The sequence below is a fragment of the Macrotis lagotis genome, chromosome 1 (assembly GCF_037893015.1).
Source record: "Macrotis lagotis isolate mMagLag1 chromosome 1, bilby.v1.9.chrom.fasta, whole genome shotgun sequence".
Lineage (NCBI taxonomy): Eukaryota > Metazoa > Chordata > Mammalia > Peramelemorphia > Peramelidae > Macrotis > Macrotis lagotis.
This window is the reverse complement of record NC_133658.1, coordinates 38,366,748-38,510,926: the sequence shown is the minus strand read 5'-3', so window position 1 is coordinate 38,510,926 and position 144,179 is coordinate 38,366,748. Positions and strand designations below refer to the sequence as shown.

The following is a 144,179-nucleotide window of genomic DNA, read 5'->3' as shown; positions in this document are numbered from 1 at the left end:
GGGAGGGACAAAGGGGTAGCTTAATGTGTTTCTGTGAATGTCTAGAAGGGTTCTGAGTTTTAGATGAACCTTAAGAATATAGGAAATTTGTAGTACCTTACCTGAAAGCATCAGCTTCTGGAATTAGAGTTTTTGGTTAACACAAGATGTTTTAGACTCACAGAATTTATATGACACTTGTCATGGTAAGATAACTTGGAGACACTAGTTTAGGGTTATATACCAGATTACTACAAAGTCAATATAAAGAACAGGGAAGGTTTAATAGCTTTGAAAGATGAACTATTTTAAGAAAATGCTTATTTTCTAATTACATTCCTTGTTTTGTAAGGAAAGCATTATAATATTTGTCTCTTAATACAGAAAAAAGGGAGAAAAGATTACATTATCTCTCTCTGACCAGAGTTCCCCTGCTTCGAGATTAGAACAGGGTTTGGCAAACTGATTCAGGGGTCAAATCCATCCCCACCAGTGTTTTGCTTCTGTCTACTATCTCCCCTGATTTTCCCAGCTTCTCTCATTTCCTCCCCACTCCTCATCTTTACTTAATTTCCTCCTTCAGCAATGCCGCTTGCCCACCCTTCCATCTTCCACTCCACTGTAATTAGTCTTTTATATATCTTCATGTGAAATAATTTATTCCATTCTACCTCTTCCTTCTGGATGCTTCCAAATCCTGGGAGATGGAAGTTGAGAATCCATATGAATACTATGAAACATCCTACTTGGAACATAAAATCACTGAGAATTTCAACTGGACTTGAAGTTGTAGGCATGGTGACTTCAGGAGGAATGAATAGGGCGACGGTAGACTCAGAGTGTGAGGTCAAGGTGAGTAGGAGCAATACTGGTGACCTTGAACACTGGTGACCTTGAAGTCCTGCCCAATCATATGTGTGACATGACCATGGGTGCTTTTTCTAATAATGACCTCTAGATAGGTTTAACTCTCCCTACTGACACCAGCAATATTTATAGGAAAGTACCAGCCAGGGCTAAGGGGACCATGAAAGGGACTGAGATTCAGGAACATTTTTCATAAAATCCCTTCTTGGTCTACATGGGCTAATATGCCCATGTAATTCTCTAAGAAAGCTATTACTGAGTCTGGGAAAGTAGGACTCTTTTCTCTACTACTTGCCCTCTTGAGGAATTCTAAGGAATTCTCAATTTTGTGGTGGTTTTAGTGGAAGTGCAGAAACCTGAAAGGCCTGAACAAGTATCAGTTAATTTTAACTGTGTCTTCCCAAAAGGGTGGGTTTTCCCAGCACAGTCTCCAACTCATATATCTTGGGAACAACCTTGTCTCTGTAATCCATTCCCTCATATGCTGACCATATTGGTCTGGCATTAGTCAACTGCAAGCAGGGACTTGAAAAAATAAATCTAAGAGCTTTTTAGAAGTGAATTAAATTTGACCAAATTTGACCTATATTTGACCAAATATAGCCCACAAATGATGTTATAAATACCCAAAGGACCCATGGCAGGAAAAAAGTTCCCTACCTATGCCCTGGGGATGTCAATGAATGACATCTCAGAGCAATCTTGGATTCACTTCCAAAATTCCAAACAATGAAAGTCTTATAAATTCTTCAAGTTAACAGTTTATCAACAAGTTAACAAGTTTATCAGCAGTTCATCTTCCACTTGTATCATATAAATGTTTTTGACTATTTCTTTCTTAAATAAATCAACACCAATTGAATCCAGAGATACCAGTTTTTGTGAAAAAAGAATGTCAGGAAGTCACAGAAGTGAGGAAGAATTTAATTCAAATCATACCTTAGATCTGGACTAACTCTATGTCCCTGACAGGTTACTAACCACCCTCAGCTTCAGTTTCTTCATCTGTAAAATGAGAATAGTGATAATACTTACCTGAGTTGAGGATCAAATGAAGTAAACTATGTCAAGCACTTTACATATGTCAAAGTTCTACCTAACCCAGGATCTGGGGAATAAGGCATAATTATTTAATTATTATTCTCCTCTGGACAGATTCTACTTAGCATCTTTTGAAGATTTATCATTTGTCCTGGTCCCTAATCTCTCTCAGTGAATGGGAAAGGTCATGAATTTCTCTCTTTATACAGATGAATCCCAAGTCTTTATATTCAATCTTATCTCTCTCAAGTCTCACAGCTCCAACTTGTATTCCTACACAGTCTATAAGCATCTCAAACTCATCAGGTTCAAAAACCACATCAGGTTCTTCTTCCTGAAACATAATGTTGGGAAACCAAATCAAAACCAAGAAAACAGCATATACGAAGGATCTCTTTGGCTAACAAAGTTGATATTTTTATGACAAAGTATTATTGATGTATATATACTTATTATAGTATACATTTTTTTAGGATGAACTGAAGTAATTTTACTGCCAAAATTGATGCCAAAGCATTCACAAGAGAACCCACTGAAGGAAATCTCTTACAACTAGACCGCTGTTAGTTTCCCAAAATGCTGTTGTCTCCCATGAGGAAGTGGTTCCTGACCAAGACTGATGCCCCAGCTGGTTCAGTGATCCCATTTCATCCTGTTTTTTTTTTTAGATTTTTGCAAGGCAAATGGGGTTAAGTGGCTTGCCCAAGGCCACACAGCTAGGTAATTATTAAGTGTCTGAGATCGGATTTGAACCCAGGTACTCCTGACTCCAGGGCCTCTGCTTTACCATCCTGTTTCTTCCAACAGATTGCCCCCATTGTCTTTCCTACACTCACTTATTTTCAACTCCTCCCTACTAGCTTGCTGCATTGCACACAAACATGTCCAGATCTCCTTTATCACTAAAAATCTCTCAAAAAAAATCCCTCACTTAATCCTTCCATCCCCATTATCTTATTTCTCTTCTGTAGCTAAGTTTCTTGAAAAGGCCTTATAAAATAGATGTTTCCTTTCCTCCTGCCCCAATCTTTTCAGAGACTGCTCTCTTTTTTAATGATCTCTTCAGTACCAAATCAAATTGCCTTTTTCTATCCTCATTCTCCTTGATCTTTTTGCAGCCTTGGATGCAGTTGATCACTTTCTCTTCTTTGGTATTTCTTTTCTCTTTAGGTTTCAGGAAATCCACTTTCTTGGTGCTCATCCTTCTCCTATCTGACCATTCTTCTCCTGACTCCTTTTGCTGGATCTTCTAAGCCATCTAACCATAGGGGTTCCCTTTGAATTCTGTCCTAGAGCCTCTTCCCTTTCCATTTCATTTGCTGATCTCATTCTTTCTTATGCATTTAATTATCATCTCTATGCTGACTACTTTCATATCTTCCTATCCTCACACAAACCATACTACGTCCGCTTTGTACATTTTTCTAAGATGTCCAGTCGACATCTTAGTTATAACATGTCCAAAATACCACTCATTTATCTTTCTCCCTAAACCATTCTCCCCTTCCAACTTCTCTATTACCTTAAGAGGTAACTCCATCCTACCAGGCCCTCAAACTAGGAATTATCCTGGAGTCCTCACTATCTCTTACCATTCCTCTTCCTTTCCCCCCACCCTTATCCAAGCTATTGCCAAGGCTTGTTGATTTTTATCTTCTCAACATTTCTCTTCTATGCCCCCTTCTCTTCCTCTGCCACTGCCACCACTGTAGGGCAGGCCCTCATCTGGACTATTGTCATCACTTACTGCTGAGTCTGCTGGCCTCAAATCTGTCTCCTCTGACTTACTACATCACCCTCCATATTCCATTCAATAAACTCCAATAGTTCCAGGAGCAAATACAAATGCTCTGTTTGGCATTCAGAGCCCTTCATGACCTATCCACTGTCTGCCTTTCCAGCCTTATACTTTGGTTTTAGATATGTATGCTTTCAAGCAATGGCAGTGGCCTTCTGGCTGTTCCATGAACAAGATAGTCTGTCTCTTGGCTCTGGACATTTTCTCATGCCGTCCATGATTAGAATGGCCTCTCTCCCCTGCTATGCCTTTTAACCTTGCTTGCTTTAAGTCCCAACTTAAATACCTACTTTTACTGAGGATGCCTTGACTGGTTGAGGAAGCTATCCCAAACCCCTCTGAATTCTACTGGCTCTCTTCTGTTAAGTATTTTCTACATGGTCTATATATAGCTTGCTTTGTATATATTTGTCTGCATGTTGTCTCCCCCTTTGGATTGTAAACTCCTTGAGAGCAGGGCCTGTCTTTTGCCTCTTTTTGTATTCCCAGAACTTAGTGCAAAGCCTGGCATAGCAGTCAATTAATAAATGTTACTGATTGAAAGTTAAATTCTTCAATGCTGAGTTCACATATTCTACTATAAATGAAGTTTTCTTCCTATGAAGTTTGATGCAAAAGGGTTAGGTAACATACTCCTCTACAATCTCTTCCCTATCCAAAGAATATGTGCCACTCCAAAGCTATAGGAAAAAGAGATTATTCCTTGTGGGTCTACCATCTCTGGGACAAAAAGACTACATTAATTCCTGATAGCGTCCTTTCTGGAAGAAATGATGAAAGGACTAACTGAAGATCTGTTTGGGACAGACAACTGCATTTGACTGTTTTGTAACTGTGATGGAATGGAATCTGAGGTCTACTATAGCTATCTCTCTTCATTTGTCTTTTTTTTTTCTCTCACATATCCCTTGAGATTTAAAGTCATTTTTTTTTCTTCCAAGTGATTTTGTTTAGTGCTTTGTCTAGTTTTATAAAGTATTTCCCCTATTTTTACTGGTGCTTTTTTTTTGAGATCATGATTACTACTGCTGCTTTTTAAAATTCAGTTTGGGTTTAATCAATTGAACTATAAACTCTCTCATTGCCATGGTATGGTTTTTAATATTTTAAGGGTATTCCTTATAAATAACAAATTGTTGTGTTTTCTATTTTGCTACCTATCTCCAATTGATGGATGAGTCAATCACTTTCCTATACTATGATTATGCTTTTTCCTTCCATAATATTGTTTTCAAGCTTACCCTTCACATGATACATGGCAATGCAATCCCAGTCTTCTCTCCTTATAACCCAGACCCTAACCTAAATTGCTGTTTTTTTTCCCTTTTGTAAGTAACCCTCTGAGTTAGTTTGTTTGCTTATATTGTGCTGTCCCTAACTCTAAACTCCCCTCTCATTATCTGAGCCCAGTTTCCTGTTTGGAATTGAATTTCTTTTGACGTTCTTTCTCCACCCCCCGCCCCAGTCTTTCCATGTCTTCATCACATTTGCTTCCAGCTTTCTATTACCAATAGATGTGTTAAGTATGCTATGCCTACTTTTTTTCTAAGTCCTAGAGAAAACTGTTGAACAAGACATGCCAAAGACATACCTGAGGAATATAAGCAGAATCCCTTCCCAGGTGGACATCAGCTAATTCATCATTCTCTTTGGGTTAGAATCATTCAGTTCTGAATATATATATTAGTTTTTTGCAAGGCAAATGGGGTTAAGTGGCCTGCCCAAGGCCACACAGCTATGTAATTATTAAGTGTCTGAGACCAGATTTGAACCCAGGTACTCCTGACTCCAGGGCTGGTGCTTTATCCACTGTGCCACCTAGCCGCCCTGAATCTATATTTTTAAAGTATTGTAATGCTAGTACCTCTCAAACCCACAGGAAGAGGATAATCAGTTTGACACAAAAGCACCTTAGGCTATATGAATTTCCATGTCATCACAACTGCTATTTTGCTAAACTGAATTCTGTGCCTCCATTGTCTGTACACACTGAGCAACAGATCCTACTGTTAGGCATATATCCTGAAAAAGCAGAAACAAAGGTTGACTACCATATTTCCCCATGTATAAGACTCTCCCATGTATAAGACACACCTTAATTTTGAAGCCTAAAATCTGAACAAGAAATGTATTACATAAAGTCATTGAACTCAAGTTTTATTCATCACAAAATTCATACAACTCCTCATCACTGTCAAAACTCCCATCCATTAACTTGTCCTCATATGTGTTTGATTACGAATCACTTTCTTCATATAGTGCCTGGTCCTCAGTTCAATCTTTGGCATTTGAAATGCCACACTTCTTAAATGACTTGACAACCATCTCAATCTTGATGTTATGCTAGGATCTTTTCACCCAAGTACAAACTTCTCTTATAGTTGGTTTCTTCACTCTTCCTGCTGGTGTCAAATTGTCTCCAGAAGACTTCATCCATTGGTTTCATTCGTCTCTCATAGCAGCTTTGAAGGGTTTGTTAATGCTGACATCAAGTAGGATGTCATGCCTCTAGGTATGATGGCAAATTTTGTATTTTGCTTTGCAGCAATCTTCTTTGTGTTTGTTGTTATGTGTGTCCTGAACTGATCATGCATCAAGAGGGTAGGTTTGCTTAAGAACCACCTGGTCTCCTGCTCCAAACTTTCTCAAATCAGATCTTCATCCTATCCTGATCCATCCAACTCCTTGAATGAGGACAATCATTCCTTGAGGAATGTCTTCTTTTGGCATTGTTTTGCAATTGAAAATCAGCATAGGAGGCAGCTTGATTCCTTTGGTACAACTAGCCAGAAAAACTGTATAATGGCTCTTTTCACATTCACTTGCCTTCACAATTACAGTTTTCACCCCCTTATCAACAGTTCAGTTACTTGGGACATCAGATTGAAGAGGGACTTCATGCATATTTGCAATCTGTTCCAACTCAAATTGATGTATCCTCCAACATTAAACAACAAAATAAAATTCAAGGACCTTTTATTCTTAGCTCTCAGGCATCTTTTGGGCAAGTCTGGTGTGTGTGTATACATGCTTGGTCCATTCTGTTTCATGAGCCTGAAGCACCATTTATGTCTTTCTTGGAAATCAGTAACTTCTTTTTCATTAGCAATTCTTCTTGGCTCCTGCTGAACTAACTTTGTGGACACAGAAATTCCACTTGTCCTTTGCTCTTCAATTATCTCTTCAATTCCCTAACTCACGCTATTTGGCTGCTTTGCCTTTTATGGTCTTATGGTATCTATGATTGTTTTTAGGCATAGCAAACTTGGATTGTTTTTCAGTTGGAGGAGGCCCAAACTGATGTTCAGTAGCATGATTTTCATTCACTTTTGCAAACTAGATCACTTTGAACTTGAATTCAGTACTGTATGACAATCTTTTCTGAGGCATTTCTGGGTAGAACATGGCAAAATGTAACCTAATAAATATATCAGTAACAAATGTGAAACAGTAAGTACAAAGACATCAGGAAAAAGTGGGAAATGTAAGTAAAAAAATTTACAACTGCTGTATAAGATGCTCCTAGTTTTTAAACCCCAAATTTTTCAAAAAAGGGAATGTCTTATACATTGGGAAATATGGTATATAGTCATGCATTCATAGCAGCACACCTTGTGATAGCAAAACTCATCATAGTTAACATCTGTATAATCTTTAAGGTTTGTCAAAGTGCTTTACTGTGTCACATTTGAGCTTCACATTGAGGTAGGTACTGTTATATTCATTTTACCAATGAAAAAACTAAGACTAAAAAGTTATGACTTGTCCATATTCACAGTTGATAAGTACCCAAGGTAGAGTTAAAACTCAAATTTTCATGATTCCCAAATCCATTACTCCATCCAATCAAGCAAGCTTTTACTCCATTAAATGTATGCCATCAAGATCAGTAGAAATTCAGTGGGCAATATACACTGTTCAAAGTGGATTTATGCCATGCATCATGTCTCTTGAGACATGCTTGTCCATATCATTTGACTATTTATCAATTTATGAATGGTGGTGGTGCTTGTAAATTTGAATCAGTTCCTCAAACACCTTAGAAATGAGACCTTTATCAAAGAAACTTATTGCAAAGATTCCCCACCTCCCCCAAGTTAACTGTTTTTCTTGTGATTGTCCTACAAAATTATAATGGAGTTTTGGTAAATAGAATACAACAACACTAAAATGGGTTAAAATGGTTTATTGATACAGTCATATACATAGGATAGAATTTGGAGGGACATTGATTCTGGTAGGGATAAGAATGGTCTTACCTTATCCCTGATGTCTACTGGAGCAACATAGAGGTTGGTGACCCCAAATAGGCAGTGAGATATGCTCTCTGAAGTTTCAAAGCTGTTAGGAGCTCCTGTTTACATATAGTTTACAGACAAAAGGCTTACCATGACAGCTGCCACATTGTTGATGGAGTGATGGGGGAAACTAATTGCAAAGGGAGATCTCTACAGGTTCTAAAGTCATCAAAAAGTGTGAAGCACAAAAACTCACAAGACAAGAAAGATGGAATTATAATTGTACTGAATCAGCTAACTTAAGGAGGATTACAGTTGTCAGTTCTAAATAGACCTGAGTCCAGTTAGTCTTTAAGTGCACCAGTATTGAATAACAAGACCTAGACCTGGGAGAGTGGGACCACAGACTCCTCTGGGTATTTACTTGCATTAGCTGAATTGTATCTATCTGTCATCATTCTCATTCTCATTCTCTCTCTCTGTCTCTCTGTCTCTCTCCCTGTCTCTGTCTCTCTCCCTGTCTCTCTCCCTGTCTCTCTCCCTGTCTGTCTCTCTCTGTCTCTCTGTCTCTCTCTCTCTCTCTCCTGCTGGATTTTGGTGGTGACATAGGAACCTTAATTTTACATCCTGCTACTCGGCTGAAGTTTGTGTTTCGATGAGGTCTTCATCCTCTAGGGTGTCCGGTCCCGAATCATGTGCCCAAGCCGATTCTTGGCTCCGATGCCGGCCTCATTTCCACAACTTCTTCCACTGTCTCCTTGCTCGGGCCGCGGGAGGCCGCCCTGTCCCGCCCAGTCTTGGTGCTCGGGGAAGGCGCTCTCACCGGCTGCTCTGTGGCCCGGCCCGGCCCGGCCTCCTGGGGCCCTGGGCGCCTCCCCCTCCCCGGCCCCGGCCCGGCCCCGGCCCGGCCTCCTGGGGCCCTGGGCGCCTCCCCGGCCCGGCCCCGGCCCGGCCCCGGCCCCGGCCCCCCGCAGTCTCCGGCTTCGGTCCGGAGTTGCTCCGAGGCCTCGGGAACTTGACGCCGGGAGCTGGCCCGGGGCTCTCGGTCCGGGGGGGCCTCGGCCGCCCGGGGGGGCGCCGCCCCCCACTTCACGGGAGAGGGGCGGGCGAGGGAAAGGACATCCTTGCAAGTGTCCAAGTTCGGTCAAACCAACAGCGCCCCGCTCCGCCCGGGCCCCGGGAGCGGCCCCTCCCGCCGGGGCGGCCCCCCCCGGGCCGCAGGTGCTTCCAGAAGAGGCCCGAGCGGAAGGGGGACCGGCCCGGACTACAATTCCCAGAAGCCTTCGGGGTACGACGGATGCGGGAGAGACGTTCTGTTTCCCAGACTCTCCCCCGCCCCCGTCTCTTCCCGATGGATTCTGGGAATTAGAGTTCGTTGTCCGCTGTGCGCAGGCGCAGTGCCAGGACTGCGGGAGTCTTGCCTTTTTTTTTTGCAGCGGGTGAGTGATTGTGAGTGAGCGTGAGCATGACCGTGGGTGTGCAAGCGCGCGTGGCCGGCCGCCCCTCCTCGGGGCCTTCTTTCTTCCGTGCTCGTCGCCGCCTCCCCGGCCCCGGGCCGCGGCCGTCTGGACCAGGACCGGCCCGGCACCGCCTCTCTGTGCCCCTCCGGGGATGCGGCGTGGGGGAGGGGCCGAGGGGCCGGGGAAGGGGCGGGGCCGCGCGGGGGGTGGGGGGCGGGGCCAGGGCTGCCTGGGGGGCCTGGACCGAGAGCCGCCCCCCCCCGCCCGGAGCCGCCCCCCCCCCGCTGTGTCCGCCCTCGCCCCCCCCCAGCCCCCCCCGTGAGGGGCGCGGAGGGGGGAGACCGGCGGGGCCGAGGCTCCGGGGCCCCCACTCGTGCGCGGGGCCGGGGGCGCGTGGGGCGGCGCGTGGGGACCGGGCGCGGGGGGCCGGGGGGAGGCTCGCAGGCCCGGCCCCGTGCACACACGCACCTACGCAAGCCCGAGGGGGCGCGGGCACCCTAACAGCCCCCCGGGCCCGGCCCCGCGGCTGGCAGAGCCGGCCCCGCGCCCGGCCCCGCGGCTGGCAGAGCCGGCCCCGGCCCGTTGCGCGGGTCTGGAACGGAGCCGCAGCCGCGTTCGGGCCTGGCTAGGGGTCGCTGCCAGCCCCCGCCAAGTGCCCTTGGAAGGCGAATTCACTAATGTGCCCTTGGGGGCTCCGGAGCGGTGCCGCCGCTGCCAAGCTGTTCAAGCGATTTGGGGCTCTTTAACACCAGGGCCATGATTACCCGACTTCCGAACCAAGAGTCGGTCATGTAAGATCGTTCTGGAAGCGAGGTATTCTTTCATCGCCAATTAATGAAAATAAATCTGAGCTAGAAACAGCTAAGGAACTTGACACTGAAATCCTTAAAATCGGTGCAGTTCTGGACAAGCATGGATGGCTTATGGTTGATGAGCCGCTGCTGCTCGGCTGTACTGTGCGCAGTTTCCTTATTAGTTTGTCACAGTGATGCTGTATGATGGACAGTCTCAAAGAATTTTCATTATTTTCAACTGCGTTGCAGTCAAGATAAACTAACATTTAGCAAGAGCAAAAATCTATCAAACATAAGATCTTAGAAAATTAAAAAAAATTTTTTTCTACTGGAAAGAATATCTCAAATTGAAGATCCAGGGGCAGCTAGGTGGCACAGTGGATAGAGTACCGGCCCTGGAGATAGGAGTACCCGAGTTCAAGTCCAGCCTCAGACACTTAATAATGACCTAGCTCTGTGGCTTTGGGCAAACCATTTAACTCCATTTGCCTCACAGAAACCTAAAAAAAAAACATGAAGATCTGTTCCACAAATTTAATATATTTAATAATAAAAATATTAATGATTTCCCTAGGAATATGTTACTTGAAAAATGTCCTTCAACACATGAAATTGCATCTTTTATTGGAACAGACAGATGAAAGATTTATACTACATTGATTATAATCATCTGCTTGATCTTTATTTTTGGAGGAAATATAGGTTAAGTGACTTGCAATGCATAGTGTTACCCAGCTTGTAAATGGCTGAGGCCAGATAGGAACTCAGGTTCTCCTGACTACAGGGTGGGTGCTCTATCCACTTTGCTTCTTCACTACCCCTACAACTCACTTCACACAACCAGTGAAAAAGCTGGATCATTGAAATGAAATTGATTTGAAAGATTTTCAGGATTTTATAATGTGGAAACACAATATTCTAATCCAAAATGTGGCCCATGGCGTCTGTGGATTTGTTAAATGCTTTAGTAAACAAAGGTGAGAGCTCTCACTAAATTGGCAAATCAAAATATATTTTCTATTGTTTCAATAAAAACTGTTAAAAGTAAGTTTAGACAGTACTGTAATCTAATCATAGCCATCCTATAGAAAACTAGTAAGATAGCACTTGAGCTGGAGCTTTCAATTTAATAAATACAATTTATATGAAGATGGATAATTGTTTAACACATTACCTCTCAGATATTATGACAAGTTTGGGAAAAGAGTTAGTGAACTGGAATAAAACTGCTTTTATCATTTCATGGTTGCAAACAAGGCTGGCTACTGATTCAAGGACTGGCAAAAATCAGGGAAACATTGCCTGAGAACAAATGGCTATATGGAATATACAAGTAAAGAATTTTTTATGTTTCATTATTGTTTGAAAATTGTGTGTCATATACTTTATATCAGTAAAATTTATAATAAATTTATGCATGTAAATAGATTTTTTTCAGAAGACTGATTATTAAACATTTATAAGCACAGCTCTGCTTTTCACCCTCATCATCATCATGGCCTCGTGGAAAGAGGATCATATTTGACTAAAGAATACCTGACTTGAATCCGGGTTCTGTTACTGAACTGTCTTTTTCATGTATTAATTGACTAGCATCTATTAACACCTGCTATGAGCCAGATGCTAGTAACACATAGATAAACTGACAGGGGGCTTATTTTCACTGAGAGAATGTTTACGTTTATCTGGGTGATATTTTGCTATATACATAAATGCACACAAATATCTTCAAGATAAATATAATTTTTGATTGTAGACATGAGTGGCTAGGAAATAATCAATAAAGACTTCATGTTGATATTGATTAGAGTTCAGTTTTGAAGGAAACAAGGAATGCTAACAGACAAAGATGACACAGGTGTGGATGACCCAGAGACAGACAGGAGATAAATATTGGTGAAGAGCAAGGCCAATCTGACTGGACCATTGAGTATAGAAAAGGATGTTTGGGGTAGTATGGATTGAAATGTAGTTTGGGGTCAGATGAGGAATATTTCAGAAACCACACATGGGAGTTTATATTTGATCCCAAAGTTGATAGGAAAGCTTTAGAGTTCATTGAGGAGGGATATGAATTGACTGTGCTTTATGAAAAGATCACTTAAACTTTTTAGGTTACGTTCTCTAAAATAGGGGGATAGGCTAAGATGAATCCTAGGGTTCACTCTACTATTTTATTTAGTTTTCCTTTTCAGTTCTTTTCTGTTTTTTTTTCCTGTTTCTAAAGGTCTAAATTTGGAAATTAATAACTCCTTGTAAAATCCTTTTTTCATCCTGATCCAGATAAAGATTTTAAAAGTGTAAAAAAACAAAATAAAATTCTTTTTCAGACATTAACTAGCTATATTATTTTTGGTAATATAAGTCAATACATCTCAGGTACAATCTAGAAGACCTTTTATTTGACCAGGCTTCCTAACTCTTTTTTTTCTTGTCTTTTGGATCCCTTGATCAGTCTAATGAAGTCTTTAGACTCAACAACCATGTTTTAAAATGGATAAAACAAAATTCATGGGAAACCAATGATCTGTAAATAAAACTAATCTTTACTCATCTAAGATGCTTATATACTATAATATATAATTTGTTATAATTACAGTCTTTATTAAACAGCCTCAGTTTACTCATTTGTCAAATGAGGGTGATAATGGCACTGTATCACAGTTATTTGAGAGACCACATTAAGTAATGTTTGCAGATTACTTTATAATCTTTATATCTATGTGCAAATGACAACTATTAATATTTCTCAGGTCCTTAAAGGTAAACTTAGCTTTAATCCTTTCATTTTGTGTTTTACATATGCATATACATATACATATATACATGTAGGTATAGGACATACTTATGTAATTTTCTTTTTTAAATTTAAATTTTATTTTTCATTGTGAACAAAAACATCAATAAACACGAACATTTCATTGTATAAAGAAGAAGAAAGGGAAACTTGTTGCATATAGTTTTATTATTTTTTATTATTTTTGTGACTATTAAATTTAGCATGATTGTAACAAAGCCCTCCTTGTTTGTGTTCCCTTATAAACTTCAATCTTTCATCTGTGTATCTTAAAACATATTTGTCTTTTTTTGTATATTTGTCACTTCTGACTACTGACCTTCCCTATGTAATTTTTAATCCTATAACAAATAAGTATTATCAGACAAAACAAATTGATAATTAGACTGTGTCTAAAAATGTATACTTCATTCTGTATCCCACTGGAATAGTTAAATGGTGCAGAATCAGAAATAATTGAAGTCATTAGCCAATCTAAAGACTAGAATGATTTAGAAAAGAACTTATAATTTGACTGGAATTTCTGGAATAACTAGAAAGAAGATATGTTTATTTGGATTGACATGATACATTATATTCCATAGCAAATTCAAAATTGGTATATGGTCTAAGTATTGATCATATCTTTAAGAAATTAGAAGAGAAGATGATCTTAAATTTTAAATTTTTTTAAAAATTCATTTTGAATTTAAATACAAAAAAGACAAAGAATACTTCCATGTACACAGCACAACATAAAAAGAGGATTCAATATAAAACAATGAATTTCCATTTCATACTGTTTACCTTTTTTAAAAAAACTAAATAATAAACTTCATTTGCAAAGTTATCCAGTTTTTCTCTTCTTCCTTCTAAGTTTTCTTTTGTTCTATGCTGTGCATTTTTAAATCTTTTCCCCTTATATCTCCTCCCCCCCCCCCAGAGAAGGGTACCATTAGACACATTTATATATGTAAAACCTGAATATGAATAGTATCTTCCTTCATGGGTCCTTTGTAATTGGTTTGAGGATAATACTATGACTTAGGTGTTTCAAGTTGGTCTTTGAACAGTATTTCCATTACTATATCCAATATTTTCTTGGTTCCATTTATTTCTTTCATTATTTCAGGCAAGTTTTTCTATGATTTTTAAAATCAATCAAATCATCATTTCTTATAATACAATAGTATACCAACACAATCATGTACCACAACTTGTTTAGCCATTCCTTCATTGACAGACAGTTCTTCAATTTTCAGGTTTTACCATCACAAAGACAACTGCTATAAATACTTTAGAACATACACATTCCTTTCCATTTTCCCTAAGCACCTTGGGAAACAGATCTAATAATGGTATTGCTGGGTCAAAGGGTATAAAGAATTTAATAACTCTGGGCATAATTCCATATTACTCTCCAGTGTGATTGAATCAATTCACAGTTCCACCAGTAGTTCCACCATTTTTTCCATATCCCCTTCAACATTTGTCATTTTCCCCCTTCTCTTATGTTAGTCAATCTAATTGGTGTTAGATGATTTCTTAAAATTGTTTTAATTTCCATTTTATTAACCAATGATGTTATAGATATTATTTCTTTATGGCTGTATATAGTTGTGATTTCTTCATCCAAAAACTCCCTTCATATAATATAACTTTGACTATCAGTAGTGGAATGACTTATTCTTACAAATTTGAAAAAAGTTCTTTCATTTGAGATATGAAACTTTTATCTGAGAAATCATAAGTTTTTTTTCCAATTCTGTTTTTATTCTAATCTTGACTACATTTGTTTTATTTGTTCAAAACCTTTTTTGATTATAGATTTTGGAAATATCCATTTTGTACCTCTCAGTGTTCTCTATTGTTTATTCATAAACTATTATATCCATAAGTCTGATAGGTACTATGTTCCTTTAATTTTCTGATGATATCTTCCTTTTTATCTAGGTCATGATATACATTTTGACCAAATGGTGTAAGTTATTGGTCTGTGCTCAAATTCTGCCAGACTGTTCTCCCTTTTTCCCTGCAATTTTTTAAAATCAAATAATGAATCATTTTCCCAAAAGTTTATTTCTTTACATTTGTCAAACACAAGGTTACTGTAATCATTTGCTACTGTGTATGTCTTCTCTGGTTCCACTGATATACCTTTCTATTTTTGAATCAGTTCTAGTTAGATAGATATAGATAACTTCCATATAACAGAGTTTCAAATATTATTATTATACCTTCTTTCATATTTTTTCATTAATTCCTTTGATATTCTTGACTTTTTGTTCTTTCAAATGAATTTTGTTATTTTTTTCTAGCTCAATAAAATAATTATTTTGGTAATTTAATTGAGATAGAATTGAATAAAAAGATCAGTTTAGGTAAAACTTATTTTTTTATTATATAGGTTATTTAAATCTGACTTTGTATAAAAATTGTATAATTATGTTTTTATAATTCCTGAGTTTGTACTAGCAGACATACTTCCATGTATTTTATATGATTTACAGTTATTTTAAGTGTAGTATCTCTTATTATCTATTTCAGGATTTTGTTGGACATATATATATAGGGGTGTGTGTATGTATGTGTACGTATATATGTATAAATGCTAATGATTTATGTAAGTTTATCTTCTATCCTGCTACTTTGCCAAAATTATTGTTTAATTTAATTTTTCTCAACTATATTAATATATCATCTATAAAGAGGGATAATTTTATTATCTCATTGTACAGTCTGATTCCTTCAGTTTCTTTTTCTTTTCTTATTTCTATATCTAGCATTTTATTTTTTCCCTTTTTTTTGGTTTATTTATTTTATATTATTACAATAATCTTGTTGTGAGAGTAAACATAAATCCCCCCTCAAAAGATGAGAAATCTCAAGAATAGTGAGAGAGAGGGAAAAAAGTGTACTTCAGTTTGTGTCCAGGTTCCAAGGGCTCTGTCTCTGGGATGAGTTGCCTTCTTTATCATAAGTTCACCAGAGAAATTGCTTCAATATTTCTCCCACAGTTGCTGTTACTAGCTATATTTCCCTCTACTCTATTCTTCCCCACTCTCATTTATTCTATTCTCTCTCCTTTCAACCTATCCCTGTTCAGAAGTGTGTTGTATCTGAATACCCTTTCCCATGATCTCCCCCTCTCTTCTATCACCTGCCCCTCCTTTCCCTCTCCCCATCCCTCCCCCCATTCCCCTTTATCTCATCCCTTTCCTCTCATTTTTCAATTTTTTTTAGGTTTTTTTCAAGGCAAATGGGGTTAAGTGGCTTGCCCAAGGCCACACAGCTAGGTAATTATTAAGTGTCTGAGACCGAATTTGAACCCAGGTACTCCTGACTCCAAGGCCGGTGCTTTATCCACTATGTCACCTAACCACGCTCATTTTTCTCTAGGGTGAGATAGATTTCTATACCCTATTAAGTATGTATATTATTTCCTCTCTCAGCCATTTCTGATGAGAATGAAGGCTCACTCATTCCCCCTCACCTCCCCCCATTCTACTCCATGGTAAACGCTTTTTCTTGACTCTTATGTTTCATTGAAAATCCATCTTTTCCCCTGAAAGAGGATGTTCGGTTTTGCTGGGTAGTTGATTCTTGGTTGTAAATCAAGATCTTTTGCCTTCTGGAATATCATATTCCAAGCCCTATGAACCCTTAATGTAGAAGCCGGCAGAGCCTGTGTAATCCTGACTGTAGAGCCATGGTAGTTGAATTGTTTGTTTCTGACAGCTTTTTAATATTTTTCTCTTTGATTTGAGAGTTTTGGAATTTAGCTATAATATTCCTGGAAATTTTCTTTTGGCATCTCTTTTGGTAGGTGGCCAGTGAATGCCCTCAATTTCTATTTTACCCTCTGCTTCTAGGATCTCAGGGCGATTTTGCTATATTATTTCTTGAAAAATGAAGTCTAGGCTTTTTTTTCCTGGTCGTGACTTTCAGGTAGCCCAATAATTTTTAAATGATCTCTTCTGGATCTCTTTTTGAGATCAGTTGTTTTTCCAATCAGATATTTCACATTTTCTTTTAATTTCTGCAGTTTTTTTTGGTATAGTTTTATTTCTTTCTGATTTCTCACAAAGTCATTGACTTCCTTTAGTTCCATTCTGCATTTGAAGAAGTTATTTTCTTCAGAGAGCTTTTTTAATCTGCTTTTCCAGCTGGCCAGTTCTGCTTTTTAAAGCATTCTTCTCCTCATTTGCCTTTTGGGTTGCTTTTTCCATTTGGCCTAAACTGTTTTTTAACATATCATTTTCAATCAGTATTTTTTTTGTATTTCTTTCACCAAGCTGTTAACTTAGTTTGCATGATTTATCTGTATTGCTCTCATTTTTCTCCCAATTTTTCCTTTACCTCCCTTAATTGCTTTTCAAAGTCATTTTCTTGGAGGTTTTAGATACAGAAGCTTCAACTTTTGTCATCTTCTGAGTATGTATTTTGATCCTTCATGGGACCAAAGTAATATTCTATGGTCAGATTCTTCTTTTTCTGTTGTTTGCTCATTTCCTCAGACTATGACTGATTTACCACACTTCTAAGGCTTTGGGAACAGTCCACAGGGACCTTAATTCCTCTGAGGTCTTATGAGAGGTTCTGACTGCTCTCTTTCCTGGGCTCTGGTCTGGATAACCACAGCCCCTCCCCTCTGCCCTGGAGTCCTGAGGAGAGTCCCTGCTCAGCTATGGTAGTATGGGAGCTCAAACTGCAACCTGAATCTGAGCGTGGGCAACCAGCAAAGTCCTGCCCCAGGGAGAGCAGAGAGATCGGTCTCCCCCAACCCCCTTACCGTCTATGGGCTGAGGGCTCTGGAAGTGCTGGTTGGCTCCATTGATTTCTAGGGCAGATTCTCACCACAGGACTGCTCTGAGGTCAGAGCTCCACTTGGTGCTCACTCTGGTGTGGCAGAGTTCTCATCAGTTGTTGCTGGTGATTCCTTGGCCAAGGTCTGGAAACTGCCCCCTCTGTCACAGACCCAGGCACCTGGCCTGGCTGCATTGTGCTGAGGCTGTGGCTCTTTCCAACCCCTAGTCCTGGTGAAACAGACCTTTCCTGTGGAACTTCTAGGTTGGACTGGGAAATTGAATCACTCAGTCTTTCTGTGGGTTCTACCCCTCTAAATTTTGGCTAGAGTCATAATTTGATGTCTTTTAGAGTTTGGGGGGGGGGGAATGAGTTTCTGGGAATTCCTGCCTTCACACTGCCATCTTGGCTCCACCCCCCCCACATTTCTTTTTTTTAAATCTTATTTAATATTTTTTTCCCCAATTACATTTAAGATAATTTTCATCATTCATTTTTGTAGTTTTTTCCCCTCCCACTATTTTCTCCTGCACCCTAGGAAAACAAGTAATCTGATATAGGTTATAAATGTTATATATATTTCCATATTAGTCAATCTGAAAGAAGAATCAGAACAAAAGGGAAAAACCATAAGAAAGGGAAAAAAGCCACAAACCAAATTTTAAAAAGTGAAAATATTCTGCTTTGATCTGCATTCACATTTCATGGTTCTTTCTCTGGCTATAGATGGCATTTTCATCACAGGTCTTTTAGAATTGTCTTTCATCATTGTATTACTGAGAAAAGCTAAGATTATCATAGTTGATCACTGTACAATCTTTATGATGTACAATGTTTTTATGTTCTGCTTACTTAGCATCAGTTCATATAGATTCTCCCAGTTTTTCTAAAGGTGGTCTGCTCATCATTTCTTTTTTTTATTTAAATATTTTATTTATATGTTTTTCCAACTACACACAATAGTAATTTTAACTAATCATTTTTTGCGAGATTTTGAGTTTTACAATTTTTTCCCTCCTTCCCTTCTCTCCCCCCTTTCCCCTCAAAATATATAGTCTTCTTATAGGAAAATATAGGATCGATTGAAAGAAAAATATGGAGGATGGATTTTAAATATGGACACCAAAGTAGCTGCTCATCATTTTTTTTTTTTTTTAGCAAGGCAAACGGGGTTAAGTGGCTTGCCCAAGGCCACACGGCTAGGTAAATTTTAAGTGTCTGAGACCAGATTTGAACCCAGGTCCTCCTGACTCCAGGGCTGGTGCTTTATCCACTACGCCACCTAGCTACCCCTGCTCATCATTTCTTAAAGAACAATAATATTCTATTACTTTTATATACTACAACTTGTCCAGCCATTCCCCGATTGATGAGCATCCTTTCAATTTTCAATTCTTTGTTGCTATTACAAAAGTTGCTATAAATATTTTTGTACAGATAGGTAGGTCCATTTCCTTTTTGGTTTTTTTTAATCTTGTGGAGATACAGACTTTGTTGTGGCATTGCTGAATCAAAGGGTATAAAGATACTTTTTTGTCCTTTGGTCATAGTTCCAAATTGCTCTCCAGAAGTATTGGATCAGTAGACAACTTCACCAGTAATACATTAGTGTTTTAGTTTTCCCTCATCCTTTTTAACATTTGCCATTTTTCTTTTTTTGTCATATTACAGGGTGTGACAGGTATGGAGTAACAACTCAGAATTGTTTTAATATGCATTTCTCTTCATCAATAGGATTTAGAGCATTTTTTCACATGACTGTAGATAGCTTTGATTACGTTGTCTGAAAGCTACCCCATCATGTCCTTTGATCATTTATCAGTTGAGAATGGCTCATTTCTTTTTTTTTTTCCATTTTTGTAAGGCAATGGGGTTAAGTGACTTTCCCAAGATCACACAGCTAGGTAATTTAAATGTTTGAGACCAAATTTGAACTCAGGTCCTCGTGACTCCAGGGCCAATAGCTGCCCTGATAATAGCTCATTTCTATAAATTTGACTTAATTTTCTGTGTTTGAGAAATGAAGTCTTTATTAGAGAAACTCACTCTAAAATTTTTTCAAAATAATGATTACCAAATATGTATTTCTCTCCATTCTATTTCCCCATTTATCCTACTCTCTCTTTTTACTATGTTTATTCTCTTAATCTCACCTATACAGTTTGGTGTTAGAGGTTTTTTTAATTTCTTTTTTTGAGTTTACTTTTTTAGTTGTACTCAATTTATTGGTCTGCTCTTTATTTTATTGATATAAGCATTTAGATATATAAATTGTCCTCTGATTACTGCTTTTGCTCCATCCCATAGTTTTTATTATGTTGTTTCATTAATAAGATTCTCTTTAGTGAAATTATTGATTGTTTCTATAATTTGCTCTTTAAGATTAGGTTGTTTCATCTCCAATTAGTTTTTCAAGAATCTTTTTTTTAGATTTTTGCAAGGCAAATGGGGTTAAGTGGCTGCCCAAGGTCACACAGCTAGGTAATTATTAAGTGTCTGAGGCTGGATTTGAACTGAGGTACTCCTGACTCCAGGGCTGGTGCTCTATCCACTGCACCACCTAACTGCCCCTACAATTAGTTTTTAATCTGTGTTTCCATGGTGCCATATTGAATATAATTTTATTGTATTGTGAGCTAAAAAAGGAGACATTTGATAGTTTTTCTTCATTTAACTTTAAAGTTTTATACCCCAACATATGGTCTTTTTGTAAAGATACTATGTATCACCAAGAAAAAGAAGTCTTCCTTTATTTTTCTATTCATTTCTCTCCAAATAGCTAGCATAGTTAGCTTATCTAAGATTCTATTTACCTCCTTAATTTCTTTTTTATATTTTAGTTAGGTTTATCCAATTCTGGGAGGGGAAGGTTAAAATCTCCCCATTGTAGTATTGTACTCTCTTCCTAACTGTAATTCATTTAACTCTTCCTTTAAAAACTCAGATGCTCTCTTTGGTTCATATAAGTTTAGTATTAATATTTCTTCATTGCACATGGTATCTTTTGTCATAATGTAATTTCACTGTTTTTTTTTATTTTGGCTTTAACTATGAGATCATGATTACTATCTCTGCTTTTTTTTTAATCTCATCTGAAGCACAATAAATTCTACTCCAGCCCTTTAACTGTGCTCATCTCTCATTTTTAAGTATATCTCTTGTAAACAATATATTGTTGGATTCTTAATGGATTTTTAATCCATTCTGCTATCCATTTCCATTTTATGGGTGAGTATTCCATTCACATTCAAAGTTATAATTACTTGTTTATTTCCCTCCATCCTGTTTTATCCTTCTCATCTTCTCTTTTTATCCTGTCTCTCCTCACAGTCTTATTTTCTTCTAACCTCTACCTCCCTAGTCCACATCCTTTTAAAGAATCCCTCCCTTATCCTCTTCCTTAATCTCCTGGCCTCTCTGAGATTTCTTCCCTTATCTTCTCTCCTACTCTCCCATTTCTTGATTTATACTTCTAAAAACCCTTCCCTTATTCTGTCTCCTGGCCCTCCTATTTCTTTATAAATTTAGAAGACCCCGTCTAGAATAGCAAATATTCTAGAAGGGACTATAAACCCCTTCTAGAATATTTGCTATTCCCTTTTTAACCCAGTTCTACTGGGAATAAGGTTTCAGTACTACCAGCCCATATTTACTTCTGCCCACATCCACTGCACTAGTTCTTCCACTCATGCCTCATTTATTTAAGATAATTACTGCCCTTTACCTCTTACAGTTTTATTTTTTAAAATCATCCCATCATACTCAGCCCAACCCCAAACCTTCCATCTATATATGCTCTTTCAAACTACCCCAATTAATGATAAAATTCTTAAGATTATAGATAACATTTTCCCATATAAGAAGTAAAATGTTTGATGTTATTGAGTACATTTTAATTAATCTTTAGTGTTTACCAATAACTGAAAGTCTTTAAATTTATTAAATGTCCAATTTTTTTCCCATTCAGGATTTCTCAGCCTAGCTGGTAAATTATTCTTGGTAGCAAACCCAGCTCCTTTACTCTTTAAAATATAATGTTCTAGGGGTGGCTAGGTGGTGCAGTGGATAAAGCACCGGCCCTGGAGTCAGCACTACCTGGGTTCAAATCCGGGTTCAGACACTTAATAACTACCTAGCTGTGTGGCCTTGGGCAAGCCACTTAACCCCATTTGCCTTGCAAAAAATCCTCAAAAAAAAAAAGATATAATGTTCTAAAAAACTCTTTGATCTTTTAAAGTAGAAATTATTAAGCGTTTGTGTTATCCTGACTGTATTTTTATAGTATTTATGTATTTTTTTTCTTTTTGCTTGTACAATTTTCTACTGAACTTGGGATCTTTGGAATTTGGCTATGACATTTCAGTTAATATTCATCCTAGGATCTCTTTTAGGTGGTGGCTGGTGAATTTTTTTTCTATTTCTATTTTACCCTCTTGTTCTAAAATTCAGGTTAGTTTTCCTTAATGATTTCTTGTATTATCTTATCTAGACTCTTTTTAAAAAAATTATAACTTTCAGGTAGTCCAGCAATTCTTATGTTATTCCCTTTCTTTGTTCTCTAGATCAGTTAATTTTCTAATTAGAGGTTTCATATTCTCCTATTTTTTTCCTTTCTTTTTGATTTTGTTTTATTATTTCTTAATAACTTATAACATCATTAACTTTCCCTTGCTCAATTTTAGTTTTCAAGGAGTTATATTTTCTTCCTTAATTTTTGGATCTTTTCCCAATTGGTTGACTTTCTTTTCATAATTTTCTTCTATTGCTTTTTTCCCCCCTTTTCTACAACTTCTATTTGATTTTTTTTTTTGCAAGGCAAATGGGGTTAAGTAACTTGCCCAAGGCCACATGGCTAGGTAATTATTAAGTGTCTGAGACCGGATTTGAACCCAGGTACTCCTGACTCCAGGGCAGGTGCTTTATCTACTTCGCCACCTAGCTGCCCCCTTATTTGATTTTAAAAGTCCTTTTTAGGCTCTTCAGATCTTATACTTTTCCTGGCAATGTGTAGTGTACATCATTTTTTTTTAAAACGAGATGTAATAGAGGCAATTCTAAGTTCTAGAAGAAAAAAATCATTTACATGAAATTGAAGTCTTTTGACTTTTATTTTCCTTTATTATTATTGTGGCCATATAATTTATTCTCATGGTTTTGCTCATTTTACTTTACATTTTCTACAAGGCTTGGTAGATCACTTTGAGTCTGTCCTGTTAGCCATATTTTTGTATATATTGGATCTATTTGAATTCTTATTTCATATTTTTTTTTTTAGCTTTTGCAAGGCATTGGGGTTAAGTGGCTTGCCCAAGGCCATACAGCTAGGTCATTATTAAGTGTCTGAGGCCAAATTTGAACTCAGGTACTCCTGACTCCAGGGCCTGTGCTCTATTCACTGTGCCACCTGGCCGCCCCAAATTCTTAGTTCATAATCTGTAATTTCTGCTGAGTAATATGATTGTTGAGTCATGGAGTATGAACAGTTAAGTTACTTTTGTTACATAATTCCAAATTGAACGTAATTAGGCTCCTTCATAGCTTCCCCATTAGTTGCTTGTCTCCTGCAGCTCTCCTAATACTAATACTAGGTTGGTGAGAAGATTGAATGAACTAATATTTTTTTAAGTATTTTCTAGACTTTAAAGTGTTATGCAAATACTCCCTAATATCATTATTCCCAGGTTTTCTTATCTTTGCTGATTTATATGCTGTGTTTTTATTTTATTTTATTTTATTTTATTTTTGTAATGTGGATCATCTTTGGGTTGCCATTTGATGTTTGTAATTCTTTTGAAAATAGCTTGTTGATCTTCTTAGGCCACTTATCTGTTATGGCACTAGTTTTTGTTGTACTTCTGTGTCAAGTTCTCTGTTCATTTTAGAAACCAGAATTTTATCAGTGTTATCTCACAGCCTTTTATAGATCACAGACAGTAAGTATCTCAGCATTCCCAATTTTAAAATCTTTTAATACTTTTGAGTTTTGTAATTTGAACTTTTAAAAGTAGCTTGGCACCTTCCTACTCCCCTCATACTTCTGTCCTTCAATAAACGTATCTCTAAATACCTACTATCGACCAGGAACTATGCTTAGATCTGGGGATAGAAATAAAAAAAACAACAAGGTCACTTCTGCCCTCAAGGAACTTTAATGCTAATTGAGATGACAAAACACAAAAGAAAGTTGAAAGCTATATGTTGGATAGTTTGTGGGTCATTTCCTTATTAGTCATTTTTATTCCTTATTTTCCTGTCCTGCCAGAATGTTTTCTTTTTTTCATATGCATCTTAATTTATTTCATTAAATATTTCCCAATTACATTTTTAAATGTTAATATTCATTTAAAAAAAAAAGTTGAGTCTAAATTTTCTCCTCCTCCTTCTTCTTCCCTAGCCCTTAAGAAGACAAACAATGTGATATCAATTATCCATGTGAAGTCATGCAAAGCATTTCTATATTAGCATGTTGCAAGAAATAATAGTACACAGGAAAAAAGAAAAATCAAGAAAGTGAAAAAAAAGGTATGCTTCATCATTTCCCTCTCTGGAGGTAGACAGCATTTTTCACCACTTTTTCTGGGGATTGCATTGGATCATTGTCTTGTAATATTGTAGAGTTGCTATTTCTTTCAAGGTTGACAATTGTTACAGTGTTGCTGTTTCTATGTACAGTGTGGTCCTGGTTCTGCTCACTTGCTTTGCATCAGTTTATATAAGACTTCCCAGGCTTTCCTGAACTTGACCTGCTTGTCATTTCTCACAGCATGATACTATTCCATTATGAGCATTTACCACCACTCCTTCAGTTAGTCCCCAAATGATGGGCATTACCTCAATTTCTAGTTCTTTGTCATCACAGAAAGAACTGCTATAAATATTTTTGTTCAAATGGACTGTTTTCTTTCTTCTTTGTTCTCTTTAGGGTTTAGACCTAGAAATGATATTACTGCATCAGTAGTTCAAAATTGTTCTCTAGAATGGTTGAACCGGTTTGTGACTCACCAGCAGTGCTTCATTGCTGTAAAATTTTCTCTAAATTTTAGCAAATTAATTTCATGCATATCCTATGAGGAATAGAGGGGAATAGAAATATTTTCCTTAATTCAGTAAGGGGTGCCATTCTGGAGAGAATCTGGAACTCGCCCAAAGAGCAATAAAACTGATCATACCTTTTGGCCCAACCATGCTAACACTAGACCTATATCTTAAAGAAATCAGAGAAAATGGGAAAAAGTCTCACATATTCAATTCAATAGAGGTGATTGAGCCATGGAGAAGTTGGTTTGTAAACTCAATATTGTGAGGATTAAAATTGTTCCACCGACAATAAAAGAGACTAAAGCAGAGCTCTGAGTCAATGGTACTTTATTAAAAGGTCCATGGTCCTTTCTAATGAAGTGGACCTCAGATCCTCCTCTTGATCTGAGATGTCCCCTTCTTCTAGGACCTTGTATTTTTAAAGTTTTAATACACTGTATCACCTGGACATTCTAGAGCGACTAGAAAATTTGAAATCCCTTTGATTGACAAATGATGCATAAGCTAAAATAAGGAAAAAAGATTTATCAGCAGGGTCATGAGTTGGATGAAGCACATGCATCTCCATTAGCTAAATAAGATGGTAACCTACTCATACTGGGCAAAAGATAATGATCTGGAGGCATAAAAATAAAATGGAAGATTTTCCACTTCATTGAGTCACTTCTGATGCACTGATCTTCAAGACAAGGCAAAAACAAGGGTGTAATGCCTCTGTGTAATCTCTGATTATGCAAATGATCTTACAATTTGCATCTCTCAGCTCTGCAGAATGAATTTAAAGCCTATCAATTTCCTTTTCTGGAATTATCTCTTAGAACTTTCTAGAAGCAGTGGTTTAGAATCCAGTTCTCATGCACTAACATCTGAGGCTTTACCCTTTGATTTTAGATAAAAGTAAGTTTGTTCTTGGGTAGATTTGACTTCTGTTTCTATAGAGGACCATGGAACTGAGGCCCAAGTTGAGTGCTAATAGTTTTATCTTTGTGAGTTTAGGAAATGCAAGATAAAATTAATTTTCTGCTTAACATATTTCTCCTTCCCCAGTTTTGCCTTCTTAAGACTTTGATGAAAAAGTGAGAATCAAGGTGGTAAAGAGAATGACTTCTGAATGCTTAACAGTAAGTTATTTTGTTTTCTCTCACTCTTGAAAAGTAGTTTCATTCCTAAAAGTTGAACACATTTCATTCACTTTAATTCCTCTTTTCCCCAACAAATCATTCTCTCAGGGACCTAGATATCAATTATTCTTTCTTAGAAGAGTTTGATTCTCCTTATGTCTGATATAGGGCTCCTGGAGTTAATATCTTTTTTACAAAATGATTTATTTCCTATCTACAAAAATCTTTTCTCTCCCTCCTACTTTCACCCTTTGTCCCCTCTCCCTTCATTGGAGAAAAACAACCCTAATAGTCAAGCAAAGCAAATTATTGTCTTTTCCAGGTCCAACAATCTGAGGCTCTTTCTAGATATTTAGTCCTTCATCTCTCTCAGGAGGGGGTAGCATGCTTTATCATTTTATAGTTATTTTGGATGGAACTTCCTTTTATATTATTACTTCCTGAATTTGTAATAATTATATTAAAATGATATTGACTTTTGTGAGTTTATCCTGTAATAATTTTGTGAAATGATTTTTCTAAAATACAGGGCTGATCATGTCATTCTGCCCATCCCCCATTCAGTAAACTCCAGTGGCTGACTTTTGCCTCCAGGAATTAATACAAAATATCCTTCATAACCAAAATGTCCTTCATAATACAAAATGTCCCTCCTACCTTTCCAGTTCTACTCCCTGACATGAATTCCTTGATCCTGTGACAGTGGCCTCCTGACTGTTCTGAAACAAAATACTCCATCTTTCTGCTCTGGGCATTTTCTCTGGCTATGTCCCATGACTAGAATACTTTCTCTCCTTGCTCCAACTGCTGATCTCTCTGTCCCAACTAAAACTACCTGGGGAAGTCCTCCCCAATCCTCTTAATTCCCTCTTTTAATACTTCCTTTATATTTTATATATAGCTTGTTTGTATGTGCATATTTGCATGTTGTCACCTCCCCCCCCACATACACATACTACACAATAGATTGCCTCTTTTTATGCACTTAATTGTACTAATACTTAGAACATCACAGACACTTAATACACGATTATTGGTTGTTTCAATAAGATATATTACTTCAGTTCCAATAATCATAGCTTTCAGTGGATTCAACTCTCAAGGATCACATTTCCTTGATAACAAATATTGACTACAATCTCACATAGCTAACAGAGATTCATCTTAAAAACTTATACCTTATCTTCTTGTAACTAGTACTCAAGATAAGAAGATACTTTTTCATCCCTCAGTCAACTTTACACAAATGATTTAGCTTTAAAATGCTTAATAATAAATAACAAAAGACTCAGTATAGGATGTATAAATATAATAATCCCAAACTATGTATAAAGAACAGTGTATGTGAAATGTCTATAGTAAAACATATTCAGTTATTAACTATGTCCAAATGGATATAAACATAGATTACTGTTCTCAGAATTCCTTTAAACAATGGAAACATCTTTAAGGTGACTACTCTACACAGGTTCTAATTCCAGATTAAATAAACAATTATTAAATTGTTTCTTATTAAATTAACACAGGATAGTTCATAAGTTACTACTTCCACTAGCATAACTGACTGCACTGAAATCCTAAACAAGAATATAAAAGAGATTCCTGGCTTTAACCTCACAACTTAATAGATTCACATAATTGTTTTACAGGTCTCTCTACCTTTGTCTACTTATACTGGTATCATTTTGAAACAATGAGATATTTCAGGAAATGACTTTTATATATTTGACAAGTTTAAGTACTGATTTAACTCTTGCTTAGACCTTGAAATGATTACAAATTCATATCAGAACAACCAGGTCCATTTCACTTCTTTAAATCATTCAGATGTCTTTAGTATTAATTTACTCTCTAACTGATTCAGCATGGCAGTGACGAACTTCCACTGTTTGCCTATCCCGATTACAAAAATTTCCTATGAGAATTAAAAGCAAGGACTTATAGTTAATACAGCATTAAACATTTTTACATGGCTATTGTGGGAACTTATTTTGCTTCACTGTGCATACTTTTTGGTAGATTTTGTTTTTATTTCTTTTCTTTTTCAATGGTAAGAGAGGTAGGGATAGGAAATAAATGCTTTTTAATTAAAAATAAAACCTTTTTAAGAGTAACATGTCTCATTGTGCAGAATGATTTGTAAGATTGACTTTGAGCAATAAATTAAAATTATTTATTACTTACAAGGTTTAGCATAAAGTGGGGAACATGGTAAATAAATTGACGTGAAATATTCCAGTTCCTTGACTCTATGGAAACTATTCACTTTATGTTCAACCAGTTTCATGTCTTCCTCATGTTTCACATGAAGAATGGTTCTTGAATGCATAGGAATGTTTTTCCCTATTTCAGAAATTGTTGACATTACAAGATGTGGTTGTAGACTTTACTCAAGAGGAATGGAACTTGTTGGATACCACTGAGAAGGACCTTTTCTGGGATGTTATGCTTGAAAATTATGAGAACTTTGCCTCCCTTGGTAAGGATATCTTTTTTCTCACGAATTATTAGAGTAGTTTTACCTTCTCACTTCCTAAAGGTTATGGAATGCCTAAGTGGTTTGGTGAATTCTGACTTGGAATTTAGAGGTATTTAGAGGTTTCATGAATTCATGTAATGTAGTAAAATCCTCACATCCTTTGGTATAAAGAGACAAGTTGTTCCTGCTCCCTCTCCAGAGGAAAGGCCTTGGCTTTATATAACTGGAAATCAGACTTTTATTACAGTGCATCCGAAGCTATACTTTGCTTATTTTGTGCTGAGGAAAGATAAAAGTTTTTCCATCCAAAACTCTATTTTAGTAGCTCTTTGAAGATATGGAAGATTTCTCTAGTCTTTATAGAGATAAACCAATTGTGTTTGAACCTAGGTCAGAGATCCTGTTATTTATCATCCACATTTGATATAATTGACCCATAATAAATAGCATCCTTAAGAGATCTTTCCTTGGGGTGGCTAGGTGGTGCAGTGGATAGAGCACCGGCCCTGGAGTCAGGAGGACCTGAGTTCAAATCTGGCTCAGACACTTAATAATTACCTAGCTGTGTGGCCTTGAGCAAGTCACTTAACCCTGTTTGCCTTGCAAGAGAGAGAGAGAGAGAGAGAGAGAGAGAGAGAGAGAGAGAGAGAGAGATCTTTCCTTGCCTGCTCTATGTTTTCCTTTTTTTCCTTTTTTAAAATTTATTTAAGGCAATGGGGTTAAGTGACTTGCCCAAGGTCATACAGCTAGGCAATTATCAAGTGTCTGAGGCTGGATTTGAACTCAGTCCTCCTGACTCCAGGGCCGGTGCTCTATCCACTGCACCACCTAGCTGTCCCTTGCTCTCTGTTTTTCTAAAAATAAAGAGATTAAGATTGGATTCTTTATTTTTCCAGTTTTTTTAATTTTATTTTTTCCAATTACATTCATTTTTGTAAGATTTGAGTTTCATATTTATCTTTCTTCCTCTCTTCCCTCCTCCTGCTCCAAGACAGCAAGTAATCTGATATAGACTTGTACAATCATGTTAAATGTATTATAGCTAAATATGCTACTCATATTGTGAAAAATGAGTAAAATTAAACTCTCAAACATCTTACTGTTCTCAGCATCTTTTCAAAAGTTTCCACATGAACAAGGACTTCTAGATTCCAAACCACTTCTGATTTCACAGTTAGAGAGAAGGGAAGCACCATGGTTGCCAATGGGAGAAGTGCTAAAAGGCATTTATGTGGGTGAGTGAATAAAAATCATGCAAATGGTTATATAAAGTTACAAACTACACTACAACTAGTCCATACAGATGTATTATCTTTGAAATGTTAGACTAGACCTGATCTAAAAAGACCCCCAAAACTTTGGAGAAGGATTGTGGTTGTACTTTTTTATCTTATATTCTCCTGATATTTTTGGTTTTATATTTCCTTGCAGCCTCAGAAAGAGTTATTCCTTGTCCAAAAAGATATTTTATAAGATTTTGTTAAATAAATTGTTAAATATAGTCACCTATTCTCTATATCTAACATGCACCTCTTCATACATCTTAAAGAAAATGAGCTTCATTATGTGCAAACTGTTCTTGTTAAATTGATGTTGATTTGGGGGAATTAATACTTTTCTAAAAATGAGTAACTTTTTTGCCATATATTCTCCTTGGTGTAAGAAATCTTTTTGTTAGAAATAACCACTTTCCCTTTTTTTTGATAATTTGATCATTAAGACATTTATGAAGTCCTCTGTAATTAACTGTTCTAGGAATGTTCTTCTACCTGTATCAGATTAATATTCATTCTTCTTCAAGAATGTGGTAGTATATGATGATGTTGATGAGGACAGTGATAAAGATCAGTAGCAGCATCTAGAACTTAGTATGAATTAATTTAATTTTTTCATTGAACATTGAATATTGAAACTTTTTACCCCCTTTAGATTTTCTTCCTGAACATAATACATTTGAATTGAAATGCAGTATCCTCACTACACAACAGAAAATCCCAGAAAAAAAGTGGGTCCATGAATATGACAACCTTAGGAAGAGCTTTAATCTTTTTTCAGATCCAAGTGAACATGATAGAATTTGCTTAGAAGAGAAACTCCATAAGAAATGCAAGAAGGCCTTCATTCACCATTCAAAACATATTTCTTACCATAGGTCACATACTCAAGGAATACTCTCTAAATTTGATGAAATTGCTAAAGACTTCAGCATCAGTTCACAGGTTCCTGAATCTCAAAGTGTTTATAGAGGTGAGGAGAAAATTTTTGAATGTAATGAACATGGGATAACTGATCACAGTAAACAATATCTAGCTGCACATCAAACAACTCATACAGGAGAGAAATCCCATAAATGCAAAGAATGTGAAAAAGTCTTTAGTTCTTGGATAAACCTTTTTCTCCATAAGAAAATTCATAGTGGAGAGAAATCCTACATATGTATTGAATGTGGCAAAGCCTTTAAACAGAAGCAACACCTTAAAATCCATAAGATGATTCATTCTGGACAGAAGTCTTATGAATGTACTATGTGTTTCAAAGTCTTCAGTAATAAAAACTATTTAGACCAACATAAAAAAGTCCATACTAGCAGTATACCCTACAAATGCAATAATTGTGGAAAAGCATTCTGCCAGGAATCACACTTTATTAAACATATGTTAATTCATACTAGAGAAAGACCTTTTGGATGTAATGAATGTGGGAAAGCTTTCAGCAATAAACACTACCTAAGCAAACATCAAAAGATTCATATTGGAGTGAAACCCTTCAAATGTACTGAATGTGGGAAGGCCTTCAGCAGCAATAGCTACCTAATTCAGCATAAAAAAATTCATACTGGAGTGAAACCCTTCAAATGTAATCAGTGTGGGAAGGGCTTTATGAGTAACAGCTATCTAATTCAGCATCAAAGAATCCATGCTGGAGGAAAGCCCTATAAATGTTATGAATGTGGGAAAGCCTTCAGTAGTAACAGCTACCTAATTCAACATCAGAGAATTCATACAGGTGAGAAACTGTATAAATGTAATGAATGTGAGAAAACTTTCATTAGTAATAAACAACTCTCACAACATAAAAGAATCCATACTGGAGAGAAGCCTTATAGCTGTAATGAATGTGGAAAAACCTTCAGGCAGATGGGACATGTTGAAACACACAAAAAGATTCATACAGGTGAGAAGCCTTTTGAATGTAATGAATGTGGGAAAGCCTTCATCAGTAATCAACAGCTATCCCGACATCAAAGAATTCATATTGGAGGGAAACCCTATAAATGTAATGAATGTGGAAAAGCTTTCAGTAGTAATAGCTATTTAACTCTACATCAAAGAATACATCCTGGAGGAAAGCCCTATAAATGTAATGAATGTGGTAAAGTCTTCATCAGTAATAATAATCTAATTCAGCATCAAAAAATTCATCCTGGGGAAAACCCCTATAAATGTAATGAATGTGGGAAAGTCTTCAGCAGTAATAGCTACCTAATTCAACATAAAAGAACTCATACTGGAGAGAAACCCTTCAAATGTAATGAATGTGGAAAAGCCTTCATCTGTAATAGTTACCTAATTCAACATCAAAGAATCCATACTGGAGGGAAGGCATATACTTGTAATGAATGTGGCAAAGCCTTTAGCAGCCATCAAAAGCTCACTCTTCATCAAAGAATACATACTGGAGAGAAGCCCTATAAATGTACTACATGTGGTAAAGCCTTCAACAGTAACAGCTATCTCATTGAACATCAAAGAATCCATACTGGAGAGAAACCCTATAAATGTAAGGAATGTGGCAAAGCTTTCAGGCAAAGTTCATCACTTATGCAACATCATAAAATTCATACTGGAGAAAAACCCTATAATTGTAATGAATGTGGAAAGGCCTTCAGGCAAAGCTCATCCCTTATGCAACATCAGGTAATTCACACTGGAGAGAAACCCTACAAATGTACTGAGTGTGGCAAAGCATTCAACAATAATCAAAATTTATCACGACATCAAAGAACTCACACTGGAGAGAAACCCTATAAATGTTATAAATGTGGGAAAGCCTTCAGCAGTAATAGCTACCTGACTCAACATCAAAGAATTCATACTGGAGAAAAACCCTATAAATGTAATGCATGTTGGAAAGCCTTTAGCAGTAATCAAAAGCTCTCAAGACATCAAAGAGTTCATACTGGAGAAAAACCCTATAAATGTAAGGAATGTGGGAAAGCCTTCTGTACCAATTCTAGATTTGAAGCACATAAGGCAATTCATTCTAGAGAGAGACTTGTTTAAATATAAGGTATGCAGTAGAGGCTTATTTTTGAGACCCACATTATTCATGTGAAGCCATTCTGGGAGGAAATCTTAAACAAAATGCATGTGTGAAAGCTTTCTGCAGAAAGGGAACCTGTTAAGTGAAGGATTGAAATCTTAAAAAACATGACTTGATGCTCCCAAAGATACATTGAACTTATTGTAAAGTCTTCATATAAGCAAGTTACTATACATCAGAGTTTTCATAATGAAAATGCATTCCAGGTAATGAATGTGTGCAAACTTTCAAAGATACTTCATACCAAAAAGAGGAACCTGTTAAAATAATGAATGTTAGAAAAAACATTCAGGCTGAATCAGATCTTTGTAAATAAAATTGTTATCATAGGGAATTAAATTTTTCCCCAGAAACATTCCCCCAAAAATCTTACAAAATATCTGATAATACTGATGCAATTCTTTATGACTAAAATCCACAGTTCCTGACAGAATTCATACTAAAGATTAACTGTGCATTTATTATAATGGAATGATGGTTTGAAAAATTATGCAGAAATCATAAAATTTCAGAGTTAGAGGGGACCTCAGAGAATATCTTGTTCAAATTTTATCAGAACAAGATTGTTCTGTATACTATACAAATTCTCAACCAGTCCTTGTCCTTTAATGGGCGGGGGGGGGGGGGGGGGGAATCCACTGGTTCCTAAGGAAGTCTTCTCCGCTTCTGGACAGTCCCTGTTAGGAGGAAGATTTTCCTTATATCAAGCCTAAATTTACCTCTTTGCAATTTCCATTCCTTTTTCATACATAGACTCTCTATGGCCCAGGAGAATGAATCAAATCCTTCTTGCCTGTGAGAAACCATTATATGCTTGAAATCAACTGTAATAGATAACCTATTTTAAATTCTTCAGATAAAATATCCTCAGTTATCCTCATATGATTTGAACTCATACATCAATCACCATTTAGGATGCTTTCCTCCAGACTCCTTAAACTTCTTTCCTAAAACATGGTATGCAAATCTGATGACAAAATTCTAAATGTACTTCAACTGAGGTTTTCATTTGAAGTAGTCACTACTGTCACTGTCTTATTCCTCTCCTAATGGAACCCAAGACTGTGCTATTTTGGCTGCTCCTTAATGAGCCTATTATCCACTAAAATTCCAGATTTTTTCCTTATGATCTACCTGTGTACCTCTATGTACACTTGTTCAGTTGAGGTTTTGAACTCAACTGTAAAACTTTCCTTTTTTTCATTTCATCATACTCTATTTAATTCAGTTTTGTCAGAAGTCATCTTTTGGAATTCTGACTGTGTTAGCTGCTCCTGCACATTTTGTATCAGCTGTAAATTTGATAAGCATGGCAATTCACCTTTAACTAAGCCATTAATTAAAATATTAAGCATATCAGGGTTTATCTCAGATCCCAGGAACATTGTACCAGAAAATACCTTTCAAGATGACAGTAATAAAATAATAATAATAATAATAGCAGCTAGTACTTATATCTGCTGGGATCTAAGCATTTTACTAATCACTTTACAAAGAATATCTCATTTGGTTCTTATAACTATCCTGGGAGGAGCATGCTATTACCTTTGTTTTACAGGTGAGGAAACTGAAGCAGAGAGGGTCTGTGACTCTTCCAAGACCACACTGCTAGTAAGAGTCCTCAGATTTGAATTCAGACCTTACTGACTTAAACGACTAGTGGTGTCATTCACCATATACCAACTGACATAAAGTAGTTATTCATCATGACAGGCAAAGTGTCAGATTTTGTAAACCAGTTATAATAGCATTTGTTGCTTTGAGAGAGAAAATGTCCATTTTTCTATTAACATTCAGGTGATGGTATTCTAGATGCTAGAAGAGATTAAAGGAAATGTGGTTTGTGGCTACATGTGGATCACAGGATCCACACAAAATTCCTCTCCTCCCCCTTTCTGTGCCCCCTAAGTTGTTCCAACCATGGTAACCTTGGAGTAAGGATTCCAGACAGTCTGGCAGAGAAGCCCAGGAAATCAGGGTTGTCTGCATGTAAGTTGAGCTTGGCTTGCCAATTGTGCCCTGACAAGAATTAACCTTGGATGACTCCCATCACTCCTGCACAGGCACTTTAGAATAAAGGAGATAAAAACCACTCATCCATTCTAATGGGATCTGCCACAAGTTTATCTTATACCATCCTAACTCGGCCCTCCCTATTGCTGGAAAGTCCTCCTATATACCTCCTTTGTCAACTCCACTCTTCACAGAAGCTCATTCAAACCTCCTGTTTCCCTGTCCCCTCACTTTTCCAGATGAGAACTCCACCTCATATTTTACATTACACATTGAGGCCATTGATAGTCGGCTCCTTCTCCTCTTCTGTTCCTCATTTATCATTCTTGAGCCTTCTGCCACTCTCTCTCCTTCAATTCTATTTTACATAATGGGGTAGCCTTACACTTTACCAAAGCTAACCCCTTTACCTGCTCATGTGATCTCATTCTGTTCTGTCTGTCTAGTTTAACAGATTTCCCCCTCTGTCATCCCCACTTTCTCTCACTTATGTTCAATCTCCCCCACTGGCTCCTTTCCTGCTGCCTACAAACATGCTCCTGGTCTTCCCCCATCCTGAAAAAATCCTCACTTGATCCTTATATCCCCAATAACTAACATTCTATACTCTGCTGTCTTTTGTGGCAAAACTTGAAAAGACTATCTACACTAGATATGTCTACTTTCTCTCTTCGTAACCTTTTAAAATCCAGCCTCCAGTCTCATCATTCCACTGAAAGTGCTGTCATAAGGTGACCAGTCATCTCTTAGTTGCCAGTCCAATATTTTCTTCCATAAAATGACCAATATGGAAATGTTTTACATGTTTGTTAATGTATAATCTATATCAAATTGTTTACCATCTCAGTGAAGGGTAAAGGAAGGATTAGAATTGTGGAACTCAAAAAAAAATACAACAATAACAAATGTTAAAAATCATATTTACAGGTAATTGGGGGAAAAATAAAAAATAATATAAGCTCTTTGAAGGAAGAAAATTATAGTTTTTTGGAGTTTTAGAATCTTTGGCACATAGTAAAAGCTTAATACATTCTTGCTGATTCATTCATTGATGTTCAAGTAGAGAAAGATCATGTTTGGTGGGGGGTGGGATTCAGGGAAGTAATGCATTGTATTTGCGTTTGTGCTGAGTCATAAAGAATCGTGGCAGTTTGAAGGGAACAAACATTAAGCACCTACTACAAGAATTTACACACAAACACATCCATACAAACTAATTTATCTTCACAGCAACATTGGGAGTTAACTGATGTTATCCTTATTTTACAGATGAGGAAACTGAGGCAGGCAGAGGTTACTCAGGGTCACACAACTGGTAAGAGTCTAAGGAAGATTTTCCTTTCTCCAGGACCAGAATTTTGTCCAGTGCATCACCTACTTCCCTCCAATAGGATAGATAGGATATTTAGGTAAAAGATAGCAATGGGAAGCATGTTACAGATTTATGGAGCAATTTGAACAGTCATGGTGGCAGGGCTACATGCATATTTTTAGCAGAGATTATAATCAAATTTGTCTGGATCATAACACGTGTATAAATATAGCATATGTATGGGAAATATAATCTGTACTATTGATGGAGCTCTAAATTAGTCCAGTCATTCTGAAAAGGCATTTTGATTGATGCCTAAAATGTTGCTGAAATATTCATGCTTTTTATTCCAGCTTTACCACTCCTAGGCCTCTACCCCAATAAGATCAAAGAGGTTCCGCATTTATAAAAACATTTATAGCAACTTTTTTTCATGATAGCCAAAAGTGGAATTAAAGGAGTGTTCTACTGGGAAATGGCTAAACTGTGGTGTGTGAATGGAATGGAATAATTTTGCCATAAGAAATGAGGAAATGGACATTTTCAGAAACATCTAGGAAGACTTCTATGAATGGATACAGAATAGAATGGACAGAACTAGAGTTTTTACATTGATAACATTACAAAGAAAAATAATTGAAATACTCTGATCAATGCAATGATAAACCAAGAGTTCAAAAGAATATGGATGACCTCTTGATAGAGAGGTCATGAACTTAAAAGGTAATAATAGACATACATTTTTTGACATGGTCAACACAGGAATTTTTTCTGGACTATGTAGCTATGAATTGAAGGTTTTAAAAATTATTCTTAGGGAAGCTAGGTGGCGCAATGGATAGAGCACTGGCCCTGGGGTCAGGAGTACCTGAGTTCAGATTTGACCTCAGACACTTAATAATTACCTAGCTGTGTGACCTTGGGCAAATCACTTGATCCCATTGCCTTAAATAAATAAAATTTTGAAAAAAATATTCTTTACTGAATGGAAAGAAGGGAAATGGGAGGGACCACTTAATTTTTAAAGGAAAAATCAGGATATTTATGCTAAGATACATGACATTTATTTCATTTTGTAAAAAGTTTATTCAGTGAACAAATAATATCTATCTTCTTTATTTCTCCCCTACCCTTCCCTCGGCTAAGAAAACAAACCCTACAACAAATAGTCAAAAAAACAAATCTTCACGTTGACCAAATTCTAAATTTTGTGTCTCACTCTGAGTCTCTGTCCATCACTTCTCTGTGAGGAGGTTGTCAGCATTCTAAATCATCAGTCTCTGGTATCATGTTTGATCATGTCATTGTTCTTAAGCCTTTTAAAAATCATTTGTTCTTATAATTTTGTTGCAGCATGAATTGTTTTCCTGGTTTTGCTCAAATCACACATAGTGGTGCTCTGAATTAAAACTGAAAGCTGAAACACATTGCCAAAGAGAAATGGCAAAAATACAGCCCTTGTTTTGCTACTGAAATTTTTTTTCAATGTAATGCCTTATTGAGGAAGGATTGGGGAGCATTTACTGAAAATAATATAAGTGCAGAGGATTGAAAGTGGATACCATTTTTTTATTTTAAATTGTTGTATTGCTAAATTATATGTGATGTCACAAAAAAAATAACGAGATAGAATTTAAGGAAATAGAGAACTGAACTAGTTAAGTTTCATATAGCCAGATAATAAGTGATGCTGTCTTTTTTGGGGTTAGAATTCCCTGCTGAAGCAATGTATCCCACATACTTGAGTTTGTGCAGAACTGACATTTGTCAAATGAAAACTTTAAAAGAGTGGCTTCTAGCCAGTACTTTCAGTAATGTTACAGAGACTTCAGTTTTTGCATGTGCTGCTTAAAAGTGCAAGGGACTCAGAAATGAGTGGCTCATACCTTTGATCTTAGGTTACATCTATACATCAATGAATATTTCACCTGGGAGTGGCCTGTTATATGGAAAGGTTAAGTGATTGACCTTCATAAAGCTGGCATGTTCCAGAGTTAGGACTGAAATTTGAAGGCCATGCCTACATCCGTTATGTCACAGTTTCTTGATAGGACATGGAATGTCCCATGCTTGTAACATGCTATTTGATAATAGGAAGGAAGATTATATGGTTTAATTATCTTGGAACCAACATTATCTCTATTATGCGACTTGTTGTGTTGCCTGTTGGAATTGTCTTCATTTACATTATTGTGGTCATTGTATCATTAGTTTTTTTCTTGATTCTGTGTCATGTGATACATTTTCCCTTGTTTCTTTTTCTTTTTTTTCTTTTTTAGGTTTTTGCAAGGCAATGAGGTTAAGTGGCTTGCCCAAGGCCACACGGCTAGGTAATTATTAAGTGTCTTGAGACCGGATTGAACCCAGGTACTCCTAACTCCAGAGCCGGTGCTTTATCCACTGCGCCACCTAGCCGCCACCCCCCCTTGTTTCTATTAATACCCTATGTTTATCTTTCCATGTGGTATAATAATATTCCATTACATTCAATAGCAGTTTATTCAGTTATTCCCAATTGTTTTCCAGATTTATTTGCTGTTAGAAATAATAATTTTTTAAAAAGGGTAATTATGATCTAGTCTTAGATGAGCAGAACTGGGAGAACAATTTATTCAATGATAGCATTCAAAAGATATTAGGGGACAAGTAGAAGGTAGAACACTGGCCCTGGTGTCAGCAGGACCTGACTTCAAATCTAGCCTCATACACTTGACACTTACTATCTGTGACTCTGGGCAGGTCACTTTACCCTGATTGCCTTGCCAAAAAAATAAATATTGGAACTCTTGTTATGATAAGCCATGAGTCCAAGAGGCCTGAAGGAGGCTGCCCACCTCCTGCCAGAAAGGGGATGGACTTAAAATGCAGAATGATACCCTCACTTTTGGCCATGGTGTGGGAATTTTTTTTAAGAATGTACATAAATGGACAGCTACATGGCACAGTAGCTAGAGTGCTTGCTGGGTAGTCTCATCTTCCCAAATTCAAATTTGGTTTCAGATACTTATTAGCTATGTGACCCTGGGCAAGTCACTTAACCCTGTTTACCTCAGTTTCCTCATCTGTAAAATAAGCTGGAGAAGGAAATGGCAAACCACTCCAGTATCTTTTCCAAGAAAACCCAAACAGGGTTATCAAGGATCAGACTCAACTGATAAAAACAACTGAACAGCAACAACAAACAGATTTGTTATAAAGAATTTTCAAAATTGTTTAATGGGGGCAATAGTGAAAGGGAAAGCCAATAAATTATTAAAGTAAATAAACATTTTAAAAACCAATATCCTTGGTCCAGCTTTGTTCCTTTGTTTTATGGGCTCCTCTGAATTCATTGCATGTTGTTTATTTTCTAGAGGCCTTTCCCAAGTCCTTTCCAATGCTACTCCTTCCCATGAAGGTTACCTTTCATCAACAAGGTTGCTGAACTTGTCTTTACTTTGTCATTTGCATGTTCTTTCTCCTATTAGAAGGTGAGTTCCTCAAAAGCACATTCTGTTTTTGCCTTTGTATCCAGTGTTTAGCACCGTGCTTAGGATATTATAAGTATCTAATAAATGACTGTTAATTGACTGAAATAAAAGCTGGTCTTTACCAATATCATTTGTTACCATGAGTGCTTTAATGTGAGCTGGATATTCTTTGGCCTCCATTTTTGTAATCCTTGATGCAAATCATATTTCAGAGACTTCACAGAGTAAACTCAGGGTGGGAGCAATCATCTATTAGAGTTGTCCCTAAGGTCAGACCCAGTTCTTGATTACCCATTGCTTGGATCACCATTCATTCCCTTGGGGAACTCTCAGAATTTGGGGACAGGTAGGCAATATACCAGACAACTTAGTGGCCAAAAACCAAGATGACCTGAGAAGATCTGCTGGCTCATTTTTATAGGTTCTCACAAAAAGTTCATTTCCTCAGCAGACTCCATCCTCTCAAGAATCAAAGCCAACTCATTATTCAAGGGGCAGCTCCAGGCATTGAAACCCTGTTGCCTAGGATATGACATTGAATGATTCTTAAGATAATTAATCATGGGGCAGTGCAAGTCCCTAAGACTTAACTCACTGCCATATTCCCTTTATGATTCCCTCCTACTTTTATTGTATGAACTTCACTTGTTTTTTTCTCTGTTCCCATTTGCTAAAGGTATTGAAATTTACTCATCCAAATGAGACCAGTTTTCTGGGATCAGAAAAGAGATCCTCTGGGACCAGTAGAAAACAGACATTCTTTCCCTAATGGTTGAACAAATCCCTGTTAGTGTCCTTTGGATTTTATCCTTCGTGTACTGACTTTGTGCCCAAAGACTGTATCTTAGACCCTCTTCTCTTCTGTCTCTAAACTCTTCATGAAGTTTTATAGATACAACTATCTCTATGCAATTAAATCCAAAATCTACATATCCAGCCTTATCTTTTTTCCTAAATTCCAGTCATTTATCGAGCTTTCCCATTTGATACTCTTTCTGCATCCCATAGGCATCTTAAACTCAAGTCCAAAACAGAATTTGTCTCCCCATCTAAACACACTCTTCTTCCTCTACTCCGTAAAGGTATCATCATTCATTAGGTCAGCCAAGTCTACAAGTGTAGTAGGAGTTGTTTTTGGCTCTTTATTCTTACTCCCTCTGCTCATTATTGGTTGAAAAATCTTGCCAGTTCTGCCTCTACGGCGTCTTTCTCATCTGTTGCCTGTCAACTCACATTACTGCTACCCTAGTTGAATTCCTCATTGCTTACCACAGGACTATTTCAGTGACCTCCCAGGTGGAGTCCCTTCAACTGTCTCTTTCCTTGTTCTCCACATACTTGTAAAATTGATACACCTAAACTTTAGATTTTACAATCCCAACCCTCTGCTCATAAAAATTCAGTGATTTCCATTGTTTTTAAGATAAAATACAAAGTCTTTTTTGGGGGGGCATTTGCCTCTTTCCAGGATAATTAACTATGACTAATGTGGCTAACCCATAGAAATAGACTTAAGTATTCCCAAATCTAATCAAGAGACCTTAAAATAGGAAAAAGTTGAGGAAAACAATCATCCACATAGATCTGAAAAGCTTGATATGATGAGTTACAGAAGCAACAGGTAAGTATAGAATAATAATAATGATCATAATTATATAATATGTAAATTATTTTACAGAGAAGATAAGTAATTCATAGATGATTGTATCCGAGTCAGAAATAGATCAATAGTCTGAGCTTCTATGTAAAAATGAACAAAGAATGAGTAATGAGTAATATTTGTACAGCACTTTATTCAGTATCTGGCACATAGTAGCCACATAATAAGTGTTTTCCCTTCACTTCCTACTAATATAGAAGTGGAATTAGGTATTCTAACATATATAATAAATTTGAGATTTGATAGGATAAATTTTATGACAGTAGGTTTTGTAAGAACATTCCTTATTCAAATAGAAAAATACATAAAAGAAAGGGATAGGGAACCACTGTACATTAAGAACATATGGTTTATCGGGCAGCTAGGTGGTGCAGTGGATAAAGCACCAGCCCTGGAGTCAGGAGTACCTGGGTTCAAATGTGGTCTCAGACACTTAATAATTACCTAGCTCTGTGGCCTTGGGCAAGCCACTTAACCCCATTTGCCTTGCAAAAAAACTAAAAACAAAAAAAAAGCCTAAAAAAAATAACATATGGTTTGTAAGGAAATGGAGGTACCTGAGGGGGAGAAGAAAGTGAAATTGGTTGTTGAAACTCAAATTACAGGACCCAAATATTAAAAAGATATGATAATCAAATTATTAAAGGAACTAACTCAAATATATTGCACCAAAAGTCATTCTGATATCTTTCAGTATTTTTCTCTTACCTTGTTGGATCATTATGTAAATTTTCTCCTGGTACTGCTTATGTCCTTTTACTTAAGTTAATGTAAGTCTTTTTGAGTTTGTCTGAATTCCTCATACTTATTTTTTCTTAGGCCAAAACATTTTTCTTTACATTTATATATCATAGTTTATTTAGACATTCTCCAATTAAACTATATTCATTTTCCTTGTAGTCATTTACTAATTAAAACATACTACAGTGAGCATTTTATTGTATACATTAGACCTTCCCTTCCTTCTTTGACCTTCTTGGGAGTCTGTATCTCACAGTGATATTGCTGGTCAAAGTTCTTACACAGTTTATTGACTTTTAAAAGTATATTCCAAATTATTTTCCAGAGTATTTGGTTAAACTAATCCTTAACCACACCAACACTATATTAGTGCACCTGTTTTCCCAACACCGAAAACATCTCTTTATTAGAGAGTAGAGATTGATATAGGCAATTTTTTGTAGAGGAGCCCTCTCTAATAAGTTTTTGAGGGAATATTCCTCTGGGAGACTGGTGCCTAACTTTCAAATTCAAGAATTCTTGATCACTTGGAAATTCTAAAATGGAGAATTATGAGATAACCCTCAATGTGGAAATGTCTATTCTCAGGATCACAGATCTCTTGTATTTAGAGAAGAAAATAGTAGCCTTATAACAGGAGTTTCAAAATCTCCTCTCCCTCATTTTAATCAACATAATATGCATATCACATCTTCATTCACTTGATGTCATGGTCTTCTTCAATTATGAAAAACACCACCACCACCACCACTAATGACAACAACTTTCCTGGACAATCACAAACCCCTCTCCAGGTTACCATTTTATGTTCATGGGGCACTTGAAAGAGAAATATTCCCCATCTCTTGCCCCTCCTGGTTAGGAAATCACGGGGAGAAAAAAGATTCAGAAAAAAAGGAAACAGGAAGCCTTCTCTTTCTGTCTCTGTTCTCTGAAGGAGGGTCTCCTTTCATGAGTCTATCCTGGGGTGGCTAGGTGGCGCAGTGAATAGAGCACCAACCTTGGAGTCAGGAGTACCTGGGTTCAAATCCGACCTCAGACACTTAATAATTACCTAGCCATGTGGCCTTGGGCAAGCCACTTAACCCTATTGCCTTGAAAAAATCTAAAAAAAAAAAGAGTATCCTAATCCTTAAAGTAACAAAATCATGGAAAGGCAGCTCCAATTTCTAAGGCCCAATCACCAAGGTTTAAATTCCCAATTCCACATCTATGGGGATCAAATGAGGCATGATCAAAAACTCTTGATCTCATCAAATTGACTAAGAGGGGATTTGAGAAAAACTCATCAAATTAATAAGGAGCTTTCCTATCATTCTTTCCTTACTTATCTATTTTGTATTCTGTCATATGCTAATATGATGTTTTGAAGTCAAATCTCAAAGTTATTTTGTTTGATAATTTGCATTCCCAAGTTTGAAAATTATTTGTACTTCCAACTAGACTAGGAAGAATCAGAAATAATTTTATTCAATATCCCAGTATTCAATACACATGAAAACAAATTATATAGGAAAGCAATCTCTATTTGGCAAGATTGCTGGAAAATCAGGAAAGCAACCTGGCAGAAAATAAGATTAGATAAACAACTTATACCATATATCATAATGAACTTAGAAGGAATACTTGAACCTAAATATTCAAGATTATACCATTAAAAATTTTGAAGGGAGCCAGACATTGTTTCTCTCACAGCTCTGGAGAGGGAGTGAATTTTTAAATAAAATGAAGATAAAGATAATTGCAAAACATAAAATAATTTTTATTATATGAAATTTAAAAGTTTTTTTAAATGAACAAGTTTTTACTGTACCAAGAATGAGAAAAGAAATGGTGAAATGTGAAAAAAATATTGTCCAAGATGGATAGGTAGTTAATAGAAGTTATTGATACCAAAAACCATTATCAAACAAGTGAGTAATCAAAGGATATAAACAAAATGGATATGTTGTAAGAATAACGATAATGAAAATTAATTTTTTTAAAAAGTCCTTTTTTATCTCTGTTGACCATTTATCCTTAAAGGACTGATCCTCATAATTAGGCAAGACTATATATCTTGAACTGGGAAATGAGTTTGGGAACCATGCAGAGAAGGGAGAGCGGAGGAAGGGAGGGGATAGAATTTAGAACTTAAAATTTTTAACTAAGAATGTTGAAAATTGTTTTTACATATTTAATAAAATATTAATTTTTTAGATGGAAGAACTGACACTTAAATAAAGATATTTGTGAAGTGTTCATACTCATACAAAACTCTGGCAAGGATTGATAACAAATTATTACTATTGATGAACATTTTGCTCTTTATATTGTTATGCCTGACTACATTTTATAGGTAACATATATACCATTGTTCCTAGTAGTGGTGATGTGAGCTAAAATAGGGGCATATTGCTATTTTATTAAAGAATCTAAAACTGAGAAAGGAGAAAGCAGATGATTGTAAATGTTATACTAAGGATTTTTAAAATGATCCTTTATTTAACAACTTGTTTTCTTTCAGTATTCTCATTGCTCATGCCTAGTAGTTGACCTATATCCCCCATCAGAATAAGGATTTTAAAGACAGAAGCAATGTTTTTGCCTCTCCTTTGTATTCTCCACATTTAGCGCAGTATTTGGAAATATAGTAAATACTTAATAAATGTTGACTGATCAAGAACTGTAAATAAAGGTAGATATCAATTTATTGGGAGATTTTTTTTTAGGTTTTTTTGCAAGGCAAATGGGGTTAAGTGGCTTGCCCAAGGCCACACAGCTAGGTAATTATTAAGTGTCTGAGATAGGATTTGAACCCAGGTACTCCTGATTCCAGGGCGGGTGCTTTATCTATTGTGCCACCTAGCCGCCCTGGGAGATAGTTTTTAAAAAAGTTGTACATGAATATAATAGAACATTTCATTCCATCTTAAAAAGCTATGAGGAATGCAGAGAATCGTGGGAAGACACATGAAATGATGCAAAGTGAAGTACAAAATTGCTAAAACAATTTAATAGAAAGAATAACAAGACTATAGAAACTGAATTCTATGAAAATTGAGCAACTTACCTTGGGCCCAAATATGAGATAAGAGAACTCCCTATTGTAATGAACCACTATAGATCATGCTTTCAACATGCTGGTTTGATTTGCTTCACCCTATCACCCATATTTTCATTATTATTATAGAGCCTGACCTTCTCTGGACAGATGAAGTAAAAGCTAGTTAGCCAAAAAAAATTCATTTAAAAGAAGAAAGAAAATTACTTGTTTACCTACTTTGAGAACTTTCCAATTGGGAAATATTCTTTGTTGTTATATAGGATTGTAGGTCTAAATTAAATCAGAACTTAAGAGAGCACCTAATACAGTTTCTTAAATGTACAGGTCAAAAAGTTATGACCCCAGGGAGGTTATGTGATTTTCCAATGGTCTAAGTAGTAAATGGAGCTGAGATGTATTCTCAGATATACACATCTCCTAACTCCACAGTCTATGTTTTTTCCACTCTATCCTGTTGCCTCCAGGTTTATAACTTCCAAACAAAGCTTAGACTTCCTACTTTTATCAGCAATTTACTACATTGCTTTATTTCCAGTTAACTAATTCTCTTCTAATCATAGTGCTGCTGGAACAGCTGGGGTAGGAAAATTGAGAGGTACAGTTGTGGTTCATTTTGAACTCAGGGCCTCCTGATACCAGGGCTGGTGCTCCGTTCACTGAGCCACCTAGCTGTCCCATAGCTGTGGTTCATTTTGGTGATGAAATTACCAAATTCTAATTCAGGGAAGTAAGAAAGGTTTAGTATTTAATTCATAGGCTACACAAAAGGTTTACAAATTAGCTTCTGTGGAGAAGAAGCAAGAGTGTGTTTCAGTACTGTTGTGACCTAAAGGGAAAGAAAGACTAATAGGAAGGCTATGATTAGCAGTGAATGATGGAAAGAAAGGCTAAATAAAGTAAAGGCAGGAAACCACTGATCCTTAATGAAGGAGAATAGTCATGTGGGAATCACATTTTGGTTCTTTAACAACAAGATAAAGAAGGTGTACTATCAGACTGCCTTCTCTGGGGGTGGGGGGAGAGAAGTGAGATTGCGGGGAAATTGTAAAATTTTAAAAAAATTAAAAAAAGATAAAGAAGGTAAGTTTCTAAGAAGATAGCAAGGTTAACCAAAAAGAGGCAGTTACAAACTGGGAAAGAAGGTGAGTTTTTAAAAAGCTAGTAATGCGCAAGTCAGGTTAAAGGAAGTAAGTTTTTAAAAAGATAGTAAGACAAAAGTTAGGTTTTGTAAAAAGGTAAAAAAAGAGTTTTTTTTTTTAAGAAGATAGGTTATGCAAAGAAGAGACAGCTGTGGTAGAATAGCAAAGACAATTAAGAAAGAAAAAAAGGAAGCTGCCACCAGACAGTAACACATGGATCCAACCATATGAAGCTGGTACCACATGGATCTAGTCTGGAGAAAGGAAGTGAAAAAGTAACCAGTCAGCAGCTGTAGGAAAAAAAGGGGGTCAGAGGCCCTCTCTAAATATACTTTTGTGATGGGAAGAACAGGGTTAGCATTTTAAAATAATAATAACAACAATGATGAGGATGATGATGATGATAACAACAATAATGTTTATCCTTCATTCTCAAAGACCACGACATCAGGGAGGTGACAGGATTTAAGTGGTGGGGGGCTGTGTCACCAGCCTCATTTTCTTTTCCAGAGCCATCTAGGTGACCAGCTAGGAATCAGGATGACTGGAGATGGTTCTTAACCCTGAGGGGCAATCAGGGTTAAATGACTTGCCCAAGGTCACACAGCTAGTAAACGCCTGAGCCTGGATCTGAACTCCCATCCTCCTGTCTCCAAGGCCAGTGCTTTCTATCCACTGTGGCGTCTAGCTACAGCATTTAGGGAATGGTTAACAACTGAAGTTAAGTCAGTATCCACTTTGCATGAGCAGCATCTACCAAACACTATTCAGATACAGTCACCCACTAAATCCAGACAGAGGGATCCCCAGTAGGGGTTTCTAAAAGCCAATATAGAATCAAGAACAATTTTAACAGTACAAAAATTGCAATATTTGTTTCCAATACAAAAAGGAAAATACCATATTTCTCTGGGCTCAGAATTCCCCTGTTAATGTAAAAAGTTTTGAAAAAAAAGTTGCCTTTTGAGTTTGTAATCTATTTAATAAACTGTTTTCCAGTTCCTCAGTATTTTCTGTTAAAATTAGAATCATTTTTTTCCAGGTTATACTAGAATAACTTAACTGTGACCCCCAAGAAGTGATAGCATCCTTAGGGATCACATCCTGGGCAACTATTGGCAAAGGAGCTAAACTAGGCTGAGGGTAGCCATCTACTCGCTCTGTGAGTTAGAGTATGAAGAATTACCCTGGTGGAAAAGGCAAGTGAGAACAACTCCTTCCAATGTCCACGAAACAGGTACTGGCCAGCACTCAAGTTTGGTCGGACATGGAAACCACCAAGGTCAGGTGAAAAAATCATTTCTCATAACTTTATTATTCCTTTTAGAGAATCCTAGGCTTTATATCAGATCACCTTGTTCCCTAGTGATAGATTCCAAGGGTCTCTGGTCTCCCCCCGCCCCATGTTGATTTACAAATCTAGGAGAATAATGCTCAGGGTGTAAGGAGACCATCCTCCCAGGAAGAGGTACAGAGACATAATCTCTGTGGATCTGTTTCGGGTAGTGCAAATTCTCATGCATAGACCCCTAAGGAGGTTAATGATTTTCCCCCATTTCCCAAATCGTAGAAGAATCCATTCTCTTTCCCACCTTCGTGTGACCATGCCATGCTATCTGATCCTTCTGTCTATGATCCGCACCCATCGGTTTTTTGCTTTGGTAAATCCCAGAGAATAAAACTTCCCGTCTAATGCATCTTTTTCTGTTCTGTTGTTTCCACGCTATGCTTTTAAGGCCCTTAGGGTTCCCGCGCTGCATCGGGACCATGGCCGGTCATCCTGGCTCTTGTGCTTGTCCTGCACTGGGGTGACTCTGGAAGCCGGAGCCCCTGGCTGGGCCGGACATCACCCTGGGACGTCAATGGTCCTCCGAGAAAAGCGTGGGGGGAGGCCGCCGCGTGCCCCGGCAGGAACAGCCTCTGGACTCCAGCCCCCAGCGGGCACCGGACTGGGCTGCGCCCGCCGGGGCTGACCGCAGGAGGCCTCCCCCGCGCCGGCCAGGGCGCCTGGACGCTGGCCCGGCTTCTGCTTCGCGACGGAGGCCGGGAACCGAGCTGGATGCCGCCAGGCGCAGGTGCGGGTGCAGGGCTGCGGGGCGCCGGCCGGCCTTTGTTCTGTCCGTCCGTGCGGCGGTGCCCGGGCCTCCCGCTGCTCCCCTTCTGCCCACAAGGACCGCCTGCACCCCTGTCTTCCCCTGCCACCCCGCCTCAGGGACTGCGGGGGGAGGTGGGGAGAGGGCGCCCTGGGTCCGAGAGCGGGAGGGGGCGCCGGGGGCTTCTCCACCCAGACTTGCGACCTCCTGGGCCGTGTGGGAAGACTCTGGAGAGTGAATCTGTGTCCGCGCCAGGCCTGGGGACCCCGGCCTCTGCAGGGGGCGCGGCCCCGCCTTGTGTCCCGGACCCCTCGGGCCGTCTGATGACCCTTGTCAGAATCACGTTATTTCAAAAATGCATCGGAAACCCATTGCATTTTAGGAAACACGTTGCCATCCAAGATGCTAGATCCCTGAAATAGACCCTTTGGGGGGGGTGACCCTGGACCCCAGGCTTAGAACCCCTGATTTAGCGCCTTCCTGTTAGTTTGTATTCCCAGGAATTCCGTGAACTCGTGTGAAACAACCAATGCTGAGTTCACTGAGCTCTGACCAAGTCCGCCCAGCGCAGTGTCCTTTCCATTGTCTAAATCCCCGTGCAAAGTAAACCTGATTCCGTGTTGTTCTGAGGGTGCTAAAACAATGCTGAGAAGAAAATGCAGCATGGCATTCTCCAGACTGATAATCATTATCTGCACTAAGACAAGCTAAGCATCGAAAAATACACTTGGATTCAATTGAGTCTATCCCCAATCTAAGAAAAACCAAACTGAGCTAGAAACAAAAGCTAAAGAACTTGGCATGGAAATTATTAAAACTGATCCAGTACCCTGGCAAGGATGGAGAGCGATGGTTTATGAGCAGCTACTCTTCCCTGACACACGTCCTGCATCAAGAATGCAGTTTTTAAATTTTAGTTTGGCAAAGTGATTAGCTAGTATTAATTTCTTGGAAAACTTTTTCTTTCATTTATGACAATCTTCAAAATGTTCATTTTTCAACTACAATTCAGATCAATTAACATTGAACAAGAGCACAAATTAATCAGACAATATGAGAGCTTTGAACAATTTAAAATTTGTTTTGTCTTGTTTTTTTACTGGAAAGCATGAACTTCAAATTGAAATCTGTTAGGTAAATTTAAAGACATTTCATTTAATAAATGTAATAAATTTAATGCTTTCCCTAGGAATATATTACTAGAAAAATGTTATTCAACACATGAAATTATATTTTTTTTTATTGGGACAAAGGATAAAAGCATTATCTTGATTTATGAGAACAACTTACTTCAGATAACTGGTGAAAAAATATATCATTGAAATGAAATTTTAAAACATGAAACTAATTTGAACTATTTTCAGGATTTTGTATGTTATGTACAAAGAAACAATGTTCAAATCCCTACCACTCTTTAGAAAACTAGTAAGATAGCACTATTGCAGTCGGTGCTAAAGATGAAAGCAGTTTCAATTTAATGCTTATAAGTTATAAGAGGATGGAAAATTATTTAACAGATCACATATCAGATATGAAAAAAGTTTATTGGACTGGTGTAAAACTGCATTTATCAAATTTTGTAACTATCAGTTGACTGAGGCGATGATGTTTATCCTTCTAGAAGAAGACCATAACATCAGGAGAGGTGATGCCATGCATGACAAGCACATGAGCTGGATTTTAGTGTGTGTGTGTGTGTGTGGGGGGGGGGGCTGTGCTAAGTCACTTTTCCTTCCAGAATCATCTGTGTCCAGTGGCCAGATATGAATTAGGATGACTGGAGATGACCTTGGATTCAAGGAAGTCAGGGTTAAGTGACTTGCCCAAGGCCACACAGCTAGTAAGTATGAGGTTGGATTTGAATTCCTGTCTTCCTGACTCCAAAGCCAGTGTTCTATCCACTGTGCCACTCAGCTGCCTGATATAAGAAATGGCAAAAATCAGTAAAAAGTGTTCTCTGAGAAACAAATGGCAATATGGAATTTCCAATAAAGAAAATTATATATATATTATATTATATATTATATATATATATGTGGTTTGTAAATTGTGTGGTGATGCAAATTCTTTACAGCAGCAAAATTTATAGCAAACTTATTCATGTAAATATATAGATATAGTTTTTCAGAGTGTTGTTTGTTAAACCTTTAGAAGCACTGTCCTGCTTTTCATCCTCATTATCATGGCCAAGGGGAAAGAAGATCATATCTGAGTAAGGTATATTTAGTTTGATTTCTGATTCTGCTACTTAAATGGCTTCTGCATGACTTAATGGACTAGTATTTGTTAAGTACCTGCCATGAGTCAGATGCTAGAGACACACAGATATAATCGACACCGTCACTACCTTCAGGAGCTTCCTTTCATTGAGAGAAAATTTACATATGTCATAGGTAACACTTTGCTATACACATAAACACATATAAATACATTCAAAATGTGGATATGAGTAGTTGGGAGATATCAATAAAGGCTTCAAGTAGATGGTGGCATTAGAGTTCAGTTTGGAAGGAAAGAAGGAATTCTATGGCAAAAATGAGGGAGGAGTAAATCCCAGGGATGGGATATGAATATTGGTGAGAAGCAAGACCAATCTGACTGGGCCAGAGTATAGAAAACGGAATTTGGAATAGTATTGGTTGGAAAGGTAGTTTGGAGTCAGGTTAAGGATTATTTTAGAAACCAAACATAGGAATTTATACTTGATCCCAAAGTGTTGGGAAACTTGGAGTTCATCGAGAAAGGATGCAAATTGGCCAGACCTGTGCTTTATGAAAAGATCACTTAAAATTTTTAGGTTATATCCTTAAAAGAAGGGGATTGGCTGAGATGGTCACTAGGTTCTTTATCATTTTATTTAGTCCCTTTTCCTCCCTGTTTCTTTTAAACTGATTTTGTTGATAAAGCTCAAAATTTGGAAGTCAAAAAACCCTTGGTTCAAACTGAAGCAGGGCACAGGGAAATGTAATCTTTTGCTACACTGGACTTGAAGGTCATGCCCTTTGGTACAGGAAAGAGGAGTACACAGAGCCATCACCAATGCCCAATGAATACTGTTCTTAGCCACTCCTGGGGTCTGTCCCTGTGGCATATCCATTAGAGAATATGTGGTGCCAGGGGTTAAACCATTTCTCAAGCATCACGCTTGTCCCATCCACCATGGAAATGCATTTTAAGCAAGATCTTCAAGAATGGAGGTTTCTTTGTTCCCTGGATTCTGGTAAGGTCTACCACTTTTTTCTATCTCTAAGCTAGAAGCAGGCACTCTAGTTTATGGTACTACTCAGTTCCATGTGGCCAGATTTATGCTGATCTAAGCTTTTCTTCTTTCCTCTCCTAGGCTCCCTGCCATTTCCTCCTCACTTCTTTCCTCTTATTCTCTATGGTCTTTCCAGATTTGTAATTAAGTTCTTTTCTGGGCTTATGTTAATCTAAGCTGCTTCTCTCTCTCTCTCTCTCTCTCTCTCTCTCTCTCTCCCAATGAAATTACTTCTTTCTGGGCCTATAACTATATGGATCCAGCTCTAAGCTTCTGTTGATTTTGCAGGCCTGTGAATAAGAATCTGAGCTTTTACACCTCCAGAGTTAGTGAGTTTTTCATTAAGAACCCTAACCTTTGAGCTCTTTCTCTGGCAGCACCACCCAGTTATCCACCATCAAAATCATTCGTCAGACATTTACTAACTGTGTGACTTTTGGCAGTATAAAATGTGTCAGGTACAATCCTGAAGACATTTTCTTTGGCCAGGATTCCTAACACTTTTTGTCTTGGATCCCATGAGCAGTCTGATGAAGTTGGAGTCTCAGAATCATGACTTAAAATATATAAAACAAAATGCATATGAAACCAATTTTATTTAAAGAGAGAGATATCTTTTTCTTAGGGAAATTGCTTATATGATATAACATAATTTACATTATTATATACTACATATTAAACTGAGCCTTAGTTTACTCATTTGTTTGTAGGACCATATTAGATAATGTAGAGTACTTTGTAAACCTAAAGTTGACTTATATAAATGGCAACTCTTCTTGAAGTTGAACCCAACTTTATTCTTTCTTTTTGTGATATATGTATGTAGCGTGGGTACATGACATGTGTGCATAATTTTCTTTTTAAATTAAATTTTCTTTTTCATTATGAACTTAACATCAATGAACATGAACATTTTACTACATAAAGAAAAGAAGGAATTGGTACTTGAAGTTTTGTTGGGTATAATATTTATCATTATTTTTCTATTAAATTAGCATGGTAGTAGCAAAGCTATACTGCTTGTTGATATACCCACACTTCTCTCATTTTTGAATATTAAAAATTTAATTGACACAATTCTCTTTTTGTATCTTAGTCTCTGTCGACCATCTGCTTCCTCCAACATATTCACTCCCCTTTAAGAAACAAGTATTATCAAACAAAACAAATGGACCCATAGGCTATATCTAAAATTTTGTACTTCATTTTTTTTACCTCAATTAAAGTCTAGATACACAAGAAACAGAAATATTTGAAAATAACTTTTTTGACAAGAACTTCTGAGATAACTAGATAGAATTCTGGAAGACATTGATTCGAACCACCATAATATGCCATATCCTGTAGCAATTTCAAAACTGGTGTGTAGCTAGCCTGAATATTAATAATCATATCCTCAAAATATCAGAGAAAGAAGCAGATGTTTTACTTTTTCCAGGAATGAGTAGTGGGTATCTTTGTAATCCAAGAGGTATCAGAGACGATTCTAGAAGAAAAAAATGTTATTTACATGAAATAGAAGTCTTTTATGCTATTTTACAGTAACTATATAATTTGTGCCATTGTTTTGCAAATATTACTCTCTGTTAGCAAACGATTTTTATAGTTGGCTCCAAATCCATCTTGTCACAGTTGGAATGGTTGAACTATTTTTCTTGTATAATTTCAACTTGAAATTCACAATAATTAGACCACTTTGTAAGTCCTTCATAAGTGGCCTTTCCATAGCTTTCCTCATTGAGCCCAGGTTGTTGTGAGGATTTAAGAGAAATAATACGTTAGTATTTATAGACCTTAAACTGCTACACAAATGCTAACCATTGTTATTATTCCCATGTTTTCTTATCTTTCCCAATTTATATGGTTTTATGTCATATTGGTTCTATGATTGTATGTTTTGTTTTTTAGTAATTTAGACCATGTTTTATATAACCATTTGAGGTTTTTAATTCTTTTGGAAACTATCTCATTGGTTTTCTTACCACTTCTCTATTGTGGTATGGGTTTGATACTAAACATTTGTATCAATTCTCTGTACGTTTTATAAATCAAGATTTTATCAATGAGATACCACAGTCTTTCAAACATCACAGGAAGTAAGCAGCTCATCAATTTTTAAATCAATAGCTTTGGGCTTTATGTTTTCTTTTCCGAGCTGCTGAATTTCTCTTGCATTTCTTTTCCTAATTTTTCTACTTGATTTTTAAAATTCTTTTTGAGCTCCTCCAAGAAGTCTTTTCGGTGAAGAGACCTATTCTTATTCCCTTCTGGGGCTTAACATATTGTACTTTTCTTGCCCTCTTCTTCTGAGATTGTGTTGTGATCTTCCTTCTCATCAAAGTAGCCCTGCCCTCTATGTTCAGGACTTTTCTCTGACTTTTGTTACCCAATTTGAACTCTACACCTGGACCACAGCGGGAACTGCCTCAAGCTTCTTATGTTAGGGGAAGGGCCTGCTCACAGACTTTCCAAGGTCTCCAATGCTAACAACTTTCTTTGCCCTGTCTAGCTGCAAAGTCCACAAGGGTTCTAGGGCTTTCAGTGCTGTAGGCATAGGCATTGGAGCCCTCACAACTGTCCTGCTCTGCCACAGACTTGCTGATGATTGAGAGGCTCTAGCTGGCTTCCTCTGCACCCATGTGTGCTGCTCTCTGCTCCCTACAGGCCATGTTTTCCCCTCCACATGAATGAGACAAATCTTTCCTGAAGTTCTTCCAAAATACCCAAACTGGAGCTTGCTCCAGTCTGTCTTTTTGTGGGTCCTGTTGCTCCAGGACCCATTTAGAGGTTTGATAACATTGATTCTGAGGGAAGCTCCTGGTTTTTCTCTACCATCTTGGCTCTACCCCGATTGAACTTTTGAAAAGTACTTGAGCAAGCCACTTAACCCCATTTGCCTTGCAAAAAACCTAAAACCAAAACAAAACAAAAAGAAAAGTAGCTTGGTGTATCCTCATACTTCAGTCAGTAAAATTAATTTATTAAGTGCAAACAATAATATTATGGACCAGGCACTGTTCTAAGCTCTAAGATCTGAGGACATTTAAAAAAGAAAAAAACAAGTAAGAAAAAGGCAACTCCTGTACTCATGGAACTTATATTCTAATGGACTAACATACCAAGAAATTCTAAAAAGTGTATTTGGGAGATATCAATTGCCTATTACCCATTTTTGTTATTTATTTTCTGTCTGGTAACAAAATTGTTTCTCTTCTCTCTACATATATGTGTGTGTGTGTGTGTGTGTGTGTGTGTGTGTATAAAACCACACATATATGTATGTATGTGGATATATATATAATTTATTTCATTAAATATTTTCCAATTACATTTTTATTATTTTTTGAATTTTACAATTTTTCCTCAATCTTGTTTCCCTTCCCCCACTCCCCACAGAAGGCAGTCTGATAATCTTTACATTGTTTCCATGCTATATTAATCAAAATTGAGTGTATTGAGACAGAAATCATATCCTTAAGGAAAAAATAAAATATAAGAGGATAGTAAAATTACATAATAAGTTATGCTTTTTAAAAAATTAAAGGTAATAGTCTTTGGTCTTTGTTTAAACACCACAGTTCTTTCTTTGGATACAAGTGGTATTCTCCATTGCAGATATCCTAAAATTGTCTCTGATTGTTGCACTGATGAAATGAGCAAGTCCATTAAGGTTGATCACCCCCATGTTGCTGTTAGGGGGGTCTTTTGGTTCTGCTCATCTCACTTAGCATCAGTTCATGCAAATCCTTCTAGCCTTCTCTGAATTCCCATCACTGCTGGTTTCTAATAGAAAGATATGTATACCACAATTTGTTTAGCCATTCCCCAACTGATGGACATTCACTCAATTTCCAGTTCTTTGCCTCTCAAACTGGGCTGTACAAGTGAGTTTTTATCCTTTTTCATGATCTCTTCAGGGTATAGACCCAGTAGTGGTATTGTTGGATCAAAGGATATGCACAATTTTATTGCCCTTTGGGCGTAATTCCAAATTATTCTCCAGAGAGGTTGGATAAGTTCACAGCTCACCAAGTATGTATTAGTATCCCGGATTTCTCACATCCCTTCCAACACTGATCACTGTCCTTTCTGGTCATTTTGGCCAGCCTGAGAGGTGTGAGGTGGTACCTCAGAGATGCATTAATTTTCATTTCTCTAATCAGTAATGATTTAGAGCAATTTTTCATATGACTATGGATTGTTTTAATTTGTAAATTGCCTCTGCATATCCTTTGACCATTTGTCAATTGGGGAATCCAATTATATTTTCAAAAAATTTAATATATTTATAAAATTTTAATTTCCCAATTCCCTCCTCCTAATGTCCCCCTACCCTATTAGAAAGAAAGCAAGAGGATAATGGTTATATAGGTGAAGTCATACAAAACTTTTCCATGATAGCCATGTAGCAAAAGATAATAACACACACTGACAAACTTGAAAAATAATGAAAGTGAAAAGAATAAGCTTTAGACTAAACTAAGAGTTTATTAGTTATCTCTGTGGAGATGGATAGCAATTTTACATTGTTCCTGCTTTGGAATTGCCTTGGATCATGGCCTTGATCAGAGTAGTTTTGCCTTTCAAGGTTGATTTTTATCACAATATTGCTGTTATTGCGTATAATTTTCTAGTTTTGATCACTTCATTTTGTATTAGTTCATAAAAGGTCCAAGGTTTTTCTGAAACCATAGTTTTCATCATTTCTTATAGCACAATAGTTTCCCATCACACTCCTATACCAGTCATTCCCCAGTTGATGGACATTTCCTCAAGTTTCAAATCTCTGCTACCACAAAAAGTGCTGCTAAAAATACTGTTGTACAAATAGGTCCTTTCCCCTTTTCTTTGATCTCTTTAGGATATAGACCTGGTAGGGGGCATCTAGGTGGTGCAGTGGATAGAACACTGGCCCTGGAATCAGGAGTACCTCAGTTCAAATCCAGTCTCAGATACTTAATAATTGCTTGGCTGTGTGACCTTGGGCAAGTCGCTTACCCCCATTGCCTTAAATAAATATAAAAAAATTTTAAAAGAAAAAAGGATATAGGCCTAGTAGCTGGTTCAAAGGGTATGGCACAATTTTATACCCTTTGGGCATGTTCTCAAGAATTGTCCAACCAGTTTTCAACCCCACTAACAATGCATTAGTTTCACAAAGTTTTCTCCAAAGGATTCAACAAATTAATTTCATACATATCCTATAAAAATAGAGGGAAATGTAAATTCAATGAAAAGGGGCTTGGGTCATAAAGAGCTTGGTTTGCATACTCAGTATCATGCAGAATGTGGAATGAATTTTTGTGAATTTTACACGTGTCAACTAATTCCCTTTTCTGGAAACTTACCTATTCCTTGGAATTTACTAGAGGTAGCGACTTAGAATCCAGGTCTCAGGTACTAATATCTATGGCTCTTCCCTTTAATTTTAGATAAATGTAGAATTTTTTTTCATGGATATATTTGCTTCCTTCTTCCAATAAGGATCATGTAACTGATGTCCAATATAGATGCTTACACTTCTATCTTGATGAGTTTAGGAAATGTAAGGTAAGATTGATCTTCTGCTTAACATATTTCTGCTCCTCTAGTTTTAGTTTCTTAAAACTTTGATGGAAAAAGTGAGAAGCTGGCAAAGAGAATGGCTTCTGAATACCTAACAGCCTTGTCCTAGGTGAGTTATTTTATTCTCTCTCTCTCTCTCTCTCTCTCTCTCTCTCCTGAAATGAAGTTTCATTCACAGAAGTATGGACATATTTCATTAGCTTTTCTTTCTCCTTTCATTCAAACAAATCATATCTTTTTTAAATTTTAGAAATGTTTTATTTATTTTCAGTTTTACAATTTTTGCCCTAATCTTGCTTCCCACCCCCTACAGAAGGCAGTTTGTTAGTCTTTATATCATTCCCATAGTATGCATTGATCTAAATTGAATGTGATGTAAGAGAAATCATATTCTTAAGGAAGAAACATACAGTATGAGATATAGTAGAATTATATAATAAGACAATTAAAAAATTAAATTAAAGATACATAGAAAGTCTTTGGTCTTTTTTTAAACCCCACAATTTTTTTTCAGGATACAGATGACATTCTCCATTGCAGATATCCCAAAATTGTTCCTGATTGTTGCCCTGTTGGTATGAGCAAGTCCATTAAGGTTGATCATCACTCCCTTGTTTCTGTTAGGGTGTACAATGTTCTTCTGGTTCTGCTCATCTCACTCATCATCAGTTCACACAAATCCCTCCAGGCTTCCCTGAATTCCCATCCCTCCTGGTTTCTAATAGAACAATAGTGTTCCATGACATACATATACCACAGTTTGCTAAGCCATTCCACAATTGATGGGCATTCCCTCAGTTTCCATTTCTTTGCCACCACAAAGAGGGCTGCTATGAACATTTTTGTACAGGTGATGTTTTTACCCTTTTCCATAATCTCTTCAGGGTATAAACCCAGTAGTGGTATTGCTGCATCAAAGGGTATGCTCATTTTTGTTGCCTTTTAGGCATAATTCCAAATTGCTCTCCAGAAAGGTTAGATGAGTTCCCAGCTCCATCAACAATGGATTACGGTCCCAGATTTCCAATATCCCTTCCAACATTGATCCCTGTCCTTTCTGGTCATATTGGCCAGTCTGAGAGGTGTGAGGTGGTACCTCAGAGATATTTTAATTTGCATTTCTCTAATAAGTAATGATTTGAAGCAATTTTTCATATGACTATGGATTGCTTTGATTTCCTCATCTGTAAATTGCCTTTGCATATCCTTTGACCATTTGTCAATTGGGGAATGTTTTGTCTTTTTTTTTTTGATTTGATTCAGTTCTCTGTATATTTTAGAGATTAGTCCTTTGTCAGAAACATTAGTCATAAAAATTGTTTCCCAATTTACTACATTTCTTTTTATCTTGGCTTCAGTGGTTTTGTCTGTACAAAAGCTTTTCAATTTAATGTAATCAAAATTATCTAGTTTGTTTTTAATGATGTTCTCCATCTCTTCCTTGGTCATATATTGCTTTCCTTTCCATAGATCTGACAGGTAAACTATTCCTTAATTTTCTAGTTTTCTTATAATATTATTTTTTATGTCTAGATCCTGTATCCATTTGGAACTTATCTTGGTATAGGGTGTAAAGTGTTGATCTAATCTAAGTTTCTTCCATTCTAACTTCCAATTTTCTCAGCCGTTTTTATCAAAGCTAGAGTTTTTATCCCAATAGCTGGACTCTTTGGGTTTATCAAACAGCAGATTACTATAATCTGCTAATCCATTCCACTGATCCACCACTCTATTTCTTAGCCAATACCAGATAGTTTTGATGACTGATGCTTTATAATATAATTTTAGATCTGGTAGGGCTAAGCCACCTTCTTTTGCACTTTTTTCCCATTAAATCTCTGGAGATTCTTGACTTTTTATTTCTCCAGACAAATCACATTCAAGGATCATCAATTTTTTTTTAGAAGTCTTATTTGTTTCTTCTTATGTCTGAAGTAGATCTTGTGCATTTTTTCAAAGAACCAGAATCTATTTCTTCTCTCTTACTCCTGCTTTACCCCCTTTCAACGCCCTTCCCCATTAGAGAAAAGAAAAACAGAATTCTTGTAACAAACGTGTATAGTCAAGAAAAACAAATAACTGTATTGTCCAGGTTCAATTATTTGTGTCCTATTCTACTTAGTTGGTCCTTTACTTCTTTGCCAGGCAGGGTTAGCATTCTTTATCACTAATTCTCTGAAATCATGTTTTAAGTTGGAATGTATCGTAAGAGTCATGCAAACCTAATATAATATATGAGCTATGGGAGGTAGAAAGAATGGATGTGCTCCATTCAAACAATCAATAAACATTTATTAAGTACCTGCAGCAAAAAAGCCCTGCCCTCAAAGAGTTAACCACCTATGGGGCAAGGAAGAATAACAAGCAACTGTGTATATACAAACAAGCTTGATGCAAAATAAATAGGAAACAATTAAAAGAGGCAAGGATTAGAATTAAGAGGGTTTGGGGGGCAGCTAGGTGGCTAGGTGGCACAGTGGATAAAGCACTGGCCTTGGAGTCAGGAGTACCTGGGTTCAAAACCCGACCTCAGACACTTAATAATTACCTAGCTGTGTGGCCTTGGGCAAGCACTTAACCCCATTGCCTTGAAAAATCTAAAAACAAAAAAAAAGAATTAAGAGAGTTTGGAGGAGGCTTCCTGTAGAAGTGTTGTAGCAGTAGCAACAACAACAGGACTAGGAACAGGAACAATACCAGTAAACAGGAGCAGGACCAGTAAGAGTTGTAAGAGAAGCAGCAGGAGCAGCTTTAACCAGAGTAGGAATAGTACCAGTATCAGTAGCAGCAGAAAATTTTAGTTGCAAATTAAAGGAAGTCTGAGAGGCCAATAATTGGAGTGAGGAGCCTTCCAGGCACGGGAAATCAGTCAGAGAAAATGCTCAGAGCTGATTATGAAAGACTGAAAACCAAACAAAACATTTTGTATTAATTTCTGGAGGTAAATGAATGTCACTGGAGTTCATTGAATGTGGAAAGGGGGAGTGACAGGATCAGATTTGCATGATAAGGAGATCAGTTTACAAATTTCTTTCAAAATAAACCAACTCACAAAAGTCAACACCATTTTTATATAATAACAAAATTCAAGAGGTAATAATAAAAAGGAAGTTTCATTCAAAGAAACTAGAAAATGCATAAACTATATAGGAGTGCATCTACTTTACTATACTCATTATTTCTACAGATGCACCACAAAGTGAATCTTAAGGGGCAGCTAGGTGGCACAGCAGACAAGCACCAGCCCTGGAGACAGGAGGACTTGAGGTCAAATGCGATGGCAGACATTTAATAATTACCTAGCCGTGTGACCTTGGGCAAGTTGCTTAACCCCACTGCCTTGCAAAAAAAAACAAACCCAAACCTTAATTTTTTGAGGGATTAGAAAAGAAGAAATATATATTATACTAGGAGGACCAAAAAGTATGATTTTGACTTGCTTGTTTTTTTCACCCAGAGTAATATGAGGACACCAAAAAAAATTTCTTAATAGCCCTAATATATTACTATGTATGTACATCTTTGGTGAAAGCTATTTTTCAGATGAAATTAAATCTTTAATTTTCAAAAATGGAAACATTACTTTCAAGTCTTACATATCCTGCCTGTTTGTAAAGTGTTGTCAGAAGGCATAAAAATACATTCAAGATAACATAAAAAGTGCTCCATGAAGACAAACAATATTGAAAGCATTGGGGGAATGCTTTTCTACAGTAATAACTCATCTTCATAGTCACGGAATTACTGAAAGCTATAGATAATATCATTTCTTCCTTTGTTGATAAAAAATGGTAATAAAAATTTCAGTAGATAAAACAAAGTGTACTCATTAAATTTGTCCCTTAATAAGCTTCCTCCTATAAATAAATTGAGAACAGAGAAGAGTCTTTGATAGATGCAACAAGAAGTATCTTTATTTATCAGTCCTTCAATTATCAATATCAAGTTAGCCATAAAATAGAAGCATATATTAATAAAAGGTGTTTGCCATGGTCCTGGGTTATAATAGATCAGATTGATACCTTAGGCTCAAGGCTGGAATGAAATGAGACCAGTGTTCTAACTATTAGCCAAACACTCAGCAATGGCAGGGAAAAGACACTAAAGACAGGAGGAGTTGAGTGTCTCTCCCCTAAATCTGCATTGCCCAGGGTGATCTACTGGTCAAACCTAAGAGAGCTTTTTAGAACTCTTTATAGCTTTTTGTGCTCAGGAAACTAAGAGGTCATCTCAGTTAATACAAGAATTAATCATTTCAGGGATTATTATTAATTTTAATATTTTAAAAATAATTTTATTAATATTGCTAATACTTATTAATAATTAACATTAATTGGCACGTAATTAATATAATATATTGATATGCAATAAGATATGATTAATGAATAACATTACTATTTATTAATTTTTTTATTTGTTTTCCAATTATATACAATTGTTAGTTGTAAGGTTTTGAATTTAAAAAATTTTCCCCCACCCTCCCTTCCCTCCCCACATCCTCCCACAGAAGGCCGTCTGATAATCTTTTTACATTGTTTCCATGCTATATATTGATCGAAATTGAATGTGTTGAGAAAGAAATCATATCCTTGAGGAGAAAATAAAATATTAGAGATAGCAAAATTATATAATATATAACACTTTAGAAAAAATTGAAGGTAATAGACTTTGGTCTTTGTTTAAACTCCACAATTCTTTCTCTGGATACAGATGATATTTTCCATAGGAGGTACTCTAAAATTGCCCCTGTTTATTGCATTGATGCTAGTCCATTAAGATTGATAATCACCCCCTTATTGCTGTTAGGTTATAAAATGTTCTTCTGGTTCTACTCATCTCACTCAACATCAGTTCATACAAGTCTTTCCAGGCTTCTCTGAAATCCCATCCCTCTTGTTTTCTAATAGAATAATAGTGTTCCATGACATACAACAATTTGTTCAGCCATTCCCCCAACTGATAGACATTCAGTCCATTTCCAAGTCTTTGCTACCACAAACAGGGCTGCTATGAATATTTTTGTACAAGTGATGTTTTAACTCTTTTGTATCATCTCTTCAGGGTATAGACCCAGTGGTGGTATTGCTGGATCAAAGGGTATGCACATTTTCATTACCCTTTTGGGCATAATTCCAGATTGCTCTCCAGAAAGACTGGATGAGTTTGCAGCTCCACCAACAATGTATTAGTAAGGGATTATTATTTTTATTAATTTTGACATTAAAGTTTATTTTCAATTCCATGTGCTTTCCCTTCTCCATTTATTGAGAAAGCAGGAAAAATAAAACCAAATTAATGCCTTCAAATTTTTATAATTTCCAAATTCTTTCCCTCTTTTGCCTACCAAGAAGGCAGGAAATGTGATTTTTTTCAGTTTTTTTTATTAAAGATATTATTTGAGGTTTACAATTTTCCCCTTATCTTAGTTCCCTCCCCCACCCCCTTGTTTTAGTTTTTGCAAGGCAATGGAGTTAAGAGACTTGCCCAAGGCCACACAGCTAGGTAATTATTAAGTGTCTGGGACCAGATTTGAACTTAGGTACTCCTGACTCCAGGGTCAGTGCTCTATCCACTGCACCACCTAGCCGCCTCAGGAAATATGATTTTACATGATTATACATTACGCACATGCCACCATTCTATATGTTTTAAAGATTAGAATTAGCTCAGCCCACATTGGGTGGGGGGAATATTAGTTATATATCCTTTAACACATGTGTATGACTTTAATAGAGTTCAAACAGAAGGATCCTTTGGATCACTCAAAAACACTTTTAGTGATTCCATTTTCCATCTTTTTACCTTGGTACAAATTGACTCCTATGCTTACAATGCATCCTTTATCACCTCTGCCTCATTTTTTTTTTCTAGCAGAGTGAGCCAAAGTCTTCTGCTGGGATTTGGGAAAGGGGAATTGAGGGATTTTTAAGTGGTGCTCCATTAGGAGGATAACTATAGTGAGAAACCTGTGGTTGACTCAGTCATGGCTATTTCAGTGAATGTGTAGGAGCAGAGAAGTGAAGAATGTGACTAAGTGGCTTCAAAATCTACACTATCTTAATTTTGTAGATTTTCTCTATGTATATACTATTCGTGCATGTTGCCCTTCTTATTAGCATGTCAGCTCTTTAAGGGCAGAGAATTTTCCTTTTGTTTGATCTGCCCACCACTTCCACTGTACCATCTGCAATTCTCACTAGATAATGATCAAAGTTTTCATTTAAAAACTTCTTCTCTAGCTCCTTCCATCTTTTGCCACACATTGAGAACTTGAGAGCATCACAGAGTTGTGTCTGCTGCATTTGATGCTGTTTACTATTACTATATCCTTCTAGATGCACTCTTTTCTCTGGATGTTCACGACACTGCTTTCTCTTGATTCTCCTATTTGGTTGTTTTTCTTTGTTTCCTTTACTGGATCTTCCAATATGTCACAGCAACTAAGTAAAGGTTTTCCACTAGACTTTGTCTTAGATCTTCATTTCTGTTTTCCCCAGACTTATTCACTAAGTAATCTTATCAGCAATCATAGTTTGAGTTATCTTTATGTAGATGATTCTCAGATTTATATGTATAGACATAGTCTTTCTCCTGATGTACAATCTTACTCTACCAACTATCTATCATAAATTTCTACAGGCTGTTTCAAAGGGTTCTCAAATTCATCATGTTCAAAGCAGAATTCATTATCTTTTCTCTAAAATCCACCCCCCTTAGAGACTTTCCTTTTAATTTCAAGAGTACCCTCCATCCCTCATTTACAGTATTTCCATCTTGCACTCCTTACTCACATTTTTTTTTATTTTTTTAGGTTTTTGCAAGGCAAACGGGGTAAATGGCTTGCCCAAGGCCACATAGCTAGGTAATTATTAAGTGTTTGAGACTGGATTTGAACCCAGGTACTCCTGACTCCAGGGCTGGTGCTTTATCCACTATGCCACCTAGCCGCCCCACTCACATTTATTTTATAGAATAATCTGTTGACAGATTGTTTCTTTCTCCACATGTCATATATTTGCTCTATTTTCTCTATAAAGCCATCACCTTAGTACATCTTGCTACTAAAAAAAAGTATTTTTGTGTGCTGCTCTGATCAGCAGGACTGCTATTTATATTTATATTTTTTCATTGTAATGAATAGGGAATATATATATGCATGTATATGTATATATTAATATGTTAAATACTCAGGATTTAAAGTGTAACCATTTGTAATTTTAAATCTTTTTATGGTAAAAACACATATTGTAAAATAAAATAAAACAATTAAAGATTAAATGAAATTCAGCTCAAGTGAATCCTTCTATATGAAGCCTTTCTCGATGCCCTCTCTCCTTAATTACCTTGTATTTAAATACTTGTAGTCATGTCATGTTTACATGTGCACTTGTCCTTCCTGTAAGAATGAAAACTACTTGAGGTCAGGCATTGATTTTCTCTTTATAGTTGTAACCCCAACACTTAATAGAGTTCCTGCCACATAGAAGGCACTTATGGAGGCAGCTAGGTGACACAGTGGATAGAGCACTGGCCCTGAACTCAGGAGGGCCTGAGTTCAAATTTGACATTAGACATGTGATACTTATCTGTGTGACCTTGGGCAAGTCCAACAAAGAAGAAAAGTAGAGGAAAAGGAAGAAGAAAGAAGAAGGAGAAGGAGAAGAAGAAGAAGAAGGAGAAGAAGAAGAAGAAGAAAGAAGAAAAGGAAGAGGAAGGAGAAGAAGAAGAAAGAAGAAGATGACAGTTAATAGAAGCTTATTGATTGATCATGTATAAAGCAGTGTGCACCAAGAATTCCATTGTAAAGAAGGAGTTGACTTGGTAGCATAAGATTGTCTTAGTCTAAAAAAAGACTTTACCATATGCAAATGATACAGGTCATGGAACAGGAGTGGGTAGCATTATATATTTAGAAGGTATATTTACATAAAGAAATCCAGGAACCACTGGAGAAGGATGGGTAAAATAGATGAGTAAAAATAAATAGAGCAAAAAAAAAAACAAACTTAAAATAATCATGGAAATGCATTATAAGTTATCTGTATGGAAAGAAAAGCTCCACCAGGCATTAGACAACTTAGCCCTGGAATAGGAAGTACAATGCAGTGGTGATGGGGGACTTCAATTGCTATTTTTTTAAAAATAGGATAGAGTATAATTTACAAGCTGTTTTTTTTTTCCTCCATAATTTGGACTTAGTACTGGAGGTCACTGAGTATATCCCAATATTTTACAGCTAAAGAAGCTGAGGGCTGGCAAAATTTAAGTGATTTACTCAGGATCACACAGCTCATCAGTGATAGAATTTGAGTCTAGGTCTTCTCAACTCCAGCTCCAACACTTGACACACTTGTCCTGGAATTCCACCTTTGTCTCCCAGCTCTATCTTTAGAACTTGGTGGGAGTAGAGGGAGAGATTACATGTCCATGACTCCTTTAATTCTTGGAAAAGATGACTTTGAGTCAAGAGTTAAGAAGCTCATAACTACATTTTGAGTGGTCAGTTTCTTCCCAGGTAGTTTCATAGCTGTGAAACAGAATTGATTTTCAGCTTAACGCCTTTCTTTTCCTTCAATTCTAGCTTTGCATTGATTATAACTGCGTGTCTCTGACCCTGGCAAGGGAAGTTCAGACTAAAAGGGAGCTTCTAAGTATGTCACAGAACCTGCAGAGTTTCCACTGGCTAACAGAAGCTGAGTCCAGCAATAGTCTACTGAAGCTCCATCTAAGATTAAGGCCACATTTGTGCTTCCTCAAGTCCACATCAAGGCCATGAATTTAGTGCTCAGACTAGGAAGTTGGTGCTCAGAATCTGCCCTGGATAAAATTGTTTTGAGTGGATTGAAAGCTTACAAGTGTCTAGCCTAAGCTGTTCATGGAATTCTGGGATAATACAACTTACGTCCCTGAGAAAGCAGTAACAAGGAGACCAAAGAACACAAACCAGAACAAGCATGGGCCAGTTATTCTCCCTAGAAGTATGCCAAAACTGGCCCTAACTCAGAGTCCAAGATCAGGAACAATAAGATTCACTCCTTAATAAATGGACAAAGGATATGAAGAAATCCAAGCTATCAAGAGTCATATTTTAAAAATGTTCTAAGTCACTATGAATTATTGTAGTGCAAAAACCATGTCTTATGTGAGATCTACCTTAAACCCTCAGATTGGCAAAGTTGAAAGGAAAGGAGAAAGAAAAAATATTGGAAAGATTGTTAGGAAAACAGGCATTATTGGTAAAATTGCAAATTGGTCCAGTCATTCTACAAAGCAATTTGGAGCTATGTCTAAAAATTTAGTTACTGTGTATGACCTTTAAAAAATTGTTGTCTCAGGCAGCTAGGTGGCACAGTGTGGCTAGCTCTGGCCCTGGAGTTAAGAGGACCTGAATTCAAATTCAGCCTCAGACCCTTAATAACTACCCAGCCATATGACCTTAAGCAAGTCATTTAACCCATTGCCTTACAAAAAACAAAAAGAAAAAGAAAAAACAATGTCTCTCCAGATACTCAAAGAGTTCAAAGGAAGGAAAAATGATCCAGTACAAAAATATCTCTAGCAGCTTGTTGAAGACAAAGAATAGGATGCTGAGAGTATCTATGATTTGGGGAATGGCTGAGCATATTATTCTATATAGATGCAGTGGAATATGATTAGTCTATAAGGATGAAAGAGATGGTTTCAGAGAAATGTGGGAATATTTATGACTTCATGAAAAGGGAAGTGAGCAGAATCAGGTTAACAATTTATATACTAAAAACAATATTGTAAAAACAAGTTTGTTAAACTCTGATGAATTATAACAACTAACCAGAATTCCTTAAGACTAAGGATGAAGAATGCTTCTCATTTCTTAATGACAGACTCCAGAATCAGAATGAAATACACGTTTTTATGTTGCTGTTGTGTGAATTTATTTTTTCTTCCTCTAATAGTAAAAGAGGCTACATTATATCTAATAAATACATGTTAATTAAATAGTAAATTTTTTAAAAAAGTAACTTGAATATTTTACATGAACCTCATTTTGATTTAAGATTGCAATAAATTAAAGCTATTTTCATAGTCAAGTAAAAAGTGGGGAACGTGGTAAGTAAATTCTTAAGAAATACTTGACATGGAATATTCCAGTTGCTCAATTCTATGAGAACTATTTACTTTAGGTTCAACCAATTTCATGTCTTCCTCTTGTTCTACATTCTAAGATTGATCCTTGAATATTTGAGAATGATGTTTTACTTTTTCATAAATTGCTGACATTCCGAGATGTGGTTGTAGACTTCACCTAAGAGAAATGGAGTTTATTGGATCCTCTGAAAAGAACCTTTTCTAGAAAGTGATGTTTGAAAACTATGAGAACTTTGTTTCCTTGGTAAGGAAAGTTTTTCTTTCATAAGTCTAACTGTTAGAGTGATTTTACTTTTGTATTTCCTAAGAGTAATGGGATGTCTCAAGTCATTTGTTGAGTTCTGACCTGATATTTAGAGATTTCTCCTGAATACATGTAAAGTAGAAAGACCCCTTTATCCTGTGTTGTAAAGAAACAAGACAATCCTACTTCCTCTCCAGAGGAAGGGTCTTGGCTTTATACAACTGGAAATCAGACTTTATTATGCTATACCTGAAGCTATACTTTGCTATCTTTGTGCTCAGGAAAGACAAAAACTTTTCCACTCAAGGTCTTATTTCAGTAACTTTTTGGAGACATGTAAGATTTCTATAGTCTTTGTAGGAATGTGCTGAAATAAACTAATTGTATTTGAACCTAAGTTAGACCCTGTCAGTTATATTCATATTTGAACCATCCACATTTCACATTTGAGCCATCATATGTAACATCCTTAAAAGGACCTTCCTAGCCTGTTGTCTATTTTCCTAAAGAGAAAGAAATTAAGATTGAATTCTTAAACATAACTCTGTTCTCAGCATCTTTCCAAAGTTTCCTCTTGGGCAAGGACTTCCAGATTCCAGACCACTTCTGAGTTCTCAAAGAGAAGAGAAGCACTATGGCTGCCAATGGGAGAAGTGTTAAAAGGCATTTATGTGGGTAAGTGAATAAAAATCAGTCAAATTGATATATATCACCAAATTTAGTCAATGGGGATCCATGAACTTTGGATTGTTAAACTAGATTTGATCCTAAAAGATGCCTAAGGCTCTGGAGGATTGGAGTTGTACCAGTTTAGATATTTCCTCCTCTAATATTCTCCTGATCTTTTTGTTTTTGTACTTCCTACAATCTCAGAAAAAGAACTATTCTTTTTTTTGGGGGGGGAGGTGAACTCTTCCATCTAAACTAAGATTCCTGTACTTTATTGCCCTTTCCATAATTTCTCCTCACACGCTTAGTCTCCTTTTCATGGTTTCCTTCGGTTCACAAATATTTGTAAAAAGAACAAAATCTTTGCTTTTCCTGTTACCTTTTTTCCCCTATTTCCCAATTCATTTCCTTTCACTGCCATTCATTTCTTCATACCACAAATAAGACTTTTACCTTTTTTTCTTTAAGCTGGTCTCTTTTCTTTCGTCAAATGCTACTTATTTCTTTCTTTTCTTATTGCTTCATGAAAAATAATTAAGATTCTCCATAGCCTGTCATGATGAGATTCATAGCTTATTCATAGAGCAGGAAAAGCAGGGGTGTCGGTCTTCTAGTTAGCTTCCTATGATTAAAGAAGTTAACTTCAGTCTGGTTCTGAGGTCTTATAATCATCACCTCAATGAAATCACATCAGAATGATAAACTGATTGGGTCCAATTAATCATCCATGATAGATCAAGTCTTGACTCCACTATACATTTTAGGTCACATCTTGCTAATTATGCATTTATGAAAAGATATTAAAAGATATAAAAACAATAATAATGATGATATTTATTGTTTTCAGGTTTACAAAATGCTTTGCAAATATTATCTCATTTTCATGTTCACAAAAACCCTGGGATCTAAGTATTATTTTTATATTTATTTTATAGATGATTCAAAACTTTTTCAATAATCTTTTTTTCAATGATGACAAACTCACTGGAGTGTTATGAAATTTCTTCAGAAAGATAAATTATAAGATTTTGTCAAATAGTCTGTAATACAGGCTATTAACTCTATCCCTTATACATCTCTTCATATATCTTAAAAGAAATGAATATATTATCTGTTAATACAATATTACTTGTTAAACTGATCTTGCTTTTTAGGGATTAATGCTTTTCTAAAAATAAATAATTTTTCTCTAGAGATTTTCTTTATTTTAAGTCATACTAACCTCTTTCCAAATTCTCATAGACCATTCGTGAAGTTTTCTGTAATTAAATGCTCTGGTTCTCTTTTCTTACCTACATGGGCTTCACTCCCTTTCTAGGAATGTTCTTCTACTTAAATTACTGTTCATTATTCTTCATAAATATAAGAGAATCTAGAACTGATATTAATTTAATTTTATCATTGAACATTGAATAATAACACCTTTTGCCTTCTTTGCCTCCTCTAGATTTTCTTGCTGAACATAATACATTTGGACTGAAATGCATTCCAGAATCACTCCTCTTTACATAACAGAAAATAACTGAAAAAATGTGTCTGTGAATATGAAAGTCTTGGGAAAAATTTCAATCTGTTTCCAGACTTAAGTGAACATAATAGAATCTGCATAGGAGAGAAACTATCTCAGCATAAGAAATACAAGCAGCTCTTCATTCACTATTCAAAACGTATGTTTTATCGTAGGACATAGACTCGAGGAAAATTCTTTAATAATGAAATTGGCAAAGACTTGAGGATCAATTCACAGGTTTCTGAACCTCAAAATGTTTATAGTGGTGAGAAGAAATTTTTGAATTAATGAACATGGGAAAGTTGAGCACAGTAAACAATATCTAATTGCATATCATCAAACAACTCATACTGGAAAGAAATTCCATAAAGGCAAAGAATGTGAAAAAAACTTTAGCTCCTAGATGAATCTTTTTCTCCATAAGAAAATTCATAGTGGAGAGAATTCCTACTTATGTGGCAAAGCCTTTAAACAGAAGTGACACTTTAAAATCCATAAGGTGATTCATATTGGATAGAAACCTTATGAATGCAATGTGTTTGAAAGCCTTTAGTAATAAATACTACTTAGACCAACATAAAAAAAAAATCCATACTAACAATATACCCTACAAATTCAACCATTGTGGGAAAGAATTCTGCCAGGAATCACACTTCATTAAACATAAATTAATTCATGCTAGAGAAGGACCATTTGCATGTAATCAAAGTGGGAAATCTTTCAGAAGTAAATACTACCTAACCTTTCAGATGTAATGAATGTGGGAACGCATTCAGCAGCAAGAACTACCTAATGCAACATAAAAAGATTCATACTGGAGGAAAACCCTTCAAATGTAAGGAATGTGGGAAAGCATTTATGAATAATAGCTATGTCATTCAGCATCCAGCAATCCATGACGGAGGGAAGCCATTTAAATGTAATGAATGTGGGAAAATAATATCTAAGTAAACATAAAAAAATTCATACTGGAATGAAAGAAACCCTTCCAATGTCATGAATGTGGGCAAGGCTTTAATAGCAACAGCTATCTAATTCAGCATCAGAGAATCCATATGGGTGAAAAACCCTATAAATACAATGAATGTGGGAAAACTTTCAATAGTAACATCACAACATAAAAGAATCCATACTGGAGAGAAGCCTCATCAATGTAATGAATGTGGAAGAACCTTTGGGCAGATGGCTCACTTTAAAACGCATAAAAAGATTCATACAGGCGAGATGTCTTTTCAATATAATGAATGTAGAACCTTCAACAATAATCAACTATCCTTACATCAAAGAATGCATAATAGATGGAAGTCTTATAAGTGTAATGGCTGTGGAGAAACCTTTAGTAGTAATAGCTACTTAACTGTACATCAGAGAATTCATACTGGAGAGAAACCCTATACAAGTAAGGAATGTGGGAAAGCTTTCACTCAAAGTTCATCCCTTACACAACATAAGGTAATACATGCTGGAGAGAAACTGTATAGATGTAATAAGGGTGGGGATGAATTCAACAATAACAAATGTTTATCACAACATCAAAGGACTCATACTGGAGAGAAACCTTATAAATGTAATAAATGTGGGAAAGCCTTCAGCAGTAATCAGAGACTCTTAGGACATCAACGAGAAAAATTACAAATGTAATGAATGTGGGAAAGCCTTCTGCACCAATTCTGGAGAGTCATTCTGGAGAAATACCTGTTCTGTTTGTTTTTCACAAGGCAGTGACTTGCCCAAGGTCACGTAGCTAGTGTGTGTGACACAACCTGATTTGAACTCTGTCCCTCTTGATTCCGGGGTTGGTGTTCTATACACTATGCCACTTAATCACCCCTGAAAGACCTTTTTATATATAATGAAGGTAGGAGAGATTTTATGTTTGTGTCAAGACTCCTACAATGAAATCAAACTGAGAAAAAAAATCTTAAAAAATAATGTTTGAATGGGGGTGATGATCAACCTTGATGGACTTGCTTATTCTATCAGTGAAACAACCAGGGACAATTTTGGGCTGTCTGCAAGGGAGAATGCCATCTGTATCCAGAGAAAGAATTGTGGAGTTTGAACAAAGACCAAAAACTATTACCTTCAATTTAGGAAAAAAAAAACCCGTTATCTTATATTATGTAATTTTGCTCCCTTATTTTTCTTCCTTAAGGATATGATTTCTCTCTCATCACATTCAACTTAGATCAATGTATACCATGGAAACAATGTAAAGACTAGCAGACAGCCTTCTGTGGGGGGTGGGGGGTGGGGGGAGGGAGGCAAGAGTAGGGGGAAAATTGTAAAACTCAAGATAAATAAAATCTTTCTTTAAAAAATGTTTGAAAGTCCTCTGCAGAAAGAGAAAATTTAATACACATAAGAAAATTCAAGACTTATAAGAAACCTTTTAAGCATAATGAGTACAGAAAATCTGATTAAAATTTTAAAGACTGTGATTCAGTGCTTCCAAGTGTGCACTGAACCTGTGAAATGTTGTAAAGGCTTCATATATAGGCAAGCAGAGGTTTTATACTGAAAATAAATTTTGGGGCAATGAATGTGAGCAAACTTTTCAGAGCCATAGACACTTCAAACTAAAGAAACGAACCTGCTAAATATAATGAATGTTAGAAAGCATTCAAGCTGAATCAGACCTGTCTGTGTACATAAAATTATTATCATAGAGAATTTAAAAGTCTTTTTTTTCTAGAAAGCTTCTGTTAGAGAAAAGAACTTAAGAACTATATAATAGGATTCTTTATTTTTACACAGTTCCTGAGATAATTCATACCAAAAATTAATTGTACATTTATTATTTTGGAGTAATGGGTTGAAAAAAGTTACACAAAAATCACAAAGTTTCAGAGTTAGAAGAGTTAAAGAGAACTTCTCATTTAAATTTTGTCTGAAAAAGATTGCCCTGTATAACAATACAAATCATCATTTAGCCTTTGTTCTTTAATGTGGAGGAACCCACTGGTTCCTTGGGGAGTCTACTCCACTTTGGGCAGTGCCTGTTAGGAGACTAAATTTGCCTCTTTGAAGTTTCCATTCCTTTCTTTTACTCAGACTCTTTGTGGTTCAAGAGAAGAAGTCAAATTCTTCTTGCCTATAAGAAACCATCATATGCTATGATATCATATGATAGTTTGTTTTCAATTCTTCAGATAAAATATCTTCAGTTATCCTCATATAATATGAACTAACACATCATTCACCATTTAGGTTGTTTTTCTCCTCACTCCTTAAGCTTATCAATGTCTTTCCTAAAACAGGGGATGCAAATCTGATTACAAAATTCTAAATCTAAATTTCATATCTGACTGAGATGCATATTCTATAACTCCTGGCTTTTTTAAATTATTATTTACTTGTAGTCATCCTTCTACCTTGCATTTATGCAGTTAATATTTTGAATTCAACCATAACATTTTCCATTTTTATTTCATCATATTAATTTTGGCCCAATTTTATCAGAAGTCAAGATCTTTCGGAATTCTGGTTGTGATTAGTTGTCCCTGCCACATTCTGTATCAGCTGCAGATTTGATAAGTATGGCATTTCAACTTTAGCTAAGCCATTAATTAAAATATTAAACATATTGGGGCCTAGCTCAGATCCCAGGAACATTGCACTAAAAATACCTTCCAAGATGACAGTTATAAATAATAATAATAATGATGATGATGATGATGATGATGATGATGATGATGATGATGATGATGATTATGATAGCTGCTAGCATTTATATAGTGCCTACTATATTCCAGGTGCTCTGCTAAACACTTTACAAAGAGAATCTCATTTGATCCTCATAACTTCCCTGGGAAGTTCATGTTTTAATTACCCTAATTTTGTAGGTGAGGAAACTGATGCAAGAGGTTTAGTGACTTTCCCAAGATCACACAGTAAATATCTAAGATTTTGAACTTAAGTCACCTTGACATTATGGTGTGTTTTGTATCTACTGTACTACTTTGCTGACCTTAATTTGTATCTACTGATATAAAGTAAAATAAGTTATTGAACGTGAGAGACAAGGTGTCACATTTTGCCATCAGTAACAATATTGTTCATTACTTTGAGAGAGATAAACTGTTTCATTTATTCTCCTCTAAGAGCTAGAATATCCTAATCTGAATAGTAATAGAAAGATGGACTATGATGTTTGCCCTTTTTTAAAAGAGGACCAATGACATCACAGTTGATGTATTGACTTCTCTGTGAATTGGATCTAAAGTAAGGTCTTGTTGCACAAAGTTTCCAGCCTCCAGTTTTAGAATAATTAAAATCTGGTGGCAAGGGGGAAGTTAAGATGGCTAGCAAATGGCAGTGGATGATGGTGGCAACTTTGACGACTGGCCAAGCTCTAAAGTACTCCTTAGTGCCAGTTTCAGCCTCCTTCATGGTCATTGGAATAAACTGTTCTCATCTACCCATTTCACCAGGTCTTTACATGCATAGAGTAGATATAATCCTAATTCACTAACATGTTTGAGCCCTGTCTATTAGCCTCAACCTGGTTTATTTAGCCTATCTGCCAAGAGATTACTTGGGGTGGGGTCACTAAGAATTCTACAGCTTCTTGGAGTCAAGATATGAGTTGGGTGAATCAGATGAACACCAAAAGCAGATGAGCAGCCCCCAAAAGTACTAGGCAAACTTTTACCCCAGAGGTGTTAGTCCTCCTAAATATACCATATTCCCCAATATAATGAATAGGGACTGAACACTAACTATGTGCTTCACATATAGTTTCTCATTTGATCCTCATAGCAACACTGGGAGTTAAGTGATATGATTATTATCCTTATCTTTTAGGTGAGAAAACAGGCAGGCAGAGCTTAAATAACTTACCCAAGGTCACACAGCAAGAGTTTAAAGACAGATTTTATTTTAAATCTTCCTCACTTTAGGAGCAGCATTTAATCCGCTGCATTCACCCACTTGCCTCTAACAGGATAAATAAGACATTTCAATAGAGATGGCAATGGGAAGGGCATAATATATTTATGGAGCAATTTGATCAAATTCATAGGCACAGGGCAACATGAGTATTTTTAGCAGAGATTATAATCAAATTTGGCTAGAATATGTGTAGACATACCATATGTAAGAAATGTACTGTTTACTATTTGTGGAACTGTGGATTAGTCCAGCCATTCAGGAAATGTATTTTGATTTATGCCTAAAAAGTTACTAAAATGTGTGTTTCTTTTATTCCAACTATACCATTACTAGGCCTATACCCTCATAATGATCAAAGAGAAAGGAAAAAGTTCTTCAAGTATAAAGATATTTCTAGTAGCTCTTTTCATGGCAGCCAAAAAGTAGAAACCAAAGGAATGTATTCCTGCTGGGGAATGACTAAATAACTGTATGAATGGAATGGAATTATATTGTGCCATAAGAAATGATGAAGTGCAGATTTTCTGAAGAACCCAGGAAGATCTCCATGAACTGAAATAGAATAAAATGGGCAGAATCATAACAGTTTACACAATGATAATACTGCAAAGAAAAACAACTCTGAAAGACTTTAGAACTCTGATTGACAACAATGATAAATCAAGAATCTGAAAGAATCGATAAAACTTGTGATTCACTTCTTGATGGAGAGGTTATGGATTTAAATAGTAGGAAGAGACAAATAATTTTTGACATGGCCATTGTGGAAATGTATTTTGTTGCACTATGCAGTTTTGTATGGAGGGCTCTTAAAATTTCACAATTTTTCCAATTCTTTGTCTCTCCTCTGTGTATTTTTAGGGTACATGCATTATTTATCTGTTAATATGTATGATTATAATAGGTGCTTAGTTGAGAGAGGAGAAATAGAAGGGACAATTTAATTTTAAAATAAAAAACAAATATTTATACTATGATAGACTACATTTATTTCAATATAATTTATTATTTTGCACTGGTGTTTCATTGAATTAAAACTCAGGCACTGAAACACAAGGCCAAAGAGGAATGGTAAAAATATATTGCATTATCTTTCTGCTAATTTTTTTTCCAATGTGGTGTCTTATTGAGGTGGAATTATTATTGATATTATTGTTTTGGGTAATGAATATTTAATGAAAATAATGTTTTAAGGGCACAGGATTTAAAGTAAATACCATTTTTATTTTTAAACCACTGAACTGCTAAATCACATACACTATGTAATAAAATAGAATTTAAGAAAATAGAGGACTTCATTTGATAATTCTTCAATTAGCCAGGCTGATTATCTCTGAACAACACTCTTCCCTTCCCCCGCCTCTATCTTGTGCTTCATCCAAACTTGGGTATAGGCTGCTCTTTCATTTCTTTTGTTTATGATTTCACATAGCCTGAGTGCCTCGCTTGGAATACTCGCTTTCTTATTTCTTTCTCTTGGAGCCCCTAATTTCCTTCAAAAATCAAAATATGATACCTCCTTCAACAAATCTTTCATTATTTTCCAGTGCTTAGTCTCTCCCCTCCTGTCACTACTTATTTAGGGTACATATGTATTATTTATTTGTTAACAGGGTTATAATCATAGTAGGTACTTAATAAATGTTTTTTGAATGTGAAATTAATAGAATTTATGTTGCATCAAGATTGGGAATAACTTACTTTGTATCCCAAGCATCTAACTTTGTGCCTATTAGATGCATAATAAATGAATATAACAAATCAACTGTGCAGATCTTTTATTTACACTTTATTTCTCATCTCCCCAGTAAGCATTTTACCACTCTAGTTATCAGAAGAGTCAGCCAGAAGAGCTACCAAAATAAAAACCAATGACTATAATTTTCTTTAATAAAGTATTTAAAAAGAATTTTCCTCCAATTTGCATAATGACTGCTAAGCCTCTGTTGTAGTTTTTCTTCTCATATGGGATACTCGGTTATCTACAGAATGAAAGCTGATGTGCATCTTAGAAGAGAAAGATCTTGAGGAAAATATGTCTATCTCTGGGTTATCAGTTTGAATAAAATATTCCTTCAAAGAATAGAAGATAAAATTCTAAGAATAAATGATAAAAGGGATGTGATACAACCAAGCAGAATTCTTAGTTTGGAAGAGAGAGGAAATGACAAAGAGCAGAAATAAGATGGAATGGGAAAGAAAACCACATAATTGGAACCATAGATAGGAGGCTCCTCCTGAAGAGGGGCAAGTCCAATGCTCTCAGAAATAAGCAACATCTTGTGCTCCATAACTGATGTCTTAGATCCATGGGTGTCATTATGTTGAGGATCATCCAGTAATACCTAGAGAAAGTCGGTAGCTGTCTGTGGATAGTCCATTACTAGCATTCATTATTCACAGTATTGAGTGCTATGAATTTGGGGGCTATAGATATAAATGTAAAACAGTCAACTATCCTCCTGAAGCATGTGTCCATGACATGGAAGAGAAGCTTTTGAGAACTGTCTATTAATGAATTATGTGAGGACAAATTCATCCAAGGGAATCTAGAAAGGATTAATTAGATATATGAAGTTTTGGGCTGAAAAAGCAAAGAAACTACACACTTCTAATACTGGAGGGCCTAAGTGGTGATTTCATCCTTCTGCTGATTGAAGGCAGGGAATTAAAAAGAAGAAAGCAGTATAGGAAGAGATACATCTGGCTAAGAAGATGATGTCTAAGAATGTGATTTAGATCTCTAATATCTCTGGATAAATATATATTTGATAGCTCTTGGGTCTTAGCAAGAGAGGGAATGTACCCACCAATGACCTATAACAATAGACTTTCTTTGAGTCTTCCCAGATCTAATCAAGAGATCTTAAAATAGAAAAGGTTGAGGAAAACAATTATCCACCAGATCTGAAAAGTTTGGTATTATGATGCAGAACAGGAAAAAAAATCAGAATAAATATGGAAGAAGAATAATGATTATTATAAGATGGGTTGCTTTTTACTGTGCTTTAAGATTGATAGAGTACATATATTATCTTACAGAAGACAGAATGAATAATTCATAGAGGATCATATCCAAGAGAAGAGACAGAAGTAAGATTGATAGTGTCAGATTCCAAGTTAAAATGGCCAAAGAATGGGTAATATGAGACATTTGTAATAGGAGGAACTTTTAAAATGTCTATTTTCTTCACTTCTTAATATAGAATTAGAGATTCTAACACTATATAATAAATCTAACTATACAAGTCCTTTCTCTTTTCTTAACTTCTTAAAATCCAGCCTTCAATCTCCTCATTCTACTGAGTGCTGTCTCCAAAGTTAGCAGTGTTGCCAATCCAATGTTTCCTCACATAAAATGACTAATATGAAAATTTTTTACACAATTAAAAATGTATATATATATATATATACACACATATGTATATATATATATCTTAGGGGAGGGTAAAGGGATAAAATTTGGAACTCAAAAAACCCCCCACAACAAACATTAAAAGTTGTTTTTACATGAATTTGGGGGGAAAATAAGATATAAAAAAAGAATGTAAACTCTTTGAAGGCAAAGATTATTTTTTTACATTTTCTCTGTATCTTTAGTACTTAGAACAGTTTGGCACTTAGTAGGAACTTAGGTGATTCATTCATTCATTGTTGTTTCCAAATAAAGAAGGATCATTTAGTAGGAAGAAATTCATAGAGGAATTTGTATTTGTGTTGGACCACAAAGAACAGGGGAAGTTTGAAGGGAACAAACATAAAGCACCTACTGTATGTCTGTGTCTGTGTGTGGAATTTATCTTCATAGTAACACAGGAGTTAAATGATGTTATTCTTATTTTACAAGTGAGGAAACTGAGGCAGGTAGAGGTTAAGTGACTTACTCAGGGTCACACAGCTGTTAAAGGTCTAAGGCAGATCTTCCTTACTCCAGGACTAGCAATTTTATCTACTGTATCACCTACTTGCTTCTAATAGGATAAATGGAAAGGTCATTACAGATTTATGGAGCAATTTGAATAAAGTCACTGGGGCAGGGCAATATGAGTATTTTTAGCAGAGATTATAATCAAATTTGGCTGGAGCATAGCACATTTATAGACATAGTATATATGTTTGAAGGTAGTATGTACTTTTGGTGGTGCTGTGAATTAGTCCAGTCTTTTGGGAAAGTCATTTTGGTTTATGCATAAAATATTACTAAAATATGCAGGTCTTTTAACCCAGAACTCCTATGTCTATAACCCTGAAAGATCAAAGAGGAAAGGAAAAGATTTTGAATATATAAAAATATTTCTAGCAGCTCTTGTCATGGCATTCAAAAAGTTGAGACTTAGGGGAATGATGTGGGGAAACTGTTGTGTGAATGGAATGGAATAATTGTGTCACAAGAAATAAGGAAATAAACATTTTCATGAGAACCTGAATGGATATAGAATAAAATGGGCAGAACTGAAACAGTTTACTTAATGATAACATTATAGTGAAAAACAACTCTGAAAGTCTTTTTTTTTTTTAAATTTATTTAAGGCAATGGGGTTAAGTGACTTGCCTAAAGTCACACAACTAGGCAAATATCATCTGAGTTCCAATTTGAACTCAGGTCCTCCTGACTCCAGGGCAGGTGCTCTATCCTTCTGTTAGACTTTAGAACTCTGATCAATATAATGATAAACCAAAAGTCCAAGAGAACGTAGATGAAACATGTTATTCACCTCTTCAACAGAGAGATCATGAATTTAAAAGATAGAAAGAGACATGTTTTTTTTTTTGACATGGCCAATGTGGGAATTTATTTGGTAGGCCATGTAGTTATGGATTGAGGGCTTTAAAAAATAATATTATTTCCTTAATAAAGGGAAATGGGAGGGAAAAGTTTAATTTAAAAAGAAAACAAAGTATACTTATGTTAAGATACACTATGTTTCATTTTTAAAAAGTTAATTTTTTTCAATGAATAAGTATCTATCTTCTTTGTTTCCCATCTCCTCAATTCCACTGGACAAATACAAGGACAAAGTTAAGGAAAATCAATCTTTACTGTCCAACTCTAGAATGACTCACTCTGCATATCCAGTCTATCATTTCTCTGTCTCTAAACTGACATTTTAAATCTTTGAGTCTCTACAGTCGTGTCTGATCATTTCATTTTTTAAAGTCTTTTAACAGTCATTTCTTTTTATAATGTTGTTGAGCATAAATTGTTCTAGTTCTGCTCACACCACATTTATTTCAATATAATTTATTGCTCTGCAGTGATATTCCTCTGAATCAAAACTAGACACTGAAAGCAGAATCAGGAGAACATTGGAAAGAGTAACAGCAATATTTTGTGACCATGCAATTATGATAAATTTAGCTCTTCTCAACAATACAATGATCAAAGACAATTCTAAGAGACTTGTACTAGAAAATGCCATCCACATTCAGAGAAAGAACTATGGAGTATGAACATGCCCAACAATGTTCCCAAGTACAGAAGGATCATTTAGTAGGAAGAAATGCATAGAGGAATTTGTGGATTTCTTTCTCTGTTTTACCTCTTCCTGGATTAGACACCAGCTTTGTATTTCTGTCATAAAAGAAATTTGGTTGAACTCCACCTATTTTTTCCAAATAGTTTATACACAATTAAAATTAATTATTTTTTAAATGTTTGGTAGAATGGTTATTTTTTTCCTTAGGGAGTTCACTGATGGTTATTTAAGTATTGTGCCCTCTTCCATTGTTTTGGGCAATTTATATTTTTGTGAATATTCATCCATTTCACTTAGATTGTCAGATTTACTGGCATTTAATTGGGAAAAGCTTACTATTTTCACTTTTTTTTTACTTTCTTGTGGTTTTTTTCCCTTTGTTTGTATTCTTCTTTCACAGTATGACTAAGATGGAAATGTGTGTAACATGATAATGGATGAATAATCTATATCAGATTACTTGCTAACTTGGGGGGCAGGGAAAGGTGGGAGGGAGAAAACTTTACAAAAATGAATACTGATAAATGTACATATATAACCTATATCAGATTTCTATTATGGGGAGGGGAGAGGGCAGTGAGGGTGGGTGGGAGAAAAATGTGGAATTCAAAAGCTTACAAAAAGATAAATGTTGAAAACTATCTTTGTATTTGGAAAAATAAAATAACATTTAAAAAGAATGTTGAAAATTATCTTTCTATATTTTTGGAAAAATAAATTATTAAAAAATAAAAAACCCTCAGATACTGAAACACTGTGAAAGAAGAATGGAGAAAATATATTGCCTTTCTTGCTACTAAATATGTTTTCAATGCAATCCCTCTTGAGGTAGGGTTGCTATTCATCTTATTGTTGCTATGAATGAATAGGAAGTATTTAATGAGAACAATGTATTAAGTGCACAGAATTTACAGTAGATTCCACTTTTATTTTTAAACACTGTATTGCTAAATCACATATAAGATGTAATTTTTTAAAAAAGATTTTATTTATTTTGAGTTTTACAATTTTTCCCCTAAACTTACTTCTCCCACAGAAGGCAGTTTGTCAGTCTACATTGTTTCCATGGTATACACTGATCCAAATTGAGTGAAAGAAATCATATCCTTAAGGAAGAAACAAAGTATAAGAGATAGCAAGATCAGACAATAAGATACCAGTTTTTTTTTTTCTAAATTTAAGATAATAGTCTTTGGTCTTTGTTCAAACTCTAAGGTTCTTTCTCTGGATACAGATGGTATTCTCCATTTCAGACAGCCCCAAATTGTCCCTGATTGTTGCACTGGTGGAATGAGCAAGTCCACATGATGTAATTTTAAAAAAGAGATGACTGCACTTGATAATTCTTCAATTAGCCAGGCTGATAACCCATGACCAACACTCCTCTCCTTCCCACCCACCCCCCACACACTCTGATTTATCCACACTTGTCAGTTGGCTCTATATTTCCTTTCCTGTGTTCATGACTTCACTCATACAGGGTGCCATCCCTGGAATATGTGCCTCCTGGTTTCTCCCTCTTAGAGCCTCTAACTTCCTTCAACGAACCTTCCATTCTTGGACTCTCCTTGATGGTGTTTGGAGTGGCACAGGGCCCACTATCTGTTTACCTGAGAGTCCATCACTAGCATTTATTATTCTCTGGCTATATATTAAACTCTGTGTCTGTCTCTGTATCCCTTTGTCTCTGTTTTTCTCCCCATCTCTGTGTCTCTGTCCCTCCATCATTCTCTTTATCTCTGTCTCTCCTCTGTCTGTCTGTTTTTCTGTCTCTGTATCCCTCTTTGTCTGTTTTTCTCCCCATTTTTCTCCCCATCTCTCTGTCTCTGCCATCTCCTCTGTCTCTCTGTGTCTGTCTCTGTATCCCTCTGTCTGTTTTTCTCCCCATCTCTGTCTCTGCCCTCTATCATTCTTTTTATCTCTGTCTCTGTATCCCTCTGTCTCTGTTTTCTCCCCATCTCTGTCTCTGCCCCCCATCATTCTTTTTATCTCTGTCTCTGTCTCTCTGTGTCTGTGTCTCTGTATCCCTCTGTCTGTTTCTCTCCCCATCTCTGTCTCTGCCCCTCCATCATTCGTTTTATCTGTCTCTGTATCCTTGTCTCTGTTTTTCTCCCCATCTCTGTCTCTGCCCCTATCATCCTCTTTATCTCTCTGTGTCTCTGTCTCTATATCCCTCTGTCTGTTTCTCTCCCCATCTCTGTCTCTGCCCCTCCATCATTCTTTTTATCTCTGTCTCTGTATCCCTCTGTCTCTGTTTTTCTCCCCATCTCTGTCTCTGCCCCATCATTCTTTTTATCTCTGTCTCTATCTCTCCTGTCTCTCTGTCTGTATCTCTGTATCCCTCTGTCTGTTTCTCTCCCCATCTGTCTCTGCCCCCATCATTCTCTTTATCTCTGTCTCTGTCTCTCTGTGTCTGTGTCTCTGTGTCTGTCTCTCTGTCTCTATATCCCTCTGTCTCTCTGTGTCTCTGTCTGTTTCTCTCCCCATCTGTCTCTGCCCCCATCATTCTCTTTATCTCTGTCTCTGTCTCTCTGTGTCTGTGTCTCTGTATCCCTCTGTCTCTGTTTCTCTCCCCATCTCTGTCTCTGCCCCATCATTCTCTTTATCTCTGTCTCTGTCTCTCTGTGTCTGTGTCTCTGTTTCTCTCCCCATCTCTGTCTCTGCCCCTCCATCATTCTCTTTACCTCTGTCTCTGTCTGTCTCTGTGTCTCTGTCTCTCTGTGTCTGTCTCTCTGTCTCTATATCCCTCTGTCTCTCTGTGTCTCTGTCTGTTTCTCTCCCCATCTCTGTCTCTGCCCCTCCATCATTCTCTTTACCTCTGTCTCTGTCTCTCTGTGTCTCTGTCTCTGTCTCTATATCCCTCTGTCTCTCTGTGTCTCTGTCTCTGTATCTCTCCCCATCTCTGTCTCTGCCCCTCCATCATTCTCTTTACCTCTGTCTCTGTCTCTCTGTGTCTCTGTGTCTCTGTGTCTGTCTCTCTGTCTCTATATCCCTCTGTCTCTCTGTGTCTCTGTCTGTTTCTCTCCCCATCTGTCTCTGCCCCTCCATCATTCTCTTTACCTCTGTCTCTGTCTCTCTGTCTCTGTCTCTCTGTGTCTCTGTTTCTCTCCCCATCTCTGTCTCTGCCCCTCCATCATTCTCTTTACCTCTGTCTCTGTCTCTCTGTGTCTGTGTCTCTGTCTCTGTCTCTCTGTGTCTCTGTCTGTGTCTCTGTCTCTCTGTGTCTCTGTCTCTGTCTCTGTCTCTCTGTGTCTCTGTCTCTGTCTCTCTCCCCATCTTTGTCTCTGCCCCTCCATCATTCTCTTTACCTCTGTCTCTGTATCTCTCCCCATCTCTGTCTCTGCCCCATCATTCTCTTCGTCTCTGTCTCTCTGTGTCTCTGTCTCTGTGTCTCTGTCTCTGTTTCTCTCCCCATCTCTGTCTCTGCCCCATCATTCTCTTCGTCTCTGTCTCTCTGTCTCTCTGTGTCTCTGTCTCTCTGTGTCTCTGTCTCTCTGTGTCTCTGTCTCTGTGTCTCTGTCTCTGTCTCTCTGTGTCTCTGTCTCTGTATCTCTCCCCATCTCTGTCTCTGCCCCTCCATCATTCTCTTTACCTCTGTCTCTGTCTCTCTGTGTCTCTGTCTCTGTTTCTCTCCCCATCTCTGTCTCTGCCCCATCATTCTCTGTCTCTCTGTGTCTCTGTCTCTGTGTCTCTGTCTCTCTGTGTCTCTGTCTCTGTCTCTCTGTGTCTGTCTCTCTGTGTCTGTCTCTGTATCTCTCCCCATCTCTGTCTCTGCCCCTCCATCATTCTCTTTACCTCTGTCTCTGTCTCTCTGTGTCTGTCTCTCTGTCTCTCTGTCTCTATATCCCTCTGTCTCTGTGTCTCTGTCTGTTTCTCTCCCCATCTGTCTCTGCCCCTCCATCATTCTCTTTACCTCTGTCTCTGTCTCTCTGTGTCTCTGTCTCTCTGTCTCTGTCTCTCTGTGTCTCTGTCTCTGTTTCTCTCCCCATCTCTGTCTCTGCCCCTCCATCATTCTCTTTACCTCTGTCTCTGTCTCTCTGTGTCTCTGTCTGTGTTTCTGTCTCTCTGTGTCTCTGTGTCTCTGTCTCTGTGTCTCTGTCTCTCTGTGTCTCTGTCTCTGTATCTCTCCCCATCTCTGTCTCTGCCCCTCCATCATTCTCTTTACCTCTGTCTCTGTCTCTCTGTGTCTGTGTCTCTGTCTCTGTATCTCTCCCCATCTGTCTCTGTCTCTGCCCCTCTCTGTGTCTCTGTCTCTGTGTCTCTGTCTCTGTTTCTCTCCCCATCTCTGTCTCTGCCCCATCATTCTCTTCGTCTCTGTCTCTCTGTCTCTGTGTCTCTGTCTCTCTGTCTCTGTCTCTCTGTGTCTCTGTCTCTGTGTCTCTGTCTCTGTCTCTCTGTGTCTCTGTCTCTGTATCTCTCCCCATCTCTGTCTCTGCCCCTCCATCATTCTCTTTACCTCTGTCTCTGTCTCTCTGTGTCTGTGTCTCTGTCTCTGTATCTCTCCCCATCTCTGTCTCTGCCCCATCATTCTCTTCGTCTCTGTCTCTCTGTCTCTCTGTCTCTGTCTCTCTGTCTCTCTGTCTCTGTCTCTCTGTGTCTCTGTCTCTGTATCTCTCCCCATCTCTGTCTCTGCCCCCATCATTCTCTTTACCTCTGTCTCTCTGTCTCTCTGTCTCTCTCTGTGTCTGTCTCTCTCCCCATCTCTGTCTCTGCCCCCATCATTCTCTTTACCTCTGTCTCTGTCTCTCTGTGTCTCTGTCTTTGTCTCTCTGTCTCTGCGTCTCTGTCTCTGTCTCTCTGTGTCTCTGTCTCTGTATCTCTCCCCATCTCTGTCTCTGCCCCTCCATCATTCTCTTTACCTCTGTCTCTGTCTCTCTGTGTCTGTGTCTCTGTCTCTGTATCTCTCCCCATCTCTGTCTCTGCCCCATCATTCTCTTCGTCTCTGTCTCTCTGTGTCTCTGTCTCTGTCTCTATATCCCTCTGTCTCTCTGTGTCTCTGTCTGTTTCTCTCCCCATCTCTGTCTCTCTCTGTCTCTCTGTGTCTCTGTCTCTGTCTCTCTGTCTCTGCATCTCTGTCTCTGTCTCTCTGTGTCTCTGTCTCTGTATCTCTCCCCATCTCTGTCTCTGCCCCTCCATCATTCTCTTTACCTCTGTCTCTGTCTGTCTCTGTGTCTCTGTCTCTCTGTGTCTGTCTCTCTGTCTCTATATCCCTCTGTCTCTCTGTGTCTCTGTCTGTTTCTCTCCCCATCTCTGTCTCTGCCCCTCCATCATTCTCTTTACCTCTGTCTCTGTCTCTCTGTGTCTGTGTCTCTGTCTCTGTATCTCTCCCCATCTCTGTCTCTGCCCCATCATTCTCTTCGTCTCTGTCTCTCTGTCTCTGTCTCTGTGTCTCTGTGTCTCTGTCTCTGTTTCTCTCCCCATCTCTGTCTCTGCCCCATCATTCTCTTCGTCTCTGTCTCTCTGTCTGTATCTCTGTATCCCTCTGTCTGTTTCTCTCCCCATCTCTGTCTCTGCCCCCATCATTCTCTTTACCTCTGTCTCTGTGTCTCTGTCTCTCTGTGTCTCTGTCTCTGTGTCTCTGTCTCTCTGTCTCTGTCTCTCTGTGTCTCTGTCTCTGTTTCTCTCCCCATCTCTGTCTCTGCCCCATCATTCTCTTTACCTCTGTCTCTGTCTCTCTGTGTCTCTGTCTCTGTTTCTCTCCCCATCTCTGTCTCTGCCCCATCATTCTCTTTACCTCTGTCTCTGTCTCTCTGTGTCTCTGTCTCTGTCTCTCTGTGTCTCTGTCTGTTTCTCTCCCCATCTCTGTCTCTGCCCCATCATTCTCTTTACCTCTGTCTCTGTCTCTCTGTGTCTCTGTCTCTGTCTCTCTGTGTCTCTGTCTCTGTTTCTCTCCCCATCTCTGTCTCTGCCCCATCATTCTCTTTACCTCTGTCTCTGTCTCTCTGTGTCTCTGTCTGTTTCTCTCCCCATCTCTGTCTCTGCCCCATCATTCTCTTTACCTCTGTCTCTGTCTCTCTGTGTCTCTGTCTCTGTCTCTCTGTGTCTCTGTCTGTTTCTCTCCCCATCTCTGTCTCTGCCCCATCATTCTCTTTACCTCTGTCTCTGTCTCTCTGTGTCTCTGTCTCTGTGTCTCTGTCTCTCTGTCTCTGTCTCTCTGTGTCTCTGTCTCTGTTTCTCTCCCCATCTCTGTCTCTGCCCCATCATTCTCTTTACCTCTGTCTCTGTCTCTCTGTGTCTCTGTCTCTGTTTCTCTCCCCATCTCTGTCTCTGCCCCATCATTCTCTTTACCTCTGTCTCTGTCTCTCTGTGTCTCTGTCTCTGTCTCTCTGTGTCTCTGTCTGTTTCTCTCCCCATCTCTGTCTCTGCCCCATCATTCTCTTTACCTCTGTCTCTGTCTCTCTGTGTCTCTGTCTCTGTCTCTCTGTGTCTCTGTCTCTGTTTCTCTCCCCATCTCTGTCTCTGCCCCATCATTCTCTTTACCTCTGTCTCTGTCTCTCTGTGTCTCTGTCTGTCTCTCTCCCCATCTCTGTCTCTGCCCCATCATTCTCTTTACCTCTGTCTCTGTCTCTCTGTGTCTCTGTCTCTGTCTCTCTGTGTCTCTGTCTGTTTCTCTCCCCATCTCTGTCTCTGCCCCCATCATTCTCTTTACCTCTGTCTCTGTGTCTCTGTCTCTGTCTCTCTGTGTCTCTGTCTCTGTCTCTCTGTGTCTCTGTCTCTGTCTCTCTCCCCATCTCTGTCTCTGCCCCATCATTCTCTTCGTCTCTGTCATCTTTCTCTGCTTGTCTCTGTCTCCCCCATTCCGTCCGTCCGTGTCGGGGCTCCTCTTTGTCTTCATCTCCCCGTCTCCCCCTCCTCCAGCCCCGCCCCCGCCGCACTACGTCACGTGGGGCGGCCGCGGCCCGCCTGGCCCCGCCCCGGCCCCGCCCCTCCGCCTGGCCCCGCCCCGAGGGCGGCTCCTGCAGCCGCAGGCGGCGGGCGCCCCGCGCCTGTGGCTCCGGCCTAGAAGCCGCGGCCCCGGGGGCGGGCGCAGCTCCGGCCCCGGCTCGGCTCACGTGCCTGCCGCTGCCGCGCGCTCCCCCTGCACGACGGCCTTCTGCCCGCTGGAACCCCTTGCCAACTTCACCGGGAGGCGCCGCGGCCGGCGCCGAGGCAGCTTCCGGACTACTTTTCCCAGAATCCCTCAGGCCGCGGGCGCTCCGGGCACGAGACTCCATTTCCCTGAAGCCACCCGGAGCGCCGCGTGACCTGCGCGCGAGCTTCACGCGCGAAGGCCGCGCTCGCTCGCCCCGCCCCCTCTCCCGAGGCATTCTGGGAGTCGTAGTTTCGGCCTGCTCGCGGGCGGGCGCCGCTTCAGCTGCGTGAGCGCTTTGGGCTCGGCTTTTATTTATTTCTTTGCGCCGCTCCCGGGCCGGTAGGTGGTGAGTGGGTGAGTGTGCGCTCGCGCGTGGGGGCGCGAGCGTGTCCCGCGGTGCGCGCGTCCGTGTCCCGGCGCCCCTTCCCCGCCGCCGCCGCCGCCCCCGCCCTCGGCCCGGCCGCCGCGGGCCCCACGAGGCCTCGCACCCCGCTGCCGCCGCGCCCCGGGCTGCGCGTGGGGGCGGCCCCGGGTCCGAGCCCCCCGGGGCCGCGGCAGCGTCGGGGGGAGCCGCTCCGGGGCCGCGCTGGGCCGGGCCGGGCCGGGGCCGCCTCGGGGCGGCGGGAGGGGGCCGCCGGAGCCCGGCCTGGGGCGGAGCAGGGGCCCCGCTGCCCGGGGCCTTGCGCTGGAGCCTGCCCGGCCCCCCCCCCCCCCACTGACCTGGGACCGCCCCCCCAGACCTGGAGAGGCCCCCCCCACTGACCTGGGACCGCCCCCCCAGACCTGGAGAGGCCCCCCAGACAGACCTGGGACCGCCCCCCCATAGACCTGGAACCGGCCCCCCCAGACAGACCTGGGACCGGCCCCCCAGACAGACCTGGAGAGGCCCCCCCCCGACAGACCTGGGACCGCCCCCCCATAGACCTGGAACCGGCCCCCCCATAGACCTGGATAGGCCCCCCAGACTGACCTGGAACCGCCCCCCCAGACAGACCTGGGACCGCCCCCCCATAGACCTGGAGAGGCCCCCCAGACTGACCTGGAACCGCCCCCCCAGACAGACCTGGGACCTCCCCCCCAGACAGACCTGGGACCTCCCCCCCAGACAGACCTGGGGCCGCCCCCCAGACCTGGAGAGGCCCCCCAGACTGACCTGGGACCGGTCCCCCAGACAGACCTGGAACCGGCCCCCCAGACAGACCTGGGACCGCCCCCCCATAGACCTGGAGAGGCCCCCCAGACTGACCTGGAACCGGCCCCCCAGACCTGGAACCGGCCCCCCAGACAGACCTAACCGGCCCCCCAGACAGACCTAACCGGCCCCCCAGACCTGGGACCGGCCCTCCCAGACCTGGAGAGGCCCCCCAGACAGACCTGGCCCCCCCCCCCGACAGACCTGGAGCCAGAGCCCACCCCCCCCCAGTCCTGGAACTGGCCCCTGGCCTCTGTTCCCCTTGGGCGGTTGGAGCCTGCCCTCAGCGAGCCCCCAGTCTAACGGAGCCGCCGTGCCAGGGGCGGGGGCAGAGTGAGGTGGGGGCTGTACAGGAGGGGTCTTGGGGAGAAGGAGGAAGCCTGGAGCTAGAGAGGGCGGCATGCCAGTCCGGGGGGACGTTTGGTAGTAGGAGTGGCGGGTAGCTGGGGGGTAAGGTGGGCCAGGACCAGAGGCCTGAAGTCCCAGCAGTGTTTCTGTGTTTGTTTCTGGAGCCCTGGGAGCTTCTGGAGAGAGGGGGGTGAGGGGGTAGCAGCGGAGTTGGACCCCAGCTTTGGGAAAGTTACTTTGGTGACTGAGGACAGGACAGGCTGGAGGGGCAGAGCTGGGGCGGCCCGGCAGTCACGGGAAGGGGCAGCTGCATCTCTTGAAGATAAGAAACCCAGAGACCCGCCTTGCTCGGCTCCCTCCTTGCACCCCTCCAGCTGCAGCTTCTACAGGCTGCTCCCCAGCTTCTCTTGGAATCCTGGACCCAAGGGAGGCTTCACCTTCACCAAGTCTTGGCTTGGATCTGCCGCCCCTTTCAGCTTTGCTGGATTGTTGTTTGAGGGGGCTGAGCCAGATTGGAACCTTTTACCTGTTGGAAGATACTTTTACATGTCTATATGTGTGTATAAATAGACACCTCATACATGCATGTGCATGCATGTGGGTCCATGGTTATATTTAGATGCATGTATACACACATGTAAATAAAATCTTCCAGCAAAATAACTTTCAAGAGATTTCCTGAGAATGTGTTTACTTGTGTACATGTTTATATAAATGCGTAGCTCAACAGACATATCTGTGTGGAATGAGCATGTATGTAGAGCAGTCTACACATGTGTTAGTTTACACTGTGACTCAGTCCAATGTCGTCACTTCACTCTGATGAGATGTGACCTTGGGTTCTTATCAGCTCTGCCTGCCCTTCCAGAGCAGAGTCCCCGGCTGAAGAGGATTTGGGAGTAGATATGGAATAGTACTTAGATGTTGGAAGAGCTGCCCGGCTGAACTGGGGGAACAGTCAGGCTGGATCTACACTGGAGCCCAGGTCTTTTCGTTCCCTGGTCTGGGTTCTTTTTCCTTCCTTAGAGTGTCAGCTCACTGCGAGCAGGTGCCGGGTCATGAGTGACGGTGCCTCCTTTCTAATAGGAGGTATCAGATTAAATTGAAAGTATCCATATTAGAGGCTCCAGGCAATGTGAGGAGTCTGAATTTATGTCTGTTTTTCTTCATAGAATATTTTTCAGGTGACTATTATATTCCTCCTTGTTTATTGACTTTCTTATACTGTCCCATAGAGAACATATCTTTTATTTTTTACCACCTCCATTGGATAGCACAGCGGAGAGAGCACTGGTCCTGGAGTCAGGAAGACCCCAGTTCAAATGTGGCCTGAGACATTGGACATTTAAATAGCTGTGTGACCTTGGGCAAGTCACTTAACTCCCTTGCCTTAAATAAATAAAATAAATTAAAAAAATGCAGAGGGCAAAATAGAAATCAAGAGAATCCAACAATCTCCCCTGGAAAGAGATACCAAAAAACCCCAACCCCCCAGGAATATTATAGCCAAGTTCCAGAATTCCCAAGTCAAAGAGAAAATACTCCAAGCAGCCAGAAGGACACAGTTCAAATATCATGGAGCTGCAGTCAGGATCACACAGGACTTAGCAGCAACTACATTAAGGGCTCCTAGGGCTTGGAATATAATACACCAGAAGGCAAAAGAGCTTAGAATGCAACCGAGAATCAACTACCCAGCAAAACTGAATGTCTTCTTCCAGGGAAAAAGATGGACTTCAGTGAACCAGGGGAATTTCAAATGTTCCTGTTGGAACAACCAGAGCTGAACAGAAGGTTTGACCTTCAAGTACAGGACTCAGGTGAAGCATAGAGAGTGGAGAAGGGGAAAATATGAGGGACTTAATGATGATGAACTTCATGTATTCCTGTATAGAAAACTGACAGATAATACTCATATGACCCTTCTAATTTAATAGAGCAGGTAGAGGGAGCTTTTATAGATGAAGCACAGGAGAGCTGAATTTGAAGATATAATGTAAAAATGGAATCAATGGCTAAAAGGGAAACGTAATGGGAGTAAGAGGAAGGAGAGGTGGAATAGGCTAAGACATTTCGTACAATAAAATTTTTTTTATTGCAATCATATGGAAGGGGGAAGGTGAGGGGGAATGAGGGAACCTTCACTCTCAGAGGTGGTTAGGAGAGGAAACAGCAGATATACTCAATGGGGTATAAACATCTAGAGTAAAAAGGGGAGAAGGGGGATGGGGAAGGGCGGGGATGTGAGTGGTGGAGGAGAGGGTAGATCATGGGGGAGAGTGGTCAGATATAACACATTTACTTCTTACAAGGGGCTGGGATTGGGTGGCCTGTCCAGGAGGACCATGGGGCTGGGCGGTTGCTGGGCCTTAGGAGTGGTATGTGGATTTGGGGCCTCTTGGCCCCAGGGCTAGTGATCAGTCTGCTGCTTCACTCACCTACCCTACAGCGCTGCATTTTAGAAGAGGGACAGAGTGAAAGGAGAGAGAAAATAGAGTATATGGTAGTGGGGAGGTATGAATGGAGGGAGTTGCAATCAGCAATGGCAACAGTGGAAAAATATGGAAGTAGCGTTTGTGATGGACTTATCATAAAGAATGTGATCCACCTACGACAGAGCTGGTGGTGTAAGAACACCGACTGAAGCACATTTTTTTTTCTCTTTCCTTTATTTCTCATGAGGGTCTATATTCTTTGGGGGGAGAGGGTATTATGTTTACTCTTAAGCAAGAATATTTTAGTAATTATAAAAAAATCATTTGTACAAAAATAAAAATAAATTAATTAAATTAAAAAAAAGAATGAAGGACAAAGGTCATCATCTCCTGGCAGTTGGTGCTTTGGAAGGAGGGAATATTCAATATGTCAGTATTTTATGTCTGATATATATATATATATATACGTATATATATACATATACATATATACATACACATATATATGCATATACATAATATAGATACATATGTATACTATGTAGATATAATATATTTACACATAATGTATCTATCTAAATATACCTATATATTTATAGATACATATTTATATGTGTATACATCTAAACACAGACATCTGTCCATCTATGTATCTACCTCTCTATCTCATCCTGGGATTTCAGATCTAGAAGAGATCTTAGGAAATGACCTATAGTCATTATTCTATTCAAACAGAGCTAAAGTGTATCTTTATTATTGAGTGGTCATTGCTTTTCTTTCTAATCCACCTTGACTGTTCTAAGTTCTTGAAATTGGTCAACAAACAACTATGTTTTAGACTTCTGGGAGTCTTTTTTTTTTTACAAGGCAATGGGATTAAGTGACTTGCCCAAGGCCACACAACTAGGTAATTATTAAGTATCTGAGGCTGGATTTGAACTCAGGTCCTCCTGACTTAAGGGCCATTGCTCTATTCACTGTGCCGCCTAGCTGTCCCCTGACTTCTGGGAGTTTTGCTCTAAAATCTCTGCTGGTCTCACTGGCCTCTTGGCTCCCTTTCCTGGTGGTGGTCTTGTGCCCTTTTTAGTGACAGTGGCTCAAACTCATCTTTTGTTTCTGGGGGCTTTGTGATCTATAGGTCTGCAGTGGGGTGTGCTCCCCACCCAAAAAGTCACAGGTTCCTAAAGGATAGAAGTAGTGTATTTGAATCCCCTATAGACAGTCAGGTGTTACATGTGTAGAAATGGTGTTGGTCACACTGACAGAACCAAAGTACCTGACTGGCTGGGTGCCTTTAGGTCACTCTGATTGGACAATGTAGATTAATTTCTGATCCTCTTTAGAAGGATGCCCTCACTTCAGAATCCTCCGGACCAGTGAAAAACAGGGAATAGCCCCTGACTCTGAAATGTCCATGCACACTAAGTCCTTACTCTGTCTGTGTGGTTCTGGATCAGTGGTGGGCTGACCTTTGAACTGGAGAGTAAGCTCTGGTGACGACTGCCACAACTGCCCCTCAGGAATGGTTTCTAGTATAGATTTACAGGTTGGATGAATTATGAGTCGGTGAAGCTTATTGTGTCCCCACTTATAGACCTGGGGAGTTGGACCCCCTGAGTTAGAGCCCATGCTTGGCAACTGAAGATGCTGACTTCTTCCTCTTTCTTCTGGGCCAGCATTTTGTCGAATCTACAAGGGCCCGCCTTGGGGCCCGGAGCCCCTGCTCTGCCAGATGGTGACAACGTTGGGGGATTTCCCCGAAGGGCCAGAATCCCCCTGGGTTGGAACGTACTTGTCCTGAGACGCTTCTTTAGAACCTTGGTGCCGATCCTGCTGAAAAGGAGCTGCTGGTATCTATAGGAATCTTCTGGTCCTGTTTGGGTAGGAGGGTCACTGAATCCAAGACAAGTTCAAGCAGGGAGCAACCATGAAGGACTTGGACCCAGTGTTGGAGGAGAGAGGTGAGGAGCCTGCCCGGGGTGGGAGGGGCTGTGAGGGAAGTGACCCCATGGACACACACACACACACCCCTCTGAACCCCTTCAACTTGAGTTTGCTGGGATCTAGGGCAGGGAGGAGGTCCTTCAGTCAGTCTAGTTCAGAAAACATTTTGAGGAAAACATCAAAAACGCTGATATTTGTCAGTTCACAAATGGATGTGACCCCTTTTCTTTTTATCATTCCACAGTATTTTGTTTATTTTAATCCACTAAGACCTTGAAATCTTTTCTACATGAGCCAGTGTTTTCTTCCAGTTTATGCCATTTTTTCCCCCAACCTAAATGCAGCAATTCCAGTTTGGCCCTTTAATTTCATCCTCTTGACCTTGATCTTCTGTTTTCCATTATGGGGTTTTGGACGCCAATTTTCTGTCCAGAGTATTAAAACGTTCTGCAACTTGCAGCCGTTGTTCATGTTTCTGTCCTTGGAGTCAAGTAGAACAAGTGCAACGAGAGTCAGAAATCTTGGGAGACAGCTCGCTCCTCTTTCCCGGCTAATTATGCGCAGCCACTGAAACTTCTCCCGTCTGTGACTACAAAGGAAGAGGTCTCAGCAGTCAAGTGGGTGGTCCGGCCTACGCCTGAACCAGGGACCTGGCTGTTTCCTCTGGACGTGTTGCCTAAACTTTGCATATATGTTTTGACCAGGCCACAGTATGGCAGAACTATCCCTTTAATATGGTTGGACTGTTATGTTCCTCTCTTTGCAGCTTAAGGTGAATGAGTATTTTGGCTGCTATAGGTCTTTCTTGATGCTGAGAAAATAAGCAGAGCTTTGCTGTAGCACCAGTGGCTGGCTACTCTTGGCTCTTGAGCTTTTAAACCCAAAGATGAAACTTTTCATCCATTTCCATTCAGTTTCATCATCTTAGGTTCCTATCTGTTGAGGGTGTCTTATTTCCTAATTCTTTTTTTTTTAATTTTTCTTTATTTCCCCAACTACATGCAAAGGTGGTGTTCAGCAATCATTTTTTACAAGGTTTTGAGATTCACATTTTTCTCCTTCCCTCTCCTCCATCTGACAGGAAGCAATTTAATATAGGTTATGTGTAACTATGTTAAGCATAAATCCATATTAATCATGTTGTGAAAGAATCAAATTGAAAAGGGGAAAAATATTAAAAATAAGACTATAATACATAAAACAACTTTCAAAAACCAAAGATAGTAAGCTTTGGTCTGTACTTAAACTCTACAATTCCTTCTCTGGATGTGGATAGTATTCTCCATCAGAAGTCTTTTGGAATAGTCTTTGATGATTGTAGTGCTGAAGTGACCCAAGTCCCTCCATAGTTGATCATCACCCAGTATTGCTCTTGGTGCTATCTTGTTCTTCTGGTTCTGCTCACTTCTTTCAGCATCAGTTCATGCAAGTCTTTTTTTTTTTTTTGCAAGGCAATAGGGTTAAGTGGCTTGCCCAAGGCCACACAGCTAGGTAATTATTAAGTGTCTGAGGCCTGATTTGAACCCAGGTACTCCTGACTTCAGGGCTGGTGCTCTATCCACTGCGCCTCCATGCAAGTCTTTCCAGGCTATTCTGAAGTCCCATTCCTCATGTTTCTGTTTTTTTGTTTTTGTTTTGATTTTGTTTTTGCAAGGCAGTGGGATTAGCCAAAGGTCACATAGCTAGGTAATTATTAAGTGTCTGAGACTGCGTGGGAACTCAGTTCCTCCTGACTCCAGGGCTGGTGCTTTACTCACTGCCACCTAGCTGCCCATGTCATAGTTTCTAGAACACTAGTATTCCTTCACATTCTTGTACCATAATATATTCAACCATTTCTCAATCGATGGGATTCCCTTCAATTTCCAATTCTTTGCTATGACAAAAAGAGCTGCTAATGATATTGTTGTATATGTAGGTTTTTAACCCTTTTTTTGTGATCTCTCAGGATACAGACTTAGTCTTGCTTCCTAATTCTTTGGCTAGTAGTTTATATGGCAGAACAGCAATGTGCCATGACATCTGCCCTGTCTCCCCAATCTCCTCCCTAGAGTTCTGACTTTTGGGACATACTGAGAGCAAAAAGAGGGGGTTGGGGTCTTAGGTCCAGAAGTCTGGCTGTTCTCTTTCATGCTTGGAAGAGGTCAGAGCCTCCAGTGTGGGAGTGTTGACTTGTGGACACACACCCAGGATCTCTGTTCTGAATGATTCTGACCTGGAGAGGTTAGCAGGGAGGAGTGGCCATGGCCCTCACCTTGTGCCTCCCTTTTGTCTCTACTAGTTCTGGCTTCTCAGGACTCTGGCCCAGAAGTGGGAATCAGTGAGGAGGAGAGAAAGACTTCAGAGTTCTTCGAACAGAAGTCACAGGTGAGTTTGGTTTCTCTCTCTTTTGAAACCCCATGAACCTCGTACCCTCCCCACCCTCCCAGCAGGAGCATCAGTTCCATAGAGCTGAACAATTTGCTTTCTGTGCACTATATACCTCATCTGGTTCTGACAGCAACCTGGCAGGTGGGCGCTGCTATTCTGAGGCAGGCAGAGGTGAAGTAACTGCCACCTCGCTTGGGCACACCGCTGGTGGGTGTCAAATCAATGGATTTGAACCTGGCGGTGAGTCCAGCGCTCTCTTGGATGCACCACCTCCTGCCTCTGGCCCTCTTACCTGAACTCCTTGAGGTCTAGACCTCTGAATACCAGGGTCTTTTAGGAACCCTACATCCTGGCCCTCTTAGCTGTTGGAGAAGTATGAGGGGCAGAGGTGCTTGGTCAGCTCCTGACTGGGAGATCATACAGTGGGACCTTCTTGGAAATCTCCCCTGCTGGCCTCATGCCTTCCTCTCTCTTTCTCCTTCCTATCAGACTGCCACTTGTTCTGCCATTTTACTGGCACCCCACAATAATGTGATCTCAGAATGGCCCAGGCAGGGCAGGCTTTGAGCAAGTGTGTGCTGTGGGCAGGGGATACAAAGAATAACAAAGGTGATGGGCTCACAGTCTGATGACATTGTGGGGTCTGGGATCGGGATTTCAGGAGGACAGTGCCCCCTCCCCCAGCCCTGAGAGAGATTGGGGCTGGACAAGCTTTGGGCCATGAAGAGGAGACTTTGAAAAAAGTGACTGGGTGGTCTGTGGGGGAGCAGAACACAGGTTCCGGGGCTGGCCCTGCCTGGGCGGACCACCATCCTCAGCCTCTATGGCCCTGGTGGCCTCATCTGAGGCTTCGTGAGCTGCCCCAGGAGGAGTGGCAGGGAGGACAGGGAGAGCCAGGTCAGGAGAGGAAGAGACAGAGAGAAGATGGCACGCCCACATCTGGAGGAGCCCCCAGCGTTGTTCTTCAAGGGCTGAGGAAATCTCCGAGAGGTTCACCGTTTCCCAACATGTCCTGCCTGAGAACAACTGTTTTGTTCTGTCTAGATTCTTTTATCTTTATTTTAAAACTGTTTCCTTGATTCTGACTTTGTTTTCTTTAAAAGTCCTTGGCTGATCACTATATACGTAGCTTTATGCTTAGTCCGTACTGAACAGGAGTGTGGAGTAAGCCTGAGATTAGCAGGAAATACATAGAATTTAAATGGCACTGTGTTCTCAACCTCTGCTCTACGTTTGCAATTTTCCTAACTGGGGCTATGAGTTATTAAGATTTTATTGATATTCCATAAGATAACAGAGAATGAGGCTATATTGATCTAAGTTATTAAGTTGTTTGTAGGCCAAAACAAGGTAATTGGTTGATTAAAACTCTAGCCTCGCAGGAGAGAAGAGGGCAATGACCAAAGGGAAGATCAAACCCTGAACTGGCCCCATGGAGGCCACAGTGAAGGGTTGGGAGGATTCCACTCCAGCTCTTTCCAGAAGGGAGGAGAAGACTGGTCTGTCATCCTTGTCTTCCCCAGCAGCACCCAAAAGATATGGCCTCAACAGGAGGTTTGATTGGGTCTCTCTACAGTTTCTTTTTTTTTCCCTTTTTATTTTATGGAGTTTGCAGCTCACCATCTTCTTCTGTAGGACTTTTTACCAACAGGTTACCATTCTAAGCCAGTGTTGCCCTTGTCTGCCTTCGGCTAAGTGATTGGGTGCTATCTAGGGTCTTTTGGTATTCTGATCAAGGTGCAGGAATCACAGTGGGTTATTTTCTTTGGGACCTGGTGACTGTGGGTCAGTGTCTCTCCTTTGATCAGTTTTCTGGGTTTTTCAGTTTTTGTTTAAAGTGATTTCTTACATAAGTTTCAAGTTGTTTTAATGCTGTGTCTAAGTCTTTTAATTAGATACTGATTTCATCTTTGCTTTAAGTTGCTAATCTTACAGTAAATGATTGATTCTAAATGACTCCCAAATCAATAACCAGTCTTTTCCTGTTTGAAATATGGAGCTTTATCTTTTGCTGTTTCTATATCCCAGACCTTAGTGCAGGACTTAATAAATGCCTGTTAACTAATGGCTAATGGAGAGCACTTTGTCTAGGACCTCTCGGCTCCCTGAAGAAAGTATTCTCAGCTTAGTTTAGATGAAAAGATGCAAAAAGCATTTATTGGGTCCAAGCTATGTGCAAGGATTTGGCTCAGAAATATGAAGAAAATACAGTCCATTCCCTCAAGACACAACTTTTTTTTAAAGAAAGAATTAGTTCTCTGTCTTGTAGGTACAAGATTGCCAGAAACAACTTTTTATTACCATTAGATTGATTTAAATTTGAACATTGTTCAACTTATGAGGAGTTATGTCCAAATTCATTTAGTCTGCTCATACTCTCAGACATTCCTCTAACATCTGTCATTTTGGGGGGCACTCCTAAAGCATTCCTTGACAATGGACAAAAAATTCCACAAGATAACTCAGACAACATTAATTGAACATGGTACTTCAGTGAACAGGACCATAGTTTCCTGTCTTGTCACTCTTAGGGAATCATTTTCTTAAAACCAGTCAGTCCTTATTTTACTCCTCTCTTCATGTTTTTCACCATCCTTCCTATGTTCTTTTTATTGCAGTGACTGAGTATTACAGCATATGCTGGTTTAATTAGGAGATTGTTTATCATAGTCTTTCTCTGCCTCCTAATCCTCTAATAACATGTTTGTCCAGGAGAGCTACACAGACAGACATATATCCCTATACACACACACTCTCTCTCTCTCTCCTTTCCTCACTTAACAGTCATCAACAGATTTCAGGATACAAATAACAAAAGAAAGATTTTCTAAGAGAAGATGAACTAATGGTGTAGTAGGAAGTATATTTCTAAGTTAAATTTTCTGGCCATACTTAACCATTTTTCCCAACCATTATTAAGCAATGATTTCTTCCCTCTTTAGGCACTTGGATCACTTTCACAATGCAGTACTATTTTATTTTTATGTAATTGATTATAGACAAAACCCAAAACATACACAAAATCATTTAAACAATTTATAATAATATACATTTAAATGTGAATTTCACTATTTAAAATATTGATTGATTAAATCATTCTCATTGCTATATATTTTTGCGTATTCTTTGACTTTTATGTAATTGTATTCAGTGTCTGCTTTGCCCTTCTGGCTTGGCAGTCTTCATTTTAGAGTCATCTTTCCAGATTCCTTATTATTTTATCATTTTCAATTATAACTGTAGCAGTGTTATAAAACATTAATTATTCAGTTATTCTTCAATTGTTGTTCATTTCTATTGTTGCCGTTTCCTTTTTTCTTGAACACTAAACTTCAATCTACAATTCCATAATGTTCCCTATATTAATAAAATTATATGATGTGCCTTAAATAAATTGAAAAAAATTAAATAATTGGAGGGATAGTCATTGCTCATGACTAGGTTGTATGTTGTAGTAATATGACCATTGGCGTGACAGTGTGATAAAATATGACAACATTTCTGTCTAAATCATCTCAGTTGAGCCAGTGCTAGATCTAAGCAACCAGATTCATTTGGAGGAGCAAAAATTCTAGAACACTGAGAGAAATAATGAGAGATGTAGGAATTCAGGGGATAGCTTGCCCCAGCTTAAATTATATCTTAAAGCAATAACTTTATGTATTTAATTCAATTCTGAGTTTCTTCTTCCTATCTATTTTTCTATAGGACCAAGTAGTTTTGATAACTTTTAGTCATGTCTTAAAGTCTACCTTATCTTTTTTAAAAAATAAATTGTAAGTGAAATTTTTAAAAATATCTTTTCTTGATCTTTATTTGCATATATACAACTACAAATGATTTTTGTATATATAACTAATATCTCCCTAAACTAATCTTAAACTTTTATGGAGAAGGTTGGATTTTCAGGGTTATTTTCATGCTGTTAATTTGGTGTCACCATACTATCATGTGAAGATGGAAGATAGTATCTGAATCTCCAATTCAGAAAAGATTTAGGCATTAAAAGTGGGAAATCAGTGAAAGAAAGGGCAGTGATTTGGCTGTCACCTTTTCCTACAGAAAATCAGCAGTGGCAAAGCTGTCACCCCAGAGAGGAGGGGAGCACCTAGAAACCATTTTAGCCATTGCCATCTTAATTTGAATTTCCTCACCATGCTGAGAAGCAAGGCTACCTTCGAATAGAAGTAGAATGAGAAAAGGAGGTAGGCCAGTCCCGAGCAAGTGGAGAGAATGAGTGTGTAAACAGGGCTTTGTGGAGTAATGAAGACCTGGGAGAGTGGGCAGGCTTTGTGGAAAGAGCTGGTGGGGAAGCCTGGCTCTTAGCGTAGATACTTAACACATTTTTGTGGATTGATTGATGAGATGATGTGGGTGGGTTCTGAATTACACTGTTGAGGAAGTCCTCACATGAATGGGATCATCTGTTGAGACTGTTAGGGAGGCTTTTTGTTGTCATGCTATGATTACCTATGTTTTCAATATTGTACCAACAGTCCAGTAACTGTCAGGAATTAAAAGGGCTTTTAAGAAGTTTATATTTAGAATTTGGATACCAAGTTGGAGATGTCCAGTTCAGTCCACATTTATTAAGCCTCCCTTATGGGCCCAAATATCTACTGTTCATAGGAGAGAGAGTATTTTGGCAGCTTGGTAACTCTAGGTGGATAGAATACTGGGCCTGGGAGTCAGAAAGACCTGAATTCAAATTAGGCCTTTGATACTTGAGTCATGTGACCCTGGGCAAGTCACTTCACCTTGTTTGCCTCAGTTTCCTCATCTGTAAAATGAGCTGAAGAAGGAATAGCAAACCCCTCCAAGTATCTCTACCAAGAAAACCCCAAATGGGGTCATGAAAAATCATGCATGACTGAAAAATGACTCAATAAATATTATGGGCAAGGTGGTGTGCTTGGAAGATTGGCAATGACAGTGTGGGAGGGCCAGATTGTTGGTGCTGAAACTGGAACATCAGGTAGATCAGCACAGCAGGTAAAAGACATTTATTATATATGGACTCTGTCTCCAGTACTGTATTGAGCAAGAAGAGTTGGAGGCCCCAGCTCTCCAGGAGCTCTTACTCATGAGGGAAAGGTTTGTGAAAGCAGTTCATCTGTGGAAGGTACAGCTCCAACCCCCCCTCCCCCAGTCCTGCAGAGGGCAGCCAGGGCAGGACCTGGCACTTCCATCTCAGAATGAGTAAACTGTGATTGAAGGAAGGGAGAAGGGAATAAGGGAGGAGAGTGCCTGCAGGTGGCACCTCAAGGAGGGGCACTCCTGAGACTGGCAGCCAGTTTCCTCCCCCACCCCACCCCCCAAATACTTGGGGTATTGGGGGAGTAGAGGGAGTGCTCAGATTGAAGTCAGTCTTTGCATAGGGGTGACATGCTGTTATATTGAAGAAATGACCTTCAGGAGGGAGGGGCTAGAGCAAGCTGAATGGGGAGGTGGTCATAGGCAAGTCCAAGAAAGCGTGGCCTCTATTCAAGGGAGAAGGTGCAGAGAGGAAGATTTTTCTCTAGAGATACTGGAACCTGGTGAAAGGTGTAGTGGACACACAGTCAGGAGGAACATGGGAGCGAATCCACCATGGACACTCACCAGAAGACAGGATCCAGAGGTGGTGGTCAGACTGCGGCTCTGTCGAGGGCTTCCCTTATTCCAATGAGAGGAAGGGTGGAACTGGGTGACCCAGAAGCTGTGAATTGCCATGAGTGGAGGCAGGAACAAGTAAATGAAGAGAGACTGGCTGACTAGAAGGAAATGGCGTCACCAGCTTGGGACGATAGCTCTGGGGCATGGCCTTTGTTCTGCTGCAGTATTCTCTGCACCATCACTTCTTGATTGACCTCGATGAATTCTGCCCTGTATCTCAGCCTCCCTAGGAGGGAAGAGCTTGTTGTGGGGTTGGAAATTATGGAGTTGTTCCCTTCCCCAATACTCTAGTCAGGAATGCCATTGGTAGAGCTTGCTCCATACATAACTGAACACAAAGGACACAGCTGAGTTACATTAGTGAATGGAGCAAGTGGGGAAAGGAAGTCTGCCCCATGTGGGGGGGGGGCATAGCAATGAGTGATTGATGGGATCTACCTAATTAGGAAGTATTGATGTTGAAGAGTAACAGGTGCACTTCCTTTGGGGCTCAGTACCAGAAATGATGTATGTATCTGATCTTGGAAAGTAAAAGCTATTATTTACAATCCCATATGAAATGAGGAACCTTGTAAGAAGCTTGTTAAGCAGTGTTTAACAGGAAGGACTTCATCCCCTTAAATATTTTGAGAACCACTCCCTCTTTGTTTGCTAGCCTCATGCCTCCTCCATGCTCCTAGTGAGCAATGATCTCTGGGTGACTGCCTGGTTTTGGATGTTTCAGAAATTGCTGACGTTCCAAGATGTGGCTGTGGACTTCACCCGGGAGGAATGGGGGCTGTTGGAGCCAGCTCAGAAGGACCTCTTCAGGGACGTGATGCTGGAGAGCTATGAGAACTTTGTGTCCCTGGGTAAGAATGGGTATTCCCAGTCAGTCATCTGGCCATTAGCTTGTTGGTCCATCCTCCTTTAAAGTTGTGGGACATCTGAGGAGCTCTACTTTTGTTGGGTGTGTAGGGCCATTCTTTAAAAAAGCTCCTAAATCCTCTGGTGATAAAACGTGGTGCTTCTTCTGCCTCATCCCCGGTGGGAGGTCCTTGGCTTGTGCTGGAATTCAACTTCTTGACTGTGCTGCTTCAAGTGGCTCTAGTTTTCCTCCTGTCTGTTCATCCAAGTCAAAGACTGCACTCAGGTCCTAGGGAACTTAAAGACAAAAAAAAAACAAGCCTGTCCTCTTTAGCACAGAGAGTGTTAAAATGAATATATTTTCTCTGAACCTAAATCATACCCTCCCACCCCACTCTCATCTTCCCCACTTGACAGGACCACAAAGCAGAGTAATAATCTTCTAAGGTCTTTCTTGTTACACCATTTAATTATTCCTTAAAGAGAAAGAGGCTAAGGTTGACTTCCACAATTGTTTCGATCCTTAGCACTTTTCCAATTGTTTCCCCATGAGCAGGGCTTCCAGATTCCAAAGAAGATGTGATCCCCCAGTTGGAGAAGACAGAAGAACCAGGGCCACCTGAAGGAGAAGTCATCCCAGGAAATGCTTATACAGGTGAGTGAGTAAAACCCAGACAGGTGGACAGGCTGGCGAGTTGCAGCCTAACTGCTTGGTAAGAGCAGATTACCCTGGAGTGTTGGGCTTCAGCCTCTGCCCTAACGACCTCTGGAGAAGGAGTGGTTTCTTAGGATCCCCTCTTTAACTTGCCAAAATCCTCATCTCTCTGTCCTCATTCCTCCAGTCTTAGGGAAAGAAATGTTCATCCTTTTGTCAAAGGGATACTTCCCTTCTTGTCTTGAGCCCCAACCTTTCTTGTTTTCTCTTTTCTTGTATTCTTCTTCATTTCCTTTTCAAAGATTCCTGTTTTCTACTCTCAGGTATACATCAATTTATTTAATAAGCAAACCTTTGCTTATTCCTGAAGTTTATTTTGTCTGCCTTACAGTTCATCTCTGGCCACTGTCAAAATCTTCAAATACAGATAGTTTTTGCTTTATGAATCAGCACAGGGAAATTCAAGCTGTATCTCACTCTCAACATTAGGGAAAAGAGCTTGTTGTGGGGGCTGGAAATTAAGGAATTTCTTTATCCCTGTTACCCCATGTCCAGCCAGTATTGCAAATGTCCCCACCAAAAATTAATAGGTTTTAGTGAATTTTGCTGCATACATGCTTGAAAGCAGAGGAAAAGTGAGGCCTTGATTTATTTGTAATAAGTTGGTTAGCAGTGATAAACACTCATCCTTGGACTTTCTCTCTTTGAGACCAGTACCTAGTGTTGCCTCTCTTCCTGCCACCCAAATTCAAGGGTTTGTTCCTTAAGTTGTTTTTCACCTGTTTGTAGTATCACACAAGGTTTAGTAACCAGTGCTGATCTATTCTGGGAACATTGAAGAGAGGATTTCAGTTGGGTACAGATTCTGCTTGATATCTTCTGGGGCCCCTTCTGGTGCTGAGATTTGGTGATGCCTGTCTGTGTAATGTACTATGATGTAGAAAATAATTGTAGCACATTCAAGAGGTGACTAGAATGGGGAAAGGAATGGAGATTATATCAATCATGGACTGGCTAGTTTAGCTAGCCAGTTAAAACCTATTGAGAAGAAGAGTTGAGAGGAGATGTGGTAACTATCTCTAAACATTTGAAAGGTATGTTGTATGGAAACAGGATTGATTGGTCTCTGAAAGAAAAACTAGGAAGTTTTGATGTTGAAAAAACTCACTCTGTGGTGTCTGCAGGTGGAGTGGTGAAGCTGCCTTCAAGAGAGCCAATAGTTCTTCCTTAGTGGAGGTCTTGAGCTTATTGGGGGTGTTGTGGACTGTGGAATCTTGGTCATGGACAAGGCAAGTACTTGAGGCAAGAGTACACGTCCAGCAGCCAGCTTTGTGAAAGTAAACTGGACTGCTGGTAGCGCTGTGCTCTCCCTTGCCTGGCTCCTTGTCAAGTCTACCTTAGCAAGGATTTTATTCTGCCTTGGACTGGGCAAGATGACCTCTTATCGTGTGTAAAGTAAGTAGCTCACAGTCTGCCAAAGACTCTGGGAACTGGTGTTACTCTACTAGTTCTTCCACCTCTGTGCTCTTCATTGTCTCTTTTGTCCTCCAAACCATTTGCCATAAATGGTGAGCATTCCTTTAACCTCTGGATTTATTCTGTGACTATTTTCTCTCCTGGAAGATCACTCAGGTTTGAGACTTTTCTTCTTATTCACTCTGCATCCTTTTCCTTAGTAATTTCATCACTCAGTGATGTCAAGATCCTATCAATGTAGATCATTGCCAAGTCCACAGATCCTTTCCTCAGATCTTTCTTAACTCTGATCCGTCTGTGCCTGCCTGCTTTTGTCTTCAGGTGACCCTCATTGAAACTTGAGTAGATCTCCCCTTGAGTGGCAAAACCTGGGGGGTGAGGGTAACTAAGTGTTCTTTCTTGTTTCAAACTCTTGATTTATATTCATGTTGTCTCCTCAAGGCAGAACGAAAGCTCTGGCTCAGAGATGGTTTCTTGTCCTCTTGTTTTCCTCTGAGTGCCTTGAAAATGATGAACACTTAATATAAATTCATTATATCAGATCAGGTGATCAAGAAATCATTTATCTAGACACAGGTACACGTTTTCAAGGTACCTTTTGGATTTTCATAGGCAGACTGGGGGAAACATCAAGGGCTAGGTGGAAGAGTATCCTCACTGGAGTGAGAGTTGGGTTAAGGCCTTACATGTCTTCCTGAAGAGAAGTGAGGGGAATGCAGGCCGTGAGTAGGAAAATCTGTGATGGAATGCATATTTTAGAAAAATTAATCAGTTTTGTAGAAAATTGTTTAAACTTTTTTTTTTTTAGTTTTTGCAAGGCAGTGAGGTTAAGTGACTTGCCCAAGGTCACACACCTAGGTAATTATTAATTATCTGAGGCTGGATTTGAACTCAGATCCTCCTGACTCCAGGGCTGGTACTCTATTCACTGTACCACCTAGCTGCCCCTAAAGTCTCATTTCTTTTCTTTTTTTTTTTTTTTTTTGGCAAGGCAATGGGGTTAAATGACTTCCCCAAGATCACACAACTAAGGAAGTATTAAGTGTCTGAGATTGGATTTGAACTGATTCCAAGACCATTGCTTTATCTACTTCACAACCTAGCTGCCCCCTGGAAAATGGTTAGAAGAAATAATTGGGATGCTTCATTAATTCATTGTGAAATGATGGAAGCCTGGTTTTGGGATCCCTCCTTCTTTCCTCTAATCTTTCTTTATCTTATGACATTTTCCCTATTCCTCATCTTAAGTCAACACTATAGTGATCTTGTCTGTCTGCTAACCACACTTGGGGATGAGTTCTGCTCATGCTCTTTGCTTTCTGTTCAGATTTTTAAAAAATTCTTTGAACTTTAAAAAATTTTTATTTAAGGCAGTAGGATTAAGTGACTTGCCCAATGTCTCACAGCTAGGGAATTATTAAGTGTCTGAGGCCTGATTTGAACTTGGGTCTTATTGACTCCAGGGCTGGTGCTCTAACCACTGTGCAACCTAGCTGCTCTCTGTTCAGATTTTTTTTTTTTAAATTTAGTTGTTTGGGTTTTTTTTTTTTTTTTAGTTTTTTTGCAAGGCAGTTGAGTTAAGTGCTTTGCCCAAGGCCACACAGCTAGGTAATTATTAAGTGTCTGAGGTCAGCTTTGAACTCAGGTACTCCTGACTCCAGGGCTGGTGCTCTATCCACTGTGCCACCTAGCCACCCCCTCTGTTCAGATTTTAATTGTGTTTTGATGGCTTTCAAAATCATCCCAACTTTGTATCTAAATTAGAAAAATTGTGTCTTTCCCTCCCACTGGCAATAAGGGAGCTTATTCTCTTCCTAGCCTGTAAAGATATTGCACAACTGGAACATTCTTGAAGAAATATAGTAACAAGCTGGTAATTCTTCATCTTTGTCATTGCCTGGCAAGTATTTGAATATAATTGTTGTCTTGCCATCCCTTTGTCTAATTCTCTGTAATCTCAGCACTCACAGCTCCTTTAACCAATCCTTCTTTGGCATGAATCTGAGCTGCTTTACCTTCCAAGCTGCCTGTCTTCTTGTCTGCATCCTCCACCTTAGTGACTTTCTTCTTGAACTGTCTCCAGAACTCACCAGAGCTTCCTGGACCTATTCTTGTTTAGGCGATAGTCTCACAAAGCTGTAATCTTTTGTATTCTGCAGGCCACGTCTCTGCCTGCAGCCAGCTATTTGGGATTGTCATAGCATGCTTGCAGAGCTCTCAACTTCCCATCTCTTTTCCCAAGGAACTCCATCTGTATTTAAAAATTAATTTTTTAAAAACTATAATTTCAATTTTATCAGGTTGAATCCAACGTTCTAGCCTGGCAAGGATTTGTCTTTTGATCCTGCCTATCTTGTGATGTCTTGAGTCTCTCTTCCAGCTTTGTGTTACCTGCAGCTGTGGTAAGCATCCTATCTGCCCCTTCATGTAAACCATTAATAGCCCAGGGCCCCAGACAGAGCCAGAAGACACTGCTATAGCAGTAGTCTCCAGACTTTTAAAATTGTATACTAACCACTCTGTTAAGTAAAAAAAAAAGTTCTGAACATATTCCCCCCAAATACATGTCTAGTTATTTCTGTGTAAATTATATACATGTACTACTATACCAGTATGTCATGTGCATTATAAAGCATATATGAAAAAAATAATATTTTAAAGCAATTTTATTAATAATGTTTTAGTAGGAAAAGCATTGTGATTGAATATGACTCATTTGTTTTGAAAATCTTATTTTTAAGCACTTCATGATAAGCCTGTTTGAAGATTTGATTCTAAGTTCAACTGTCAGAGTTGAAAAAGATACTTCCTCTGTAATAGAAAAAGAATTCCTATTCAAAGTATTACAAAATGCATAAAATATTTGGGAGTCATAGATACCTTACCAAACGTTCCTTAAAGAAAGAATAAATTAAATAACTAGAGGAATAGTCCAGTGGTTATGGCTGGGCTGTGTCAATATAATAAAAGTGAAAAATGCTACCAAATTTATTTGTAGACTTGGGGATATACTAATCAGACTACTGAAATAGCTCAACAAAATAGCAGATTTTAATTAGAGGGAAAAAAATCTAGAATCTTGAAAAGATAATAATAATAAAAAAGGTAAGAATGAAGAGTGGTTAGAACTTTCAAGTCTCATAAAGCACAAATCATCAAGATCATTTGGTACTTGTTAAAAAAAATATGGGAAAAAAAGATCAATAGAAAAGACTAATTAAGGAAGACTCAGAAATAATGGAACTAAAACCAAGTGTCAATCAACCCTTACTTGGTAAAGAACTCTGTGGTTGATATGAACTGCTGGAAAAACTGGAAAGCATTCTGGCAGAGATTAGATTGAGAGCATTAACTTAGACCCTATTCCACAAAGTGGATCAATTATAACATAAAAAACATTTGGAAGAGAAGACACGTTTACCCCATGAATGGGGGATGAATTCTAATTAAACAAGTATCTCTCAGATAAAGGGATATTGACGATTTTTATGTATGTATTTTCAATTCTGCAATTTTGTTAAATTTGTTGTTTCAATCCACTTTTTAATGAACTCTCTAAGGTTTTCTAAATAAATTATATCATCTGTGAAAAGTTTTGTTTCCTGGGGCAGCCAGATGGACTCAGTGGATAGAGTGGAGGACCTGGTTTCAGAAAGATCTGAGTTTCCATTTGACCTCAGATTCTTATTAACTTTGTGACTTCAATACTGCTTGCCTTGGTTTCCTCAATTGTAAAATGAGGATGGTAATATCACTGACCTCTAAAGGTTATTTTGAGTATCAAATGAGATAAATATTCATAAAGGACCTAGCATATAGTCAGTGATTCGTAAATCTTTTTTTCTTCTTTCAGGCCTTCCTTTTTTCCTTCCCTCTCTTCTCTGTCTCCCTCTCTCTTCATGTTCCCTCAATTTTTCTCTCTTCTAGCTAAGGACTATATTAAATAGTAGTGGTGATAATGAGCATCTTTGCCTAACAAAACAAGAGATAGCAACAATTATAAAAGCTAACGGATAATTTTCATTACATGAAATTAAAAAGCTCTTGAAGGAATAAAATTAATGCAACTAAGATAAAAATGTTGACTGGGCACAAAAGTTTGTATCCAGTATCTTTTTTTTTTAAAGTTTTTGCAAGGCAAATGGGATTAAATGGCTTGCCCAAGGCCACACAACTAGGTAATTATTAAGAGTGTGAGGTCAGATTTGAACTCAGGTACTTCTGACTCTAGGGCCAGTGCTCTATCCACTGCGCCACCTAGCCGCCCCATATCCAGTATCTTTGATAAAGGATTGATGTCCATGATATTTAGACTACTAATAATTAAAAAAGAACAAATACTGTTTTCTGGTGCATAAATGGTCAGAAGATATGAATAGATATTTTTCAAAAGAATTGCACCTATTTATAACTATATGAAAAAATACTCTTCATCATTAATAATTTGAGAAATATAAATAATAGCACCAAGATTTCATTCTGTACTCCAGGAAGTTGGCCACCATGACAAGACAGGAATAGTCAGTGTTGGAAGTGTTGTGAATAGAGCTGTCAATTAGTTCAGATTTTTTTGGAAAACAGTTTAGAATTTTGGAGGAAAGGTGCCAAAACGTCTATACCTTTTGACTCAGAGATTCCACTACTAAGTATTTACTCTAAGACATCATCAACAAAAAGAAAGATCTGTCTCCATCAAAATATTTATAGAAGCACTATTATGGTAACAAGATAGCCATGATAATCAAATCATAGTTTATGAATATAATGAATCCTGTGTTTTCTGATGAACTTGATGAATTCAGAGAAGCATGAATTAATACTATAAACTGATGCAAAAATGAGTTTAGCAAAGCTAGGAAAAACAGGATATACAGGTAACATACTAGTGTATATGAAAGGAACAAGCATCATTAAGCAATTAAAATATTGAAATAGAATGTTGCAAAAATAAAATCCCCATAAGAAGATAAATGAGAAGAAACTTCTCCCAGCTCCTTACAGAGGTGAGGATCTGTGGCTCTATAAAATAATATAAATAAAATTATTTCAACATATTGATTTGTTTTGCTGAATTTTTTCTGTTATTTCCCTTTTTTATTTTATTTTTATTTATTTTTTAGGTTTTTCTAAGGCAAATAGGGTTAAGTGGCTTGCCCAAGGCCACACAGCTAGGTAATTATTAAGTGTCTGAGACTGGATTTGAACCCAGGTACTCCTGACTCCAGGGCCAGTGCTTTATCCACTGTGCCACCTAGCTGCCCCTATTTCCCTTTTTTAAAAAAAAATCTTTGTTATGGCCTTCTGGGAGGGTGAAAGGGAAGAATAGGGGAAAATGTAGAAAATATCAAAAATATAAATTGTTGCAAATATAAAAGTGCATTATTGATTGCACTTCATCATGATGCTCATTTTTTTTACCCCTATTCATCAGTTATTCAAAGACTTTTTAAATTTAATTTATTATCCAAGCTAGGATAAATTTGCATCTCTCTTAAAAATTATTCAAAAATTACATTATTGTATTTTTAAACGAATTCAAAACTCTCTGAAACGCTTAATTTAAATAAGGTTTTTACTTAGGAACTTTTTATAGCTTTTGTAATTATGAAAAAAGTAAGAAAGAAAAAGTTCTATCAAATTAAAAGACTTCAGAAAAACTTTACAGTGTATGCAGTATCACACACTCATAGTCAACCCCCCCCTCCCCCACTTCTATGAATTAGCTAAGGGAGGTCTCTTCTAGAATCTCTAATTTGGGTCACATTTGGAAATTATAATTTCAGGCCATTGAATTCTGATTATTGGTTGTTATTTTTTCCATTTCCATTTATTGTCATTCTGAATATTGTTTTTGTAGTTTTGCTTACTTCACTATATCAATTCATGAGTCCATGTTTCCTTGGATTTGTTATTTCTTATAGTATATCAGTAGTCCATTATATTCATCAGTCTGTAAATAAGCATTTATCTCATGTGGATTATACTCCAGGTGCTAGGCTAAGCAATGAGGATAAAAAAGAAAGGCAGAATAGCACCTATTTTAGAGACATTTACATTCTAATTGTAGAGACAATATATAAATCATTAGAGAACATGCAAGATATATACAGGGTGGATATAAGTAAACTCGGAGGGGAAGGTTATGCTTTAGCTAAGTCATGAGGGAAGCTAAAACAGATGCAGAGGCCATCCAAGATGGCACAGATGAGGAACTGACCAATAGACTAGTGTGATTGGACTGCAAGGGTAGGGAGAGAGACCAGCTTGTGAAGAGCTGTTGGTGTGTAAATGCAAACCATATGACTTTGTATTTGATCCTGGAGGTAATATGGGCCCAGTGGAGCTCTTTGGGCAGCATGTGTGTGTGTGTGTTTATGATATGGTGAGACCTAATATCGTCTTCATAGGTGATTAGAGGATATATGGGATTAGGGAGGGACGTGAGACAGGTAGACTAGTTAGAAAATTATTGAAATAGTCCAGATGAGAAGAGTATGTGAGGGGAAAGAAGGGTACATAAAGACAAGAAAACACTGAGATTTGCCAGTGATATAACCTGTGTGACTGGGAGATGTCCTTCACAGGAAGTTCAGAAGGAAAAGTGTGTGTGTGTGTGTGTGTGTGTGTGTGTGTGAGAGAGAGAGAGAGAGAGAGAGAGAGAGAGAGCGCGAGCGAGAGAGTGTGTGTGTGTGGTTTTTAATTTTTTCGAAGGAAGAGAAGAATTCAGTTTCCAAAGTGTTTGATATTTCTGCAGGAGTAGTACCAAATTCAAATAGAAATGGGGACCAGTAACCTATAATAAGGATCCATGTGTACTCTGTATTGACTTGGTTTTTAAATTTAATGTTATCTTTCCTTTATTGTATTTTTATTAATTTTGGTAAATATTTACCAATTATATTTTAATCTGGTTCAGGCTTGACAGTTCTCTATAGGATATCCAGTTTGAGATGCTTGAGTAACAATTGGTGATGTTTAACTATTCAGAAGAGAAATTAAGGCTATATGTATGTTTGGGTGCCACCAGTATGGTGAAATTTCCAAGTGAGGGAAAAAAAAGATTGTCTTTGACAGAGCCTTGGGTGATACATACGATTGATAGTGTTGCATCCATGAAAAACCAGCAGATTTGCATAGATAGTAGCAGGTCCAGGAGAGAGCAGTAATACAGAGAAGATTACAGTCAGTTCTAAAAGGTGACATAAGTGTTCCCAAATAGTGATATGTTAATGTCAAATAGTACAGTAAAAACCACAGAATTTATAGGGGAAAATGAGTTAGGCAGCAACACTCAAAAATGTCATCAGTGATACATTAAAAAAAAAGAGGAACTTAAAAAATGGTGGCAAAGTTTTACAAATGTTAGATGGTTAAGAAATATGTAAATCTAATACTAAATAGTGACTATCCTCAACCTCAGGCTGATGTTTATCTTGGGACTGGAGAGCATCTGAATTGGGCAAAGTCTCTATGGGTTAGGGACCTTGACTCTGGTGGAAGCTCTAAAGGGGGTAGTTTGAGAGCTGACTCTAGCTCCTGCTATACTTGAAGATCTATGATAAACATTGTACTTGGAAAAAAAGATCTGCCATTTGCTTGTGGAAGTGGCTTGGAATTACCGAGAAGTCATGTGGTTTTCCTTCTTGATGTTTCTTTAATTGTGGTTATACCAACTTGAATTTGCATTATGCTCAAAATGTTCCTTAATATCTTGATTGTTAGGAAAAAATTCTCTTTGTTATAGTAGAATTGAGAATTATCTGATGTGAGAAAATGATCAACAGTATCAAATACAGCAGAGGTCAAAAAGGATGGATCACATCTGACAATGGAGTGATCACTAGAGACTTTGGAGAGGGAAGTTTTAAGTGGATTGATGAAATGGGATCTCCAGATTACAAAGGGTTTGGAAAGGAAGTAGAGGAAAAATAGACAACTTTTCTAAAGCAGTTTAGCCACAAAGGAAAGGATAAGTAGAGGACTCTATGGGCGGGTTATGTGTGGATGGAGAAGGGATTTTTAAGAATGGAAATGATAAGAATGAGTTTAAAGGGATTAGGGTGATGTTTGTTCTTTGTTCTCTACATGGGTTGGGGGGGGATTTGATGCCATGACATGCAAGTGAATTGGATTTGAGTGAGAAGAGCTGTGCTATGTTACCAACCTCAGTTTCTCCCCTGGAGTCATCTGGGTCCAGTGGCCAGATATGAATCAGGACGGACTAGAGCTGACTGAATGCCAGGGAATCAGGGTTAAGTGATTTGCCCAAGGGCATACAGCTAGTAAGTGTCATGTGTCTGAGTCTCTGAACTCAGGTCTTCCTGACTTCAGGGCTGGTGCTCTATCAACTATACCATCTAGGAAGTAGGGAGAGCACAATTGATAGGTAGTCAATATAAGAGAAAGAATGGATAGAATAGGTGTTATATACCCCTGATCATTTGACAAAGATACTGAGTGAAGCAACTAATGGCAATATATATATTAAATAATGCGGTGGGATTCAGGAGGTTGAAAGAAGCATTTATATAGGCAAAAGAACTCTTAGAAGGCCATAGCAAAAGAGCAGATTGTTAATGTAACCACACAATGTGTTTATCTGTTCCATAGTTCATTTGCTACCACCAAAAAAAAAAATGGTATAGAAGTGCTGCTGTAAATATTCTGGTGTATATAGAGCCTGAATTTTGTCAGTGATCTCTTGGAAGAAATACTTGGAAATGGAATATCTGGTTCAAAGGAAATTTTGTATAATACTCAATTCACAGATCCACTAAGCATTATATTAGTGTGCCTGCTTTTTCATAGTCCACTGCACATTGACTTTCTATCTTTTGAAAATCTTTACCAGTTTTTTAATTGAAACCTTAGGATTTATCTTATTAATTGATTTGGAATAATCCTTTATATGATTGTTTACAGAAAAGATTATACATTTATTTAAAGAATTTATCCATTGGGGACTGGTTTTTGGTTTTATGTATTTCTACTGTATTCATATATATATATTCATGTATATATATATATGTATATATATATATATTAGATATTAGTCGCTTAATAGAGATATTTGATACAAAAGTCCATCCCCTCAATAGATCTTCTTATCCTAGTAGTGTTCATTTTTTTCCTTCCATAGCTTTCTGATATCATGCAATCAAAATGATCTGTTTCATTTTTTTGCAATTGTCTATATGCCTTGACTAGTTAGAATTCTCCTTTACCCTCAACAGTTAAAACTTTGTGATATGCTTCTCTTGATTTTTTTTTAATGCTGTGATCTTCAATGGAATGTGGAATAAGCTATTGTTCTAAACCTAATTTCTGCCAAACTACTTTCTAGTATTTCAAATGAGTCATAGCTCCTAGGTAATTTGTGTTTTTAGGTTTATTGAACACTGAGTTATTAATAAGCTCAGTGATTTGTCATCCTTGTCTGTCTTTTACATTGACAATCTTTTTAAATTTTTTAACCAGTACCAGTTGCTCTTTTATTGCATCTTAACAAAACAATTAGATCAAGAAGTGCTATTCCTTCTTCATTTCTACCTTCTTTTGTTATTTTCATTAAAATTCTAAGTCTTTTTGTTCCTACAAATGAATTTTATAATTTTGATTAGATGGTAAAGTAATCCATTGTTATTTTGGTATAGCATTAAGTTTATAAATTAACTTCGATAGTATTTCCAATTTTATTATATATGTTGGCTTTCTGATTTTCAAAAGTATATTCAATTCATTCATCCATCTTCCCTGTTAATACATATTTTACACATTCTTGACAGTGTCTTAAGTTTTCTGGATGAATTCTTGTCAGATTTAATTTTTAACATTTACTTCATAGTATGGCCCATGAAGAACTTATTCAAGGAATAGAGGGGTCACCTTGCTTATTTTCTTATTAGACTGTTATTAAATGAATGAGAGTACTCTTTCCATGATATCTCTTATACCTTTTATGTAACACATATAAATTGATATAGATACTGAGTGAGAAAATTAATATCTTTTTTAAATTTTTTTTTGCTATGCAATGGGGTTAAGTGGCTTGCCCAAGTCCACACAGCTAGGTAATTATTAAGTGTCTGAGGCCAGATTTGAACTCAGGTACTCCTGACTCCAGGGCCGGTGCTCTATCTACTGCGCCACCTAGCAGCCCTGAACATTAATATCAATATGTATATTAAATATTTTTAAAACTAAATAGAAATAGAAATTTTAATATTTCCTTCTTAGAGGCAATATGGTACAATAGATAAAAGAACTTGTTGCTGACCCTGGAAGACCTGGGTTCAGGTTATGTTCCTGGCACATCCTAACTCTGGAACCCTAGCTAGGTTACTTCACCTTTCAGTGGTTTTGGAAGGTTTCAAAGACTAAATTGCAGAGAAGAACTTGCTTTCATTGGTAAAAGACAGGAGTGGATGTGGGGTTCCATATCAGAGAGCTCTTTATACCACTGAAACCATGAGTTCAGCCCCAACTTTATTACCACAATGGACTGTCTTGAACAGCTGTTGGAGTAAGGATACCCCCTTTTGGAGATCTCTGCTCTAGAAAATTGTTTCTTAAGTTGCTAGGAAGACTTTAATTACTATTAGGTTTTGATCAGTCAGTGACTTCTACATCTACCTTTCTGTGCTTTTGTCCATCTTGGCTATAGAGAAAACATAAAAGATTTTATCTTATGCTTTGGGAAAAAAAATTAGGCGAGTTATACTAGTAGTTTCTCTGAACTAATTTTACTTTGGTCCAAACATAATTTTATCCATGTGTAGCTTGCTCCCTAGGAGGAAATTTCTTTTCCCAGTGCAGATTAATAACCGCTATCACTTACAATTTTAGAAAGTTGCTTAGGGCACTGAAATGAGTAACTTGAAACTATGTCATTTTTATTCTGAGGCAGCTTTTTCATCTGCTATGACTCTCACTGAACTAATACAATGAAAGAAAATTAAGTTAATCTTTCAGGATTTTTTCTTGATTAATTCATGTTGACTCTTTGTGTTTATAGGTTACTTTTCCTGGATTTTCAGTAAACCTACCTTTAATAAAACATCTTAGAGTTTCAGCAGGAATTAAAGGAAAGCTTATTGGTTTGTAATTTGTAACCCCATTTCTTCCCTTTTTTGGGGGGGGGATTATATTTGACCTGAAATTTATCTTTTTTTGCAGCAGGTTCTTTTGTTCCCTTGTTTCTATGACTAATTCTATCTGTATTTGTATAAACATCTTGGACCAAGATTTCTATTTGCTGGTCTTTGGGGGTTCATTAATTCCATGATGAGGATGCTGCCATTATCTTACTTGAATCAATTCCAGAAATAGAAAAAGTTCTGTTTCCACCTTCATAATCAGATTTTCTTTTTCAGAATCTTTTTTCCTTTTACTCCTCTGCCTTTTATTAGTAATACAGATAAAAACACTACCTTTATTACTAGAGACTTTGATATTTTGTCCAGAACTTCATAGTTCCTAGAGATGCTATTTAGGAAATATCATTAGTCTCTTCATGAATCACCAGGATGAGATAGTAATCATCAAGTTTTGTCCAGTTTTGGAAGTGTGCCACTTTTCAGATTCGTATCCTGGAAATCAATAGATATCACTATGTTTAATATTATGGATAAATAGTCAACTTTGTACCCTTCACAAAGAAGTCTGTAACTAATATTTTATGTCAGTTCTTCCTTGGACCATTAGTGGATGGTTTCTTGTCAATCATCTATTAATTCCCATCATGGTTATTTTGGGTATAAGGAACTGTCAACATCATAGATCATGGCTTCATTATTTTGAAAGAACTTGTATCTTGCTTTTCCCCAAGAATCTTCCTTTTCTCTTCTATGTTCTCATTCTTCTACATTTTAACAAGGATACCACTCAGTTTTTCCAGCATTCTTTTCTTTATTTTCACCCTGAAGCCTTTCCATTTTGCTTTCATCATAGAGCATTGAATATTGACACCCTTTTTTCCTCCAGATTTTCTTCATGAATATAATGTATTTGGAAGACTTCATACTGAAGAGAAACCCCTTCAATTTAATGAGTGTGGGAAAGCCTTCAGCAGTAAAAATGATCTAGGCCAAGATCAAAAAATACATACTGGAGGTGCACCCTGTAGCTGTAATGACTGTGGGAAAGTCTTCGGTCAGAATCAACATCTTAAAATACATACAATATTTCTTACTGCCAAGAATCCCTTTGAATATAATGAATGTGGGGAAGCTTACCTAGCTGAACATCAAAGAATTCACACTGAAGATAAACCATATAAATGTAATCTATGTGTGAAAGTCTTCAGCAGTAAGTACTACTTAGGGCAGCATGAGAAAAATCATACTGGAGAAATGCTCTATAGATGTAATGAATTTGGAAAAGCCTTTAGGAAGAAAGGAAACTTATATGAACAGAAGAGAGCTCACTTTGGTGAGAAGCCCTACTTAATTAACAAATATGGGAGAGCCTTCACACATCAGGGAAGCCTAAAAATCCATGAGGTAGTGCATAATGGAAAGAAGTTATTTGAGTGTAATGAATGTGGGAAAGGCTTCAAGCACCGATCAGTTCTTTTGAGACATCAGACCAGTCATACTGGAGAGAAACCTTATATTTGTAGTGAATGTGGGAAAGCCTTCAGTCAAAAGGGAAATCTTAAAATGCATAAGATAATTCATTCTAGAAATAAGCCTTTTGAATGCATGCAATGTGGGAAAGGCTTCAGGAATAGCTTTTCCCTTTTACAACATGAGCGAGTTCATACAGGAGAGAAACCCTTTGACTGTAATGAATGTGGGAAAGCTTTTAGCCAAAAGGCAAATCTTAATTCACATAAGAGAATTCATACTGGAGAAAAGCCCTATGTATGTAATGAATGTGGGAAAGCCTTCAGCCAAAAAGCCAGCCTTAATTCACATAAGAGAATTCATACTGGAATAAAACCATATTCATGTAATGAATGTGGAAAGACCTTTAGTCAAAAGGGAAATCTTAAAATGCACATGATAACTCATGCTCAGAAGAAGCCTTTTCAATGTATTGAATGTGGGACCACCTTCAGAAATGCCTTTCACCTTTTCCAACATGAGAGACTTCATATTGGACAGAAACCCTTTGAATGCAATGAATGTGGGAAAGGCTTCAGACATGTTTCAGTGCTTTTGAGGCATTATCGAAGTCATACTGGAGAGAAACCCTATGAGTGTAATGAATGTGGGAAAGCCTTCAGCCAAAAGGGAAACCTTAAAATGCATAAGATAATTCACACTAGAAAGAAGCCCTTTGAATGTATGGAATGTGGGAAAGGCTTCAGGAATAGCTTTTCCCTTTCACAACATGAACGAATTCATACTGGAGAGAAACCTTATGTGTGTAATGAATGTGGGAAGGCCTTCAGCCAAAAGACAAACCTTAATTCACATAAAAGAATTCATACTGGAGAAAAAGCATATTCTTGTGATGAATGTGGAAAAGCTTTTGGAAATAGCTTTTATCTTTCACAACATGAGAGAATTCATACTGGAGAGAAACCCTTTGAATGTATTGAATGTGGGAAAGGTTTCAGGTACATCTCAATCCTTTTGAGACATCAGAGAACTCATACTGGAGAGAAACCTTATGAATGTAATGAATGTGGGAAAGCTTTCAGCCAAAAGGGAAACCTTAAAATGCATAAGATAATTCATTCTAAAAAGAAGCCTTTTGAATGTTCAGAATGTGGAAAAGGCTTCAGGAATAGCTTTTCCCTTTTACAACATGAGAGAATTCATACGGGAGAAAAACCCTATGAATGTAATGAATGTGGAAAAACCTTCAGACAAAAGACAAATCTTAATTCACATAAGAGAATTCATACTGGAGAGAAACCATATGTATGTAATGAATGTGGGAAAGCATTCAGTCAAAAGGCCAGCCTTAATTCACATAAGAGAATTCATACTGGAGTGAAACCATATTCATGTAATGAATGTGGGAAGGCCTTTAGCCAAAAGGCAAGTCTTAATTCACACAAAAGAATGCATGCTGGAGTAAGACCATATTCATGTAGTGTTTGTTGCAAAGGCTTCAGTAATAACTTTTACCTTATGCAACATGAGAGAATACATAGTGGAGAGAAACCCTTTGTATGCACTGAATGTGGGAAAGGCTTCAGACACATCTCAGTCCTTTTGAGACATCAGAGAAGCCATACTGGGGAGAAACCCTATGAATGTAATGAGTGTGGGAAAGCCTTTAGCCAAAAGGGAAATCTTAAAATGCATAAGATAATTCATTCTAGAAAGAAGCCCTTTGAATGTATGGAGTGTGGGAAAGGCTTCAGGAATAGCTTTTCTCTTTTACAACATGAGAGAATTCATACTGGAGAAAAACCATTTGAATGTAATGAGTGTGGGAAATCTTTCAGCCAAAAGACAAACCTTAATTCACATAAGAGAGTTCATACTGGAGAAAAACCCTATAAATGTAATCATTGTGGGAAAGCCTTCAGCCAAAAGGGAAGCCTTAATAAACATCACAAAACTTGTAGGGGAGAGAAACATTTTGAATAAAATGAAAGGGCACTATCCTCTAGTCAAAGCATAAGCAATTATAATTCAGTACATATAGACCCTTTGAATATAGTGAATTTAAGAAAACCTCACAATTCATTGGAAGCATGGGATTCATAATGGGCAAAAACCCTGTGATACAAATGAATGGGAAAACTTTCAGCTGGAAGGGCAGTAATAGATATTAGAAAACTCATTAGAAAAGTGTTTCATGTAATGAGTGGGATTTTTTTTATTGTTATGTAAACTTTAAGAAATATGAGACTTGATGCTGGATAAAATATGGAATATACAGAACATGGAAAAGGTTTTAAGAGAAAAGAAAACATTGCACATCAGAAAATTCATAATAAAAGCAAGAACATAGTGCAGTGAATGTGAGCAAATTTTCAAAAAGTAGAGAGCATCATAAGAGACTTCATACTGGAGAGAAAAACCCTTTGGATGTAATGAAAGCCTTCAGGCCAAGTCAAACCTTTTTTTTATACGTCATAAAATCATGGTGAATAATAATTTTTTAAAATTTTAAGAAAATCTTCATCTAGAGGAAACAACTTTTAATTCAACAGTTAATTCATACTGGTGAGAATCTCCTTAAATGTAATGTATAGATCATGCCTCATCCCAGATATCATACTGGAATTTAATTGTGCAAATGTATAATTGAGGGGGAAAAACTTTGGAAAATTCTAGTTACAGAATCTGAGAATTAGAAGAGGTTTTAGAAATCACTGAATTCAACCTTCATTTGAAACAGAATTGCCCCTACAGATGACCACCTGAAATTTCTTTTAAGATTTTTAAAGAGGGAAAATCTGCTGCCTTTCAGGGAAGCTGGCTCCATATTTGGATAGAGTTAATTTTTTTCTTTTAAAAAAATCTACATTTATCTCGCTCCACACTGGTTTTATTTATTTATTTTTTTTGGACAACTTCTCCCTATTTCTCCTAGTTTCAGCTGCAGTCAAGGAAAACAACTTAATCTCCACTGACATCACAGCAGATATTTGAAGATAGTTTTTGTGTCTACCATCCATCATCACCACCACTGCGGTTTTCTCTTCAGGTGAAACATTTTTAGTTATTTCCACTCATCCTTATAAGTTGATCATGAAGTGAAGACCCTAACCCTAGGTGAACCTGTTGGTTGCCTTTGGCTGCACATTACTTAGATACTACTAAAATGTGGTGCTTAAGAATGCACAAATGAATAAACAACTGCTACATGGGAAACATAATGCTAAGTGCTGGAGATACAAATGCAAAGATGAGACAGCCCCTGCCTTTACATTTTAATTAGTTAAAACCCTGCAGCTTAGGGGAATGTTTACCCAGGAACGATGTTTTAATTTGAGAAATCATAGGGTAAATGGAGCCAAAGAGAAATTGATATGCTTTTTAAAGTAGCAGTAATAGGATACATTTAATTTTCAGCATATATCCTAAGCTGGAAAACCAGGCATTTGGGAATATGGGGGCAAGGATAAACATATGGTGGCAGTGAAGGTGGTAAGATTACCATTGTTGAATATGGAATATGACTAAGGCCAGCTAAATATAGTGGGGCATGTGATGCTCTCACAAGTCAAATCAACTTAGGCATTAGGGTGAGAAATCTAGAGGTGAAAGATATAGTTTAGATCAAATGACAATTTTAAATTAGGAGTTACTAACTTTTTTTTGTTATATAGACAATTGGCAATCTGGTAAAACCCAGGTTCTTCTCCAAATAAAGCTTTTAAATGCATAAGATAAAATACTTAGGGTTATGAAGGAAACATTATGTTGAAATATGATTATAAAAATTTTTTTCCACAAATGTTCCCAGACCTCTTGAAATCTATTTGTGGTCCCCATGTTAAGGATTCCTAATGTTCCCAGACCTCTTGAAATCTATTTGTGGTCCCCATGTTAAGGATTCCTACCCTAGATTTGCTCTGGATAGAATTAATAATGTGGCAGCATCTCCTTCATTTTGACGATTATACATCTCATGCTGCCAAAGATTGAATTAGCCTTTTTTGGCTATTCTTTCATGATGCTTTACTCTTTCTGAGTCTATATTCTTCCCAGATCTCCAGATGTTTCAGATCAACTGCATTCTAGCTATACTGTTTCTTCTTGTATTCAAGTGTAAGATTTTACTTACATCTTACTATGAAATTTCATCTGATTTAATTTGGACTAATATTCTGGCATGTTAAGTTTTTGGAATCCTGACTAAGTGATCCAAACGTCCAAGTTTTTGTCATGATTTTTGATAACTTTATCTTCTAAGCCATTAGCAAAAAAATCATAAACATGCCAGTGATAATTAAATAGTCTTTTGGTATTCTAATCTCTTAGACTTTTATCATTCAGATAAATAGCCACCTCCCTTTATTTCATAACACTAATTACTTTTTGCATGAGTCACTGAAAAGTGGCAGGGTGTTTTGGGTGACTTTTTTGGTTTGTTAGTCAGTGCCTTATTTTGAATGCTGTGACCCCGCTCCCCCATCACAGTTTTGAGGCACTATTGATATGTGAAAATTTACCTTTAGCAATGAGGCTAATGGATAGATCAAGCCTGCAACATTATTTTTGTTATGGTTATTATTATTATTATTAATAGTCTCATTTATTTTCTTATTACCACTTCCTGACTGTATACTTTAAATTGCAATCCCTGTTTTGGGAGACTTTTCCTAAATAGAAGAATCTTTTGCATTAGATAAGATTTATTTTAATGCTTTTTACTTAGATGTTAAGAATTGATCATTTGCATTTTGAAATATTAAAGAACTTTGATCAGTGCAGTGAACAACCACACTCCAGAGGACTGACAAAAGGAGTTTTCTACCCACCTGAAAGTAGAGATAGATGCAAAGTGCATAGTGAAACAAATAACATTTTTGGTCATATATATATATATATATATATATATATATATATATATATAGGTTTGCTTTGCTTGACTATGCTTATTTGTTACAAGGATTGTGTTTTGTTTTTTGTATTGGGGAAATGGGATCTTGCAAACAGAAGAAAGAGTCATTGCAATATTTTTTTTTAATTCTCAGAAGAGAAATGAAGGATATTCAGAAGAAAATAGATAAGCAGAATAGCTTAGAAAGTAACATTTTGAATTTGCTATATACTTTTTTAAAAAAGCAAGCTTGTGTGTATAATTGACATTGACACTTTCACATATCCTATTTTTCTGTTCTACTTAGCATATGGAAATATTCTATTTCTTTTTGGCATCTAATAACTTTAGAATAGAAAAATTTTTTAAAAGAATGTACGCTACTTGAGGGTCAGCATACACAGAGCAAACATTCTGTTTTTATAAAGGTATTAGTTTTCTTTGAAACTTAGTCATTTGCAATTTCATAACAGTTGCATAGTAAAAAGTTCAGCAGGTCTATTCCCTTTGTATAACTTCTGTAAAAAACTTTGCAACTTATACTCTTAAGCATCACATAGTCAAGGCCATTCTCAGGCTTTATTTGGAACCAAAATGAGGAATTTGCCTATCCTAAGGTCTCTACCACCTTCCAGTGTTACCTACTGTGTGTTATCTTTAAAGTAATTGTGAACACCAGCACATCAGAGATGTCCCTCCCTTACCTCCAATGAACACTTCAATTTGAGCCCACTGGAGATCTTTAATATATACTAAGGACAAATTACTTCAAAAACTAAATGAGTTGAGAAAAGAATGTCCTTCAACTCAAACATATGAACCCTGGGCAGTTCATCTACTTAAATGGTTAAGAACAGCCAAAGAGCATCAGAATTTACTGGGACAAAGTGACATTTTGCAACCTCCCTGGCAAATGAGAATACTAGTGTTTGTATCAGCATGGACAAGGCTGGTCAAGAAACACACTCTTCTGGACTCAACCATGAACGTTACTACTATTTTTTCAATTGAAGTCTACATTTTGACTTAGAAGTTCTGAATGAGACTTGGTAGGTAGCATCCTAGATGTAATTATTTTGATTGGAAGTCCATTTCTTGTTCTGCTGGATTTTGCTAATGTACAGAAAAGCTGACAATTTTTGTGAAATTTTTCATCTTGTTTTTGACTGGTTATTGTTTCTATTTTCTATTGGATTTCTAATCTTTAAACTATGTCATCTATAAATAGTTATATTTTATTTCTTTTTATGTTCCATTTCTAATTTTTTTTATCCTTTTCCTATAGCTAGCATTTCTGGAACCATATCAAAGTGGTACTAACAATTTGCCTTTAATAGATCATAAAATTCCCCAGTTCTTTTTCTGTCACAGATGATTTTAGCTGTAAGTTTTATACTTGATAAGGAAAGATTCACCACTTGTTAGGCTTTTTCAGTATTCTGAAGTGCCAGTGTTGTATTTTAATCAAAAGCTTTTTCTGTATTGATATCATCTTAATTTTTTTTTTGTTATTAATGTGGCGAATGTGTGACCAATCATGACTTCAGAAGACAGATGATGAAGTAAGCTGTGTTAGGAGGCTTCTGGAAGCTGTCCTAAACACAGGCAATAAACAGAGTGGCCTAAAGGACTGACCTCACACAAGGAATGGTTATAAAATGAATTTATTTTAGAAGGATAAATTGTCAAGCACAGGTCAAAGATATGTTCTGATCTGATTCTGGTGAGTTCTGGTATCTTGGGTTTTCCCTTTTTCTCCATGGAAATGAGCTGTGGTTGGTGGCATCAAGCATCCCCTGCTATATGTGTCCAAAGGGCCACCAGATACTATGTCAAGAGTATAATGTCTCATGTCAGACGTGAGTCAATGAAACCTTTGTGTTTTTGCTTCCTAGCTAAAGACTGTCCAGAAATTTTCCTGTTCCCTACCTAACTTGGGATTTTGAGCTATATCACAGCCTAGTGATTTTCCCTATTGAAATTCCATCTGTGTCCTGGGGCCTTGTCAAATCCAGGTGATGTGGCAGATTGACCATTGCCTAGCACATCATTGTTCTTGTTACTCATCTCTTGCCAGAAAACTACTGGATTAGGAATGTAGAATGAGACAGATTTTCAGATGTGGCTGATGAGTTGATTTGTTTTGTTTGGCTATACTTATTTGTTACACAGAAAGAATACTTAGGCTTCCTTTGTGGGTAGTGATGGAGATACAAAATTAAAATTAAAAAATGAATAATAAAAGATTTAAAAATAGAAGAAAGGAAACATGTTCAGAAAATACAAATGGTACTTTTATGGCTACTTGATTAAATTTAATACACTCTTTTCTGAACTCATAAGATCACAGTTTCTATGTTTTTCTTTTTTCATTTTTGCATATTGAATATTTGATTTTATATATATATATATACACACATACACAAATATATATGTGTGTATACATATATGTATTTGTGATCTCTTGAGTTCCATCACCACATGTCAATTAGCTATTGGAAAGTTTTCCTTTTTTTTTCTTGGCAACTCTTTTAACACTTTGTCTTCCTCTAATTCCTTCCCCCCCTCCAACACCTTCCCACTTGAAAAGAAAAACTTTCAAAAGCCTTTTGTAATACATGCATAGTTGAGCAAACTCCCTTGTTGGCCATTTCTAAAAATGTATGCCTGGTTCTGTGACTTGAATTCCTTACCTTTCTTTCAGAGGTGGGTATGATGCTTTGTCATTGTTCCTCTGGAATTGTGATTTGTCATTGCATTGATCAGAATTTTTAAGTGTTTTAAAATTGTCCTCTACAGTGTTGTGGTTGTATAAATTGTTCTCCTGGTTCTGTTTAATCTAATCAATGTGTACTTTCCTGATTTCTCTGAAACCATCTTTTTAATAATTTCTTTCCAGTGCAATAATCCATTATATTCATATATCGTAATTTGTTCACTTGTTCTGCAGTTGATGGGGCTCACCTTTAATTTCCAGTTCTTTGTCACTACAAAAGTAGCTAGCTACTATAAATATTTTTGTAAATATGGGACTTTCTTCTCTTTCTTTGATTTCTTTAGGTTATTGGCTTAGTATTGGTAGAAATGAGTCAAAGGGCATGCACAAGTTTTTTAAAAAGTTTTGTTTTTACCTTTTCTCAGTGGAGTAGGGAAGCTAAGGATAGGATTCCCCCCCCCCCCCCGCCATGAAAAGAGGGTCATTGAAATATGCTTATAATGCACAGAAGAAAGCAGAAGGAAAGCCAGAAGAATCAATGGGAACAACTCTAAAAGTAACATGATGAATTTATTGTGTCCTTACAAAGAAAGCTGTACATAGTAAAAATTGACTTATGTCTAACCTTCTCTGTTCTCTGTTTACTAAAGTGCTGATTTTAGTTGACTTAGTTTAAGTTCAGAATAATGATAAATGCAGTGGAAAATGAAATGCAGAGTAAAACGTCTTGGGGATAATTCCAAATTGCTCTCCATGGCTTGATAAATTCAGAACTCCACTAATAAAGAATTATTATGCCTGGTTTTCCTAAAGTTATTCCAATAACTGTCATTTTTTTGGGGGGGTCATCTTTGCCAGTCTGATGGATATAAGGTATAATCAGAGTTATTTAAAGTTTCATTTCTCTATTAATTTGAAGTTTTTTTTCATATTGGTTATAGATGTTAGTTTTCTTTCTTTAAAACTACCTGTTCATATCTATTATCTATTGGGAAATGGCTCTTGTTCTTATTAAATTTGGAGTAGTTCCTTATATATCTTGGATATGTGATATTTATTAGAGAAATGTCAAATACTTTCTCCATTGTTTTGTATTAATAATGCATTAACTGCTTTAATTTTGTTTATGTAAAAACTAATTTTTAGAATAAGAATGAGTTGATCATATATGATCCTTTCCATTGCTAGTTTTGTCTTGAATTCTTCCCCTACTCATAGTTTTAAAATATATTTTCTTCATTGATCCTCTAATTTGTTTATGATGTGACCTTTTATATTTAAGCCATATATACATTCAGAGCTTAAAGATATGGATCTATGCCTAATTTTTACTAGATTATTTTCCCAGTAGTTTTTGTCAGTGAGCCTTTCCTTTCGAAGTTTGGGGGTCTTTATCAAATATTATATTTATTTTTGTATGTCATATATTGAATCTTTTCCATTGATCAAACTGAGGATTATAAGGAGTAAGCTTAGAAAAAGGAAAAGCAATTACTGTCTTTTACAGATGATGGTCTATCTAGAGAATTGAATCAACAAAAAGGTAATTGAAAAAATTAATAATTTAATTGAAGTTTTGGAATTTGAAATTGCATAAAATCACCAGCATTTCTGTATATTGCTAACAAAATCCATCAGGCCTGGATAAAGGAATTCCATTCAAAATAACTAGGATGTATAAACTATTTTGGAGTTCATGTGCCAGAACACATGGTAATAACATGAATGCAACTATAAAACATTTGACAGAACTAGATAGACCTAAATAATCAGAGAACTTTTCATTCCTCATGAGTATGATGTGCCAATAAAAAGGAAATACTGCCTAAATGACTTTATTCAGTGCCATACCAATCAAACTACCCAGAGGATTCAGAGCTAGAAAAAAATGATGAAATTCAACTGGAAGAACAAAAGGTCAAGGTTGAAGAGGAATAATGGAAAAAAAAGAGAAAAAATGGAAGTGGTCTAGCAGTACTAGACTCAAACTATACTAAAAAAGCAGTAATCATAATCAACAAAATTACTTGGCACAGATCTGAAATTTCCAAATGGATGACCCGGAAGTGTTTAAAACTCAACATTTCCAGGAACAAACTCAACTTTCTCCTGTTCCAAACTCCCCTGTATCTATCTAGGGCTCCACTATCATTTCAGTCTTCCAGGTTCATAACTGTGGTGTTATCCTTGGCTTCTCACTCTTCCTTATACTGCATATGCATTTTTTCTGCTTTTACAGCATCTCACTCATATCCAACCTTTTCTCTATTCCTCAACTGCTCCTTTAGGTTAGACCCTTATCACCTGGCCTATATTATGACAATAGCTTCTAAACTGATCACCCTTTCTCTGCTAGTCTCCACTCTGGTCTGTTTACATGCTGCTTCAAAAGTAATTATCCTTAAGAACAGATCTGACCATATGGTTCTTCTCAGTCCACCCCAGGGGCTTCCTATTGCCTCTAGGATCTAATAGCAATTCTTCTGTTTAGCTTTTAAAGCCCTCCATACAAAATTGGCCTCCCTGCTGCCATCCTTCAGCCTTTTTAGCATTGCTCTCCCTCACGTTCTGCGCTGCAGCCAGACTGGCTTCTCCACGTGACCCTCCATCTCCTCTTCCCAGCTGGTGCTCTGTCGGGCCCACATGCCTGGAATGCCTCGAGCCCACTTCCTACCATCTTGTGCATGAAGCCTTTCCTGTTCCTGAACTGCCAGCACCCTCCCTCCTCCACTCCCTTCTATTTAACGACACTGTATATACTTGTATTTATTCAGTTTTTATTTATGTTGTATACGTTGATATATGTACTTGTCTCCACCATTAACGTGTAAGCTCCTAGCGAGTAGAGATTGTTTCATTCTTTGTATTTGTATACCTGGTGCCTAGCACATAGGAGGCGTTTAATAAATACTTGTAGATGGAAACGTGTTTGTGTTTTTATGGAGCAGTCTTAAATTCATGATTAAAAAAATTACAAATTAATTAAAATTAATTTAATTTAAAAAATTTAATTTTAAAAAATTTTAAAAGAAAGAGACTCTGGTAATGATCATGGCATGTTTAAAATCCCTGCACCTACTTTTCTTCCAAGATATAACCAACTGTTCTTCAAATCCTTCAATAAAATCCTATTGGAATATAGATGGATTGAATATTGGATTTTGGTTCCCCTTTACAAAACACTTTAATACCTGTTAAAGCCTTGTAATTATTTGGACCTAAGACAAAAGTGATTCTACAGAAATCCTACTGGACAGATTTAAGTCTTTATTTTATTATCTTTTGCAGTGAGAATTTGGTACTGTACAATCATTACACAGAAATATTTGTTCAACAGCTGGATCAAGGAATTGTCCTAAGTTCAATAGTTTAGAGAAAAGTTTCATTATCTCCTACTCAAATTCAAAGTAGCATGTTAAATATTAAAGAAACAAAGTAAAATGTTATCTCTCTATGTAAACATTTATATATATATATATATATGTGTGTGTGTGTGTGTGTTCATATGCACATATATTTATAAACAATGAGAGTTCCTGTGTTTAGTGACTTTCAAGTCTTCTTGGGCAATGGTATAAAATAGAAACATTCCTGCAACCAACAAAATTATAAACGAACATTTTCTTGTGTTGTATTTTTATTTTGTTAAATATTTTCCAGTGACATTTTAATGTGGTTCAGGGTACTGTAAGGAGTTTTGCTGCTTGAGTGATGTCTCTGTGAATATACAACCTATACACTTAAAAGGAAATACAGCATACTTTCCAAAAACAGAAAACACCAACAAATGGGAAAATCAAGAAAGACTTTCTCTGGAAGGTGGAACCTGAGGTCAGGAATTTAGGAGTTTTTGGAGATGATAAGGGGAATTTAGGAGTTAAGAGAAAAGCATGTATGGTACTAGTCTTGATTACTAGGTGCTTACATAGCTAAGGCTATGAGGTACAAAGAAAACAAGATTCTTGCCCTGAAGGAGCTAACATTCTAATAGAGATAACATTTAATTTTGAACCCATCAATCTAGACAGCAAATATGGATGGTACTGGGAAATGTGTGTGTGTGTGGGGTCAGGTGAAGTAGGGAATGGCTTTTTTTTTGTTTTGCAAGGTAAATGGGGTTAAGTGACTTGCCCAAGGTCACATAGCTAAGTATTTAGTGTCAGTCGGATTTGAACTCAGGTCCTCCTGAATCCAGGGCCAGTGCTCTATCCACTTCACCACCTAGCTGCCCCAAGCTTGGGGAAATGGCTTTTTGAGGTAGGTAAGATTCCATCTGAGTCTTGAAGGAGGGCAAAGGGAAGCCATAAAGTAGAGGTGAGGAGGGGGAACCTTGTAGCTATGGAGGACAGCTAGTGAAAGGTGAAAAAGAAGATAAAAAAGTGGTTTGAAAAAAATAGCTAGACTGACTAGTAAAGCTGGAACATGGGATTCATAGAGAAAGTAAACACTGAAAGGTTATGAGGACTGGAAAGAAGGAAGCGTCATGTTGTGAAATAAATAAGAAAATGGTGCTTTGTATTTATCCTGTAAGCAATATGGAGCCATTGGAGTTTATTGAGCACGGTGTTAATCTATACTTGAAAATCGGGTGGAGAACCTTTTTTCTGCCAAGGAAATTTGGAAATTTTCTGCCATTTGAAAATTTATAACATCATTCTGCTATATTTGGACAAGCATTTCACTCTTAGAAAGTTCCTTTATTTATTGAATTTCAAACCAGCCTGTCCCATTGTCTTGCACCAGACCACAGGCATGGCCCAGGGGGCTGGACATTCCTGCCCCTGCTTTAAGAGAATCACTGGTATTTGAGTAAAGACTATTGGTATAGTGAGAGACTTGATATAAGGAGGCTAATTAGAAAATGATTTTAGTAGCCTGGGTGAAAAATGAGGGTCTATATTAAGTTGCTGGTTATGTGAGGAGAAAGAAGACACAAGATATAAAGGCAAAAATGACAAGATTTAGCTAGGGATTGAGATGATAGTGAGGAGTTGAGAATAACTCAGGGCCTGAGGATGGTGGTGACAATCATTGTAACAGGAAAATTGGGAAGAGGGAAGAATTGGTGAGGATGGGGCAGATAAGAGTTCTGATTTTGAGAAATTGGAGATTCCTCTAGAACATTCAGATCAAAACATCTAAAAAATAGTGATGGCAGGACTGGCTAGAAACAGACTAGGAATGGAGAAATATACACACACCAAATGTGTGTGTGTGTGTGTGTGTGTGTGTGTGTGTGTCTGGAAATCATCTACACAGATGATAATTTAACCTATGGGAGCAGATGAGATCATGATATGAATATATTCAAGGATTCATTGGTGGGTGTCTTATCAACTTACCAACATGCAAATAGCTGTTTAGTACATTCTTGGAGTTTAAACTCATGGTACCGAAAAATGACCATTGAACTACTGTTTTTATATCATTTGTATAGTCTTTAGATTCATTTAGAGGCTGACATTTTAGAGCTGCCAAAAGGGAAAGATTTATATTTCAAAGATAAATTTATAAAGTTTATAGTAGGCCAATGAAGGAGGTTTACTTGTTGAAGAAGCAAGGAGGAATAAAATTACATCAGGTCATTTTGTAAATTGATTAACAAACACCTTATAAGAGGAGTTACAAGTAGCCAAGTAGTGCTTATCATAAAGCTAAATTGAAATTCTTTTACTCTTGACCAGTTGAACATCTGGATTATTATTGGAGGTCTCAGCTGATCATATAATTTTATTTTACAAATAAAAAGGAAATTAAAAACTCATCACAATTACCAAATAGGATTGGTCTATAGGGAGAAGAGGGCCCAGGATAGGTCTTTGGGGAACTTCTACAAGTCATTGTGATCTGGAGGAAGGTTTTGGAAAGAAGACTTACTGACAGAACCATCAGATGGAAGGAAAATCTGTAGAAAGATGTGTTTCAGAAACCTAGAGAAGAAAGTGTCAAGGAAGAGAAGGTCCCTTAAAGTGTTGAGAAATATACTTGAAAAAAAAGTTAATACAACTGGTTATTAAGGAACTATCAGTAATTTTACAGAAAAGAATCTCAATCAAATGATGATGTTGGAAGCCTGGTTACAGAGGGTTTAGAAGGGTGAGAGGAAGTGGAGCATCATTTTAAGAAGTTTGGCAACACAAGAGATGGAATAGAGGAAGATACAGTGTGTGATAACTCGCAGGATTGTAGGATCAAGTAAAGGATGGAGAAAACATGGGTGTATTTGTAGGCAACAGGAAAACCATAAACAATAGAGATTGAAGATCAGTGAGATTTGGTTAAGGTGACAGTCTGCTGCAGAAAATGATAGAATGGGACCAAAGATGCCTGGACAGGGCATTGTATTGATGGGTAGAACCATGAAGAAGATATTGGTGGAAGACTTAGACTAACCCTTATAACTCCCTGCTGGTGGGTGAATTGTGGCAGTAAGATGATACAATGGATAGAATATGGGGATCTGGAACACTCACTGACTTCAAATCTAACCTCAGACATTTACTAGGTATGACCTTGGGTAAGTCACTCAAACCTGTTTTCCTCAATTCATCCTCTGTAAAATGAGCTGGAGAAGGAAATCGCAAACCACTCCAGTATCTGTTCCAAGAAAACCCTAAATGGGGTCACAAAGAGCTGGATATGACTGAACAACAATATGGGTGAATCAATTTGTGTGTGTGTGTGTGTGTGTGTGTGTGTGTGTGTGTGTGTGTGTGTCTAAGTTATTGAATGGAAGGGTTTAAAAAAAGGGAAGAAGATAAAATTTTTGATATACCTTGATCACTTTAAAAGCTAACAGTGAAAGGAAAATAACTCTTAGTCTCTCAGGGAAAAAGAGTCTACAGGAAAATGGGTGAGGAGGAAAGGGGGAGAGATTAACAAAGAGAGAAAGAAGGAAATTTTATTTAAGTGGTAGGAAGGGCTACTACATTAATGAATGCTCCTATGAGAGAAGAGGAGGTAGGGATCTAACAAAGGTTGAGATTCTATTGGAATTTTGTGCTGAGTGAGACCATTCATCCTGCCTCAGGAGAAGAGAAATCAGGGTTACTGATGGGTTGATTGGCACGTGGGAAAGTGAGAGGCCTGGATCCTGGGGCGGGGGGGGGGGGAGAGAATTACAAGATATATAGGAGGAATACTCAAAAGATCCATAATTTTCCATGATGGGAGAAGAGAGGAGACATTACAACTGAAGTCTCTTAAATATTTCCCTACAAACAACTTTAAATAACATGTCAAATAGAATTCTGGAGTGGAAAAACCAACAGAGAGTTGGAGTGAGAGATTTTTCCAGCCCAAGAAAAGTTAAGAGGTCAAAAGGAGAAGGGTAAAACCCTGAGGTGAGGGTTGGCAAATGTCTAAGGACCCTGGAGCAACTGATCAGAAAGACATTACAAGCAACCATTGTGCTGGCACTGGGTGAAGGACAGGGCACTATTCGACTACTCTATTTCCTATCTTCAATTCCAGGGCAGAGAAGATTACTTTTGTTTGCAAGGGAATAGGTACTCTAGTTCCAGGTCAGAGAGAAATGCTAGCTAGCATTTGCAGTTACAAGGGAGTAGGACCCTTACCTAAAAAAGGACCAGAATACAGACCAGGAGAACAATGACTATATCTCTCTGATATCACCACCTTGGAAGCATGAAAAACTTGGACTCCTAAAACTAATGAAAACAGCAACACCAGAAAACCTAAAGATTTGGACAGAGACTTTTCCTTTCATTCTCTTTCCAGGTAAACTTAAGAACCCAACTGTAACATAAAGTTCCAAATCAAGAAATAGACTGGAAAAAATGAATAAATGACAACAACAAACAGCAACAAAACCCTGACCACACAAATTTACTTTGGTGACAGAGAAGTTCAAGACACAAACAAGACAACAATGTGAAAAGATCTATAAAGCCTCAAAGAAAAATGCAGATTTGACAGAAGTCCAACAGGAATTCTTAGAAATGCTAAAGAAAGATTTTTTAAAAAAGTAGAAAAATTATTTTTGAAAATCAAATGATTAAAAAAAACAACTGCAAGAAAATTATGAAACTAGATTTAACAAAAAAGGCATAAAAGCACTGAAAAAAATTTCTTAAAAATCAGAATTAGCTAAATGGAGTTTACAAAACCTCAATGAAGAAAATAATTCGTTAAAAATTAGAATTGGTAAAGTAAAACTTGATGACTAAAACATTAAGAAACAAGTAAAGAAACAATGAAAAGAATAAAGAAATGGAAGAAGGTGAAATATAGGAAAATCAACTGACCTGGAAAATAGTCCAAGAAGAGACAATTTACAAATTATTGGATTACCTGAAAAACCATCTTATAAAAATAACCTAAATAATGTATTTCAAGAAATTGCAAATAAAAACTGCCCTGATATTTTAGAGCCAGAAGGTAAGTCAAATAAAATGTGGCATAAATATGAAGATTTAAATTATCTTGTGAAAAATGGAGAATGATGCCTCATTTTTATACAAATAGTTTTATAATTAAGAGGGGCAGAGAAAGAAGTATTTCTTAAAAATTGGAAAAGGATGACTATAAAGAAATGATTTCAAGGATTCAAAACTGAAATTGTGCACTAATTATGTTCTTTCAGCTTATATTACTTTTAAAACTCCAAGGGATACATTCCTACTAAAAACATTACAGAGCACAGGAATCAACAAGCATAATATACAATGGGGATAGGGTAGAGGCATTCCCAATAAGATCAAGGGTGAAACAAGGATGCCCATTATCACCACTACTATTCAATATCTTATTAGAAATGTTAACTTCAGCAATAAGAGAGGGAAAAGAAATTGAAGGAATTAGAATTGGCAAGGAAGAGGCAAACTCTCACTCTTTGCAGATGATATGATGGTATACCTAAAGAATCCTAAGAAATCATCCTAAAAAACTACCAAAAATAATTAGCAAATTTCACAAAGTCTCAGGATATAAGATAAACCCTCATAAATCTTCAACATTTTTCTATATGACTAGCAAGATGCAGCAGAAAGAGCTAAAAAGAGAGATCTCATTCAAAGTAACTTCAGACAATATAAAATACTTGGGAGTCTACCTGCCGAGGCAGACTCAGAAACTTTTTGAAAACAATTCTTATACAAATAAAATAAAATCAGATTTAAATAACTGGGCAAATATCAACTGCTCATGGATAGGCAGGGCTAATATAACAAAAGTGACAATTCTACCAAAATTAAACTACTTCTTTAGTGCCCTACCAATCAGAATTCCCAAAAAGTACTTATTAGAAAAAATTGTAAGTAAATTCATTTAGAGAAATAGAAAGTCAATAATTTCCAAGGATTTAATGAAAAAAAAATGCAAAGGAATGTGGCTTAACCCCACCAGATCTAAAATTGTAAAGCATCAGTCATCAAAACTGTCTGGTATTGGCTAATAGAGTGGTGGATCAGTGGAATAGACGGTGCAATAGCAGGAAATGATTATAGTAACCTGCTGTTTGATAAACCCAGAGTCCAGCTATTGGAATAAAAACTCTCTCTTCGATTAAAAAATGTTGGGAAAATTAGAAGTTAGTATGGCAGAAACTTGGATTAGACTAACACTTCACACCCTTTACCAAGATAAGATCAAAACTGATACAGGATTTAGACATAAAAAAACAATATTATAAGCAAACTAGGAGATCAAGGAGTAGTTTACCTGTCAAGATCTATGGAAAGGGAAGCATTTTATGACCAAGGAAGAGATGGAAAACATCAATAAAAACAAATTAGATAATTTTGATTACATTAAAAAGTTTTTGCACAGACAAAACCACTGTAACCAAGATCAAAAGAAATGCAGTAAACTGGGAAACAATTTTTATAACTAATACCTCTGACAAAAGATTTATTTCTAAAATATACAGAAAACTGAGTCAAATTTTTTTTAAAAAACAAGCCATTCCCCAATTGACAAATGGTCAAAGGATATGCAAAGGCAATTTGCAGATGAGCAAATCAAAGTGATCCATAGTCATGAAAAATTGCTCTAAATCACCACTTATTTTTTTTTTTAGGTTTTTTGCAAGGCAAATGGGGTTAAGTGGCTTGCCCAAGGCCACACAGCTAGGTAATTATTAAGTGTCTGAGACCGGATTTGAACCCAGGTACTCCTGACTCCAAGGCCAGTGCTTTATCCACTATGCCACCTAGCCGCCCCTAAATCACCACTTATTAGAGAAATGCAAATTAAAGTATCACTGAGGTACCACCTCACATCTCTCAGACTGGCCAATATGACCAGAAAGGACAATAGGGATGTGGGAAATCTGGAACAATAATACATTGTCGGTGGAGCTGTAACCTCATCCAGCCTTTCTGGAGAGCAATTTGGAATTACACCCAAAGGGCAACAAAAATGTGCATACCCTTTGATCCAGCAGTACCACTACTGGGTTTATATCCTGAAGAGATTATGAAAAATGGTAGAAACATCATATGTACAAAAATATTCATAGCCCTGTTTGTGGTGGCAAAGAACTGGAAATTGAGGGAATGTCCATCAATTGGGGAATGGCTTAGCAAACTGTGGCATATGCATGTCATGGAACACCACTGTTCTATTAGAAACCAGGAGGGACGGGAATTCAGGGAAGCCTGGAGGGATTTGCATGAATTAATGTTGAGCGAGGTGAGCAGAACCAGAAGAACATTGTACACCCTAACAGCAACATGGGGTTGATGATCAATCTTAACGGACTTGCTCATTACATCAATGCAACAATCAGGGACAATTTTGGGATATCTGCAATGGAGAGTACCATATATATTCATAGAAAGAACTGTGGAATTTAAACAAAGACCCAAGACTGTTACCTTTAATTTAAAAAAAAAACTTATTATGTAATTTTTCTACCTTTTATACTTTATTTTTTTTTCCCCTTAAGGATATGATTTCTCTCTCATCACATTCAAATTAGATCAATGTATACCATGGAAACAATGTAATAACAGACTGCCTTCTGTGGTGGGTGGGGAGAAGGAAGTGAAATTAGGGGGAAAATTGTAAAATTCAAAATAAATAAAAATTTAAAATACAAAAAACCTCAAGAGGATAAAACTAAAAAAATTATAACTTTTGGGAGACAGAGTTATAATTGAATGTAGTCTGGATTTCACAAGGAAAATTTGGTGAGTTGTTACCTTTTAAGTAAAAGGGTTCTCTTAAGTTCCAGAAGGCTCTAATTTAAACTTCCTGAAGGTTACAAAAGGCCAAGATTGAAGGGTGCAGAAATTGGCTGGTGAAGACTATAGAAACAGCAGAGTTAGAGAAGCAGCATTGACTAAGTTGTAGGTGAACAATTTATAACTGAAAGAGTCGGGCTGGTAAGGCATATTTACCTTACTCACCTTTCTTAGCAACTGTGAGTTAAGAGATGAGCTTGATCTGTATTACTTAGGAGTTAGCCAGGCTGGGGAGCTTTGAAGTTCTGTGACTTAAAGGGAACTATTGTCAAAAATTGTAGGCAAAAGCCTGTTAAGGGCAATTTTCAGTTGAAAGAGCTTGTAAATGCTTTATTGATTCAAATGTAGAAACAGACAATCTGCCTGATTAGAGAAGAGTAAGGACTAACAAGGAGTTAGCAGAAAACTGGCTTTATGAGCTATAGATGTTGTAGAATGGATCCGTGACATTAAACTCTACAGTCCAGAGTTGTTACACTGAGCATATATATGTGTACACACACACACACACACACACACACACACACACACACACACACACTCCCTTCCTATTGTTCTCTTGATTCTTGTGTGTATCCACCTTCTCTTACAGATACTAAATGCATCTAAATGCATTGGTGAATGTGGCTTAGGTTATGTGAATTGTGATGCATTTTGATATTATATTTGCTTTAATAAACAAATACCCATGATTTTTTTCTTTTCTTCATTGCTAAATAAATGATTATACTTAAGATCTGAAAATGTTATTGTAAGTAGCTAATTTGTATAAATGGAACTGCACAAAATGGGGCTCAAGAGCTAAAATGGTGAGTAGGGAGAAGGTTTTTCCCTAATATAGTGTTACTTCTAGGATCCTGAGAGAATTTGTGTATAAATGTGGTGATAGTGGCCCTTCTTTGGAAAGTTAGACCAGTCAATGTTAGATGAGGTTAGAATGGGCAAACCAGCCAATACAGTATGTTAGTGCCTATATACTACATATGAGAGACATGAGAATTAGGATTGGTTGGCTAGTTCTTGTCCATCATTATTGAAGAAGCCCAAAATGACATCATTATATTTGAGACAATCAGTGTGTCCAACTGTGGCTAATCAGATTGCAACGAGCTTGGAATGCTCTACCATAGTTTGGACACAAATAGTCCATGTGAACACCTAAACTTACAGTTGTCATGTTACCTTTGAGCTGCATCAGTTCTGTCTTCCTCATAGAGGGCAATACCCTCTCTGATGAGGACATTCCATGCTGAGCAGTCCTGTGCCAGTGTCTCTCATACTGTACAATCAATTCTAAAGTTCTTCAATGAGACCTTCAGGTGTCTTGGTATCGCCTCTTCTGACCCCCCCTTATGAGCTCTTGCCTGCATGTGAGTTCTCCATGAAATAGTTATTTTGGCAATGTATATCTGGCATTCTAATGTGTCTAGCCCATTGTATTTGCCCTCTCAGAACCTCAGTGTCTGATATCTTCTCCTGCCAGGTGATCTTCAGAATCTTCCTGAGACAATTTAAATGGAAGTGATTCAGGTTCTGATAGATTGTCCAGGTTTCACAGACACAGAGCCATGAGGTCAGCACAATGGTCCTGTAGACCTTCAGTTTGGTATTCAGTCCCATACCTCTTTTCTCCCACACTTTCTTCAGGAGGCTCCCAAATACAGAGCTAGCTCTGGCAATGTGAGTGTCAACCTCATTGTCAATGTGTAATGCCCTGGAAAGAATGCTGCTAAGGTAAGTGAACTTGTGCACAGTAGTCAAACTTCTCCTTTTGTTGTAATCAGTGGTTTCACATATGACTGGTATGGTGCTGGATGATGGAGTACCTGTGTTTTCTTGTTAATTGTTAGACCAAAATTAACACAAGCATAGAAGTGGTCCATATTTTGTTGCATCTCAGCTACAGAGGCTGTATTGAGGACACCATCATCTGCAAACAGAAGATCATGAATCTGACATTTCTTTCATTTTGGTCTTGGCTTGGAGCCTTTTCAAGTTGAAGGATTTGCCATCAGTGCAGTAGCTGACCTTGAGGTCATGTTCATTCTCAATGAAGGCATTTGGTAATATGGTTGAAAATATCATGCTACAAAGTATGGGAGCAAGGGCACATCCTTGTTTTACTCCACTGGTGACTGGGAAATCTTAAGAGCTTCGTCCACTATCCATGCAGGCCATCATGAGACTGATAGACAATACTGATGAACTTCTCAGGCAATCAAATTTTGACACAATTTTCCATAAGCCGTCATGACTGACAGTATCAAAGATCTTGGTCAGATCTACAAATGTATATGGTCCTCTGTTCTGTTCTTGGCATTTTTCCTGGAGTTGTTGTGCAGCAAACACCATATCAACTGTTCCTCACCCTTTCTGAAGCCACACTGCCTCTCAGGGTGATGACCATCTTCCAGGTGAAGGATCAGCCTATTGAGAAGGACAAATACCCCTATGATAGTCACAGGATAATCTATTCCCTTTATCTTTATAGAGATGGATGATGGAGACATCTTTGAATTCTTGGGGGATAACCTTTTCATGCCATATAACCTGGAAAATTTCAGGCAGTTTTTGGATGACCAATAACCACCCTACCTTGTAGATCTCAACTGGAATAGAATCAGCACCTAGACAGGAGCCTAACAGATTCAAGACTTCTTCTTCAGTTGGAACTTCAGCTAGGGACTTCAACTTGAGGTAGAAGTTCAATGGCTTCTGCATTGATTGATGATGTATGTTAAGAACACTATGGAAATGTTCAGTCCATCTCTCTCTCTCTCTCTCTCTCTCTCTCTCTAGGATCATATCCCTATTGTTAATCAATGTGGATTCATCAACACTGAGTAGTTGAGATGCACCAAATATCTTTGGTCCATAAAAAGCCTTCAGGGCATGATAAAAGGATTTTTGTTTGTTACATTCTACATAAAACTGAATTTCATCTGCCTTCTTACTGAATCAAGAGTCCTGCACCCCTCACTTGTACTTTACTTTAATTATCCTGCTGGTAAGCACCGAGGTGTTCTTTTTCAATTAGTAGCTTCTGTATTTCACCATCAATTTCATCAAACCAGTCCTGATGTTTGCAAGTGTTCTGACCCAGATGAGTGGCCACCTCAGCTCATCATTCCTCTTTGGATCAGCCAAACTGTGTGACTATCTGTCACATGAGCTCTCTTTGGCCTTGGTTTTCACACCTGTTCCCTTCAACTTCTATATTATAAAATAAGCTAAAGGAGGAAATGGCAAACCATTCCAGTATTTTTGCCAAGAAAACCTCAAATGAAGTGATGATCAGAAATGGCTGAAATGACTGGACCGCACAACAAACACTATATACTAAGTGCTTTTACAGTTAAATGACAATAAAACCAACAACTTAAATGAAATAAATGAAGATTAGAGAACTATAAAAAATACTCAAGTTAACAGAACATGAAATAGAGAATTTAAATAATTCAATTAAAAGAAATTGAACGAGCTCTTATTGAACATCCCAAAGGGAAAAAAAAACCCCAAAAACTTTAGGACCAGATGGATTCATAAATGAATTCTATAAACCATTTTAAGAACAATTAATTTCTTATATAAATCATTTGCAAAAATAACAAAAGAATAGATCCTACCAAATTCCTTCTATGACATTCTTGTTATTGATAAATCATAAATGGAAGAGTGAAATTACAAAAAAAGAAATCAACATTAGGGAACAATATCTCTAATGAATATTATTGTAAAAAATCTTTAATAAAATAGTGGCAACCAATGTATCACAAAGATAATACATTATGACCAAGTTGAATTTTACATCATGAATGCAAGGTTGATTTGGTAAAGGAAAATTATAGACAACTAACAATCACCATATGATTCTTATCAACAGATGCAGAAAATCTTTTGACAAAACATAATATTTATTTCCTTTAAAACACTAGAAAACATAGGAATAAATGGTGCTGTCTTTAAAATGATAAATAGAATTTATCTAAAGCAGATGTGTCATGGATATAAACTAGAATCCTTTCTAATAAAATCAGGAATGAAACTAGGCTATGCATTGCCACCATTTCTATTTGATATAGTTCTAGAAATGCTGGTTATAGCAATGAAATAAAAAAAAGAAATTGAAGGAATAAATATGTAAAGAAACAAAATGAGAAAAAACCCAAAAGAAAAAAAATTGTAGATGATATGACGGTGTATTTTAAGAATACTAAAGAGTGAACTAAAAATTAATTGAAACACTAACTTCTGCAAATTTTCAGAATAAAAATAAATCCACACAAATTATTAGTCATTTTGATGCAATTCCAATAAAATTCAGCACAAAGAGACCAAAAGAGAAATTTCATTTAAAATAGCCATAGAATGTATAAAATACTTGAGAATTTACTTACCAAGATGCACGTAGAAACTATACAAATTCAGTTACAAATCACTATTTACAGAAATAAAACAGATGTAAACAATTGGAGAAGTATTCATTGCTGATGGGTAAGATGAATCAATATGATAAAATGTCAATATCTAAATTATTTGTTCAATGTGTACCAAAAGATTACAGAAGAACAAATAATAATAATAAAATTTCAAATGAGATTAAAAAATTGTCAAGACATTCAAGAGAAAGAATGGGAAAAATGGGAATGAAGGGGGAGTAGCAGTACCATACCACAAACTATACTATAAAGCATTAATTCTCAAAACATTTATTCTGATTAAAAAAGAAGGCTCATTGTAAAGGATTAAACACCCAATGTTCAGAATCAAATGAACCTAATAGTGTTTGATAAACATAAGGCCTTGCCATTTGGAAAAGAAAAAACTGCTGGAAAAATTGCAAAGTAGTATAGAAGACATAACACTTTATACTTTATATTAGGATAAGCTCCAAATGGATATGTGATCTATACATACAAGATCACATCCTAAACAAATTAGAAAAATGTATGTGTGTGTGTGTGTGTGTGTGTGTGTGTGTGTGTGTGTGAGAGAGAGAGAGAGAGAGAGATTATCTATCATATATATGAAGATTTCATAGCCAAATAATAGAGGATTAAAGAAGGGAAAAAATGAAAAATTTTGATAACATAAAATTTAAAATTTTTGCTCAAAAAAATCCAACAAAGCTAAAAGAAGAAAAGTTCTTTATAAATTTCCTCTGAAAAAAAGTCTCATTTCCAGAGAACTAAATCAAATTTTTAAGACAAAGAGCCATTCTCCAAATGATGGTCTAAGAATATGAATAGGCAATCAGCATGGAAAGAAATACAGAATTTCTAGACATATTAAAATGTTATAACTTAGTAATTGAGAAATTCAAACTAGAGCAATTCTGTAAAAATGTTTAAGATTTTCTTTTAAATTAAGAAATGCAAATTAGAGCAATTCTTTAAATGTAGAAAGGAATGTGCTAAAAATAAGTAAATTGCTGTATCTGTTGGTGGAGCTATGAATCGGTTTAACCATTCTAAAAAGCAATTTGGAATTCTTTGGAAAAAGTTGCTGATCAGTGCATGCCCTTTGACCAGCTGGTGTTATTGCTAGACCAATAACCAAAAGATAAAGATGAAAAGGCCTTATATGTATAAATACATTTGTACTATCTTTTTCTTGTGGCAAAGAACTGGAATGAGTTGTGGTATATGATTGTGACAGAATACTACTGTGTTGTAAGAAATAAGAAAATAGATGATTTCAATGAGATGAGATTTGTATCAGTGTCTGAATGTCCTTTAGTCTGAAACCAAAGGAGTTTTCAAGTTCCTATAGTAGAAATACTCAGCTAGGTGGTGCAGTGGCTAGAGCACCAGCCCTGGAGTCTGAAGGACCAGAGTTCGAATCCAGCCTCAGATATGGACTAGCTGTGTGACCTTGGGCAAGTCACTTAACCCTGACTGCTCTGCATCCAGAGTCATCTTGATTCCTATCTGGTCACCGGACCCTCTCTTGTCCCCTTCCCCACCAAGTACTTGTCATGGCATCACCTCCTGGATGTAAGGGTGTTCTTCCAAAATGAAGGAACTAACATCCTCCTCCTCCTGCTCCTCCTCCTCACATCCATCCAGTCTCCAGAATTCAGTGTGAAGAAAGACAAACAGAATATGATAAACGTGTGCTTTTTTTCTCTTAATGGTAAAAACCAGACTAAAAGTGGAGTCCTGCTGGTGGTCACACGTACAGGAATGAAACCGGCCATGGAGCTGGGCGGGGGCTGCCCAGAGCCCACCTCCGAGGGGCGTCCCCGGGCCACAAACGCCCCACTGGGGAAGAGGTCGCTTCCCGTGTCAGGAAGGACCGCCCCTGATCCCGACACCCGGGCACCCCGCAGGGCCGGGCAGCGCCCTGGGCGGCACGGCTGGCACTTCCCGAGCGGGCAGGACAGGCGGGCGTGGCTGGGCAGGACCGCGCAGGTGTGGACGCGTTCCTGGGCCGCCTGGCCCGGGCCTGACTCTAGGGGGCGCCGGTGGGCTCGCCCTTCCGCCCGCGGGCGCCCCCTGGCGCCCCCCGCGGGTGGGTGCGGGCAGAGGCCGCGGCGGGCTCCCGCTCCGCGCGCGCCTCCTCGGCGCCCCTCCGCTCTTCCCCGTTTGTGCAGCTTCCTCTGGCGTCACCCGCCCGCCGTGCCCCCCCCCCCCCCCCAGCACATTTGGGAGACTCGATTCTGGGCGGGGCCGACACGGGGATCTGTTTTGCTTTACCATAAACTACATGTTTCTTGCAAAGACCGTCTTTCTCTCTTTCCTTCCTTTTTTCTTTCTTTAACGCGTCATCAAAAAAAGTAGCGCGAGGACTACATTTCCCACAATTCGTCGGGGGCACGGTAGAGTCCTAGGAGAGGACTGCGACTTCCCACAATCCACGGCGTTCGGAGGAAGCCTCTGAAGTTCATTCCAACTGTATCCGGTTCCCGACGAATTTTGGGAATTGTAGTTCAGCGCTCTTCTAGTCTCTGCCCCGCTCCCCGCCTCCAGAGCGTCAGGTGAGTGAGGGGGAGCGTCTCGAGGGGGCGTGGGGTTACGGGAGGGGGGTGGGGGCGTCTGTCCTCGGCTCCTTTGCCGCCGGGTGGGGTGGGGGGCGAGTGCCCGGGAAAGAGCCCAGGCCCCGGGTCAGAGCCCGCCCCCGCTTCCTCCGGAAGCCAGGGGGCGGAGTCGAGGACGGGGAGCGTTCCGGGGCGGGGCACGGGCGGGGCAGAGGCCCGGATGCTGGAGATGAGCCGCGCATGCCCGCGGGCCTCGGCTGGTGGGGGCCGCTTGGGAGGGGCTTCTGAAGGTGGGGGCAGCCTGGGGGGGCCCTCAGGAAGTCACATGTCTAATGCTGGCCGGGAGCCAAGGTGGACGCTGGGGGCACCAAGGGGAAAGCCCCGTGAGACTCCGGGTCCAAAAGGCTTACAAGCAGTTATACAGCGCCTGCTGTGTGCCCGAAGGAGCGCGCACGCACGCGGCGCCTGCTGTGTGCCCGAAGGAGCGCGCATTCTTTTACCCGGGCCGCGCCAGGCTCCCCACGAGCGCCCCCAAACACGGGCAGTGGGGTAGGGCTTTGCTTTCTTTCTCGCCAGGCCGTGGCGCTCAGGGACTCGCCCAGGGCCCCACGGCAAGGTCATTATTAGGCGCCTGAGGCCGGACTTGAACCCAGGGCCTCCCGCCGGCCGCTCGCTGTTAGCCGTTTGCATCACGTCTCCGGCCGGAGCTGTGTGCACAGCCCGCCGCCCCGGCCCCTGCCCTGTGGGGCGCCGCATGCCCGGCCCCCGGGCAGCCCCTTGGGGGTCAGGGTCCGAGGCCCCCACGCCCGGCCCGGCCCCCGGGTTCTGGGCCCTCGGGGCGAGCTGAGCCCCTCCTCGAGGGAACTTGGGCCCCGGCACCCCAGGAGCGGGTAGGCGACCCCCGGGACGCCTGGGAGCTGCCGAGCGGACTGGCCCCCGCGACCCCTCCCCCTCCTGGCTTTTCGGGCCTCGGGCCGAGAAGCCGCAGCCGCCAGGCCCCTGAGGGCGCCCCTGGGTGCTCGCAGCCCCGGGGAGTCCTCCCCCCAGAAACGCGGTGGCTCCTCAAAGGGCGGCAGCCTCCCTCCCTCTCCCCCCGCCTCCAAACCGAGCCAGCCCGGCCCCGACCCCGACCCTGGCCCCGAGCTGGGCCCGGCCCTGGCCCCGGCCCTGGCCCCGACCCTGGCCCCGACCCCGTCCTGGCCCCGAGCTGGGCCCGGCCCGACCCCGTCCTGGCCCCGAGCTGGGCCCGGCCCAGCAGGCGCCGTCTGTGCTTGGTTCCGCTCCCGGAGCTCCCGCCTGGCTGGGTTGGAGAGTCGTCTACAGTAGCTGATTATCCGTCGGAGGTGGCCGAGCTCGGCACACCGGGCTCCACACTGGATGCCCCGACGTCCACCCGCACTCTCTTCCTTTTTTGCTTTTCTGCTTCCCGCCTGCCAACAGCCTTCGTCCTCTCTGTCTCCTCCCAGTGATTCTTTGAACAGAATGCTGCTCACTGAATAAAATGCTGTGAAGCCGGTTTTTACACACACACACACACATACATTTATGCATGTAATATATATGTAATACATATATTACAGACGGGCATATTTATATCTATATATCATTGTATTTTTGTTGAATCTTGTCAGTGATAGTTGACTCTTTGTGACCCCATTTGAGTTTTTCTTGGCAAAGATACTGGAGGAACTTGTCATTTCCTTTTCCAGCTTATTTTACAGATGAGGAAACTGAGGCTAACAGGGTCCCACCAGCTATTAAGAGCCTGAGGCCAGATGAGTCTTCCTGACTCTAAGCCCAGCACTTTATCCACCCACTTTCCTAACTATCTCTTAATATATCTATATAATATATTCTTTATAATTAAATATTTGGGCAAGTCACTCAA

At 38.3% G+C, this 144,179-nt stretch overlaps 2 protein-coding genes across 3 annotated transcripts; both read left to right on the top strand.

The window, feature by feature from the left end:
• Nucleotides 1–9,084: 9,084 nt before the first annotated feature.
• LOC141496001 (uncharacterized) lies at nt 9,085–33,309 on the top strand. Its single transcript, XM_074197985.1, has 6 exons — nt 9,085–9,362; nt 24,154–24,281; nt 25,845–25,918; nt 28,271–28,397; nt 29,507–29,632; nt 30,327–33,309. The coding sequence occupies exons 3-6, from the start codon at nt 25,898–25,900 to the stop codon at nt 32,678–32,680; spliced, it is 2,628 nt and encodes an 875-aa protein (XP_074054086.1). The 5' UTR covers nt 9,085–9,362; nt 24,154–24,281; nt 25,845–25,897; the 3' UTR covers nt 32,681–33,309.
• Nucleotides 33,310–87,030: 53,721 nt separating this feature from the next.
• LOC141495988 (uncharacterized) lies at nt 87,031–131,169 on the top strand. 2 transcript variants are annotated; one of them, XM_074197958.1, is made up of 6 exons: nt 87,031–87,350; nt 92,663–92,947; nt 95,212–95,297; nt 101,680–101,806; nt 102,358–102,456; nt 115,915–131,169. In XM_074197958.1, exons 2-6 carry the CDS (start codon nt 92,914–92,916, stop codon nt 118,479–118,481), a joined length of 2,913 nt encoding a protein of 970 aa, XP_074054059.1. In that variant the 5' UTR covers nt 87,031–87,350; nt 92,663–92,913; the 3' UTR covers nt 118,482–131,169. The 2 variants fall into 2 exon arrangements, with proteins under 2 accessions (XP_074054059.1, XP_074054051.1); XM_074197950.1 differs by having other exon boundaries at nt 87,031–87,365.
• Nucleotides 131,170–144,179: the final 13,010 nt, after the last annotated feature.

What these genes read in the sequence shown, in the direction of transcription:
- LOC141496001 (XM_074197985.1), top strand. Translation starts at nt 25,898, where the DNA reads ATGACTTCTGAATGCTTAACA. An exon ending in TGACTTCTGAATGCTTAACA is followed by an intron (nt 25,919 to 28,270) that starts GTAAGTTATTTT and finishes TCCCTATTTCAG; the next exon opens with AAATTGTTGACATTACAAGA. An exon ending in GCTAAAAGGCATTTATGTGG is followed by an intron (nt 29,633 to 30,326) that starts GTGAGTGAATAA and finishes TACCCCCTTTAG; the next exon opens with ATTTTCTTCCTGAACATAAT.
- LOC141495988 (XM_074197958.1), top strand. Translation starts at nt 92,914, where the DNA reads ATGAAGGACTTGGACCCAGTGTTGGAGGAGAGAG. An exon ending in TCTTCGAACAGAAGTCACAG is followed by an intron (nt 95,298 to 101,679) that starts GTGAGTTTGGTT and finishes TGGATGTTTCAG; the next exon opens with AAATTGCTGACGTTCCAAGA. An exon ending in TGAGAACTTTGTGTCCCTGG is followed by an intron (nt 101,807 to 102,357) that starts GTAAGAATGGGT and finishes CCCCATGAGCAG; the next exon opens with GGCTTCCAGATTCCAAAGAA.